The sequence below is a fragment of the Rhinolophus sinicus genome, chromosome 12 (genome assembly GCF_057876585.1).
Source record: "Rhinolophus sinicus isolate RSI-liver-muscle chromosome 12, RSI-T2T, whole genome shotgun sequence".
Classification (NCBI taxonomy): Eukaryota; Metazoa; Chordata; class Mammalia; order Chiroptera; family Rhinolophidae; genus Rhinolophus; species Rhinolophus sinicus.
The window spans coordinates 36,523,757-36,627,668 of NC_142512.1; the positions used below are offsets into that span (position 1 = coordinate 36,523,757).

A 103,912-nucleotide genomic window follows, 5' to 3' on the forward strand; every position below is an offset into this window, starting at 1 on the left:
CATGCTCCCATGCCTCAAGCCTCCCAATTCCCTTCCAGAGGAAACCACTCTTACTAGTTTCTTAAATAGCCTTCCAGAAATCAAATGCTCTCTTTTAGGAATTTTTTGAAAAGCAATGTTTGTCAAGACGTGGTCTATAGGCCACCTACGTCAGAATCACTCCCCAGGTCACAAACATCAAAGCCAGAGAACACTGCTTTGAAGAATTTGACAGCTACCATCCTGCGGTTGGAAAGATATTTCCAAATATCTATTTCTAGGTGAGGAGACTGAGTCCAGAACTGGTCAAATAACGCCAGGTCTAGAACCAGAGCTTCCAACACTTTCAGCTACAGCAATGTTTTGCAGACTGTGTGTGTCTGTGTGTGTGTGTATGTGTGTGTGTCCTTCGAAGCAAATCCTTTTTCAAACTGAAATCATACCTGGAAACACACATGTGAAATGAAAGCAGAGCTCCTCCTCCTGTTGAAGTCAGGGTGGGGTAGAGGGAACTCACTGAGCCTCCCCTGCCTTATGTCAGCCCCTGTGGCACCTCCTTGGAACCCTGGCGTTGAAAGACTACAATCTCATCTTTGGTGACATCCTAGAGGTAACAGGAATTTCATATTGAAATGGTCAAATCCAAGGTGGGCGAAGGAACCTGAAGTTCCAGCTCAATTCTCTAGATATGAGTGAGGCCTGGGTCCCCCAGGACTGGTAAACCCCAGTCCTCCTCGCATTCCTCAGGCCCACGGAGGGCTATGGTATGAAGAAGACTGTGTGGAGCCCACGTGTCCCCAGGAAGACAGGTGGCCTCCTTTGAGCATCCACATCCTGACCAGTTCAAGAGTATTTATGGAGACCTCCCATAGGCCCAACACAATAAACCCCAAGCGGTTTAAAACTAGTCCTGCCCTCCCATGGCTCTCATTATAGCTGGAGAGAGAAGATATAAAAAGAAGTGATAACAACATTAGGCAGGTATGTGCGGGGTGAGGGGTAAAGGCAGGTGGGCAGGCAGGTAAGTCGTCTCTGGATACGGGGAGCAGGAGAAGGCCTGGGATGGAAAGGCAGGGGAAGGCTGGAGCGGAAAGGAACTGCAGGAGACACTGACTTCTAGGGGAGGCTTGGCCACTGTCCCTTGAGATGTGGTTAGACATGTGGTCAGACTGCAAGAAGCAGCAAATCGGGATCTGAACCCTTATCCCCAGCTTAATTAAACTCACTCGCTTGAGGGACTTGAGTTAGAGTTTGGGAAGATCTTCGCAGCAAAAACTTTCATCCTTCAAAGCTGCTTCTCCAAATAACTCTCCAGTGGCCCCCTGGCTCCCTCCACTCCATCCACACGCTGGCCTCTTGCTGCTTGCTCTCTCTGCCTGAAGGCTGTCCCCCAGATAGCTGCCCAGCTGGATCCCTCACGGTGCCCACACCTTCTCCGTGAGGCTTTCTCCAACTGCCCTTGATTACGGATCACCTCTGCCCCCACTCTCAATACCCTCCCTGCTTTATGTTCTCTGTCGCATAGATCACTGTCTGGCATTCTGTGTATATACTTGGTTACCGCTCCCATTAGAGGTGAGCTCCATGAGGTCAAAAATCGTCTGTGCCCCTGGTACCTAGAATAGCACCAGACACATAGTAGGTACACACTAACCATTCATTGAATGAATGAGTGCATGAGTGACTCCGTGTTAATGAGCCTCCATAGAATCCTCCCTAGGATAGAGAGGGGTGCTCACACCGGCCAGGAGCTTGGATTTCGTAGGCAACGGTAGGAGCCAGTAGTACGTCCTGGCGCAAGTGCACTGTGCGCGCTGCAAGCAGAACTAACCCCGCGATTATACATCTCACCGGGAGGTACAGGTGCGGAGGTGAACCGGCACCTGCTCACAGTGAATAACCAGGATCCTAGGGGGAGAGGGGAAGACCCGGCCTTGGAAAGGGACCATAGGGCTTGGGAGGAGCAAGTGGAAGGTGTGGTTCCCTGCTCCCCGCATGGTGCTTGGTCACTGACAGACATGAGCTGGGGAACAAGAGAGAGTGAAGGCAGCCATGCATGATGGGAGTGTCAGTTAGGCTGCCAGGCATGCGGTCTCCTCCTTCCCCGGGACTCAGTGCCCTCAACCTGCCCTTGGCACCCCAGATGAATCAGCAAGTTCCAGCCTCTGGGGTTCATTGCAGCACTCGCCTGGGGCAGACTGGAGGATCTTGCACAACATGAAGTCACATACCTGGGAGGGCACGAAGCTCAGTAAGCCAGCAGTAGTCTGGGACAAGGGTCATCCAGAGCCAAGCCTGGCTCTCTGTATGGAGAGCCCCAGTCCAGGAAACAGCTGGTGCTGGGAACTTGGGGCTGGGGGGTCCCCAGCCTCAGCTGAAAATCGGCACCTCAGAACAAGCAATTGAAGAAATACAGTTTCAAGGCAGCAAATCCTCATAGAAAATGAATGCAGGTGTGCCTTGCTTTAAACGGCCACTTAGGAGAAAACTGAATATCTACCAAGGCCAGACAAAGGGGTCATTCACAGCTTAAAGAAGACTGCTCCTTGGGGACGCTGTGCATTTGTGAGCTCCCCCAGTCAACTGGAAATCATTGCCTTTATAAATATTCAGCTTCAACATAATAATCATTTGAAATGTGACACTTTCTGATACATAATCTGCCTTCAAAGATACGAATACTTTCACGCATATATATGTATATTCTCATCAGTTTCTCAGACGACCCTAGGAGGTATCTATAATGCTCCCCATTGTGTAGATGAGAAAACAGAGGCCTGGAGTGGGTAAGTCACACAGTTCAGCCAGGTCTTCAGACTTGATCTTCCCAGCACATGATGCTGTCCTGTGTGATTCCAACAACAGCTCTCAGAGGCTCACATAGAGCAAGAGACTATGATCTGTGAGGTAGATGAGAAAACTGAAGACCCAGCGAGTTGAAGGCTCCACAAGTGTTCCCTGACTTGGAGGCCAGGCTTGAGTCAGACAAACCTAGACTCTCATCCTAGGTTTACTGCTCACTAGCTCTACTTGGCACGTACTTGACCTCTATGGGCCTCGGTTTCCTCATCTATAAAATGGGGATAATACCAACTACGTCAGGCAGAGCTGTGAGGGTGAACTGAAGTGATGTATGTTACTGCTTAGAGACGTGCCTGACACATAGCTGCTATTATTATGCTTCTCAGTCTTATTATCTTCACAGTATCTCACAATCCTTACATGAAAAATCCACAGGGACATGTGACAGAGGGTCTCCTTTAGGGACAGGCGAGATGTCACCTCCTCTCAGCCTTTTCCTCCCCTCATCACCCTCACCCCTTTCAGAAGATCACAACAGGCTAGTTCTCTCCCAACCCCCAGGAGACTCCCTGCTACTGCCTGACCCCACCTCACAGCTGCCCAGCTGCTTTGGCCAATGATGAATGGCATCCCCCATGCCCCACTGGCATGTGGTCACCCAGTCTCTGCCTGCGGCAGGGCCTGGAGCCCTGACGTGTTTGGCAGGCTGCCAGTGCTTCCTTGGTAGGATGCCCCGCCACTCCCTCTGGCCCCTCTATTCTGGGAGCTGTAATTTAGACAGCCTTCCCCGCCCCAATTGCTATCTGTGGCACCAGTCACCGTTCCTGAGGGCCCTGCCCACCCCCTACTACACTGCCTTTTCATAAACAGCTCCCAGTCTGCCCTGTTATCTTGGGCGCCGTGGCTCTGGGGAGGAGGACCTGCCACCCTGGAGATACAAATGACCCCTCAATCCTGGGGGAAGCTGGCCTGATGTGGGCAGAGGTGGGATGGAACCCTCACCCACGAGAACCCAATATAGCAGCCCTCAGAAGCTGACCTTGAAGTCTGCTGGGGCGGGTTATGAAAAAGAGGAGAGCCTGTCATTATCCCCCCAACACCCTGGGGACTGGGTCAGCCTGGGTCGTAGTTTCTCCAAAGGCCCTTGCCTCAGCTAGGCATGCATAGCCATTGGGCCACGAAAAGGGGTGTGGTCAGTCAGTAACAGCAACAAAAGTGATGTTTCTAAAATGCAAATGTGATTGTGTCAATCCCTTGCTCCAAACCTTCAGTTGGTGCCCCATGGCCCTTAGGGATAATGCTCCTAAGACCCGCTTCTTCTGCCCTTTCTACCACTGCTCTCACCTCAGGACCTTTGCACAAGTTTTCCCTGTGCCTGGACAAAGTTTTCCTCTTCATCTAACTCCTATTCATCCTGCAGGTCTTGGCTTAGAAGTCACTGCTCATGGAATCTTCCCCTGCCATCACCACACACACACACACTCATCCTGGTCCTCCCCTTTGACTGGGATGGGTGTCCCTCCCATGTTTACCAGAAGCTCCAGGCTCTTGTCCATGCACCTGTCTGTCTCCCTAGCTGACTATAAACACTCCCAGGGCAGGAACTCTGTCTGCTCATGTCGTTTCTCCAGCACCTAGCTCAGTCCTGGCATACAGCAGGTGCTCAAGGAAAATTTGTTGAAAGAATGTATGAATGAATAAATGAATGACTCCTCTGCCCCTTCAGGATGAGTGGGTCTTTTGGGTGGGTATTTGCTAGTTTGTGCCCTTCATTTTCCCACAAAGCCTCAGCTTCAGTCCCTGTGTCCTCTAAATATAACTTCAGGCTTGCTGCACTGTCTGCTCATCCTGATCTGGAAAATATGGTTGCTATGGCCATGGGCCTGCAGTGGGGAGCCCCAAAGAGCTCTCAGGATGCAGTGTAGAGCAACGGTCCTTGGTTTGAGAGAGGGGAGGAGGGCAGAGAAAGAGGGAGTCCTCAGGCTATGGGGTCACTTACAAGCAACAAGTCTGTTACTGGAGACAAGGCTGGTGTGCATCCCCAATGGGCAGTCAGGTCAGGTTCTTATTTTGGCACTTTTTGCCGTGATATAGATACACTGTGTATTTTGCTTGTTCAAAAGCGGAAACTACAAAGAATAACCTACAACTCTAGCAACAAGCCTCAGTTAGATTATTCTACCTGTTATCCCTATAAATTATTGGAGGACTTCTGAAATGTGAGTCTTTCTGCATCCAAATTGCATTTTTTTAATCGTTTCCCTCATCTTGCACTTTCACTTGAATTTTTCCCAGATCACCTGGAGGCTGGGAAAATATGGTCACTGAAGAGATGTACCTGGGCTTCTGCACAATGCCACCTTCACACAGACACCCCTGATACAGTGCGGCAGGGGACTACACGAAGGTGTGGACACCAGGTATGGACATTGAGGTGTCCATCTTGGAGGCTGGCTACCACAATCCCCAACATGTATCTGGCACACAAAAGATGCTCAAGAAACAGCTGTTGAATGAAAGAAGGAATGATTTCAACAGAACGCCTAGTGCGGGCTTCAGTTCTCATGGGGAACTATTATAATCGCCCTGACCACCGCACCAGCCCAGAAGGACCTTAGACACATTCAGCTTTCCCCAACGCCACAACCTGTCCCCAAGAGGTCCTCTTATAATTCATTCAGCAACACCTCTTCCCAGCTGTATAAGCTTTGGAAAGTTCCCAAACTCGCAGGCTTGTTGTAGGGATTAAAGGAATGAAGGTGTAAGCATCACTCACGGGGTCTGACTCACACAAGCCCTCCGTCCTGGGCGGTACTGTTTATTATTAATACTGGAGGGGAAAACCAAGTATCTTCCTGGAGTCAGGAGCAGTTTTAGAGGTAGGATGTTGGTGTGAATGGGTGTATGTGTGTGTTTCTATATGTTTGATCTTCTGAGAGCAGTGGCTGAGGAGCTGTCCAAGGTGGGCAGTGCCTTGGTTGGGTCATGTGGTCCAGACACCAGGTTTATCACTTGGGCCAGAAATGGTCACGTGCTGGGGCCTTAGTCACCCAAACAGGCAGGAAAGACTGATGAGCTCCTGGGCTGCTGTCAAGTGACACTAAGTAGTATGTGTTACAGCAATGCTTCTAAAACTTTTTGCTGGAAGGGGAAGAGAAGGCAACCCATGTCACAGAAACTTTTGGAAGTTTACATGAAAAGCACACATTTGTACATAAACAAAAAAGTATGCATAATAAGCTCTGGACATTCACGATGCACCATGCTTCAAAATGCTAGCACTGGACTGTGGCCTCCTTGAAGGCAACGACTAGAGCTTGTGTCTCCTGAACAAATGCATGAATGCATGTAGGAATGAATGAATGAAAAAAGAAGAAACAAATCAAATAACTGGCAAAAAGGCCAGAATCTTGGAATCTTTGCTGGTTAGCTGCATATCTTCTCCCCTTGAGTAACTGCCTCCAGAAAACTGACTGGCTTCAAAAACCTGCATTCCAGTTTTGCCTTAGCCACCTTACTAACTATATGACCTTGGACTTGTCACCTAACCTCGCTCAGCCTCATTTGTCTCGTCAGGAAAATAATGTGAATTACAGAGTGTTTCGTAAGCTACAAAGCCTACTAAAAGCATGAGGGACTCTTATTTTGGTTGTACTCTTATTCTGGTGGGAACATCTGGATTTAGGCAAAAGGAATGGAATGTTCCTATCAACCTGCCCTCAAGTCCCTCCACCTTCCATCAGCACAGACCTGCCTTGGGGATGGGAAGATTCCTGGGTGGGGCAGTTTGCTGGAAGAAAGGAAAAATCAGGCGGAGCTACCAGGGCTGTCGTTAGCATATCAACAGTCAGTTGGCCAAGCTAAGAACTGAGGCTGGGTACCGCTGGCTCTGGTCTCATTCCAGGCATAAGACCACACCCTACCCAAATAGACTAGACTGAGAATTCTGCCATCACTTGGGTAACAAATATTTATTGGGCAGCTACTCTAGGTTAAGTCCTGTTCTAGGTGCTGAGGATACCATGGGAGCAAACCCACCATGGTCCCCATCCTCTTGGAGCTGACAATCTGATGGAGGCAGATGGTAGTCCATCAGCCAGAAGCACAGGGTGCTGTGCAGATCTGTTATGGGAGGTTGTGATGGGGGGATGGGAGGGCAGGAAAGTGTCATTTTAGAAGTGACATATGAGTTGAGCCTGGAACTCCATGAGAGGCAATGGGTGGGGTGGAAGTACTCTGGGCAGAGCGTGTCACAATGTCTGACACACACAGCAAGTGCAAAGGGCCTGTGGTAGCACAGATGAAAATCTGAAAGAAGGCTGGTGTGGGTAGAGTACACGGTGAGGAGCAGAGGGATTTTATCAGGGAAGTCAGGCAGGCAGAGACTAAATCACCTTGTTCTCTTTCATGTGGTATTTGCAAAGACAAAGGGACTAGAGTGGCAGATTTCAAGTCGCTGAATAGTGTTACACGGGAGGGTGCCTCATGAGGAACAGAGTGAAGAAATAAAATGAAGTCACTGGACTCAAGCTGCTAAATTACCAAAATCAAGTAGATTGAGGCATGAGGAAACGATTCTTGTTTTAACCAGAAACTTAAATTTATCAACCTTCCAGTCCTATGTAAGTGCCTGGATTTACATCACATCTCCAGATAGCCCTACCCTCCTGAAGAACTAAGGAAAAAGGTTCAGGTATCCAGACTACCTGACATTCATTATCCAGACCACCAATCATCTAAAGGCTTACCATCTCAGACCAATCTAGAAGCTAAGAATGCAGAACTGATTCTTCTCAACAATGTGTTTTTTACTGTGAGAACTCAGCTTTTCTTCCTTCTTCGGAACAAAGCCTCCAGACTCTTTCTGAGTTCTTTTCACACTCAGAAGCCAAATGAGAGAAAATACCCCAGCAAGTGGGATTTGAGTCAGAGAGAAAGGACTTCCTGGCCCAGAGAGGACTCTGGGAGCTTGCTTTCTCTACTTCACCTGTTGTGTCTGCCAGGTAGCAGAAAGGGGGTTTGTTTATTTGCTCATTCACTTCTCTGTCCCATTCCCTCGGCCATATTACTCCCCACCCCTACTGCTTATTGAGGGAGGACAGTGGACAGCTCTATTTAAAAAACAAAATTCTGCCAAGTAAATTTGAAGATCTAATTGGCTTTATTAAGCAATTCATGAATCAGGCAGCTTCCCACCTAGCAACTAGAAGGGCATGGAAAGTTTATAGGAAGAAGGGTGGGGCAAGGGAGCTATTGACAAAAGAAAAGGATTATTTTTGGGCTGGGACATCTTTTTTGTGGGGAAGAGAAAGGAAAGTGCTTTTATCACACAGATCACCTCTTCTTTCTATGCAGGATGGAGAAGGCCCATGTGACAGATTATCTTCCTGATGCTTGACCAGAAAATTCTAGACTGATTAAGATTACATTTCTGGGGAAGGTTGAAACTGCAATTAGATCAGGTATGAGGCCATTTTGGGCTGTGGATTTTCTCTCTAACAGCTCTGTCAGAGTAAGTCTGTTGTATGGAAAAGGGCTGGAAGTGAGGAAGGCAGGGAGGGAAAGACGCAGATAAGGGTGAGGAGAAGGTTGTCCAGGGTTGTCTTTAGGCTGCACAGAGGAGGTGGCGAGGAGAGGGGAGGGGACAGCCAGCACAGCCAAGAATAGGAGTTGAGATGGGACATGAAGGGGACTGGTCAGGATGGGACATCTCCAGGTGACTAGGAGCCTCCCCTTTATGCTGGAGGGACCGCAAGTGCCAGCTGCCTTAGCTGCTGAAGGATGAGACAGAGTTGCCCACTGTTCCTGTCTAACCCTCTTTTGGGAAGGCCTGCTTGATTGTCTGGTCCCCTCTCCAGACTATAAGCTCCTTGAGGGCAGGGTCTGTGTCTTGTTCAATATCATATCCCTTAGTACCTGATGCAGATAATACTTGTTCAATGAATGAAAGCACAAACAAATGAATATTGATTTGGAGAGCAGGAGACTGTCCACAGCTACTGATGGGATCCAGCTCTGAAGATATGAGCCTTGATCTACATTCTTGTCAGATTCTTCCAAGGACCAGGGTGGGGGTAGGGCAGCATTCTGATCCATAGAAGGATATCTCAAAACTCAGAAAATTTATGGCAGGCCATGTGATGTTCTGGTTAAAAATGTAGCTCTGCAGCTTCCTAGCTCTGTAACCTTGGATGAATCACATTACCACTCTGTGCCTCACTTTTCTCATCTGTAAAATGGGAGAACTAATCGATGATAGGGTTGAGGTAAGAATGAAGAGAACTGAGCCTTTTAGAACACTACTTGGCACATACTCCATCAGTGCTAGCGATTGTTGTCTAGGCAGGCGATGAGAGACCCGGAAAGGGATTTGTTCAGCCTCAGTCCCAACCCCCAGCACAATACCTTAGACCTGGAGCGCTCTACAGATCTTGCCTGAACGGGGACACTCCCAATGGCCTCTTCCACTAAGTCTGCCCACGTCAGCCGCCAGATCACCCAAGGTACTTTGCCTTCTGCACACAGAGAAGTACAGACCTCAACATCTGGGCTGACCGCCACTTGCTACACAGCCTCCTTGGGCAAGGTGCTTTCCTAATGTCCCCAAGCTTCTGCTTTCTCATTTGTAACAATGGGAATGCTGAAACCCTTCTGTTAGTGTTGTGGGGATTATATGCCTGGCACCCAGTTGGTCCTTCCTCAGGTGTGGAACTTGGCCAGACCTGCCCCTTCCTCTCACCCTGTTCCTCCCCCCACCAAGCCAATTGGAAAGCAGGGAGCCAAGTTCCTGGATTCCTGACCTTCCTGCCTCTAACACTCAAACCTTGGGCAAGAGTCACATCGTCTGTGAAGACCAGCTGGAGAGCTCCATCCCTGGCTGCCTGAGTCAGGGTTCACCAGGGACTCTTGTCCCTGTCACCTCAGATGACTCCAGTCCTGAATGACAGTCCTGAGTTCTAAGGTCAACCCCACAGGAGGAGAGGAAGTTCTGCAGCCTGAGCGCTGGGCAGAGGCCTCAACCTGCTGGGGTCTGCGGTGGGAGTGGGAGGTGGGATTCCCATTTCATTTTTGTCCCTATCTTTAGGCGCATGACTGATCATTCAACTTGCTTACCTACTTTCACAATAAAAGGGGAAAGTTTAAAAAGATAAGATTGTGTACTGAAATTTTTAGTATATGGAGAACTAGGAGTGTCTACATTTCTTTCACAAAGGCACTTTGCTGGAAGGCAAAGTTGGGCAGTAAGAATTCACTAGATTGCTATAGGCAGCCACACAAAGTCATCTGCCCACCCCTTCCCCAGTCCCATCAGGAACTTGGAAACAAGGTTGAAAAGGGATGCTAATTGCATCAAAGAGTCAGGATTTGACTAGTGCCTCCTGGGGGCAAGTGACCCTGGGTAAGTCATTTGATCTCTGAATCTCAATTTCCTTGTTGTAAAATGGGGATAATTCTGGAGTGACTCATTAATGTGAAGATTAATGAGGGAACACAAATGGAACAGAGCAGGGGACTTGTTTCATTCAACAGCAAACATCTAAGGACTACTGTGTGCCAGAGTCTATATGCTAGGAACTAGGGGAACATTAATATATAAGACAAACATGGTCTCTACTGTCTTGTTGCTTGCAGGAGAGTAGAGGTGGCAGGCACTGAGTGAGAGAGATGGTGTGGGATAGATAACAGTTAATGCAACCAGGTTGGAAACCCAGGTCTACCGTTCAATTTTCTGTGCCTTGATTCCCCAATAGTAAAATGAGCCATGCACCCAGGTCATAGTGTAGTGAGGATTACATGAATTGACAAATGGGAAAATACTTACAGTACCTACTACGTGCTCCGGCAGCACACATGTGACCAGTGTAATAAATGGAGCTGTGGGACGTGCAACAGGGCAAGAGATAATGTCAAGGCTGAGCTGGCCCAGCAAATGGAACAGGTGTGTTCCTGAGGAGGGAGGTTCCAAGGAAAAAGCAAGGTGTGCTGGAGAGCTGGAAGGGTGAGGCGTGAAGGTAGGGGTGAGATGAAGTGGAACAGCAAGCCAGTTTCAGGAGTTGGGGCACTAGCAGTTACTGTCAAGGGTTTTAAGGATCAGGTTGGCAGTTCTAAAGCATTCATCACAGCACACATGTCCTGTTCATTAATGTACCCCCAGCCCCTGGCACCGAGATTAGGGTAATTCCTTGCTGACCCTCCCTCCCTCTCTGGATTCCAACCCCAGGACTTTCAGATCACTCAGAGCCTTTACATTTGCTGGCTGTCTTCAAGGAGTGGAGCAGGAGAGACTTAGGGAGGACTGCAGTTAGACCCAGGCCTGGGGACACCTATATTCTCCCCACCCACACAGCCTCCTTGCGAGTTCACGAGTCAGGTGTGCCTGGGCTTGAACTCCCACAAGTAATTTCTCCTGAGTGTTGTGAACATTCAACCATGAATGCAGCAACCGAGTCCACGGCCCTGTTCGTAGTATGTTCTCAGTAAATACAAGTTTCACCTCTTTCCTCGCTAAACAGAACTTTCTCTCCTCCTCACCATCAGACGGTGAGCGCAGAAACGGGGGGGGGGGGGGGGGAAGTGCGGCTGGGAACAGACTCTTAGGAAGCAGAGGAGAAAGGGGCTCTTTTATTTACAACACCACTCGCAAAGGGGCAAACTGTCCAGTCCCTAATTCAAGTGTTTACAGGGTGGGAGAGCGCGAGAGTCTTTCCTGGCAATCCCGGGTAAACTGTAACGGGGAAAGGGTCCCAAAGGCCGGGACTGGGTGCTGTGACTCCGCCTGCAGGGCAAAGAGCACCTAACTATGCACACGTGGGAAGGGAACAGAGGAACTGCTTTTCCTGGGTTGGGTCAACCCGTGCCTACCACTGGGGCTTAGAGGCGAAGAACCACCAAATGAAAGATGAAGGTGGGGGTGCATTTCTGCCCATGTCAGGGATTAGAGCCCTGCGTGCGGCGGTTGAGAGTCCATAGCCCTAGCACTCCTGGGTGTGCGGGCGGGGACTTACCAAAAGGCCTGCAGCCGCTCTAATAAGGGTGCCCGCAATCTACGCTCCTCCGAAGGGGCTCCACTCCCTCTCCACCCTCCTGCCCTTTCCAGCGGCGCCCAGTCCCACCTTTGTAGTTGCTCCGGGAGCCTTCGGGGCAGCCGGGAGGCGTGACCCGCTGGAAACCCGCCCCTTTGATGTGCGCCGGCGTCGCTGTGATTGGACAGTCATTTGTGACGTGTGGGGACTGCGGTGGGCCCGGGTGCTGCGGCAGCCGCAGCGCCAGCCGCGGCTCCGGGCTCCAGCTCCCGGGCATTTAAAGGGGACGCGGCGGCGGGCCGGGGGGGATGGAGGGCAGGTGGAGGGGACGGCCCAGCCGCACATCATCCACGGCCCCTCGGGACCGGAGGGACTCGTGAGCCGGAGCCCAGAAATCCGGGGGTGGATAAGACACCGCGTCCCCTCCGATACCCGTAAGCACCCTGACTCCATCTGAGCCCAAATACCTCAACCAGACCCTCTCCCCACTCTTTACACTCCAAACTCAGCCGGGACAGACCTCTGCCGCTGCCGCTCCCCACGTGAGTCCTGGGATTCCCTAGGTAGGGGAGGGCTGGGGTCCCAGTGTAGAGTGGGGGCTGTGTGGAGTTTGAGGGCGCTCCTATACGCGTCAGTGGGGGAGTCCCTGGAGGGGAGGAATGAGTCCCCCTTCTTTCTCCTGCCCCAGGAACGTGCTGCCGGGTATCCCTCTGTCCCCGACTCGGGAAAATCGAAAGAGTCGGTGCCCCTTTCTCCCCGCCACCCACTAGTCCCCTAGTCTCCCCGAGCTGCGCACCCCCCCGCCCTGCATTGAAGCGAAGAATCGCCAGCTGGGGGTGTGCCAGAGTGCCTGTCTTCCAGCCACCTCTAAAAATATCTCTCCCCCCATTCCACCAGCAGCTGCCACCTCCCTGCCCAGTGAGGATCCCCTCCCAGCAGGGCAAGCCCAGAGGTGACTCCAGGTGCCAGCTTCCTCATTGGCACCAGGGCTCCAGGTCATCACCTCCAGCTAGTCAGGACAGGAAGCTCACAGCCCAACGGGGTCTCCAGGGCAGTAAGGGAAGCTTTGGCTGCAATTTTCCCAAGAGCCACCAGAGCCTCCTGAGTTCTAATCCTGATTCTGATACTGTGTGGCCCAGGATGTTAGCTTGACCTCTCTGGGCCCCTTTCACCTATTTGCTGCTGGCGGTGGTGAGCGAAGAAGAGAACATGGTGAAGTTGGAGTGCTGTCTGGGGAAGGAAAAGAATTCCAACTTAGTGGCTGAATCTGGTTTCTAACGATTGATACAAGGAGATTTGGTCTTGTGACTGTGGTATCTCTGGGGTCCTTGCCCCCCCCCCATCCCCATCCTGCACACTTCCTGTGGGAAACTGTCCCAAACAGGAGCCTGTGGGCTCCATCCATCCATTAAGAGGGGAACTTCAATCTTAGGGCTCTGCCAAAGAGGGGCCTGTTTTCTTCCCCCATCCCCAGGGGACCCTCCCACCCATTCCCACAGATGTCATCTAAGAGCATTCGTATAAAAAGTAGGGGCAAGCTGGGAGGAATCTGGTGACCTGGTGTGGAATCAGGAAGCAGGCACCACTTTTAGATGGGACTAATTATGGGCCCCCTGCCACCCCGAAGAAACCCTTCTTTCCTCTCTCTGCTATAGCCTGTGGAAGAAGCTCAGAGATCCTGTCCCCCTTTTCTTTGAGGGACTCCTTTTGGTGACCACAAAATGATTTGATCACTCAGGACAAAGCTGCTAGAGGTGAGTAACTTCTTTGAACATCACGGGAGCCACATTCCAATGGGGCCCGGAGTCCCTCTGACAACTGTGGGACTGTGGGTAGGGGTGGGGTGTCACAGTACGATCTTCTCAGTTTCCAGGGGAAGAAACCCAGGATGCCTGGCTTTCTGCTCTGGGGACTAAAAGAAACAAGAGCAACTTACCAAACAATAAACGTTTAACCAATATCCCTAAATACTTTTATTAGTATATGAAAAAAAATAACGATGTCTTTTGCTATGAGAAATGAGAAGTTTTGAGGATGATTAAAAGTTGGGAGAATATTCCACCAAAGTAGAAAAAGAAACAAGGGCAAAGTAAGGAGACCCTTTTCTATGGAATGAAAGTAGGGCTCTGGATGGCTGCTAGAGACCCTCTGTATCTTTGTATCTAAACCCTTGCTTCTCCATGTGACTGGCGTGTCTGTTCCTGTTTGCTTTTACAACCGGAGTGGAATCCCCTGACCTTTCTCTGGCTCCGTATGTTATCAGCTAGGATTCTGAAAGTCTGGAATTCCCTCCAGATAAGGCCTGGGGACAGCCCTCCAACCCAAAACCTGCCATTCCCTTGTTCCTGTGCCTCCCTCCTCTTCTCTCCCATCATCATGATCTTGTGTCTCCTCTGCAAAAGAACTGAGACCCACATCTCATCCCAACTGAAAGGGTTTAATGTATGTGTGGTCAGGGAGTGGGGAGGAATGGGGCACCTCAAAATGGAGGGTGATAGATCCCCTCCCTCTGACCCGTGCCCTGCTCCTGGGATGTCCCAGTCTCTGTCTTGGGGGCAATAGCTTTTCCCTGCTGTCCTGGGATGGTCTGGGGAGAGTGTCACCTTGACAAAGTCAGAAGGGTTTCCAGTGTCATCCATTGTCACCGCCAGAGGGCAGCAGCCAGCCAGATCTTTGCTCCTTTCCCTGTCTTGTCTCCTGGCTCTCAATGTCTTTCCAGATCTGTCCCAGCTGCCTCTGGCCTCTTACTCAACCCCAGGGTGGAGGGGGTGTGTGTGTGTAAAGGGGGGCACTGGGAGTTGTAGGTGGTGTCCTTTGTAGCTGTGTTGGTGAAGGCCCCACAAAGCCAAAACCTGTCCCCAAAGCCATGTAGCAAAGTCCAGCCTGCAGAAATTTCAATCTGACTCTCCAGTCTGACTACAGGGTCCCTGAAGGCACCAGAGAAGCCAGTCCCAAATCTCCTATGGTTCCCAGGGGTCTGGGTCCCCCAGCTGTGGTACAATGAGCCTGTTTATCTGCCCCTTCCCTTGTGAAGAAAGGGCAGGCAAAGCTGTGGCCAGGTGTTCAGGAGCCAAGCTCTGCTCCATGGAAACAGCATGGCCACAGGCAAGTTATTCAACCTCTCCAAGTCCTTCTCATCTGCCGAATTCAGGGCACTGTGATGAGCAGTGAGAGAATATGAGTGAAGGTGATTTGTAAACTGTGATGTACTGTACACGAGAAAGGGGCAGTGATCATACTAGAAAAGAGCACTGGTCCGAGACTCAGATCTGGTTTTGAGATCGGTCTCTGCAAGTCAGCTAACCTCTCTGAGTCTCCAGTAATATCTGTAACCTCTCCAGCATCTTAGTGGATTGCTAAGAGTATGCCTAGCAAGGGCTTTGTGATCTGTAAGTGTTCTGCTTATCTGAGGGGTTGTTTTTATTGAGCCCCTGGGAGTGGTTCCTGGGGCTCAGCAGAGGGGATAGGCCAGGTGGCATTAGTGGTGGAAGCAAAGCTAGCTTACTAGGCACCCTCAAATGGAACTTGTGTGGTTGTCAGGAGCTCTGGACGACGGCTAGAGGCCAACGGAGTCCCTACAGGTGGTGCTCAGGGTGATGTACCAACAATGAGCGGGTGTTTTCCAGTTGCTGGCCTCCGATGCCTGTCTAGGGTAAGTAAGTCCCTCCAGGGGTCTCTTAGGATGAGGTCTCAGCCCCCATGTTCCCATCATGGGGTGGGAGGAACACTATCCAGCCTCTTTCAGGCTTGCTCTCACTTCTACTGGGCCTCCATTAACCCCAAAAAGCTTCCATCCCAGTTGAAGGGTCCTGATGCTTTTACACCCTTAACTCCAGGGACTCTGGGCCACTGAGGAGTGCCAGATGGATGTTACTGAGACCAGTGGATGGATGACTCTAGGATGAGGTCAAAGGAACACTTCTTTTAGGGAGGCAGATAGCCAGGTTCAAATCCCAGCTCTGAAATTAGGAGCCTGGACTTCTGTTTCACAAGGTGTGCCAGGCTGTAAATATCACAGGAATATTAAAGAGGGAGTGAGGAAGACAACAGAAGGAGGAATAGCTCCGTCTGGACTCACGGGTGGGAGGTTGGGAGGGAGAAAGGCAGTGTGGTGGATATTCTGAAGCTCTGCATGACCTGCTCACTCTGACTCTCTGGCCCATACAGCTGTTGGCATATAGAGGTGGTATAGAGGCTGCCGAGGGCTTCTGCTGTCTCCATTTGCTTGCGTTTCTTTGTGCCCTCACACTCGCCCTGTTGTCTCCATCCTCTCCCATGTTCCCGTCAACATGACTCTGGCCCAAGGTCTCCACTTTCTGGAACTTCCCACCCCCATTGTCTTCCTGTCCAGTCTGTCTCCATGCTACCCCAGCATGACCTCCTCCTAGCCCCCTCCTTCCCTACCACTGCCTCCTACTACCCCCACTATCTGCTCCCTCCTCCTCTGCCTTTTCAGCCACCGCTGCTCTCTTTCCTCTCCCTTACCTGTTTCCCAGGTATGTCGTGGCCTGGCACGGGAGGCTCCTACCTCCCCAAGCCCCACTGCTTCTCCTGCTGCCCGCTTGCTTCGGACTCTGGCAGGAACCCCATCCACTGACAAGGCCCTCCAGGGGAATTGGCAAGTGACTAGTGATAAGCTGTCAACACAGGGCCCTAAAACTCCCCCAAAGAGCTGAGTCCCATCCCTGGACCCCTGCCCAGAGCCATCTGGCTGGAAGCAGCTCCCAGAGAGCCTTCCCGGGTCTTGTGCAGTCAATCTACCTATCTGGTTATTCCGAGAACTAAAATCCAGTTCTCCAGCCAGTGCAGAGGCCCAGGCACCTATTCTCCAGACCTGAGGCTGGGCGCTCCTTGTCCACATAATTTGGATGGTGTTCACAAGTTTTTCCTGGAGCCTGGCTCCTTATTGTGCACCACAGTCCATAGCCATCAGCCTACTGCCCAGAAGGGGACTGTGGAGGCTGCTCCTGTTGGGTGAATGGGTGGTTTCAAGCCTGACTGTTTGTTAGGGAAGAAGGGACTGGAGCGTCCCCTCTGCCCTCCCTTTATCCACACCAACAACTGGGGTCACAGCACTTCTCTAGAAGGCTTAGTTCAGAAACCTCTCCCAAAGGGTCACCCCTTGGAAGCTGCTCTTCCTCTCTTTTAAGCTGACTTGTTAAGGCCCAGTGGCCCTGATGAGAGTAGCAGAAACAGGTGCCAAAGAAGCCCTTCTGGGTCCAGAAGGAGAATGATCCTCTGAGGATAAACCCCAGTGCAGTTAACAGAGGTGCCAAGGGGGTGGGCAGGGAGCTGGGGGGGGGGGCGGCGGCGTTGGATACTCCCCCAGCTTAACCAGCCTTGGGTCCTCCTCAGGTCTTGGATATGCCAGCGCCTCTGGCCATGGCCCGCTAACCAGCCTCTCCCGGGCCGGCACCCGCCCTGCCCGCTCTCGCTTGCTCCCTCCTCCTCCTCCTGCTCCTCTCCCCTCTGCTCCCAGGACGGCGGGATGGCTGCGCAGGGCGCGCCACGCTTCCTCCTGACCTTCGACTTTGACGAAACTATCGTGGATGAAAACAGCGACGACTCTATTGTGCGCGCTGCGCCCGGCCAGAGGCTGCCAGAGAGCCTGCGCGCCACCTACCGCGAGGGCTTCTACAATGAATACATGCAGCGCGTCTTCAAGTACCTGGGTGAGCAGGGAGTGCGGCCTCGGGACCTGCGCGCAATCTACGAGGCCATCCCCCTGTCCCCGGGCATGGGCGACCTGCTGCAGTTTGTGGCCAAGCAAGGTGCCTGCTTCGAGGTGATTCTCATCTCGGATGCCAACACGTTCGGCGTGGAGAGTGCGCTGCGTGCCGCGGGCCACCTCGGCCTGTTCCGTCGCATCCTCAGCAACCCGTCCGGGCCCGATGCGCGGGGCTTGCTGGCGCTGCGACCCTTCCACACGCACAGCTGCGCGCGCTGCCCCGCCAACATGTGTAAGCACAAGGTGCTCAGCGACTACCTGCGCGAACGGGCCCACGACGGCGTGCACTTCGAGCGCCTGTTCTACGTGGGCGACGGCGCTAACGACTTCTGCCCCATGGGGCTGCTGGCCGGCGGCGACGTGGCCTTCCCGCGCCGCGGCTACCCCATGCACCGCCTCATTCAGGAGGCGCAGAAGGCCGAGCCCAGCTCCTTCCGCGCCAGCGTGGTGCCCTGGGAGACCGCCACCGACGTGCGCCTCCATCTGCAGCAGGTGCTGAAGACTTGTTGAGACGGCAGCCTGCAGGGGGCGCCCGGGCGGAGGTGGGGGCGAGGAAGCGGGGAGATCGGGAAAGACAACCTAGTTTTATAACTCCCTTTCCCCTTTCGCTTTGGTATGTCTCTCCAGGAATTTCTAGAATTCCAGGCTCGTCCATTTGGGGGCTGGGGAGGGAGTTCAGACCTGTCCCTAGCTATGCAGTTAACCCAGCTCCGCTGCCTCTCCCAGATCCAGGGCAAACAGTTAAATTCTGGAGTCTGGCCCAACCTGGGTGGTGTATATACCTGGGAAGGCAGCAGCGTTTCCAAACACTTCGTCTTTCGAATTGGGAGGAGGGGGTTCCCTGGCAAGGCAGAGAAGGAACATCTCCCAGGGCTTTAACTGCTGCCTCAAGCTGCAGTTACCTCCCCTCCCCCAGTCTTGGGTCATGGAGATCCAGGTCCTAAAATCCTCCCGACAGCCCTGGACTCCCCGCGGGGAGAGACAGCGCTCTCCCGCCTGCCCCAGGCCTAGATCTTGCTTTACCAACCAGGACTCCAAACTACATCCCTTCTTGCCTCCCTTCCACCACCCACGCACCAGCATGCCCAAAGGTGAAAAAGCCAGATGAGAAGTCGCCTCCTGCTGGTGGAACGAGATAGCACACTGTTCACCTCAGGTACAGCCAGCCAGGGACCTCGCAGCGTGCAACGGTGTCTCCTCGCACCCCAGCCTCGTCTATGCAGCAAGAGACCAGGGACTTAACCAAAGTAACCCCCGCTGGCTGGGCCCTCTGCGCCCCCCTCCCTTTTCCCGAATGGACCAGAAAGCCATGATGTTTTAAATCAGAGCCAGCGAAACCCAAACCCCTCCTCACTCTCTGGTGTTGTAGAACTATAAAGCAGGTGAAGAGGTGACTGAGATCTATGGCGCCGCAATCTGAGGGATGAAGATGATGTTATCTCTGCTCTCAGAGAGCCCCACTTAAGTGAGGGAGTTGGTCCCCACGACTGGCGGAATGCCCAGCTTGAGGAACCAAGACTGAACACAACACAGGAGACAACAGGCAAAGGAACATGGTGCAGTCAATGGTTGCAGAGGGCATCTGGTCTAGTATAGAGGGCACGTAATGGGGACCAATGAGATGGGAGAGATGCTGCTGCTAGGGGTGGGGGCAGGGGCTCAATAATTAGCAGGAGCCTTAGAACTGAAATGCCTTTTAGTCCATCTTCTCTCTGCCCAACCCCTAGCCCTGCAGGGCAATCATCAGGAGGTCATCAGGATTTCATTCAGAGTTGGCACTTGCAGCTGGAGACCCCACCCATCCTCTGTGGACAAATCACCAAACTCCTTGACTTCCAGTTCTTTCCTGTCTGCCACAGACCTCTGGTCACCTCTCCCCAGGAACTCCTTCCCATCACAGTGGGGAGAAGGTGCAGACAGCTCACAGCCCAAGAGGTGGGCAGTCCTAGTCCAGCCTTGACCTTGGAGCTGGCTTTGGCCTGGGACTTAAGGCTCACTCAGGGCAAAGCCTGGGTCAGCAGCCCAGAGGCCCCAAGGCTGTCAGCAGCTGGGTTCCACATAGTTCCTTGGGAAGAATCCAGTCCCCTCTGAGCTGACGCCCTCACACCAGCCATTGGAGTAGCGGCGGGTGATGCAGATAATGGTGCCCTCAGAGGACAGCTTGTTGTCCTTCTGGCGGGTGTATGGGTACAGTGTCACCACTGCAGAGCAGGAGGAGAGGGTGCTGTGAGATGTGCCTCCTGCCCCACCATGGAGATGCAGGGGCCCACATGCAAGCATCTAGGGGAGAAGGCTGCAGGGGGTGCCTTCTCCCAAGCCCTGGAGACTCCTCCTTAGTTAATAACAATACCAGGCCAGCTGCTGTCTTCCCAACTTGGTTCTGGAGGACTCCTGGGTGAACATTGCTCAGTTCATCAGAATATGGGTGGGGGGTCGGAGGGGGAGAAGGAGGCAATAAGACCATAATTCGTCTGGGGTTGAAGAGTTGGGGGGATCCTGGTGGTGGAATCTGGTACCCTTCAGTCCTAGGAATCAGGTACCTTTTGCCAAGTATGAAGCAGGGACCCCGCTAGGCTCTTCTGGCCCAAAGCCTGGAGGAGGTGGAGGCGGCAGTTCCAATTCATCTACATCCAGGGGTGGAGGAGGGGGCAGGTCCAAGGGCTGGAGCAGTTCTGGGTCTGGGAGGGAAGGCAGAGAGAGTGTAAGTGTGGCACAGGAAACCCCCTCCATTCCCTCCAGGAAACTTTGAGTAGGGCACAGGATCCACCCATCTTATATAATCTTCCTCCATACCTACTCCATGGTCCTCCCACAATGCCTTTAGCATATAGTAGGTGCTCAGGAAATACTGAACCTTTGGACAGTATTGAGTAGAGTAGGGTAGTCAGGCCCTACCACTTAGCTGGATGACTGTTGGGCAAGTCACTTAATTAAACCTCTCAGCCTCAGCTTCCTTTGTTAAATGGGAGTGTGAAGATCCTCTTAGGATTGTTAAAGTGAGAAAATGGATGATGAGAAGCTTCGAATCCAGGGCCTGGTTATAAAGCAGGCGCTAAGTTATGTTCACTTCCTCCGCCTTCTCTCTCCCCTTACCCCTACCTTGCCAAAATGTTCACTGAGGTGGGCCCAGTTAGATCCAAGAGGGGTGAGGAGGAGCTGAGAGACTGACCCCACAGATGTTCTAGAAGGAGAGGGCAGAGCTCCTTACCTAGAGGAGGCAGGGACAGCTCCTCCATCGGAGGGGGCAGCAGGCAGCTATCCAAGGCTGGTGGAGGAGGTGGGGTCATGGTGCTGGAGAGAGGTGGGGGCGCTGCCTGCCCCTTGGTCACGGAGACCCCACCAACACCTTCAACGCTGCTGAAGATCAGAGAAATTGTGGCTCAGCTAGGTTGGGGGACACCGTCCCCAACTCAGGATCCCCAACTGGCCCCGCCCCTGTGATCCTGAGTCCTCTCAACCCCTGTAGTCACTGTGATAACTGGCTGGAGGCCCCTCTCAATGCCCCCTGCCACGGCCACCCCTAACTTGGATTTGTGGGGCTCACCTGGCCGAGGCCAGGGAAGAGGCAGATGAGGCGGCGGAGAGTTTGCCGTCGGGCACCACCGGGAGCTGCACTGGCTCGGGGATCCGGGGAGGTCTCCTGGGGATGGGGTGAGGGGAGGGGTGTCATCGTGAGGGGAGGAAGGCTTCCGGTGACAAGCAGGAGTCAGGTGTGGGGAGGTGGGGGCAGCTGGCTGAGGAGGAAGTTTGGCACCCAGAGTGGAGGCGAGGGTGGGGGAGTAGAGTTTCAGGTTCCAGTGGGGTTGGTTTGGGTCGAGGCGAGGCCTCACCCCAGGGTGGCGGAGGCGGGTGCCGTAGGCGCCTTGATGCTCTTTCGAGACAGGGTCCCAGTCCGCGACAGCTGCGTGCTCAGATCCTGCAGGGAAGCAGGGTGGTGGGGCTCACATCGATGGGGGATGGGGGCAGTAGCCCCTCTCATCCCAGACAGAAAATGGGGGAGGGGCGGACGAGAACTGGGAGAGAAAACACGGGCACAGCAAGTTGTTACTTCCACTTCCCAGCCCCCTCGCCCACCCCTCCCCCTCTTGCTCCTCTCGGCCTGGGTGCCATGTCTGCCACAGGCCCCACGGAAACCTCAGAGCACAGACAGCCTGAAGGCCACTTCCTCTGCATGGCCTCACCGGCTAAGTGGGCCCATCTTCCCACCCCTCCCTCAAAGCATCTGGGCGCCCAGAGTGGAGGTTCCTCTGAGGATGGGTAGGGAAAGAAAGGACAGAACCATCACACTTAGACATGTCCCACCTGTCATTTTGGCAGGCCTGTGGAACTGGCTTTGGGACGTTCAGAGCAGAGAGGAGCAGTAATTTAGAGGAGAGTGTACAAATGACAAGGTGGAAATCCACATGCAAGGGAGCCCCTCTGTGACTGATAGGGTTCCCCCAAGAATGGGTACACAGGGAATGATGGCCTCTGCTCTCCTTCATTAGGGACAAAACAAAGGGACTGGAGCTAAAGCCTAAAGAATTTAAGTCGGACAATAAGAACTTACTGGTGGTGAGTGAGGCCTGCTGACTGAAGGGGAGAGTGCAGATTCCCCTTTTGGGGGGGAGAAGGTATAGTAAGGATACCAAGAGGTCATTTAGACACAGAGGAGCTTTAATCTAACCAGGAATGTTGGAATGTGGGGACAGGAATTGATAAAATGGGATAGGGGTATGTGTCCTCCCACCTCACAGAAGGAGATGAGCTAAGAAGAAAATACCAGGGTCATGTTCCCCTGGAGTGGCTATATCCCCGCCCCTTCTCACCCAACAGCAGCTCTGAGGTGACTTCTCAGTGTGGTGACCTCAAACCTCCAGACAGAGGAAGTTGCTGTTCTCATGTGGCTAGGGAACAATTCTCATGCACACCCTGACAACCTCCCTTCCCCCTCTTCCCCTTCACACATACACCGAGCACCCACTGCGCAAATGTCACTCTCAGCAGATCATCTGAATATAGGGTAAAGGCCAGTTCTGGAGGGAGGGGTCATGAAAGATTTTTAAGGAAGAAGGCTCCTCCCGTAAGGAAGACTTGGGGAATTAGGGGGGCCACTTAGGGTGATGGCTTTAGGGATTGAGGAAAGAAAAGGGCTGCGGGTTGAGGCAAGAACATGGATGTGGAAGAGAACTGGGGGCCTGGAGAGAAGGGAGCCGTGAGGCTAAAGAGGCGGGGGTTTTGAAGAAAGAGGAGGATCCCTTCTCTCTACCTTGATCCCATGGCCAATGTCATCCAGGCACCCAAAGTTGAGGGGTTTTCTGTAGTAGGGCGTGAGGGGAGGTAGGCTCTCAGGAGCGATGACTTTCTGGCTGGGGAGCAGCCGCTGGACCGTGGCTAAGGTGCCAATCTCCCTTCGGGCCACCTTCTCCATATGCATGTTCACCATCTGCGTGACAGGGTTTTAAAGCGACAGTGGGGCAGCCTCTGTACTGCGCCCTTCCCCTTCAGGGAGGAAGAGGACAGAGACTTTGGAGTGGAGGTAGGGATGTTGGGAGGCAGTGAGATCCAGACAAAGAGTGAGTTTTGTCCCCAAAGCCACACAGCATTTGAGGAGAGAGATGCCAGGGGAGGATGGAGCCACGTTGGAGCAACTTCCTGGTAGAAGAGAACGAGGGTTATTATTAGCCGAACAGGAACCAGAGGAAAAGAGAAAACACAGCATCCCTGATGGTGCCAGAAAGAGACTGGAGCCCTGGCAGGCTTGGGAGCAGAGGGGGATAACGTGGAGGTGGCTGAGAATAACGGCAGGACCAGCTCTCCCTTTCGGGGGATAAACAAGTAAATTAACTTCCTTTGGGGATGTTCTCTGGAGGAACCTACAGTACTGAGAGGGTGGGAACTCCAGTGTGCTGGGGTGACAGGAAAAGACACACCCCACACTGAACATGGTAGACATGCACAGGGCAGGCTGATGTGTAACTGCATCTGTGCGTATGGTGAATGGGGCAATTAATTTCTCAGCCAAGGATCCAGGAAGGAAGGAGGCGGGTGTGTATAACAGATGGGCGGGGGACACTGTGTGGTGGTGGCAGTACTTCCAGGGCTGAAGATGATATTGCCAAGCAAGCACTCTGGGTCTAGGAAATTTATTCAGTCACTGCCTGTGTTTAGATGGAAAAAGGGTCCACTTGCCTCTTTCCTGGACTGTGCAGCTACCATGATTGGTAGAGCCTGCTTTTGACCCAGCAGGGTAGAATTCAGAGAAAGCAAGCTCTGCCTTCAGGACCTTCCTAGTCTGATGGGACAGCAAGGCCCAGCACTAAGGCACAGGCACAGAGATAAGGAGACTCCACAAGCTTGGGAAGTGTCAGTCTCCTGTGGTGGAGTGGGCATTAGGACCTGAAGGAAGGCATGAAAGAAGTTTTGCTGGAGAGAATGCCCAAGTGGAGCTGAAGAGTTGGGGACGGATGCAAGACTTCCCACACCCCTTACCTGGCCCAGCGTGCTCACATGGGCTTCCACCTGCCGCAGAGAGGCTGCCTGCAGGTCCAACATGCGCAGAGTGTGCCCAGCCAGGTTGCCGACCTGGTAGGCTACGCTGGCCAGGGCCTGGGTGGTAAAGGACATGGTCTCCTCCAGCGCCTTCCGTTTGTCTGTAGCCTGAAATACACACAGTCCTGGTCAGAGGCCAGTACCTCCCACTGAGCCTTGGCTGGGTAGGTGGGATGGGAGAGAGTATAGGGGCGGTGGGGGCTGAATTGGGAGAAAGCAGCGACCCTATGTTTGAAGTGGTTTCCGTATGAATGATGTTACAGTAAGAGAGACTCAGAGAACACCAGGAAAGCAAATCTGCAGCCCGAAGAAATGAGTACAAGGGGAGGGAGAGATACCCCTGCTCAAAAAGTCAAGCTTAGGATTGACCCTACCACCCTCTTGAGGACCTCTTGGGGCATAAAGGATGAATAGTAAGGAGAGAGGAAGGCAATACTGGCTGGCGAGGTCTCAAATTTAAAACCAACCAACCAATGTCAGGCCCCCTCTCCAGACCTTCTAAACCAGCATCCCCTGGGAATGAGGCTGATGAGCCTATGCCTTTAAAAGCTCCCTACGTAACTCTTGTGCTCTTTGTTTAGCTCCAGTCTGCAGGTGGGTGTTTGGGAGCCAATGATCCGGTCCATTTTATAGATAAGGAAATTGAGGCCCAGAGGAGAGTGACCTCATTTATTCATTCCCCCCAGTAGCTTTCCAGTACATGGGGAATAAAATCCAAACTTCTAACCTATATAGCCTATATAAGCCTATATAAGACCCCGCAAGGCTGGATCCTGCTTTTCTCTTCACCCGCATCCTCTACCACTCCCCCTGTCTCTTACTTCCCTCCAACCACATTGGCCATTGGATTTCTGTTCCTGATCAAGCTAAGATCGTTTCTACCTCAGGGCATTTGCACTTGCTGTACTTCTTTCTAGAATCCTTCTTAAGTCTCAGCTCCTCAGAGACACCTTCCCTCACCACCCTACAATTTACCCCAGCCCACTTCTGTATTGACTCTCTAATACATTTACCCTATTGTCTTTTCTTCAAAGCTCTTAGCACTATCAGCAATTATTTATTTACTTTATTATCTACACACACACACACACATACACACACACATTAAAATGTAAGCACAGTGAGGGCAGGGAGCCTGTGTGTTATATTCTGGATCCCATCACACAGTGCCCCCCACACACAGATGATAATAAATATGCATTTGTAAGTTAATTAATGGATTGGATGCAAACCCAAATACTTGCTAGGCATCTTCCCATTGCATGCCAGATACTGTGCCAGGGGCTGGGCAGTGTCACACTGCCAGTCAGTGGTGGAGGGGTGGGCAGGGAGTGGCTGAAGGCAGAAGAAGTTTTTTTCAGTCCCAGATCAGACCATGTGAGCTGGGACAAAACTTCTCTGGTCATTTGGTTCCTCAGGCAGCTTCCTCATCTCTGGTGGGGTCATGAAATTGCTGCGCTCTAACCTGTACCTTTCTCTAGGCGGGTAAGGGGTAATACCAGGGCAACCCTGCAGGAAGGCCAGTGGACTGACAGCAAGGTGGCACCATGGGGTCTCCTTGCTAACAGCACTCAAGGCCAGTCCGTGGAGAAGAGACGTGGAACCTATCAGAGCAGGGTACCCAGAGAAACCTGGGTGCCTCCAAAGTAGCCCGAGCCAGGCTAGAGCCAAAGGGCGACCCAGAATCTTCTGAGCTGACCCTCCTGTGTTACTCCTCCCTTCCTTTCTATTCCACCAGCAGTTAAGAGGTGCTCATTTGCATGCAATTTATATTTCATCGCATATGTAACCAAGTGCCTTAAAAAGGTAAACCATCAACCCAGGATGTTAAAACCAGAAAGGATAGCAGGGCTTGTTCTAGTTCAAGACCTTCCTTTGGTGGGTGAGGAAATGAAGGCTCTGATGGAGCATTTGATCTCCACCCATATTTCTTAGCTCAACTCTCCTATACTGTTCCCACCTGGACTGGCATGTGGAATTCATCACTGGATTTTCCTATCAGCCCAAATAGGAAAAATGTCTGCTTGGGCCCAGCTCTGGGCGGCAAGATCCGTTTTGGTTTTGGACCAAAGTTAAGTCTGGAGATCAAAGGTTTGGGATCCATCTTCATGGCTGACTGCTTATTTATCATGCAAATTACTCTGTTTGTAAACTCAATGGACCCTGACCAAGAACTCTGCCGTTGACCCTAGCCTGCCCTCTACCATTGCCCAAGGGTTTCCTGACACCTGGTTGGGGTGGAGGAAAGGGGTGGGGGAAATATGGAGAGCCTGGGAACCAGGCCCTGTTAAAGAGCAGTTCTGAGAAGTCGTCTAAACCCTTCCTAGGGATTTGCTCCCCAAAGACCCTCAGAGAGGCCAGGAAAGGTCACTGGTTGTGTGGTCTAGTAGTGTTCTGCATGAAGGAAGCAGGAGTCCAGGGATTCTGACCTGGGTCAGAGCTTCTTATGCCCTGGGTGTTTTGCAAGGGCTACTTCACCTCCCTAGAATTGACTTTTGTTATCTATACGTATCTCTCATTCTTCTGATGAATGGTGATCATCATACTAAGAATAATAATGGTGACAGCTATCATTTGTCCTTGTCTTCTTAAGGGGCAGACACTGGGCTAACTGCTTCAATAGTTATCACACTTAACCCATGTGAGCCCTGTGAAGGAAGGTATAAGAATAGAGGGGAAACTTGCCACAGGTCCTGTAGTTGGTAGATGACAAAGTTGGAAATTGGATTCAGGTCTTTGTGCCCTCAAATCCTGTGTGCACACTGTGTGCAAATGAGAACCCACCCGGAAGTGCTTTGGACATGCAGAGGTTATTGAAGGATTGGGAAGGAGCACTTCCATTCTCGTGGACAAGAATGGCTGCCAGTGCTCTGAGAATGGAGCTGACGTATAAGCCCTGTTCCATCTCATCTACAAGTTGGTCATTCAATATCTACACAGACAGAAATTGTACCCTGGGTAGCATTTTCAACTAGAGGTTTGGTGGGTGTAGTCCGGAATCAAAATTACGGGTGCAAATCCAGGTTCTGCCACTAGCTTGGAGACCTGGGAAAGGGAGTTAACCTTTCTTAACCTCAGCCTCCAGGTTGTGAAATGGGATTGGTTCTCTTATCACAGGACAGGGGTGAGGATGAAAGGAGGCCCCTGCCCCAAGGAAGGGTGCAGAGCTTTTGAACTGTTGTTATCATTGATGCTCTTTAATCTGCCATTTTCCCATAAGCACTTGCTCCTTTTATTTATTTATTTTTCAACACTCCTACTGCTCTAGGAGGTCCCTGGTGCCTCTCCCCACAGTTTGGTTAGAATACTTAGAAAAGTAAAGTTTTGCCCAAGGGATAACAAGGTTATCCTGTAGCTCTTACGGGAGCAGAGGAAACTGAGGACGCGTCATACAGCATGTCAGGGAGGCAGGAAGGTGGAGAGGAGAGAGATCGGTTTCAGAAGTCAGAAGGCCTGGGCTGATGCCTGACTCTGCTATTGCCAAGCTGTGTGACCTTGGGCAAGTCACCTCACCTCCCGGTGCTGGTATGTCCTCATCAATAAAATAGGAATAATAACATTTGTCTCACAACGTGCTCATGAGGATTAATGAACTAACAGAGGTGCTCAGTTGGTATTACGTTTTTCTCGTCCCTCTTTCCTTGATTCAAGAATCCATCCACATGCTGAGTCCTGGGACAACCACACAAATTAGAAAACTGTTCTAAAATGCCAATATCCCGGTCTTTCATTGGTAGCCTGCTTCCAGCAGTCAGGTTCTCCATCCCCCCCACCCCCTCTCTTTAACCCAGACTAGTCTGCTGTCTCTCCACTCTCCCTCTCTTTCTCTACAAGTTCACTACAATGTTTGGGAAGTTCTGAAGTCTTACCTAGAGCCAGCCTGAAAATGAAATGATGGCACCACCATCTGTGTGAGGACGAGGCTTTGGGCCTGAGGATTTGCATGAGAGGCTGGGAAGGAAGGAGATGAACCTAGGGTGAGGCCTGATAACGGGATGGAATAGCACTGCCTGCCCAAACATCTCTGAGGCTTTGGGGCAGAGTACGGGGCACAGTGGGGGCGTGGGTAGCAAGAGGTCTCCGGGGACTGGGTTGAAGCTGAGTCCTGGAGGGGGAGGATTTCTCCGCCAAAGCCCAGGACAAGCACCTGTCAGAATGGCTCCCACAGCCTCACCCTGGAGATGGGCTCTGGGCCCCTGGAGGGGCTGGGGTGACGGGGCCTGTACAGGCTCTGCCTACCTGCACGTAGTTGTCCTCGCAGTAATCGGCCACTCGCAACAGGGCGCTGTGGTTGCCCCGCAGAGCCTCCCGGCCCGTGGGGATCTCAAACTCCTGCAGCTGCTGCAGCTCCTCCATCGCCCCCAGCCTCTGACAGGCTCCCCAGGGAGCTGCTGGTTTTGTGCCTCACTCTGCCCTTGATTGGTTGCTCTGCCTTCCCTCCCTCTTGCTGCTTTTGGTTTCCTCTTCGTGAGAGACCCAAACCTGCTTGCAAAGGGCAGTCGTGCTCATTCCGGGACAAGAGGAAGTTAGTCCCTGCTGCCTAGGCCTGTGCCTCTCTGCCCCTGCCCAAAGGAAGGGGGAAGCCAGGTGCCCCTTTGGGGGCCCAGCCCCCCAATCTCTCCCAACAGAGGAAGCCAAGGTCTGGGCAGTTGTGATCGCTCCCTGGGCCTGGAGAGGAAATGTTTGGCAGGGGGGTGGGGTGGGAGACCAGGAGGAAGGGGGCTGGCCTGCTGGGGCGGGGGGTGGGGGGGTGGAGGTGGATTTTCCACTCATGGAAAAGGAGGAAAGGGCAGAGGGTGGGGGCTTCCTTGGGAAGCCCAGGGATGAGTCACCAAGGGACAGGAGAGTGGAGGGTGGAAAGGATATGGAGACCAGTCAGGCTTGGGGCTGTGGAGTAAGGGAGTAGCCACAATGGAAAACAGACAATGCCGCAGCAAGAAGAACCCGGATACCAGGAAGAGGCAGCCAGAGGGCCCCTGAGAAGTGTTATCAAGCCTCGGAAGGGTTCCGTGTGGAGAAGATCTGGTGTGCAAGCTCTGTGCCCGATGGAGGCAGGACAAGGTGGAATGGACCGAGTGTGTTGTGAGAGACTCAGACTAGACAACAGGAAGGACTTGGCTTTGAGAAGCAGCAGGTTCAGTTTCCGGATGAGCTGGTCAGGTTTAGGAAGCAGCGGTGTATGATCGAGCCCTGAGCTGGCCTTAGGAGGTAGGTGCTCTATTTCCTGCATTAACAGGGGAGCTGGACTAGATGACCTCCAGGGTCTTGTCCTGATCTCAAATTCTTAGAGCTCGCAGCTGTGAGTGGGACTCAGATCCCGAGCACGGGAAGTTAGGGTGGACGCTGGGCCCTCCCACTGCTGTCTGTCATCACAGAGGCAGGAGAAAAAGAGGATCACTCAGTGACCATATCGGTCCCTTAACACCTGCTCCTTGAGAGGGTCCCCTTGTCATTGGACAGGCATCCGCTTGCGCAGGAGCTCAGTGTCTGTCATCGTGGGTGGTCCTGGGAGGACACCAAGAGAAAGATCAGGATATAGGCCCTGTGCTGGGGACTGCAGAGGGAGACCCACGTACTGGAGCCAGAGGGAGGCGTAGAGGCAAAGAAGCACGGACACAGGCGTTAGAGGTGGCCATGGCCCCAAGTGCTAAATAGCACAGCAGCCTATGTGAGTACATTTTTATTGGATGAGTGAGTGAAGAGTGAGCTGGGAAAACCTTGTAAGGTGAAATTGTGGGGCTCCAATGGGGGGCTCAAAGGCTTATTGGTGAGGGAAGTTAGGAGATGGTCTAGGAGTTGCCTCGTTGGGAAGAACAGCCTCAGCGCCCCCTCAGAGGTAAGGGAGGGAAGGGCATGGGACAGAAGGCAGGGGGAGGAGAGCGTGTAGGGCTAGAGGGGTGTGAGAAGTAGGGAAATAGGCTCTAAGCCAGAAGGATCACTAAAGGAGTGGGGCTGATGCAGGGGCAGGGGGTCTGCTCTGGTGGCAGTGAGGGCTTGGAGGCTCAGGCCGAAGGATGGGCTCAGAACCATGAGCCTATGATCCACTTAGGCGTCAGAGATTAGGGCTTCCAGACCATCTGCTTTATCCAAAGACTTTCAGCTGATGAGGAGCTGGGATACTCAAACATCATCTTGTCTGAGTCGGGGACTTGAAGTGCATGCTTTTTTCTTGGCAGGTGAGAGGGGCTGAGGTGGTACTGAGCTGGATATAGTCTTAGAATTATGGAGGTTAGGTATCAGACAGGACTTCCTGATAACCGTGTAGTGATGGATGGATGATGATGGTGGTGTTAGGTGTTCACTGTGTGCCAGGCAGTGTATTAAAATATTTTACTCATATAAGCATTAGTTTTCAGTACTCACAATAAATGCATAATGTAGGTACTATTATTATAATGCCCATTTTGCCAATGGGGAAACTAAGACTCCAGGAGGTTGAGTGACTTGCCTAAAGCCACACAGCTTGGAAACAGAAGAGCCGGGATCAGAGCTAGAGTCTGGCAGGCTCCAGAGCTCTTTTCTTAACCATTAGGGGACACTCTCCCTTGACAGGACCGGGGATTTTCTGAAAACTTCTGTGTTGTATGTGGAACAATAACTTTGCTTCCCAAATCTTCCCCACTGAAAGAAACTCCTTTTGTCTCCCTTCTCCATGCTCTGATTCCTGTTTCCTCCACAGACAGGTTCTTATCCGAGGGCAGAGTTGGTGCCACCCGCATCAGACTGGAAGTGTCCTCTCTTCCTGAGCTTAGACTCATGACAGAGGAGGGATGGGGAGCAGCGGGGAACAGATGATGAGCAATGAGGGACAAGGCAGAGAAGAGGGTAGATGTTGAGGTGTGGAGAGTGCAGAGGAGGGAGCTGGGGAGTCCAGGAGATCTGCAATTCCGGCTGCGGAATCCTTTCCAGGACCAGGTCTCTCCAGGGCAGGATGGCCCAGGAGCTCAGCGAGAAGGAGCTATTGAGGATGGAGGTGGAACAGCTGAAGAAGGAAGTGAGGAACCCAAGAGCCCCGGTGAGTCTCCTCTTCCCTTTCTCATCCCTTCCTGTTCCTCATGGAGCCGGACAGGAAAAACAATGGGGTGGGGGACCACTTCAGGGCACTAGAAGGAGCAGGAGGTACCTCTGGGATGGGGTAGGATGTGGAAGGAGGCTGGGGTTTGACCCCACAGAGGTGCACAGGAGACAACCTTTGCACCTGGCAAGTTCAGCGTGTCCAGCCCTGTCTCGGCCTGGGCCTGGCCCAGTGTCCCTCGCAGGTAAGAATCAGACTTTGGGTTCTGGGCAAGGAACTCACACCCCTCTCACACCTGCCTGTCCCTTTCGTCATTCTCCTCTCTGGCCGCCGCCTCCACCCTGTGCAGAAGCCTGTTTTCTTGGGACTGACCAAGTCATGGCTCCTAAACAACAAACAAGGGCTGGAACCAGACTTTATTTTTCACAGATTTCTAAGACGGGAAAAGAAATCAAGAATTATGTGGAGGCCCAAGCAGGAAACGACCCTCTTCTCAAAGGCATCCCTGAGGACAAGAATCCCTTCAAGGAGAAAGGCGCTTGTATGATAAGCTGATGGCAACGGAGCCCGTCACCCTGAATGTCTGTCCCTCCTTAGCCCCACTCCTCACCCAGAACCAAGTGTCCTAGGTCTCCCAGGGAACCAGTAAATTTCCATCTTCTCTTAAGTCACAAAATGAGTAGGTAAAGGTATCTGGCTGCATGCACTGTGAATTCATTCCCCAACCCCACTTTCAACTCTTTTCTCTCCACTGTCTCCTCCACCTGCTGGGTCCCTGTTGACCCCGCTTGGAAACACTTGGATCTTTCCTAGCTTAGCAGTTGGCCCCGTGCGTGGTGGATTCTGAAGAGCCTGCAATACCCTGAGATCCCAGAGGGCAGACCTTAGGAGACATTTGTGCCTCCTTAGAACCCCTCCTTCCCCCCCACACTCTGTTCCTAGGAACAAGCATTTCCATCAGAGTAGTTTGGGTCGAGGGCCAGAGCTGGAAGGCCCTTTTTCGCCCATCTCATGTCTGATCTTATGGTCCTCTTCCTACTCATTTAGATCACCCCAGATGGCCCGATGACAAAAAGAGTTTGTAAAGCCATGATTTCATGATTTATTTAATATGATTGTGGGTCTATTGTGTGCTGCATACTAGGGACAGAAGAGGTAGCAAGACTAATGTGGCTCCTATTTTCATGGAGTTTAGCAGAGAAGACATGGAACAGAGTTTACAGTTAAATCAGTAAGTTTACTATGGGGAAAGGAAAGTCAAGGGCAGTGTAGGCGCACATAGCAGGCACGTAGACATTTCAGGGCAATGAACAAGGTCACTGTGAACTGCCGCAGGCCAGTGGGGGCAAAGGCAGAACAGGTAGTGATAAAACATGAGGCTGGAGAGGGAGAGGGGGTTAAGTGATAAAGGACCTTGTTGAAGCTCAGGAAATAACTTTCTTGTTCACCCTCAGGGCAATACAAAGCCTAGAAAGATATTTAAGTAAGTAGCTGAGGGACAGACTTTGATTAGCAGGAGGGAGTCTTGATCCGCCTAAGATCTGGGGGTGCAATGAAGGAGAGACTGATTCCTGGGTCTTGTTAGCAGGACAGTTACTGTCTAAAGGAGCTACAGACAGACACTCATGATACAATGCCTTCAGTGCACCGTCAGAGGTCTGCACGGGGTATGTTGGGAATCCCCATAGGAGGGTTACCTCATCCGGCTGAATGGGTGTGTGTTGCATCCTGGGACAGCTGACAGGACAGGCCTCTAGAAGGAGGTGATATTCTGAGCTGAGTCCTAAAGGGTTAAGTTGTAAATGGGTGGGTAAATAGATGGCAAATCTGGTTAAAGGCACAGTATAAAACAGAAACACAGATATGAGAAAGGAAAAAAAGGAACCAGGATTTGATTGCAAACACCAATCAGACTGGAGTTGTTGGCATGTCAGGAGATATAAGCCTAGATCCTTAGGATTCACTGCTTAGAGAGGTGGGGTTCAAGGTGATCAGAGGGGTCTTGTTTGCTGTACTAAACAACCCTACATGTTGGGAGTGATTCGGTCCTGTTTGCATTTAGAAGGAAATTGACTTTTGATAAGATTGAAAGGGGAAAGTGGAGGCAGAGAAACAATTAAGGAAATGATTATTAAATCGGGAGAGATGAATTAAGACAGTGGCCATAAGTTTGGAGCAGGAGATGGGGGTGAAGAGTTCTTTGAGAAATGAAGTTTTAGATCTTGACCTCTCATGGAATGATGGGTGAGGGAAAGGACGTTGTCAAGGATGAAGTCCGAGTTTCTGGCTTGGGGATGACTAGCTAGGTTTGAAAGCAAGTATTTGAAAACAAAGCTAACATAGTGATAATATAGAGCTGCAAACTCACTCAGCCTCCCCTCAACAGAGGATCACAGCCCAAGGGCATGTCCTGCTCCTGCTGGTGAAGTCACAGGCCACTCCCTGGTCAGAGTCCAGGATCTCCCGAGGAGTGTCCACTCCTTTCCCAGTTCCATCCGGACCCCACTTCACCATTCTGCAACTTACAGTAAATTCAGCCACTCTCAATATCCTGCACTGAAGAGAAGGAACGGGGGAATGAGAAAACAGTGAAATACAATAATTCTTATTTTTTCAAATGGGGGAAGGGGAAATACTCCACATGGTTCCAGCAGTAAGAAAAGAAAAACAGACAGGGGCTACGGTCACAGAGCTATGGGCCATGTGGCTACGGCTTCCTGCTTCCACCGCCAACCCTTGTTCTTCTACCTTCAGGCAGAATCTTACTGATTGGAGTGTTTGCTCCAGGGGAGTGAATCTAACCTTTATTCCCAAGGAGTTTGAACCTTTGGCCGGGCTCTGAGTAGGGCAGCAGTTTCTTATGCTCACCTTTACTCAGGGCATGGCACCCCAGCTGTTCTCCTGGCTCCTCCCTTACCCTCCCTGGCCACCCCAAGGTGTGATAACAATCCTAGGACCTCTGAGCCTCAAGGCCAGTCATGAGCCCAACACTCTGACCCCCTTTTCTGTCTGTCTTCCTAGTGCCAGAAGGAGCCTCAAATGGCTGAGGGCAGTCTCACCTTCCACCTCAAAGGCATCACTGTTTTGTGCCCCGGTGTCAGCATTCCTTGCATGCTCAAACCTTTACATTAGCAAGTTGAGAGGATGAGAAATACTGTTCTTTGGGGGTGGCTGGTTAGCTCAGTTGGTTAGAGTGTGGTGCTGATAACACCAAGGTTGCCAGTTCGATCCCCAGCATGGGCCACTGTAAGCTGTGCCCTCCTTAAAAAAAGAAAAAAGAAAAAAATATCATTCTGAAAGTGGTCATTGTAGATGTAATCTAAGCCATCCATCCCCACCTCTATCCCATCCTTGAGTTTTTTTAGCCCTGAAAGAAAAGCACTGTATGTTGTTACTGGTTCGGTTCAGAACACATCCAGCAGACTTCTGACAGCACCTCATCTTTGCAAAGTGGTGTCTCCTAGCGTCTCCAAACTTCTTTACCAGGCCAGTCCATCACTCAGTAAAGTTATCAGCTTCCAGATGATGGACACATGGTGAGATCAGCAAATCCTGTCAACATTAGCCCCTTGCCTTAACTTCTTTTTTCAAATTCAGTGGTTTCATTTTGAAATAATGTTAGATGTACAGATGTGCAAAGATAGCACACAATTCCCAGGTGCCTTTCACCCATTAGCTTCTCCTAATGTTAACACCTTACATAACCATGATACTTTTATTAAAACTAAGAAATTAACATTGGTGCAATACTATTAGCTAAGCTCCAGATTTTATTTGGATTTCCCCAGCTTTTGCACCAGTGTCATTTTTCTGTTCCTGGATCCACATTACACGTAGCATCTTACTTATTTTTGCTGGGAAGAGTTTCTGGGTTGGAGATAGTCATGGTCTAGGATACCGTGGCCATCTAGAAGACAGTCCATAAGTCCACAGATGGCAGGGACATGACCGGCAAGGAACATAAAGCCAATTCCTAAATAAGTGCCTATTCCAGTGACAAGTCTCTGTCCCCTGCACTGACCTGCCTCCAGAGAACTGTCTGGTTGCCTTGATGTCTGGTGTTATATGAGGGTTGTCACCATTGCTGGCTCATTGGTGGAGTTACACTGGCCTTAATGAAGGGACGCCCATGCTGTTCCACTCATGCGTAAGCTCTATTCCTGTCTCTCTGGATGCTTTGTTTCATGAGCCCTAGTCAGCCCAGTGGGATTATAAAGAGCCTCTTTTACAGGGGGGCTTCTGGTAAACCTGTTGGTAACATGTGAATATTTTCAGTTTCTGAGCTCACCCTAAGGGAACCAGCCACATAGCTCTTCCAGATATCCTTGTCTTCAGTCCTTCAACTTTGCTCTGAAACCTGATTGTCTGAGTTTTAATTGTTTCCCAGGAATCAGAGAGAAAGAAAAGCCTTCCCCTGAGGACTTTCAGTGCCCTTTCAGAAGGGCAGTTCCCAGAGAAAGGGGGGTCACGAGGATCCAGGTCCTCAGATGTGATTAGGAACTGAATCGGGAAAGTGGAGTAAAAGGAGAGAAGAGATGGTGAACTGGAGAGATGATGAAAAAGTAAAAATTTCAGAGTTTAGAGATTGGATGTTGGAGGATGGCCAGGAAACTTCAAGGATGACTTTAACTTTCTTTCTGGGATTACTGAGTAAATGCTGGTGTCACCAGCGGAGAAGCCCTCCCTTCCAGGTCATTTCCCCAGGCTTCCCCTCCTTCCCCTTGTGTCCTGTTGAGAATTGCTGAGAGATGGCCACGGATACTAGAAAAGCAGGTGACACTGCTCAAGATGGCTGCCTGGATCAAACCCAGAAGAGGCTAAAAATAGAACTTGGAGAACATCAGCAACTTAGACTGCGGTGGAGGAAAACGGCCATGAAAAGGGTCAAGAAGGGAAGGACAGAGATATGAGGACACCAAGCAGAGACTGGACAATTGAAATTCTGATGACTCTGAGCAGTAAAATGATGCCAAGCCAGGAAAAGGGAGGAAGAGATGGGGAATGCTCTTACATGCCTGATTTTCTGGTCAACCAACATCACGTTGAATAATTCTCAGTGTTCAAATTCTATATCCCCTTCCCTCCACACTCCATATTCTCTGAAGACTCCTGGGATGGGATTCCCAGTCCTTAGAAGGAGGGGAGGGGAAGAGGGGAACAGCTGACTGGTTAATTCAGGGCTCAGCTCCGAAACTGGCCAAAACTCAGAAATCCTTCCTAGTGGCTCAGACAGCCCAGTCCCGCCCACCCCTAGTGCCCTTTGTATAATATTTCAGCCCTACAGCCTGGAGGGATAGGATCTTGTGTGCTAAGGCATCTTGGTGCCTTAGGCAGAGGTTGATTACCCAACCATGATGTTAGGGCCCCTAGGAAAGTTAGAGCCTGCTGACTAATTCCCTACCCGAGTTCGAGGCCTGGGGACAAGACCAACTTCATGGGTATGTTCCACCTGTGCTGTCACATAGGGCCTCCTGCTTAGAAGGTCTCTGTGCCTGGTTTAACATTCTACTGTCACCATCTTGAACTTCTTAATGATTTTTGAACAGGGACCACACATTTCTATTTTACACTGGGCCCCGCCTATTCTGTATTTAGTCCTGTGTAGGGGAGATAGAGGTTTGGGCCTGGTGGAGGAGTGAGAGGCTTATCCAGGAGCAGGGTTTAGGGTAAAGTTCAAAATAGCACCAAAACCATCCTACTCCCTGCCCTCCTCTACCATTTCTAAGGGTTAGAAGCTGGGGTAGTGGAGGAGACTCTGTGGTCCCTTGTCCCCTCTGATTTTCCTATTCTCTACCAGACCACAGAAATGGGTGAAGTGGGTGACTCATCCATCACCTATAGCCTCAGAGCTGAGGAAACAGAAAACAAGGAAGCCAGAAGAAAGAGAGAAACAAAGAAGCACAGTGGACTTGCCTCTCCCTGCCCACTCCCCCCATCCCATCTAACCAGATATGAATTCCTACATGTTCTATCTTCTACATCTCTCACACATTCATCTGTTTATCCTTTTGTTCCCTTAGTGAAAGACTTGTGGCCTCTCTCACCCCATGATTCAACAACCTCATAAGGAACAACCCTCCCACGTGGCCCCTTTCTAGCCCACACTCCACTTGTCTGCTAGTATGGCTCCCTTGCTTAAACCCTTCTTGACTCTCCAACCTTTGTAAGACCAAGTCAAGACTTCTGGGGTTAGCACCAACACCCTTCCCACATCCATGGGGCCCTACTTACCCTCTGGGGCCTCAGCTTGCCCCACTGCTCACCTCACTTGCCTCCAGGACTCCAGTTGAAACACCTTATCATGCTGCCCCCTTCTTTCTCTAGCTAATTCATATAAAGTCACAACTAGGTTTAAACATCACTTCTAGTAAGCTTTCTCTGACTCTCTCCTCTGGGACTAAAGGACTAGGTCATTCAAAATTAGGTGGTTCCGAATTCAAGAGGTGTTAAAGAAACAGTTTCTCCCTCCCTTTCTCCCCCTAGTTTCTTCCCTACAGAAACCATTGTCATCGTTTCTCATGTAACCTTTCTGAGATGTTTTATGCATATACAAGCCAATACATATAAACTTCCTCCCCCTTTTTACTCAAATGGTAGTACTCAACAGGCCGTTCTGAGCTGGATTTCTTTTTTTTTAACCTTCCTAGTTGGATTTCACTTAACTTTGTGTCCACATATGCTCCTGAGTTTAGTGCTTGTCATTTCACACTCTACTTTAGTCTTTGATTTATAGTCAAGAGTTCAAGCTCCTTGAAGGCAGGGGTCAAGTCTTTGATTTTTGTATTTCTAGCATCTAGAACATAGTAGGTGCTCAACAAATGGGTGTTAAATGACTCTGTGTTCTATCATTTATAGGCTTTCTATGTGCCAGACATTGTGATAAGTGTTGTATATACATTATGTCACATAGAAATGAATAAACAAAGAAGATAATGAATGGCCAACCCTGGGAATCTAGCATAAGGGAGAGGCCTGGCTACACACAGAACCGGCTTTCCTGGTTGTCCTGACGCTCTGCCCTCTGCTGGTGACTCCGGTCAGGTACAACATACTACAGGCGCCACCTTCCGGAAAAATGCTGTCTTTGGGGCCTCACTGGAAGGATCTCCTCAGACCTTTGGAGAGGAGGAAAGTTTTTCCCCTGAGCAACTGCGGTGGAAAGAGAAGAAAATGTGGAGGTGGTTTCAGAGAAGCTGAGCTAGGAGGGGAAACACGGGGCGGGGGGGGGGGGGGGGGCATGGTGGTGAGCTCGTTTTACTAACTACTGTGACTTAAGAACCATTAGTGAGTTATGAAATCAATTTAGTAGATTGTGACCAACTTTTAAAAAATAAAAAACAATAAAAAACAAAATATCAGAGTGTTCTTCCACATGTAGTAAAGGTGAATATTGTGTCTTTTGTTTCCATTTTGCGTTTGTGTGTACTGGTTTGTGATGTAAAACAGATATCTTACTGAGACTCTTGGTAGAAATGAACAAAAACAAATGGTGAAAGCCACTGGAGAAATGATGAGAAAGGTCTTAGTGAGTAAAGTCCTGCGTGGGTACAACGAGTCACAGCAGAATCAAACTTCAGAGCAGAAGGCAAAGCCACTTTTGTGGAGCCCAACCTCCATCTCAGTACAGAAATCTTCCTACACCCCCCAGGTGGTGAAGACCTTGGAGCACCCCCAGATGACTTCCAGACATCAGAAACTCAGGATTTCTCAAGCCTGTTCTGTTAATGGACAGCTCAAATTGTTAGAAAGTTCTTCCTATTTGCCTCTCTAACTTCCATCCATAGAACTCTCTTTCTCTGCCTCTGTTGCAACCCTCTAAGTTTGTTTTTTTCCCCATGTAAGCATGTGTTCTTTTCTCAAGAATCTGAGTTTCCTTCGTCTTTCTTCACCATTCTGGTTGTCTTTCTAGCAGTTACCATTATCAAGCCTATCGTGGATCAGACGCAGAGTAAATGAATAGCCTATCATTTATAGGCTTTACTATTTTACTAATTCTTTCAACATTGCTGTGCAAAAGGCACCATTGTTGCCTTTTGCAGATAAGGCTCAGAATATTTATTTTTAAATTTTCCCAGCTTTATTGAGATATAATTGACTTATAACATTGTATAAATTAAGGTGTACAACATATGATTTGATCTACATATATATTGCAAAATGATTACCACCAATAAGTTTAGTTAATACATCCATCACCTCACATTGTTACAATTTCATAACATTTAAATTGCTTACCCAAATGCACCCAGCCAGTTAGTGGCAGGATGAAATTTATCAACGCCTTTGTGTGATACCTGGAACTGACCCTGACCCTCCAAATGCCAATTAACTTGCTCAGAGTAAAGGATCTTTACCCTGAGTCCCTCTCTGTGGACAATTTTTTGATTTCCTCATCTGTGACCAGGGAAGAAACATGTCTCTAGATAAGTACTTTTTGACTTTTTAAATTGAACAATATAATACAAATTCAGAATAGTGCACATACATATTACGTCCTCTCTCTCCCCCAAAGATAAAGGGATCCTTACCTACATGTGAATTATTTCCTTGTTTTGCTTAATAGTTTTACCATCTAAATTTGCAGCTCTAAAAAATAGTTAAGTTTGCCTGTTTAGAAATTCTATATAAATCATATTATTTATTCTTTTGTGTCTGCCTTCTTTTGCTCAATACTATTGTTTTTAAGATTCATCCATTTTGTTGCCTGTGCTTATTTATTTGTTGCTGTATAGTATTCCACTGTATGGCCTTACTGCAAAGTATTTATCCATTCTACTGTGATGGGGGGCATTTGAGTTCCTTCCAATTTTTGGCTATTACGTCGCCAAATACACTCTTATATATGTCCCTAAGTGCACAAATGCCCACATTTCTGTGGGTATATGTACAAAAGTCAAATTGCTAGATCATAGGGTATGAATATCTTCAACCTTAGTAGTTAATGTCAGCCTGTTTTCCACCAATTTACACTCCCATGAGCGTTCACATTATTCCACAGTCATGATAACATTCAGCATTGTCATTCTGATAAGTGTGCAGTGGTATCTCATTGAGCTTTTAATTTGCATTTTCCTGATGACTAAGGGCGCTTTGCATCTTTTCATATGTATATCAGTTATTTTTTGTGAAGTGCCATTTCAAGCAGCCAGAAGGTCCATTATGTGACATGCCATTTCAAGTCTTTTGCTAATAATCAAGTCATTAGGTTATTTGTCTTTTTTCTTATTGAATTTTAGGAGTTCTTTGTATAATCTAGATACAAGTTCTTTGTGAGTTATGCATTCAAAATACCTTTTCCTATTCTGTGCCTTACCTTTTCACTTTCTTATTGCAGTCTTTGATAAGAAGAACATAGAATATTATATTACTATGGTGACATATATCAAGCTTTTAGAACCTTTTGTGTCTTGTTTAAGAAGGCTCCCTGCCCTGAGGTCGTGAAAATATTCTCCCATGTTGTCTTCCAAAAGCTTTATTGCTTTTCCTTTCACATTGTTTATAGTTTACATGGAATTTATTGCTGTGTTTAGTGTAGGTTGGGAGGAATATGATTTCATATTTTTCCATATGGACACCCATTGTCCCAGAATAATTTATTGAAAAGTATGTCCTTTTCTACAGTGCCTTTGTCATAAATCACTTGCCAAAGTGCACTTGGGGCTGTATCTGGGCTCTTTATTCTGTTCCATTGATATGTTTGTCCTTGCACCAGTATCACACTATCTCAATTCCTATAGTTTAGAGTTGATAATAAGCTCTAATATCTGGTATAGTAAGTCCTCCCACCTCTCATGCATCGCTACTTTTGAGGCTGGGATTGCTCATACACACAAATCCTCTCAAACCTATTAAGAGTGTGTGTGGTAGGGTGGGGTGAGGGGTGCTCAAGGGAGAGATGCAGGGAGCAGTGCCAGGATCCTCTGTTTCCATGGGATCCTCCCAAGGGGTGGGAACATATACTCACAGTGCCAATCACCCTGTAGGGAGATAACAAATGCGTCACCGGGCTCCCTGATCACTTATCCCAGAGGGACAGACAGCTCTCAAAACCCAGATACCAATCGAAAGAAGGCAACACTCCTGCACGTCTCTTCCCAGCTATCCCAGAGGTAGCCCTTTCCCGCAAATCACGTGCGCCTGGTCAGCACCCAAAACACAGACCAGGACAGGTTTGCCAACAGAGACATTCGCTCAACCCTGTTGGTGAACCCCATTGAGATCCTCGTCCTCCACTCGGGAGAAACACAATATGGATATGATGAGCAAACAGCCAGCAGAGATGCCCTGACCAACAGAGACAAGCTGATGAACGGATAGCTTGAGTAAGGATTTTTTTCTGATTGAAAGACTGTCATGCAGGGTCTCAGCTCCCGCTCCCTGCATAAGAACACAGAATACGGTGAGGCCAAAAAGGAACACCAAAGGCCATGGATAGGGGGTTCATACCACTATATTCTCGCTGGAGGCTGGGTTGGAGACACAGGAAGCAGGAGCCACACCATCCGCAATCCGCCTGCGGCTTCCTTGCCAACCAACCCACCAACCCGCCTAGCCACGGCAGTTACATCAGTGGCTAATGGTTAACTGGTTACAGCTGATGGCCATCTGATCACAGCTGATGACCATCTACTACCCGAGACAGCACCTTTCCACGTGAGGCCGAGAGCCTGGAAACTGCTCTCTGGGACTCTGTCCCGACAAAGACACAGACAACCTCACTGCCTACCGCCTGAACACCAGACAACCAAGACAGACACACTTTAGCATCTGACTGACTCACAGCCGGGCTGACTCCCAAACCACATCCTCCTCCCCAGCCTGTCTGTCACTCCTTTCCCAGCCCCTTGGCTCACAGAGCAGAAATGTATCGCATTAGCCAATAGGAACGAGGATTTCCGGCAGGTTTCGGGGGCTGGATCTCCTAGACCCGAAGACTGCCATCGTTGCCTGCTCGAAGCAATATCCTGGAAATCTTTCGGGTTCCTCTGGTTGTCCCCTCCAGGGTGGTAAAGTCACATTCAGTCTCCCACTGACACATTGACTTTTCTGCCCTGTCTCTCACGCATGCGCGCTGCGACCCTCTGGCAGGCCCTGAAATGAAAGTATCTTGAGAGATGGGGAAGGACCCTAAACGGCTGTCCCTCAGGTCACAAGGGAAACGGCACAGTCCGAGGTGGCCGCTACCGCCAGCAGTCCCCAAAACAGGAATTGTAGAACCAAAAAAGTCTACAGAGGTCCCACCGAGATTTGAACTCGGATCGCTGGATTCAAAGTCCAGAGTGCTAACCATTACACCATGGGACCTGCTGGCTTCTCTAGGCGGCCGGGAGCCTCCTCAAGCCACACGACAGGCGCGCCGAACTCTTTGGAGAGCGGTGGCAAATGCCGAGTTAGTCTGGCTTGGGCCCAAGGGTCTGAGCCCCAGGCCGCACCAGCTGGTGAAAGCGGAGCAGCAAGGGCTTCCGCGTCCTGAATGTTACTACCGTAGTCCAAGGGTGTCATATCTTGGCCGCCGCTCTCTCTGCTGTCCTCCAGGGGTCCTGGCCCTTACCCCGGGAAACCGGGAGGACGGCAAACTGGCGGGGGAGATTTCAGGGGCGCGCAACCTGTGATGTTGAGCCGGACTGGGGGCCGAGAGGGTCAGTCCGGTTCCCAACACGGAAGCAGGAAGCTCGGCGCCCGCCTCGTGGGTTTCGTATTTGTTTATTTATTTACATACGGCGAACTCTAGAAGGGAGGTTTTGGCCAACCCGGGAGGGAAGCGGACTGGCACGTGAGAGGCCATCAGTTCAAGGCCCGATTGTTCCAGGTGCTGACTGTGGCTAGGAAGTACAGCCTGATTCCTCATGTGGCTACAGCCAAAGGAGTTCTGCACAAGTTTCACTTCCAGTTCCATGTTTTTCTTTAAAAGCTACTTGGTAGCTGGTTGCTTTTAACATGTTGGTTGCAATCAGATCAGTGAGAGTCCCTTTTGGACTTTCATGCGTTTTAGTAAGAGTGTAAATGGATATTTCTCCAGGTAAATCTGGCGGCAGATAAAATTTTATATGCCATTTGGCTCAGCAATTTCACTTTTGGAACTTCGTCCTAAGAGACTACTAGAACAAGTGCCAAATGTCCAGGATATTCTCAGCTGTGTTGTTTATAATAGTAAGAATAGAAAATATAGGTCCACCGGTGAAAATTGATTAAATAAATATTGACAATATCTATACAATAAATACTTAGGGGATAAGTTACTGTATTAAATGTGAAAAGAGATACAGGCCTAAACAAAACAAAACAAAAACAAAAATCTGCTTACTAATTAGTATGTATAATAAAGTCCCACTTATATACAAACAGAAAAGTTGTATACTTATGTAATAAACATTTGCCATTTATTTGCCCTGTGTCATCTGACTGACTCCCTTTCTTGAGGGATCCAACATTGTGTGGGTCTGGGTGACAGTAGGGCTGTCCCCAAGATAGACATACTCTTCAGGCTTCTGGCAGACAGACTGAAAGTATGTGTCCTTAGCTTGGCCAGTTGGATTTAGAATCCAGAAGCAGGTACGTTTTAGAATTTATTCTTCTGCTTGTGGTGGCTGTGATACCCAGGGTCACAGGAACAGTGATGGCAGCCATACCATGTCCACTGGCAGCAGAAGTGGAGTCCTAACCAGACTGTTCAGGATCCTGACCTTGGCTGGGTTTCTGGTCGCCTATTTCCCCTTTATTCATGCCCATTTTTCTGTAATTGGCTTTCCCTCTGATTCTATGAGCTATCTGACATTCTTCCAATAAGTCCATTTCCTGCTTAAGGTACTCAGAGTCTGTTTCTGTTTCATACAGTCAAGAACCTCCTTAGCCTAAATCCAAAAAGCTCTGTTGATGACAGTTATCTCTGGGGAGTAAATTTATGAGTAAAATTTTCTGTATTGCTTGAAAAACCTGTATATTGTCAGAAGAAACATTAACGATTTTCCATTTTGAGGACCGAACCAAACTCCCCTTGAGCTCCTATGGTGAAATAAGGGTAAGCCTCCATTAAGGCTGGAGTGACTTAATATCAACTAACTTTAGCATCTCTGGACCTCAGCTTTCTGTCTATTTCCTTCTTACAAGGGCTCTGTGAGAGTGTATTGAAATTAAAATTTCAAAAGCTACTGTAGAATTCTTAAAGGGTGATGATTATGTCCTTTGGAAGAGTACTGGAGATAGTTCTTCTGTCCTTTATGAGGGTAAAGGAGTAACTTCCTCTTTCTGCCACTCTCTACACTCCCATTCCGTAGATTTTCTTTTGCAGTTCCCACCACCTTCTTTCTCAGCTTGAGAAAAATCCTACCAGCCCAAATGAGGCCCTCACTGAAACCCCTCTACTCATGGGTTACTCAAGTGGCATAAAAGGATTATCTATCTCCCCTACAGCTTTTGTCATTACTTGCTGGAATTATAGGTGATTGTGTTCTGGGCGCAGTCTCTCCCATCCTTCCTCCCTCCCCTCCTTGACTGGGCTGTGAATTCCGTTAGGAGTAGGGCCCAAGACTTCCTGAATTGTGAATGTGGCTAGTACCTTACCAGACACATTCATTGAGCCCAGGTGAACTTAGGAGGAAGAAAGAACTTTCTAGTTTTGTGTTCAGAGACCCTTTAACATCACATTTATTATTATTTTTTTATAACAGAGAAAAGGGAGGTAATACACATAATCTCCCTGCCCCAGCATAACTAGTTTCTTTTAACATGAAGCCACGGTGCATGCCATCCCAAAGATGACATCCCATGACATTTTTGAGAATAGACTATAAACCTCCACAAGGTGGCCCCTGAAGTGTGGGGGAGTCCAGGGCTCTGCCTGAGGTGGGGTTAGCCTGAGGTGGAGTTAGCCTGAGGTCTGAACTGCAGCAGAGTGACCCCGGAAAGTACAATGATGCCAGGGGTTAAGAAAAGAGGGCTAAAGTGCAGGATAAGGGACTTTAAGAAAGTAACTATCAAGGTTACGTCAATTGGTTTTCTTTATTCATGCTGAGGCCCCTCAAAATGATCTAGGATAGAATCTGCCTTGCTCTGCGTCCTCACCACCCAGGCAGGTAATATCTGCCACAAATCCTCGCCTTAGTCTTGGGAGCTCCAGCAATGCCAGGCAAGTTGTCAGCACCTACTGGTGCAGGGAGACAAGTGATGCCCTGAGTCTCCCAGCTTGTCCCACCCAGCCCTTAAGCCCAGCCCCCTACTCTGGACCTGGCATTCCCCAGGCTCTGATGGGAAAGTCTGGCCACTTACTTATTTTGAACAAAGCAGCATCCACATTTTAATTTTTTCTTGAATGTTTTCACTTTCTCTTTTTAAAATAATTATTTCATTTTTTCAGATTATAAACATAAAACACCTATGATGGAAAAATGTACAAAATGCGGTAAAGTAGAAAGAAGATTTTAAAATAACCACAATCCCAACAAGCACTTTTAACATTTGATGTGTTTCATTTCTCTTTTTAAAATGCATTTTTACACAGTCAGTCTCACTGTATATATAATTTTATGTTTTGCTTTTGCTCCTAACATAATAACAACACGTTACTTAAAAATCTTCTTGCTTTTCTTTCCTTAAAAATATTTAAGTGGGTAAACATGAGCATAATACAAAATTCAAAAGGTATAAAAGGAAACACATTGATAAATACAACTTCCTGACTATAATTTTCTTTTCTTAGAGGCAATTTCTGATACGCTCCTTCTAGGGGTATTTTATTCTTATATAAATATGCATGTATATGCATACTCCTTTTCTTTAAAAAAATCAAAACACTCTTATATACCTTGTTTTATTTACTTAGCACCATACCTTGAGGATTGTTCCATAACAGTACATGTAAAATATATCTCATTCTTTTAAAATGGTATTTTATTTTATCGGGGAAGGGGGTTATCACTTTGTGAGGGGTATAAATGATAAATGTCTAACTATTACAGTGTTTTGTACACATGAAACTCATAACAAAAAATTTTTAATAAATAATAAAAATTTAAAAATAAAATGATATTTTATTGAGATATTTACATAAAGTAAAACGCAAAAATCTGAACTGAAATCACAATTTTACAAATGTATACACCAGTGTGATCATCACCTACATCAAGATATCAAGCATTTTCATCACCACAGAAGTTCCCTGGTGCCCTTTTTCAGTCATTACTTACCCTGCTCCCCTGAAATCACTACTCTGGTTTCTATCACCAAAAAATGTTTTGCCTATATTTGCATATATATATATATATATATATATATATATATATATATATATACACACACACACACACACACACACACATACTGGGAGTGCCAAAAAAATGTGTACAAGTGGACACTTTGGTAACGTTGCTCAAGCAGTAGTTCGCCGTAATCAGAAGTGTCTGGACACTGATGGTAACCACTTTGAGCATCTCTTGTAATTGCAGAAGTCAAACGTGACTTGTGTTCATCTTTTGTTATCAGTATATATTGAGTATTACAATTTTAATACAGTTTTCCTTTCTTAAAATGTGTATATATCTTTTTGGCACTATATATATATATATTTATATATACACACTTATATATTATATAATATATATTTACACTTTATATAGGAAGTTGGACAATTAAGTTTGTGGACTTGTTGCAACAATGTTGCTAAACTTTCTTGATATCAGAGAATTATTGGACAAACAGTTAACCAAGCTTACTATTTGGAAGTGCTGAAAAGGCTGCGTGAAAAAGTTAGACGACCTGAACTTTTCACCAATAATTCATGGCTCTTGCATCACGACAATGCACCAGCTCACACGGCACTGTCTGTGAGGGAGTTTTTAGCCAGTAAACTAATAAGTGTATTGGAACACCCTCCCTACTCACCTGATCTGGTCCCCTTTCTTTCTTTACTCGAAGATAAAGGAAATATTGAAAGGAAGACATTTTGATGACATTCAGAGCATCAAGGGTAATATGACAACAGCTCTGATGGCCATTCCACAAAAGTGTTCCAAAATTGCTTCAAAGGGTGGACTAGGCACTGGCGTCAGTGCGTAACTTCCCAAAGGGAGTACTTGGAAGGTGACTGTAGTGATATTCAGCAATGAGGTACGTAGCACTTTTTCTAGGATGAGTGCGTGGATTTAATTGCCCAACTTTGTATGTAAACGTTATGTTTAGCAAAAGAAGCCAGATAAATGATACCGTTTGTATAACATAATATTTTCGAAATTCATCCAGGTCACTTTATATAACAATAGCATGATTTTTATTGCTGAGTAGTATTCCATTGTATGAATATACCACAATTTCTTGGTTCATTCTCCAGTTGATGGACATTTTGGTTGTTTTCACTTTGGGGCTAATATAAAGCTATTATGACCGTTCTTGTGAGTTTCAGTTGCTTCCCATACTTAATAGGTTGTATTGTTAATCTTTTAAATTTAGCCATTCCAGTGGGTGTATAAAGATCTCTCCTCGTGGTTTTAATTTGCAGTTCCCTGATGGTTAATGAAGTTGAACATCTTTTTTTTTTTTTTAAACACGCTCACTAGCCATTTGGATGTCTTCTTTTCTAAGTTTTTCTTCAAGTATTTTGCCCACTTAAAAAAAATTGTCTTAATTTTATTAATTTATAGGAATTCTTGTTCTATTCGAGATGTGAATCATTTGCCAAATATTTGTATTACAGATATTTTCTTCCAGTCTGTGGCTTATCTTTTCACTTTCTTAATAGTGTCTTTTAATTAGCAGAAGGTTTTAATTTTGATCAAGTCAAATGTATTCATCTCTTTTTCTGTTGTAATACCTTCTGCGTCCTTGCATGCAGAGAGCTGGGGTCTTTCTCCAAGAGCATGGCATGTGTGGTTAAACAGATTATTCAGTTACATAATGAAAAATTTGATAATCTGCTGGTAAAATTTAAAGTGGAATGAGGATGTCGATTTTATAGGTGACTTGTTTGAAGCTGGAGCAGGAAGGCTGAAGGGTATAAGGCGATTGGAGCATCCAAGCAAAGGATTAAGAAAAAGCTATATACAGATATGAATCCTGTGACAGTCATTAGATGTAGGGCTGTGCAGAAGAGACGGAGGAGAGAGCAGTGACCTCCTGGGAAGCTGGTGATCCTGAAACTGTTGCTGGTGTCTGCAGTACAGACTATGTGCCTCTCAAGACTGTAGAATCTCAAGAATGGGAAATGGCAGGAACAAGGAGGGTGTTGGCGCGTTAGTGACTTCAGTATGTGGTCTTCAGTATGGTCCTATAAGAGAGACAAGTTTGGGGCTGAGCCTCCCTGTTTTAAAGCATGTGTAATATGGTTTTGCTAGGAGTGGCTTGTAATCCAAGTTTCCTGGAAGTCCTATACTTTGAAGCCTTGCAGGGCTGGAAAAGTTGAATTCTCTACCCCAAGAGAAATGACCAGCAGAAACAGGAGACTTAGCCAGGGACCAGTTTGAGCAAAAAGACCAGCCCACTATGGCATTGCAAAGCTTTAAGCATTTTCTGCCCACAATGAGGAAAAACCTGGGGGCAAAGAACAGATTATAGATGGTCTCTCTGTACCTTAGATGACTATTTTGAATAACCTCAAGACAGAGCCTATTTAACTGTGTGCCAGAGGACAGGCAAGGTGTAGAGGCCTGTGGTTACCGAATGGATTTCCCAGTCTCCAAGACTATGTCTAGACAAGATGTCTGGAATTGACTGGAAGTGACAGAAACCCCATACGTTTTTTAAATCTCAATTGGTAATTCCGTTTCTTTAAAAATCTGTTTGATAATTGCTAGTGAGTTTTAACTCCTGTGGCCATCCCAGGCTTGTGAATGTTACTGATCTCAAGGGGTTCACCACTTGGGGAGTTCTATTCAAGAACTAGATGTGGGGCCGGCCCGGTGGCTCAGGTGGTTAGAGTTCCATGCTCCTAACTCCGAAGGCTGCGGTTCAATTCCCACATGGGCCAGTGGGCTCTCAACCACAAGGTTGCCAGTTTAACTCCTCTAGTCCCTCAAGGGATGGTGGGCTGCGCCCCCTGTAACTAGAAACGGCAACTGGACCTGGAGCTGAGCTGCGCCCTCCACAACTAAGACTGAAAGGACAACAACTTGACTTGGAAAAAAGGCCTGGAAGTACACACTGTTCCCCAATAAAGTCCTGTTCCCCTTCCCCAATAAAATCTTAAAAAAAAAAAAACTAGATGTCTTTGTCATTAGGTAGTTTTATTTACTTGCAGCAACTAAAAGAGATGGGAGATTCACATCCAAAACACTGTCTCCCAGAAGGTAGGTTTAGCCATTGCTTATACACTATTTCTTTAATTAATTACATGTTGGTTTCATCTTTGCAATTGGCTAGACTTATTTGGTTGGGTTAGGGTCAAGCTCATCTGGTTACAGCTACATCTACAAAATACTGTGCTACATTTTAACATGTAGCAAGAATTGCATTTAGTAAGAACTGCCCAGACCTTGAGACCTTTCTAACATTATTGAACACAAAATGCATGTGCTATTGCATGAGGTGATTGTGGCTATTAGTTGAAACTGGAAAAGCTTTTGCAATAGAATCTTTATGACAACAATGGAATGAGGTATGTGTGTTCGATTCCTGTTTGGGAGAATAAAAAATGATTGCCAGTCTATATACACATCTGAGAAATACTGAATTAAAGTTAAATCAATTTCTTTACAACAGGACTTCTCAGAGCCTTTACTATGCTAATGCGAATTGCAATTTTCCAAGAGGGAAATACAGCATGCAGCGTTTTTCAAAATTATTTGACCACCGAAATAGTTTTCATTAAGTTTTATTAATATCTCACAGACACATCTTCAGAGATCCTAGGAAAGAGTGGAAACCATAAAGGCAGGGCTAGATCCATTATTGTAGAACCTTCTGACTCCTAAGATAACAAAGAGCCTTCCTCAACAACATGTGATGGCTCCATTCTGTAGATGACATAGGTCTTGAGTGGTCAGCAACTGGTCTCAAGTCCCTGGTATTCAGTGGCTTGTCACTGCACTTACACTGTTTGTCATGGCACTTTAGCACGGGGTCCAAGTTCAATCTATGGCATTCTGGAATGTGTCTTTGTGGTAGTGAGTCTGATGCCAGGACAACAGTTGTTCTGGTAGACAGTGGACTACCCAGTGCTCTCCTCCCTCCCTCTGACTGCCTGAATCCCACCCACCTTCTGGGCTCCAGCTGAGCTCACTCCACAGAGCCTTCCTCAGCTGCCTGGGCTGTGGTGACTTCTCCCTCCTCTGAGCCTCTGATCCTGGCTGCCCAATGATGCTACTGGACTGAAATGAACCAGGCTGCAACCTCCTCAAGGCAAGGACCCTGGGTTATTCACATTATCTGAGTCACGAGGTAAGACAAAATAAAAATTTGTCGATGAAGTGATGCTAGAGATAAGGCTTCTGATTGTGATAAATTGCCACCAATTAACCCTCAAGGACCCAGCAAGCCACCATTGTTTTGATCGAGGATACCAACCCATCATATACTCTTTCGTGTGAGATCTGAGGAAATGATAGGGGATACAGTATGTGCAAATGCTTCATAAATGGTAAGGAATTATACCAATAATGATTGTTATTAATATGTCTCCACTGCCCTGATTGGTGATTGGTCCATTTCTAATGACCCTGAGCCTTCAATTAGTCTTTCCAGTAACTGAGCCTGACCCATATGCCCCACCCCCTAGCTGGTTTATTGTAATGTTCATCTTTTCAGGAGTCCATTTTTTGGTAGTCTGACCACCTGTCCCACTGTTTCAGATACCCACAATCAGTCGGCCTAGCATGTTTCTGATGCCCAGTCACCTTTATGTGGAGCATTGGAGATGGTTCTTGAAATAGTGGAGAGCCAGCTTGAACTGGACCTGGGCATTGGTGTTGGTCCGGTATTTTCTGTAGGTCTTCTCCAAAGTGGCCAGCTCTGAGTCCGTCACTGGAGATTGGGGCTGGTGACCTATAATCACATCTGAGCATGACCCCACGAGCAGGCTCCCAAGCCCATCAATAAAGAACTCTGTCAAGAGAGGAAGAGCACAAGAAGGAAATGTGAGTTTCAGGCTGAGACCCAGGGCCATATTCCAGGTCTGAGAGGAGAGCTGGGTGAGGAGACAACGTTTATACCCCTGGGGAAGGTCAGTCCCATGCAAAGCCACCTGCCCATGCTGGTGAGTTGGAAGGAAATAAATAAGCTCATTTTTCAGACAAAGATATGGGTAGAGAGGCAGAAAGACACAAGTTAGCTTTGGACAGAACTATGGTCTCCAGGACGGAAGGAATAAGAGGGAAAAGAGAGAGGGCAGTTGACCAGTTGCAGTTAAATAGAAAAAGATTTCTGGAAAACAAGAATAGGAAGCAGGGTGGGAAAAGATGGAGAGGACAGAGCTGTGGGGAAAGGAAGGGGAAGGTTGTCTCAGGAATAGCCTGTGGGAGACAAGAAGTCAAAGAGAGGGTAAAGAGGGAGTTCAGAGAGACCATGAGCTCTCTAATTGGGGGTGAAAGGGGAAGGAAACCCATTGTTGCTGGACTAGCCACCATGATCAGTGGAGCATAGCCCTTGAAAGAACAAACTTCTGAGGTCACTTCATAGCCTCTTCACCTGAATGAGCCACTCGTTGCAGGCGGGGGTCAAAGCCAACCCTTTGAAGTCGTTCTGTGTGGGCCAGGAAGAAGTTGACAACGCCACTGGTCACCACGCAGTTGGGGAAGCCATCCAAAGGCCGGAAAGACCCTGACCTCCGGTGAAGACAGTCCCCATTCTCACTTTGCTCCAGAAACAGCTTAAACTGGAACACGTTTCCAAGCACACTGCCGCCCACCTAGCCCATGGGCAGAGAAATCCATGTTAGAGAATACAGACACAATAGCCATGTTGCCATGCCAGGAAGCCTCACTGGACTGAATCTTGGTTACAACAAGAATCACACCTTTTCTATATCTACCCTTGATACTGTCCCTCAGTTACTCTCTTTTTGGTGTTGCAGCCACAGCCTTCAGCACATACTGCTGACTCCTTAGATCTTTCATTCCTGTTTACCCCAGAAAATCTTTTTGATGGGAACAGAAAGCATTGACATCAAATCCAAAGGGCAGAGAACTTCTCTGCTCTGCTTACCCTACAGCAAAGCAAGCTCACTGTTTTCAGAAGAAGCTAACTTACTCCCTCCCATTAGGAGCAATTTGGATGCAGGCAAGAGGCAGCCTGAGTACGCAGTGGTATGTGCTTGGAGTCTCCACTAATGGGGTTCTTGTAGCTTCTTGCAGTTAGTCTCAAGCTGCCTCCCTCCCATTCTCTGCTCCAGGCTCACCTCTCTGAGCAGCCATCCATGCACTCATGGGAGACATGTGCATTTATCGTATGTCTGAGCCCAAGCCAAACAGCACAATCGACTACATCTATTCCTGAGCCATCATAATCATCAGGGTGGCACAGCGAAGTCTGCTAATCGTCCCCCATCACCTATTCTTTCCTTCTTTCATTTAGTAAATGAACCCTCTGAGTTTTAAGTAAACTAAATTAAGATACAGCCCACTATCCAACTAAAGATGGAATTCCCCCACTTCCCTTGCAAGGTCTGACCACGTGGCTAAGTTGTGCCTGATTTAAGATGGATGTCTGCAACTTCTAGATCACATTCTTAAAGGAAAACCATTTGTCCTCCACTTTCTCGCTCCCTCTTTCTTCTGGCCATGCAGCCAAGGACCACGTGGATGGAGGAGCGACAAGTGAAGGAAGCTAGTCCAGGATGAACTTGGAAGCAGAGTCAAGTGCCAGCTTGGATTTTGACATGAGCAGGAACTACACCTCCTGTCTCATTTATGCGATTGTGACTTGGTCTTTAGAGAGTAGCCAAGGGAACTCTTAGTCAATCTGTTTTGGGGACTGTCCACCTGAAGTAAGAGTTAACTGTGGTCACAATGCCACTTACTTTCTGGTCCTTTTTCTTGCTTTTTTGAAAACAGCTTTATATCTATATATCTTTGCTGTATTAAAATTGTATACATTTAAGGTATATGGCTTGATGTTTTGATATATGTATACATTATGAAAAGATTACCACAATCAAGCTAATTAACATATCTGTCACCTCTACATAATTACTATTGTGTGTGTGTTGAGAGGATTTAAGGTGTATCCTCTTCCCAAATTTCAATACAAGTAGTATTGTTAATTATCATCACCTTTTTCTTGTCTTTTCTATATGTGGATTGACTTTTGGTGTTTTTATTACTTTCTTTTTTTCAAATGTCATTAGGGATATGTGTGCTTTTAAAGCTTTGTACCATTTTCATTTTTTCAAGTGGTGTGTGACAGAACCAGAACACTGCTCTTTTTCATCTCACATTATTCCAGGAAGAAAGTTAGAAGTGATGCATTAACACACCATTTTGAAGATGAAACAATGGTGAATTGGGGCAGGGGTATAACTTACTCAAAGGAAAATAAATATGGAGGCAGAAACAGAACTTGTCCATCTCCTGACTCCTGGTGTGATGGTCTCAGCCTCAGAGCTTTGCTGGCTGTTCACTTTCTACATCAGGTCCCTCTCCCTCACCTTCCTTCCCTCTCCTCTTCTCTTTCTTATTTTCTTCCCTCACATACAAGTATGTTCCTGTCTTCTCTTCTCTTCCCTTTCCCTCTCTCAGCTGTCTCCACAGATTGCAACCAGGGTAAAACTGGCAACTCTCCCTTACCACATCCAGTTCAGTTTTCTCCAGAACATCCACCAGCATCTCAATCTTGGTATTCTTGTTGAAGAGAAAGTCATCGTCCACCCAGAGAACATATTTGGTGGTGACCTGAGATATGGCCAAGTTCCTACCAGCAAACCAACCCTGTAGGTGGAATGAGATTAGATCTGTGGTTGCCTGATCTGACTACATGTTAGAATTATCACCTGGGGAGCTTTCTCAATTCCCAATAGTCAGGCTGCTCTGTCTCAACCCCAGACAGTGGTTGAGAACCACTGGGTTAAAGGGAGTCCATGTCTCAGAAACAATGAAAGAAGGACAGTGACTTTCTGGACCAAAGACTGAAAGACTAGAAAGACTTCCTTGGCCCTGTGGCCAATATAGATGGATTGAAGTCTTTTTTCACCTGATAGTCTCTGTGACTCTCCTTCCATTTCCTCTTATGTTGCCTGGAAGATGTTGGAGGGTGGGAGACATTCTGGTATGTATAATATCCATTTCCTTCTGTGTACCCTTGAAGGAAGGTGTGTGGGGGAGAGAGAGACAGCGAGAGAGCTAGGGATCTTAGGGATGAGAAGTTTCTCTGCTGTTGGATCTAAATGTCAGGAATTCTTGGGATGTCAAATCACTTAGAAGGAACTCAATCAACATCAAGTGTGAGAAAGGCAGATCAACCATCCCATGAACATAGAAAAGCGAGAGATCTGATTTCTCTGTGAATTTGGAGTCAATGAGGAACCTCAGAGGAGAGTCCCACCCCTTCCTACTCCAGGACCCTGCTTCCTTGGGAAGGCCACTGAAACACCTCATCCAGGGTAGAACCTGACTCTGGGCCCTCTTTTCCCAGGATCCAAGTGTCTCCCCATCTGGGAGAGCCATACCTTCCCAAAGGGCATGATGTAGTACTCCACGTGGCTGTCATTAATTTTCAAGGGCTCCTTGCTGTCATCAGCCACAATCACGGTCAGGTCTGGGTAATACTCACGAACACTCCTGAGCATGGTTATGAGCTTGTGGGGACGGAGGAATGTTTTGGTAGCAATGGTGACCAGGTCTCTGAGCTTCCTCTCTGGGCAAGAAAGGGCGGGTGTCAGAGTTCTGTGTTTCAAGAAGCTTCACTGTCTTAACTTGCATTGTTCTAGTGGTTTCTTTATGCCACAACTTCTCTGTTTGTGGGCCTCATGCCTCAGTAGGTGCTTAATAAGGGTTTGTTCATTGGATTAGAAAATAAATATATTTAAAACATAACCAATGTAACCAATTGGTTGAAATTTGATCTATCTTCTATTCTAGAGGTCTTTTCCTGGTTCTGTTGGCTCCACTATGCCATTTCCTACTTTCAGTTTGAATACTTTATTGTATACTTGCCTGTCAGCACTTCGCTTGCATCCTGCTTCCATTTAATACTAGGAATGGAGATGCACAGAGCTTTGCCCATCAGTATGGAAGGTCACAGGGACCAAAGAGAGGAGAGAAGATCTAAAGGACTTGAGACCTGCCCCTACCATCAGCTGAAACGCTTAGAGAGAAACCTACTTGGACTTTATGCTCAGGAAGACACGAGTGGAAACAGGTCTACTTGGAGATTGGAAGGTCGGGACTAGATTGTTCAAGACCCCAGTATAAGAGGGCGGACTAGGAATCTGGGGATACTGGGAATAGAAGCAACTGTAAAGCTGTGAGATAGGAAGGAGTCTAGAGAGAAAGATAGAGACAGAGAGAAACAAAACAAACAAGCAAGCAAAACTCTCCTACTTAAGAGTCGCTCACCAAAATTCCAAAAACTCAAAGGAAATTAGTATGAAGAACAACAGCCACCACATCTACCATGTGCAGATGAACCCACTCCAGAGAGACTAAAAATAACAGAGACATCTGAAAATTATTTAAAATGTGAATGTTTAAAATCTTTAAAGCAATAAATAATAGAATCACATATATTAAAAAAGAAAACATGAAACAAAAACAGGTATAAATGAAATGAGAATATTTAAATATGAAAAACACTTAAAATTATTGAAGATCAATATTAAGAACCTAAATGGAGACATGACTTGAAATGTATTAAAATGTTATAAAAAGCATAAGAAAAGGCTATGAACAACTCAATGACAAAAAAATGGCGATTTTACCTCAAATGGATACTTCTATAGAAACATTTTGAAATGGATTTAATGTACATATAGATTAATAACCGTTAAATACATAGAATTATGTTTTAAAATTTCCTGATATTTTAAATATCACCTGATAAAATTCAATACTCATTCATAATAAAACTTCTTAGTGGGCTGCCCGGTGGCTCAGGCAGTTAGAGCTCCATGCTCCTAACTCCGAAGGCTGCTGGTTCGATTCCCACATGGGCCAGGGGCTCTCAACCACAAGGTTGCCGGTTGGATTCCCACAAGGGATGGTGGGCTGCGCCCCCTGCAACTAGCAACCGGCAACTGGAGCTGAGCTGCGCCCTCCACAACTAAGACTGAAAGGACAACAACTTGACTTGGAAAAAAGGCCTGGAAGTACACACTGTTCCCCAATAAAGTCCTGTTCCCCTTCCCCAATAAAATCTTCAAAAAAAAAAAAAAATGGATCAAAGACTTAAGCATAAGACCTGACACAATAAACTGCATAGAAGAAAACATAGGTACTAAACTTATGGACCTTGGGTTCAAAGAGCATTTTATGAATTTGACTCCAAAATCAAGGGAAGTAAAAGCTAAAATAAACAAATGGGACTATATGAAACTTAAAAGCTTCTGCACAGCAAAAGAAACCATCAACAAAATAAAGAGGCAACCAACTGAATGGGAGAAGATTTTTGCAAACAGTGCCTCCGATAAGGGGCTAATATCCAAAATATACAAGGAACTCATGCAACTCAACAACAACAAAAAAACAACCCAATTGAAAAATGGGCAGACGACCTGAAGAGACATTTCTCCAAAGAGGACATACAAATGGCAAATAGACATATGAAAAAATGCTCAACATCACTAATCATCAGAAAAATGCAAATAAAAACCACAATGAGATATCACCTCACCCCAGTCAGAATGGCTATCATCAACAAGACAAATAGTAACAAGTGTTGGAGAGGCTGTGGAGAAAAAGGAACCCTCATACACTGTTGGTGGGAATGCAGACTTGTTATGGAAGGCAGTGTGGAGGTTCCTCAAAAAATTACGAATAGACTTACCTATGACCCAGCAATCCCTCTCCTGGGTATCTACCCAAAAAATCTGAAAACATTTATACATAAAGATACGTGAGCTCCAATGTTCATTGCAGCTTTGTTTACGGTGGCCAAGACATGGAAACAACCAAAATGTCCTTCGATAGATGAATGGATAAAGAAGTTGTGGTATATATACACAATGGAATACTATTCGGTGGTAAGAAAAGATGATATAGGAACATTTGTGACAACATGGATGGATCTTGAGAGTATAATGCTAAGCGACATAAATCAGACAGAAAAAGCAGAGAACCATATGATTTCACTGATATGTGGTATATAAACCAAAAACAACAAAAGAACAAGACAAACAAATGAGAAACAAAAACTCATAGACACAGACAATAGTTTAGTGGTTACCAGAGGGTAAGAGGGGACGGGGGTGGGAGATGAGGGTAAAGGGGATCAAATATATGGTGATGGAAGGAGAACTGACTCTGGGTGGTGAATACACAATGCGATTTATAGATGATGTAATACAGAATTGTACACCTGAAATCTATGTAATTTTACTAACAATTGTCACCCCAATAAATTTAAATAAAAAAATAAATAAATAACTTCTAGCTGGATCAAATATCTAAATGTGGAAGCAAACATATGCAACTTTGGAAAAAGATACAGGACAGTATCTTTATGGCTTCAGTGTAGGGAAGAAATTCTTGAACAAGGCAAAAAAAGCAAAAGCTAGAAAGAAAACAACCAATCAATTTTAGTCTACTAAAGGATAAAACTTTCACATAACAAAAGACCCAAGAAATAAAATCAAAAGACAAGGCATAGACAAACAAAAGGTCAAAATCTAGAACGTCATATTGTACAATGTGGTAAATTTTATGAAAAGTTCAAAAATGCACAAAACCACACTGTATGCTCTGTGTGTGTCTGGAGGAATAGAAATCTACATATTAGATGTAGAAAAGCAGGGAAAAGAAAGATACACAAGATCATGGTTGCTGGAGGAAGGGAAGGGAATAGATTGTGGAGATTTCCATTGTGTCTATAAACACTTTATCTTTAAAAAATAAATCTGAAGCACCCTCCAAAAGAGATTTTTTGTGAATTTTCTTGTGTTTATTTATTTTATTTTTGAGATAGTTATATTAAATATTTTAAATCATTGTCCATGATATTTAATGCTATTTAAAATAATTTAATTTATATTTTGAATAGAATTATTTGGATAGAATAGATTATATTTTGACTATGTAGGTAATATACTTTTAAAAATGCCAAGTGGTTCAAAATTCTAAATATATAGAAAATAATACCATGAAAATAAATACTTTTTCCATCCCTGTCCCCCAACTATTTGGCTTCCTCCCAGGAAACAACCAATATTACCGATTTCTTGTTTAGTTCTCCATAATTAAGCAATTATGTACATACATGTTTTTGCCCTCTAATTCTTTTACATAAATAGTAGCTTACTCTTCACTCTCATCTGTACCTTGCTCTATCTTGGAGAGCATTTTGTATCAGAATTCTAAAACAGCCCTAACCCTCCTGCTTCCCCTCCTCTCTCCTTCTGAATGTCACTACATGACATTTCATTATTGGATGGACCACAGTTGAGTTACCCAGCGCACCCCACTTTTAAGGTTTTTGGCATTGCAAACAATGCTGCAATAAATAATCTCAAACAAATATTATTTCACACCAGTGTAAGTATCTGTAGGATAATTTCTAGAAATGGAATTGCTGGTCCACATTTAAAATGTTACTAGATTGGCAATTGCCCCCAGAAATGTGCCAATTTACATTCCCACCAGCATCTTATAAGAATGGCTGCTTCTGCGCTCTTTGTCCAACACTTGTTGATACGAATGCATCAACTTTTCTTAGTGTAAATATATTTTAATAGTTAAAATATGTTTTAATAGCTAAAAGTAGTGTTGAATTTAATTTTTTGTGACTTGTGTATTTTCCACTGGCTTATTAGGTGTTCCTTACTTATGAGCTGCGCTTAATTATTGCTCTAAATTAGACCTTGGACTTTAATGTGCATTGAAGATATTTTTTCCCAACTTGTTCTTTGACATCTAACTTTGCTTATGGTGGGTATTTGCCATAAAAAAACATTTAAATTTTTTATGTATTTTATGTTTTTAGCCTTTTCTTTATGGCTTTTGGGTTTTGGGTTACATTTAGAAGAGCCTTATATTCTCAGGTTATTTTTAAATTCCATTTTTTCCTAGTACTTAAAAAAATTAGGTATTTTGGTCTATTTGGAATTTATCTTGGCATGAGCTATGAGAGATAGTCAACTTTTTTTCTTTTAAAGTGGGCAACTGTGTGTTTCTCCAGCGCCCATCAGCTCCAAGACACTGTCCTTCAATCTAGTTGTGGAGGGCGCAGCTCACTGGTCCCTGTGGGAATCGAACCGGCAACCCTGTTGTTCAGAGCTCACGCTCTAACCAAGTGAGCCATCCAGAGGTATTCAACTTTTTGTCTTCTGCATAGCTACACTTATCCCACATGATGTCTTAAATAATCTGTCTTTTCCCCCTTTACTTTGAAAAGTTACCTTTATTATACGGCAAAATTCCAATGTGTCTATTTGGATTTCCGATGTTATCGCATTGATATATCTGTTCATGTTCCACTATCACTCAGTTCTTATTACTATTACTTATTAAAATATTATAGTTCATTCGGTTTTTTTCAATATAAGCACAACCATACAGTAAGACAAATATGATTAAGCAATATTATGGCACTTTATTCTAGAATTGTTTTCCTCCAAACAAAGCTTGTTGTCAGGGCTATTATTTTGATCAAGTGTCCTCCTCCATCTCAGAGGGGATCTGAATGTCACCAATAGCTCTACAGGATCCCACCATGCAGCCCCAGGGACAAGAGCCTTACCTGGTCCAGGGTCATATAACCTGGGCATGACGGGATAGCTGATGGTCACTGGAAATTTGGCCACTGAGGACTTGGACTCCAGACTCACTGGAGGGAGAAATATGGTCAGGGTGGGCAGCATGTGTCTGAGACCCTCTCCACACTGCCCCAGAGAAACCCACATGATGGTGGAGTGAAGGTTTGATAGAGAAGGTCACAGTTGGGATTGAGGACCCCAGAGAGTCGATGGCATTCTGGCTCCGGATTTGCTGTGTGTCCCTGGGGCAACCTGTTGAATGCCTCCTAAACGCACATTGCTTTCCTGTGAGAATCTGTGGGGTGGAGTGTGTGTGGAAGCAGAGGGTCTGGATGAAGTTTGACTTTGCCATTTATTATGTGAAATGCCGTGGGCAAATCACCTAATCTCCTTCTCCTGCTACAATACCAGGACTGTAATACCTGCCTTATTTTCCCTCACAGGGACATTTTGTGAAAGAAAACGTTTGAAAACCTGAAGGTGGAAATAACTCGCTCGTTAGTTTATGATCGTGGGTAATCTGTCCCATGTTTCATTTCTTTGTGTTGGTGTCCTGGGAATGCATTCTGTGTAGCTCATCAAAAGAGAAAGGCGTGACTTTAATTCATCCAGAAAAAAATTGAGGCCCTGGGGGTAGTAGGAAGTGTTCTCCTGGAAATTTCCAGGATGGGGTTCAGAGGTTACTTGGGAAGGGGAAGAAAAAGCCACTGTCCTTGGAACTGGGTGTTCCCCACATCCCTGTTTCCTGTTAGTGCCCAGGACAATAAACGGATGTGTAGACTGGCCCTTCGTCTAGCAGAGCTGAAGTCTTCAGCTTTGAGAGCTGCAGAGAATAGGGAACAGAATTGGATGGTTGCCAGGTGCGCAGCATGAATGGTCTGTCCTCACAGAGAGAAGAGCAGGCATGTCGTTTGTCCTTTCTAGTGGGTCAATGGCAATGTGGGTATAGCATTGGGTACAGTAATTTGGAAGTTAGGTGTTTAGGGTTAGGAACAGGAATAAGGGAAGAATCTTAAATGTAGGCAGACTTCCTGGAGAAGGAAGACTTTGAGAGGGCCCAGTGGTGTTTTCTGGCTCCCTAAGCATTTTGCCATCAAAGGACAAGAACTCACCCATATCCACCCTGTGGTGCTGGTACACTGTGCTGGTGTAGGTCACGTGTTGGAGAATGAAATTCAAAAGCTTCTGGTCACTGGTTGAAATGGTCAGCTGTTTCTGGCCTCTGCCCTGCACCACACTGTCAGGGCTGTCAACAAGGGTGTTCAGTGTTCCCAGAGAAGCTGTCAGTGTGACCTAGAGTGAGTGAAGTAGAAAGATGCTAAATGCAAGGAAAGGCACGTACCCAGCATGGCCAGCAGGGGGTAGAACACACTAGGGTGAGAGGAGAAGCATCCTGGGCGCCCGTGAAAGCGAGCATCCAGCTCGGCAAGGTGTCACTGCTCTAGCCACCGCAGAGGAGAATCAAGCCCTGGGGCCTATGCTTTCAAGGACCATTTGTTTTCTTAGCTTCTTATCTCTTGGCTTGCTGGATACCATTCTTCTTATTCCCACTGACTACTCCTTCCGCCTTCTGAGTGCCAACTCCTCCTCCTCCTCTACCCAACCTCCAAGTGGAGTTTTTTAGGGCATGGTTCTGCACCTTTTGCTAAAAGATTTTCCAAATGTCTGTCCGTAGCTCATCTCTTTCTGAGATCCAGGTGCTTAGGTGGTTCCCCTGCTAGGAAGTTTCGCAAACAACTCAAACTGATATCTTTAAAACTGAACTATTGATTTTTCTCTAGAAACCTGTTTTCCACCATCTCCCTGGTTCTCCCTGCCCTGTGAATAGCACTTTCATCCACTCAACTGCTCAAGTCGGCAAACGGAAGTCATCGCTGTTCTGCTCTTTTTCTCATCCCTCCGGACAATCTATTAGTGAGTCCTGTCAGTTCTACCTTCAAAATGCAGCTGAAATTGGTCCACCTCTCTATTCCCTAAGCTACTAAGCTACTCCCTAAGCTAGTCTCTTCTCCGGCCTTCTCGTCTTCTGCAACAGCCGATTAGTCATCTTTAGGAAAAGTAGACTGGATTATGTCACTCCTGCTGAAAACACTTTAGTCAGTCAATGGATATTTTCTGAGATCCAAATTACAGGCACTGGGGAAAGAGTTGTGAATAAGACAGACTCCCTGCATTCAAGAAGCTTATAGTCTACTAGGGTAGAGAGACAATAAGCATATAATGACACACATAAGGTAATTCAGGCACAGATAAGTGCTATGAAAAAGATAACGAACTGAGAAAGTGACAGAGGCAGGTGGTGGGGTACTTAGCTGGGGTGTGGACAGAGAAGGCTTCTGGGGAATAGAGTAACTTAGCAGGTTTTCTCACTCATCACCCATTCTAACCTCTGTTTAGCATACAGAAGTGAAAAAACAAAAACTACATTTCCCAAACTCCTTTTCAGTTAGGGTTCAATTAGGGTTATATCCCACCGGTCAGATATACTTGCAGAAGACCTTGATTTGGAGCTATGTTAAGTGTGCAAAGCAGGGCAGGGCACAGAAAGTCCATCTTGGTGGCACTAACCCTGCCAGAGGCAACACAACACAGGAGCCACGGCTGTGGCAGCAGCTTCCTCTTGCAGCAGAAGCGGCATCATCCATGGTGGCCCAGTGCTTTGGTGTAGTCTTGGAAGTCCTCCCTGGAACTCCAGCCACACCCATGGCTGGAAAAATTGTGCCTTCTCTAGGCACCCTTCCCTTCACCCCACCTCAGACCCATATCTAATATTTAATCTGGATGGGAGATCTGTCATAATCTGAAACAAGCCACCCCTGGAGGAAGGGTGCACGGACAGTGAGTCAAGGACAGGATGCCAAGAGCACAAAGAGGCTGGAAAAGGGACTCTTACCTCATAGGTGGGGGCGTTGGGTCCATCAAATTGGAGACCTGGAAGACACAGGAAAAGACAAAAAACATCATCTGAGAGGATGTCAAGTGTTGTCTGAGACTTGTCGCTTTCCTGGCTGCCTCCATATCCCTCCAGACAGAGGCCATTCAAGTGTCACCTCCTACCCAGGGTGTTTGCTGACACACTCCCCTCTCCCCAAGTTTCTGTTAGATGCTTTCCACAGTCCTACTCAAACTCCAGAGGTTCTAAAACCTCTGATGCCCACCCTCAGCTTTGGATGGGTGCTGTAAATCAATCCAGTCCCTTCCAGGTATCTCTGTTACTGAAAGGAAGGAAGCAATGGGTAAATAATGAACCATCCTTATATGAGGCCCCTAGAGTAGTCAAATTCATCAGAACAGAAAGTAGAATGGTGTTACCAGGGTCTGGGCAGAAGGGGGAGTTGATATTACATGGGTACAGAGTTCCAGCTGGGAAGATGAAAAAGTTCTAGAGATGGGTGGTGGTGATGGTTGCAGAACAATGTGAATGTACGCAATGTTAACAGAACTGTACACTCAAAATGGTTAGAATAGTAAATTTTGTATGCTTTCCCACAATAAAAAACAAAGTGTTGTATCACTTTTTAAATGACTATTCAAAAACACCAGCAATTAACCCCAAATGTATCACTTTAGAATCCATCTCTGTTCTTATAACATGACTAATTTAAGTTCTAACTCAAACATATCCTCCCTATGTGGCTATAGATACCTTACTAAACTCATCTGTGAAATTGGCAAAATAACATTGAACTCACAGGGCTGTGAGGCTGAACTAGAGGAGTGTGTAAAAATCCCTCATGGAAAGGAATTTTAATCGATATAAATATTCCACCCCCTGGATGTGCGCTCATGCCTAGCCTGCTCCCATGATGCTAGAGGACACCAAGAAGCCAATTATGTCTTAAGATGCCTTGAGGCATACAGATTTCTATCTTCTGCATTATGTCAGAGCCTCAGGGAGGTCACAGCTGCTAAGGGCAATCTCCAACGGTGGAAACAGTGACAGTAACATTACATGCAATCATGTCAAGCTTCTTTTTTGTGCTGGGTACACAGCAGGTACTCAATGAATGATTGTTCCCTTCCATTCTCCCTTTGTGCTTAAGAAGGACTAGGAAAGTTGCCCAGGTCCCCTCAGGATGGAGGTGTACCTACCTGGGATGGGAACTGTGTGCAGGGGCATCACCTCCACCCCATGGACAGGATACCCAAAGGGCAGGTTGGGAGGAGCCAGCAGGGGTGGGGGGCGGGGCAGCCCTTCTCTGCAAAGAAACGGAATTGTTAGCAGCTGCCCTGACACCCATCCCTGGTTAGTTCTTAAAGTGGTTCCTGTGCCCAGAGCCTTGTGTTGCCAATGGGGAGAAATGGAAAGTAGGTTGTCCTCATCTCCCTTCCATTCTCTTTACCTTCACTTATTTCCAGCCTCTAATTCCACAAAGGAATGAGGCAGTTGACTACAAAACACATACAAAATAAAAACCACGACCTGCAGAAAAGACAAAACAAAATAATCAGACCACATGGGCCAACTGAGCTACAGTAGCTGCACACCAAAGTTACATGTGAAATTCCTGGCAGCCAGGGTATAAAATGATTGACAATCAGTACTCTGGTCTTATTATCAAAATAACAAAGCAGACTAACTCCTGAAGAGAATTTGAAGTTTTCCTGGTACTGAACTGAAAAATAAAATATATCACAAGAAACTTGATGTGTGAATGGTTATTGTCTCAATCCTTTTAGAGCAAACACAGTGATTTTCAGGTGGTTTTGTTGTTGTTGTAGCAGCCTTCGGTCAAGGGCAAGTGCATCATACAATCAAGTAAGACGGGTTCTTTGAGGAACTAAGATAATATGGTTGAAATGTAGCCTTTAGGATTCCAATTTAACCAAGGATATCCCTTGGATTACCTGGAAGAGAGGTTAAACTACTGCCGTGAATATTTACGGGAATACAAAAAAGACAAAATTTTAAAGCAAAAAAGGACATATATAGGCAATTAACAGAAGAGGAACTACAAATAGTTAATAAATATATTAACACACTTAGCTTCAATATTAATCATGGAAATGCAATTTTAAAAAAGAAATACCTTTAAAGTTTTAAATTTTGATGATAGCAAGTATTGAGTAGGTGGGGGGGGGGTATGTAAGGCACTATGCTTACTCACTCTTCACGAAACTTTGAATTAATATAGGTCCTGTTGAGGGTAATTTAGTAGTATTTATTTAAAGTAGAAATAAGGGGCCGGCCCGGTGGCTCAGGTGGTTAGAGCTCTGTGCTCCTAACTTCGAAGGCTGCCGGTTCGATTCCCACATGGGCCAGTGGGCTCTCAACCACAAGGTTGTGGTTGCCAGTTCAATTCCTCAAGTCCTGCAAGGGATGGTGCAGTTGCCAGTTCAATTGCCCTGCAACTAGTAACTAGCAACTAGCAACAGCAACCGGACCTGGAGCTGAGCTGCGCCCTCCACAACTAAGATTGAAAGGACAACAACTTGACTTGGGAAAAAAAAAAAAGTAGAAATAAGTATATCTTATGATCGAGCAGTTTAGATGCTAGGTAATGGGAGAAATACTTGCCTGTGTAAACAATAAGACATGTATAAGGGGGTTCATTTCAGCATTGTTTGAAATGAACATCCCTATACAAATCTTAATGAAATAAGGAAATAATTTAAATATGATATAATATGATTATTATAAATTATATAAATGCAAGAATAAAAGTTTTTAATCTGACATCTTTCAACAAGGAAATGGCGTAATAAAACTCAAGTTCATAGCCATATAGCAATCAAAAGGAGTGAACTAGATATATTGATAGCTTTTTAAAAAGATCATTGAATGAAAAAAGCAAATTTCAGGGTGATTTTTTTTCTTATGGTACCAGTTATATATGTATATGTTTATATGGATATATATACACGTAAATATGTGTGTGACTATGTGTGTTCATCTGTGTGTGTAACAGTATAAGAAATAGTGTGGAATAATATATACCAAAATCATTATGGCAGATTCCTCAGCTGGGTTGGCAAAGGGGACTATCATATAAGGGAGGAAAGAGAATACGGGTGAGGGGGCTGGTTCAAGAGAACTTTTGTTCTTTTATGGGGGACTGTGGTGAACTCCTGCTTGATATGCAAATCAGAATTCAAGGTCACCTTCTTTCATCACCCCGTGAAATTTTATGCCATCAGGTAGCGTTTTAATTTATGTCTCCACATAGCACTTATAACCATCTAATATTAAGGCGATCTATGTATTTCTTAATGTATTATGTATTGCCTATGAAGAACAATAAGAATGATGACATTAATAATAAACCACAACAATAATAGTAGGTAATGATTTTGCAATGCTATATATGGATTTGGTGAGGTCCTGCCATTCTTCCCACAAATTCCCTTTTGATATAAGCCAGCCAGAATCCATTTCTGCTCTTTTCAACCAACAATCCTGGTCAATACACCCTGAGTGTTTAACTCTGAAACTTGCACATAGCAGGGGGATAATATGTTCTCAATTATAAATGCATAAGATAGTGCAACTCGGTGAGACTACAAAGTCACCTGCTATGATGGCCTGGGTGCGTGGAGGCTGTGCCACCAACATTACACTGACATTTCAAACTGTCTTCATTCCTTTGTTCCTTTTTCATTATAAAATGGTTTATACATGCGAAGTTTTCTAAATCTTCATTGAAAGGCTATTTCCTCAGGTTTCTTCCCTTGGTTTAGTTCTAATAGTTCCTCCCAGGGACCCAGCAAGAAGGGAGCTCTTCCTTCTCTCTTCAAATCCATGCCCTCAGGACACAGTAGAAAGAGCTTTTGCTCTTCCCCAGGACACAAGAACATTCACAGGCTACATTACCTCCTCTGAAAGTGTTCAAATTCAGCTTGTCTCCTCACTTTCACTGCAGGGAGGTCTCTCTGGTCATAGGCATCCTGAAAGTTGTAGCCCTGGTTTTTGATTTCACATTTGCACTGATTTTTCGGGAACAGCCTAAAACAAGCAAGAGGACTGTGGACATTACTGGGTGGGTGGGCTGGTGACTGAGAGGGAAGCTGAGGCCTAATCCAGTGTGTCATTCTGAGAATCGCCTTTCCCATCCCCACTGTCGTAGTCGGCCTGAGACCCTGGAATCCCAGCAGTGGCTCCTGACAGAGACGCAAGGAGGGGAGGAAAGGGGGATGGGAAGAAGGTCCCCCTCTCATGAATTATCCCCTGCACCAAACTTCTTGAAACTTGAGAGTTATGGGAATGCCAGTGGCATCTCAGCCCCACTAGAAGAGAAGGCCGGAAGAACAAAAAGGGCAGCATCTTTCATGTAGTTTTGGTTAAACGGGCCCTCCAAAGTTTTAAGGGACTTAGTTGGGTGTTGCAGAGAACAGATAATATGCCCTGGAAACCAAGTCATTTCCTAGTCCCATCATTTGAAATCATTTTAGCAACAGCACAGGTTCAAGAAGGTAGGGAACCATCTGTAAAATGGGCTAATAGGGCACAGTAAACCACCGGAGGAGCAAGGGAGCTGTCAGGCCAAGGTGGAAGAGCGAGAACACGTGATATCTCACCAGATCCCATCGTAGGTAAAGAGGTTCCTGAGGCGTTCTTCAGATAGAAGCTTTGGCATCTGGACAGCCTGAGCAGGGCGAGGGAGCTCTGGTTTGAGACTCGACTCTTCATGAAGATACACACTTTTCAATGTAAATAATACCATGCCAAGTCCTAAGATTAAGATGGACATCTTGATGAGCCATGGAAATCTAGAGCTATTGGGGCACAAAAAAACAAATTCCATTAAAATATTTTTTCTTGATTACATATTGTGTCATATATATGGGAACATAACTTGAGGAAAAAATGTACGTTAAACCTGTATCTTCTACTATTTACCAGAATTGATTTCTGAATAGAAAAAAAATCAAGTTCCAACATAGGGACTCAGAAAAATCACAAATAAAAGAATGGGCAAAATATTCCAAGGGGGGGAAAGAGTAAAGTTTGTAATATTAATGTCAACATGGTTGAAGTCAAGGCCAAAAAAGTATTAAAAATGACAAAAAGGATCACTCATAATGATCAAATGCAATGATCCGGACCAGCCCGGTGGCTCAGGTGGTTGGAGCACCACTCTCCTAATGCTGAGGCCGCCAGTTCGATTTCCACATTGGCCAGTGAGCTGCACCCTCTACAGTTAAGATTGTGAACAACAGCTCTCCCTGGAGCTGGGCTGCCTGTGACCTGCCATGAGTGGCAGGTGGCCAGCGTGAGAGGCCGGCAGCTGGAGAGAGCTGCTGTGAGCTGCTGTGAGCTGGTGACTGACCCCCTCAGCCGGGAGCAGCGCAAGGCTCATAATACCAGCGTGGGCCAGGGAGCTGTGCCCTACACAACTAGACTGAGAAACAACGGCTTGAACCGGAGTGGGGCGGGGGGAGGCGGAAGAAGGAAAAAAGATCTCTCTGTGATTACTAGGGTTCAAGTTAATATTAAATTTAGTGAGTCACAAGTATAAGCTCTATATTCAATGAACAGATTTATTATTAGTGGTGGCAGAAATGATTGTTTCCACTGCCTCACTCCCCTGTAATAGTTATACATCACACTCTTGCCATGGCCCCAGGATGGGCCATGGCCTACAACCCTAGGCTCAGCCATAACATTTGCATTAGCCAAAGAGATGTTAGCAGAGGTTGAAATGTTTGTGTGGATCAGCTTTTTCTCCTGAGTTCCAGTGATCTGCCATCAGAAGAACATGCCCCAGGTAGCTGTTGCCCTTTCAGCCTTGGCTCTAGAAGAAAACCCAGGAAGCAGATCAAAACCAAACCCATGGCCTGGAGCCAAGCCCAGGTGACCAGCAGCCTAGAATAGAGTCACCCAGCTGAGGCCAGCCTAGATCTTCTGAACCCCATAGTTGATCTTTGGACTCAAGAATTTGAGAATAAATGTTTCTTACAAGCATTGTTGGAGTGCTTTGTTATACAGTACGATTGTGGCAAAAGTCAACTGAGACATATTTCTATCGATAACAAAACCAGTACATTTTGATCCTAAATGCCAAGGGAAATGTTGATTAATATGCAAACTACCTTGAACAATCAATCATATGCATCAGTCAATGTCAACTTCACAGGTGAAATCCTATGGTTTACTCAAAAGGGTTTGACTGAAAGGAGTTCAAATAAGGAACTATTTACAGGGATGTGCGTAGGGCTAAGGAATCAACACGGGATGGTGAAGCCCTCAGCAGCTGTTACCACCTTTAGGCTGAGGGGCAAGGGGTGGGAACAGGAAGATCTGAATGCAGCAAAAGCTGTGACCTTGGGTAGAGGAACCACAGCCACTGCCAAGCCACAGGAAGGAGATGGAGGAATAAATGCTTTGATCTCTTTCTTCCTCCATTCTCTAATCTTTTGCTAGTTCCTCCCATTGACTAAACCCAACTGGAAGCAGGAAGACCAGGGAGCACAAGTCATACAGACTATATAGACATCTTCCGGGAGCACAGGATGAGGCAGAGAAGGGTGGAGGACAGATAGGTCTGGAGAAACAGAGAATAACCAGCACAACAGTCTCATTCACAACTGGACCAGTCAGCATACAATAATAGCTATAAGAAACAATCCTCAAATCTTAGTGGCTTAACCCAGTAAAAGTTTATTTCTTATTCATGTAAAGACCATTATGGATGTTCTTGGTTGGGTGATTGGTGACTCTCCTTCAAAGGGTGATTCAGGGACTCAGGCTCTTTCCATCTTGTAAAGCCTTCACCCTCAACATGTGACCTCTAAGGTCACCACTGAATAGAAAGAAGCTTGTGGGAGTGCAAGGCTCTTAATACCAGCACGGGCCAGGGAGCTCTGTCCTATACAACTAGACTGAGAAACAACGGCTTGAACTGGAGTAGGGCGGGGAGGTGGAAGAAGGGGGAAAAAAATGCAATGATCCACAAAACAGATGAACTTTACCCACTAAATAACAGCATTAAAATACACAAAGCAATGATATCTAAGCATGATATCAAAGAAGGATATCAAAGCAGGATATCAAAGGAGAAAGGATTCAAAGTACAAGGATAGTCATAGATTCTAAAGTCTCACATCTAATCTAATGTCTCCGCCCTTAGCAAATCAAGTCTCAAAAATCTATAAAACAGTAGAGCAACTAAATGACAGAATTCATATTCTGTGAAAGGGTTCTTAGAATATTTACGAAAATTGGCCACATATTTGGACACCAAGAAAACTGTAATAAAGTAGAAATAATTCAGATTACATATTCTGACAGCACAATCAGTAACCTACGTACTAACAAACTCTCACAACAACGTGGACAGTTTTAAAAAGCTTTCCAAAGCAACTCTTGAATCGAGGACAACAGCACAATAAGACTATAAAGATAATAAAGACACTACTCACAAAAACTATGGAACAAGCTAAAACTGTAATGAGGAAAATTTGAAGCTTTAAATACACATTTCTAATCACAAGACAAAAAAAAAACTTAGGTAATCAAGTAAGATGTTTGAAAAAGGACAACAAAATGAATCTCAGAAAAGCAGAAACAAGAACTTAATTACAATGCAAGTAGAAGTGGTGAATTAGAAAAAACCTAAAATGGAATAATTACTAAATCTGAGCACTAACTGAGCAAACAACTTTGGGATAGCTACCTACTTTATAACCTCCCTTCTCCAAGACTTTTTTTCCTGACCCACAGAGGTGACATCTACAAGCCTAGTTTGTATTACATGGCAGTCTCCTGGCCATGGTTGATTAGACCAAGGATGAACACCTTGTCTGAACTGGGCCAATCAACCAGAATTTTTTTTCCCAGGAATGGGGAACCAGAGAGATTGATTAGTTTATTCTGGTCCCCTGAACTGAGAAGAAAGGGGAGAAGGGGAGAAGAGAGCTAATAGGGTCATAAAACAAATGTCAAAAATTTCAAAGAATTTAAATAATATAGAGTATATTTATTTTCTGGCCCCCATGCAATTAAGCTGGCAGTGAACAACAAAGATATAACTAGGAAATCTCTGTTTTTGGAAATTCAGAGATACACTTCTAAATAACTATGGACCAAAGAATAAATCACAATGGAAATTAGACAATAGTTTGACCTAAGTGATAATGAAAATACCACATATCAAAACCTCCGGGGGGCAGCATAATGGCTCAGTTGGTTAGAGTGCGAGCTCTCAACAACAAGGTTGCTGGTTCAATTCCCACATGGGATGGTGGGCTGCATCCCGTGCAACTAAGACTGAAAACGGTGACTGGACTTGGAGCTGAGCTGCGCCCTCCACAACTAGATTGAAGGACAATGACTTGGAGCTGATGGGCCCTGGAGAAACACATTGTTCCCCAATATTCCCCAGTAAAAAAGCAAAAACAACAACAACAACAACAACAACAACAACAAAAACCTCTGGGAAGCAGCTAAAAAGCAATATTTAGAAACATATACTATTGTACAACTTCAATAAATCCCCAACTACCCTGTTTTGTCAACCATTACTTAGAAACACATTGAGTCTTTACAAAACCACCATTTTAGCACCACGTTCTGCCTCCCTCAGCTTCTTTATGCAAGTCCAACTTCACAGATACACCCACCTTCCTCAGCCCTTGTGGATCAGGACTGCCCACAGGTTAAAATGAATGGCAGGAAGAGGCCGTTCCTGTGGGTAACAACCCACAGTGTAGAACCATACTGAGCTCATGATGGTGTCGTGGAGGCCCCTCTGGGCTGAGAGGGTGGGCTCTGTGGTATAGGGGTACCTTACCAGTTGAAGTGTGATAGCACTATCTCCAGTCTTGGCTTTGGTGTAAAAGTATACATTAAGTATATATCGTAATGGATCATTTCATCATTTTTTAAGGAAAATGTTTCAGAGACAGTATTATAAAGGATTGGCTAGACTGAGTGGCTTTAACCAGAGTGTGCACATAGTAGATGGAATTCTGTAACATAATTAACTTTAGCAGTGGTCACACACAAATGAGTACTACGGGCTCTTTACAGTTTGTATATGGAAAGATATGGGGCATAGCCTGCTTTTTTAGAATATTCACCCACATAGGATATTTATACAATATATGTACATACACATATAATCATATATTACAGATATGTATAAATCTTGCAAAATTCCAATTTAATTTAGTAGAAATGTACTGTCTCACTATGTGCCAGACAATTTTCTAGAATACAAAGATAGAACAGGAATAGATCCTGCCTTCAAGGAGTTCAGTGTGGTTAAATGACAATATGCTCTTACTCCCTCACTCCTTCTTGGCAAGGGTAGGTATAGCTTCCAAGGGTAGGTATAGCTTCCAAGACCCAAGAGGGTTTAGATCATTCATTCATTGCTTCCAAAGTAGTCATTTGGCTTGAGTTGGGTGGTATGTTACAGTTTGGCTTTTCCTATTTTTCTTTTCCAATAAGTTTTCAGCTAAAAAATATCCAAACCTTGCAATTAATTAAAATTATTAAGCTATTGCTTAAGGTTTCTTCTACTTTGACATGTAACATGGAAAATTTTTGATCATGTGAAGTGAAAACAGCTTTGTGCTGAATGTGTAAACTAGACTCAACGCAGCTTGGTTCCACTTATCAAATATCACAGACAGTTTAAAAAGGGAGGGGTGGAGAGGAGAAGGAACAATATGCAGGAGAAACAGGGTAACATGTCAATAAGCTGATGACACTTCTCATGTCTTAGAGACAATTTCTGAAGGTAGAACATGAGCTGATGGAAACATTTAATAGAAGATTATATCTCTAATCTCTTTCTTCATATAATGAACTTTCATTCACTCAACAGACAATGAGTACTGACTATGCCAGGACTTTTGTAGGAAGCGAAGAAATAGAAATAAACCAACCATAGTCCCTTTCTTCAAAAAATATATAATTTAACAGGGGGAACTAATCGTGTAAACAACTATGTACTAGATGAGAGAGAGAGAGAGAGAGAGAGAGAGAGAGAGAGAGAAATACTTTCTAAAATTGAAAAATGTCCGTATACAAAGGTAATCCTGATAACTGGTCAGAACTTTACATCTCTGTATGATGGACACTAGGATATTTTTAAAACTCTTGCTCACAGCATTTCATTTAGATTGTAAAGTTTAACTACATGCCTCATATAAAAGAACAATGGAATCCAGTGAGGTACTCAGCCTGTCATACTGTGTCACAACCAGAGGTAAAAGTGCAACCATTTGTTTATTGCATCATTACTGTAACATTGAAAACAACCAGAAAACAACCTAAATGCCTACTAATAGGAGACTTGTTAAAAGAATTACCACATATCCTAACAATAAAATACTAGTAATCCGGTCAACAGAATGAAGTAGTTGTAATGTACCCAAGTGGCACTACAACTATGATTCATTTTTTTAAGTGAAAAGTATATTGGGTTTTAAAAAAATGTTATTCTGAAATATTTATGGACTCATGAAAAGTTGTAAAATAGTTCAGTAAGTACAGTAAATCCCATGTACCCTTCATCCAGCAATCCTCAATAGGACATTAAAGAAAAATAAAGTAGATTGCAAAATGGTATATATGGTAGGATCCTACTTGTGTAAAAATAAAAGTAAATATATCAGATTGTTACCACTGGATATTTCTGGGGAATGAGAAGAAGAAGAAGGAGAAGAAGAAGAAGAAAGAGAGAGAGAGAGAGAGAGAGAGAGAGAGAGAGAGAGAGAGAGAGAGAGAAATTCATGGCTTTGAATACTTATAATAGAAAAGAAGAAAATTTGAGAGTTAGGAAACCAAACATCTATTGCAGAAATTAGAAAAAGGTTGGCAAATTAGGCTCAAATGAAGTAGACAGAAGGAAATAACAAATATGAGAGCAGAAATTAATGAGATAAGAAATATACACTAAAAAGGATCATCAAAACCAAAAGCCAATTTATTTAAAAACAATTAATAACATTAACAAATTCATTGAAGGGGTCAAGAAAAAACAAAAGTAGGCACAGATCACCAATGTCAGAAATATTGGGGGCATCACTTGAACCTTACAGCCATTAAAGAAGTTATAGGAGAATATGAATGAACAATTTTGTGCCAATAAACTTGAAAAATGTAAAGGAAATAGGCAAGTTCTTAGAGAAGAATACATCTTACAAACACTGACACAAGCAAAAGTAGAAAATTCTGAATAATCCTATAATGTCAATTTTTCATTTTTATTTCATTTCCTATTCTTCCAAAGGATAGGAAAAGAAGAAACACTCCACAACTTACTTGGTGAAACAGCAAGGTTTCAACCTGATAAGGATATGATAATAAAAAATTTAAAAAATCACAGCCAATCTCACTCATAATACAGAGGGTACCAAAAACATGTATATGCATTTTAAGAAAGGAAAAAACCATATTAATTGTAATATTCAATATACACCAATAACAAAAGATGAATACAAGTCACGTTTGACTTCTGCATTTACAAGAGGTGCTCAAAGTGGTTACCATCAGCGCCCAGACACTTCTGATTACAGCGAACTACTGCTTGAGCACAGGTAACATCTCTTAAAATGTGCATACATTTTTTTGGCACCCCGGTATTAGCTGCAGAAGTTCTGTGGTAGCCAGCCTTCAGGGTAGTCCACGTGGTCACACCTCTATGTAGCCCTTTATCACACTGGCCTGTGCGAGCAACAGCAGAAAAGTGAAAGAAGCCCTTTCCCACATTGATCTGGCAGACCAATATGCAAACAGCATAGATCATTATCATTTCTGAAATGAGATAATAAAAGACACTGTGGCTTTTGTCTTGGTGACACAGTCTCTCAGATAATTAGCTCTGGTGAAGCCAGCTGCCATGTTGTCAGTTGCCCGGAGAGCCATGAGGAGAAGAACTAAAGCCCCAGTCAATAGGCACGTGAGTAAACTGGGCAGGGGGTTCCTCAGTCCTAGTCAAGCCTTCAGCTCATTATAGCTATTTTTCATTAAAATACATTATGTTAATATCTGGTAGGTTTATGATTATTATTTTTAATGACGTAATAAATATTTTTAGATTTTCTCAGCTTTAATCTCCAACATGGTAATAGGAATAGATACAACCCACACAAACAAAAGTTCTTTGCGGTCCTCTCTCATTTCTAAGACTGTAAACTGTCCTGAGACCAAAGACTGAGAACTGCTGGTCTACGTACTAAGTAATTGCTGTGGTTACTGTAGAGGAGGGGGGACGTTACAAATGATCAGCTGATTATGTCGAATATGCCAGGGTCGCCACTTCTTCAGGAGGTCCTGACAGCGGTATTTCCAGCACCTAGTACGATGTCTAGCACATAGTAGGGTTACAAAATATTCATTGAATAAAATATTATGAATAAAGTGTCCCATATAATCAAAACACATTGGCTTTAGAATCAAATAGAGCTGAATTTCAATTTGCTCCTTCCATCGTCTTCCTCCGGGAACTTACTTCCTCCATTTTCACAACTGTAGAGTGGGCATAATAAGAGTACGTTCTTCAAAAGGTGCTGCTGTGAGCACTAATGGGACAATCTAGAGCGGGATCTATACATTACAAATAAGCGCTCCACAGTGTATGAAAGGAATTTACCAAATGCCATTTACTAAGCTTACTGCACGGCACATAAGATCGTTTCCTGGCTGTAGTGTGTGTTGGGACATATCCTCTGTACAGCCTGTGCTTCATTTTAACGCTTATAAAATATTATCTCACGAACATGTTTTTGCACTTTTGCGAGATAACTTCCTTGTCAGTGTTAAATGATGGCTCTAGTTTTGAAAAATGCAAAGAAAAGAAACCTTGGGGGATAAAAATGCACAAATGGTATTTCTGATCTTTCTTCATTGTTTATACAAACATTAAAGTAAAACTCCAAGTCTCCTTTTTTCCCGTTAGTTATTATGCTACCCTATCTTAGAGGGACAGAAGCAGAAGTACCCTTTTCAAAATCAGACATTTTTTTTTTTTTTTTTTTAGTAAAAGAAAACTTAAAAGGCAAAGAAAAGTTTAAAAGAGAAAGTTTCTTCCGAGGGAGGCACTTCAATTCCCTCAAGGTCACACCAGCCAGCAACCTGAAGATCACAGAGCTACAAAGTCAGCAAACATCTATTAAAACCCAGATCTTTTGTGCATGATTCTAGTTGCTCAATTGTGCAGGAAAAGTCCAGTTTGCCCAGGATTTGCTGGCTTTAAATTCACTGGCACCTGTTTGGAGAGGTGCCAGGACTCCTTAGTTACACAAAAAGGAATGTGAGGTGGTGGAAACGTTGGGGAAAGAGACCGCTGGAAAGAAAGCCTTAGCCAGGGATACGCGATGGGTGCGAGGGCTGCCTCCTTCCCCTGGCTCAGCCACAGCCTCCGTACAACGTGTGCTTCGTTTCAATGTTCAGAAAACATCATCGCATTAACACGTTTTTACATTTTCGCGAGATGATTTCCTCGTCGGTGCTAAATGATGGTTCTAGTTTTGAGAAATGCAAAGAAAAGAAACTTTGGGGGATAATGTATTTCTGACCCTTCTTAGTAGTTTATAAACATTAGGCAGACCTGCAAATCTCCTTTCCCCCGTTAGTTACTTTGCTACTCCGCAGAGGTTCTTTTATGCCGGGACCACAGAACAGACGCTCACTCCCTCTTCAGGATGTGCTTGGGGACCTGGAAATCGACTCCCCCAAGTCCCTGATTGTGCGGGTGTTTTCTGAAGCTGCGGAAGGGATGCAGCCTCAGCTCCCCCGCCATCCAGAGCCCTGCCCGGAGGACGCACGTCCCCGAGGCGCCGGGTCCCGGGCGCGGAAAGAGGCCGGTGACCTGGGTTAGAGTCTCCGGGTTCCAAGCTGCGAGACCCGAACCCAGTGCTCCGAAAGCCTCTTCCCACCTTCGCGGTCACGAGACGCAACCACCACGTCGAATTTTCCAACTGGAAAATCAGTGTTCCCTGTGGGCGCAGCCACAGCATCCGCATGTGCTGCCACCACCTACGTGGGGAACAGGTTGGATTCAATTTAGAGACCAACCGCCGCCTCCCTGGGCCCTGGCGTTGGGGGGGCACGCCCCCTCCCTCCCACCCCCACCCCCGCACCTGGCTGCTCTCCGACGGTGGGTCAGGTTGGCCAAATTTGACCTCCCACTTTTCTCAGCGACGGCGACACTCACCCGCACGAAACCATCCTGAATCCTGCCGCCTCAGGCGGACGGAGATGGTCAAACCGAGTTGGGCAGCCACCCCGCCCTGGCACCAACCCTGACAAATCTTCTGGGAGCAGGACAAGTGGAGGAGGACGCGAGAGCTTGGGTCGGTCCCCGAGTCTCACGTCACCACCAACCCCCGCCCACCTGCTGGATTTTTCGGTGCGCCCAGCGGCGCAGTCCGTCCAAGCACCTATATTGTCGCTTGGGAACGACCCAACCTCTCGGCGAATAGACCAGCAATTGGCCCCGGCCCTGGAGCGCTGGGGGACTTGTCAGTAATGACCACAGCCCCTGCTTATGGTACTAAGTACCGGCTGGGCGCTAAACGCTTTACTTACGTTGTGCCATTTATTCGTCACAACAGCCCTAAGAGGTGAGTCCCGCTATTAGCCCTACTTTTAGGACAGGGAAACAGGCTAAAAAGTGCAGAAGCTGGGATTCCAATCGCGTGGGAATGACTCAGAAGCCTTCGGAGAGTACAGCATTTTCTGCCCCTCGGACGAGGAACCCTCAAGCCGGCCAGTCTGGACCGCGTCAATAGTCCGAGTTGATAGAAGGGGTCTCACCGTGGATTCACCGGTTTACCCAAACCTCCGAATGGTCAGGGGAGAGGCTGGCCAGGAGCACGGCCGGGAGCCCCTTGTTGGACCAGGAGCGCGAGGTGACACCCGCGGCTGTCACCTCGCGCTTCCCTTCTCCCTCCAGGGTAATTCTCCCTGGGCTGCCTGCTGGAGCCCGTTTTCGCACTGTGCTTTAAAAGCGGTGCCCGGCCCCGGCGGCCTGGTGGCTCAGACGGTTGGAGCTCCACGCTCCTAACTGCGAAGGCTGCAGGTTCCATTCCCACATGGGTCACTGGGCTCCCAACATCAAGGTTGCTGGTTCGACTCCCGCAAGGGATGGTGGGCTGCGCCCCCTGCAACTAACAACGGGCAACTGAACCTGGAGCTGAACTGCGCCCTCCACAACTAAGACTGAAAGGACAACAACTTGACTTGGAAAAAAGGCCTGGAAGTACACACTATTCCCCAATAAAGTCCTGTTCCCCTTCCCCAATAAAATCTAAAAAAAAAAAAAAAAAAAAAGCCGTGCTCACCTGCCCAAGGGCTGCAGTCCGGTTCTCGCACTGCTCTGGAAACCTCCCGGCCTCTATCTGGGGCCTCTTCTCCTTTCCCTCAGCTGGGAATCAGACTTCTCTCTCCACCTTCAAGATCAACAAAATCCTTGCACCCACCTCTAGTCCCCCTATTACCAGGAACCCTCCCTTTCTTGCAAGGCTAAGCTTTGCCAACCAGCCTCACTGCTTCGCTGGCCCCTCACACTTGGTTAGAGAAGTCCAGCCTTTGCCCCGCCTCCGCCCTCCGCTTCACCCCATACGCCACCCGAATTGCTCTGGCAAAAGACGCTGGGAGCAAAGCTGGAGTGGGTTGAATCCTCTAACAGACCTGCGCGGCCACTTAATGCCTTTGTGCCTGGAAGAGTCTAGTGAATTTCTAATGAAAGTAGCATTTGTAGGACCCTTTTTCATAAGCCAGGTGAGGTCCTGGGAGATTTCCCGTGGCTCATCTCAGGTGTGTATTGTATTTTACTATGACCTAGCCTAAGTCACAAACATAACGTTTTCTTAAAGTAGGCAAAACAATGGCATGCAAAATGACCAGTGTTTCTATGTGTATACAGTATGTCCCTAATTATACTCTACTGTGTCCCAAAAAGGATTTAAGACAGAGATGCGTAAAATACAGGTCGTGTAAATAGAAGAGAAAAATGAATCAAATCAAATAAGCCTGGAAAGAGAGTAGAAAGAAATGCCAGAGTGATCTACAACTTTGGGGCAGGTGAGTCCCAGCCTCTGTGCAGCCAGTAGAAAAGAGACATCCTGCTGGAGGGGAGCACTGAAGTAGCAGTTGCAGATAACTTTTTTCTAGAAACAGCTCTAAGAGGGATGTTACGCTTTCCTGGACAACACCAACCAGCAAAGCATTGTACTTACCATGTCCGTGTAAAAAGACCTCATTCTTACAAAGGATTTTCACATAGATTATCCTCCTTAATTCAACCTTCCTGATAACACTGTGAGCTGCTTCACAAATGTGAAGACCCAGTTTACAAGAGATTACATGACTTGTTCAAACTTTTGTGGCCAGCAGCAGAGCTAGTACTTGCACCAAGGAGTTGTATCCTTATGGCCAGTCAATGCTGGCTCCACTGTACCCCTCAAACTCACCAGCTCTATCAAAATGGGAAAACTCCTTGTGACTTTCAAGTGGGGATGGCGTTAATTCAACCATAACTTCTGCCTCACAGAAATGGTGTGACCTGTGATTTCAGTTCCAGGGTGAATTCTCTGTGACTGTGAGTGTCTCTGCCTGCTCTGAGAGTGATTGGCAGGAAGGGGATGTTAGTTAAGTGAGGATGTGCTTGCTTTTTTTCAGCTCGATCAGCCAGGAGCTCGAACACCAGGTCCCCATAGCAAAGCCATGCTGTAGTCCTTGGGTGTCAAGACCCAGAGCCAAGCAGGCTGTTGTTGGTTGCTGCCATGAGAGATAGAGAAGAAATGGCCCCTTAAGACTTCCTGGAGCCCTGAGAGTGGCCAGGCCTAGGCACATCACACTCCAGGTGCCGTGGCGTCAGCCCAAGGGTAGCCTCTCCCAATGGGTGACCTCAAGCTTTTTCACTGTGGCTGGTTACTATTTTACCACCATGACAAGACCTCTACTTCTCCCTGGCTGCAGACCCATTTCTGGCTATTTTGACAAATCGGCCAGTTCTTACATAATTTGAACCTCTTCTGTGCTTGGTCATTCCAGCCAGTCCCACCTGGCACTGGTGTCACTGAGCCAAAGGCCAAGCTCTTTGACAATCGGCTCTTGTCTACTTGTCCCTTATGGGAGAAGCTTCGAATGGCCCACAGGGAATTCAACTGCATATCCGGGTCTAATTAAAACAGTGCTCTCAGCCAACAGGAGGGGCACTCGGGGAAGAAAGAAGTCAAATGATTTCTGACACCCTACCAACGTGTTAGTACCTGATAGCCACTTCTGAGCTCCAAAGGAACGAGGTCATGTCCTATTCATTTTTCGGCTCCCAGGCCTTTACACATGACTGCTCAGATGAGGCACTAATCATTGACTCACTTGGTGAATGATTGCCTTGGGTGGTGAGATTAATTTCTTAACCCACATCTTCACTAGCCCCACCTCCTCCCCTAATCCAGTCCTTGCTGATGCTCAATGAATGTATGTTGAAAAAAAAGAAGATGGAGGGGTCAACAGTTCAGAGGACTGAAGTAGGGACAAAACACCCTGGTGTTGGTTTGCAAACTGGCCCTGTACATGGAAAGCAAGGAAAGTCCAAAGAAAGAGGCAGCCCACTCCAGATTAGTAGGTGGCAGGTTTAATAAACAAGGGAACTTACATGGAAGGCTCGTCTTGGGTGGCTGCAAGATGAGTGGATCTTCATATTCACCCACAAGAATCTTTTTTTTTTTTAATTTTATTTTATTAAATTTATTGGGGTGACAATTGTTAGTAAAATTACATAGATTTCAGGTGTACAATTCTGTAGTACATCATCTATAAATCCCATTGTGTGTTCATCACCCAGAGTCAGTTCTCCTTCCATCATACCAGAATCTTAGTTTGTATAGAGGCCGTAACTGCAGTTAGTCACCTATACTGTCCAGATGGTCTCACAACACCTTACTCTGCTAGGGCTGCATCCTTGGAATAGCTCCCACTGTGGGAATAGTGGGGTGGAAGGTACATTCCAAGGACAGGGCAGGGGGTGAGGAGCCTGGGCCCAGCTTGAGGGTCGACCAGCGGTCAAGTCCTCTTGATTACCTCTTCCAATACTTGGCTTGCCATAAAGTCAAGGAAAAGGGAAGTGGTGTCATTTGCTTGAGATAAGAATTAAGCTATGGATATGTTGGGATAGGCTGTCAAAGGGAATGGCCCTAAGCAGATTGTTTTAGGATCTCAGTGTGCTGTGAAGGTTGGTCAAGCTCTCACATGCTATTGCCGGCTTCCCCTCCCCGACGTTTCCACACCCTCATTCTTCTTTTGTTGGGCTTTTACCTCCAACCTCTGGTTAAATGTCACTTCCTCAAAGAGGCTTTTTTTAAGAGCAGATCAGGTTTCTCTTTTGGTGTTCCACTACTTCTGGTTTTGTAATTGTATATTAAAGTGTGTGTGTGTGTGTGTGTGTGTGTTTGCTGCCTGTTTCCCATGTTTCCTGAAAAGTAGTTCTACTTCTGTTTTGCTCTCCATTGTATCCCTAGCACAGGGGCTGGCTCACAGTTGATATTTAAAAACTATCGGGGGGCTGGTAGATGAGGGCAAAGGGGATCAAATATATGGTGATGGAAGGAGAATTGACTCTGGGTGGTGAACACACAATGGAATTTATAGATGATGTAATACAGAATTGTGCACCCGAAATCTATGTAACTTTATTAACATTTGTCACCCCAATAAACTTTAAAGAATAAATAAATAAAAACTATCTGCTAGAGAAAGGAATGAATGAATTTTATTATACTATTTGATGCTCAGAACCATCTTGAGCCTTCAGTGTTGCATTTGTCTCATTTTCACATGAGGAGAGTGAAACTCAGAGACCTGTGAGAGGACATAGAGAGGTTGGAGCCAGGTCTGCTGGGTGTAATGCCCTATACTTTCCTTACCAGGCAGTACAGTGTGCTGCCTGGGTGTAGGGAGAGTCCAGGTTAGTACCGTGTCTCCCCGAAAATGAGACCTAGCCAGACCATCAGCTCTAACACGTCTTTTGGAGCAAAAATTAATATGACCTGGTATTGTATTATATTATATATTATATTATACCCAGTCTTATATTAAAATAAGACTGGGGGGGGTCTTACATTAATTTTTGCTCCACAAGACGCGTTAGAGCTGATGGTCCGGTTAGGTCTTATTTTCGGGGAAACATGGTAGTACGGGAGATGCTAAAGAGACAGAAAGAAAGTCAGGAACGACTGAAACAGGACCGGGTTGGCACCCCCATTGTAGAGGTCTCTCCACGTCCCTGGCCTCACCTTTCCTTGACCTACCTATAGTTTAACAATAGATCATCCCCCTGTTACTTGAGCTCCAAATGTCCCCTGTCGCACTGAGTTCCCTGTTTCAGAAAATTACCCTGAAACTTATGATTAATACCCTTAGGCTTATTGATCACAATCTCATGGTCCACCAAGCTAATCCCGTCATCGCTCCTGGGTTGCTGACTCCCCCATAGAATCACGTGGCTGCAGGGAAGTCTCCATGCAGACCCCTGGAGCTGTCACATCACATAGCCTCTGGAGGACCGCCCAGATTTTCCCTTAAAAACCCCAAGCTGGTCTAAAAATGTTAAGGCAGTTTTTGGAGATGTTAACCCGCTGCCTTCTCAGCTCACCGGTGCTCTGATAATAAACGCTTATTCTCTGACCCAACTCCTGTGTCAGTCTATTGGCCGAGCGGCGCAGGCAGCAAGAGCCCCGGACTTGGTCAGCCTCCGTTTCAGTATGTCGTTGATGTGGACCAAGGCAAAAGGAGTACTGACTTCAGAGGCTACAGATTTCTTCTCAGTTGTCTTCTGAATTGTCTGAATGCCTTCAACAGGCAATAGAGTATACTGGTTAAAAGGCGAACTCCAACAGAAGTGGCACAGGAAAGCAATCATTGTTGGGATGGGAGGAGAGTTAGGCAAGACTTCAAAGAGAAGGTGACATGTGACAGATGAGTCGGAGTTGGCCTTAGGCTCAAGAAAGGGAAAGGCCCCCTCGGGAAGCTAGCAGTCCTGCAAAGGTGACCCAGACCGTTGGGAGCTCTGGTAGTGACTGGACATGGCCAGAATATGCCACTCAAGGAAAGGCATGAGGAGGGGCTGGAGAGAGAAGCAGAGACCAAGTTCAGAAGGGATCAGGATTTTATCTAGAGGCAATGAGGAAGCATTAAAAGTTGGTTTATAAAGTGGATCTGTGTTGCTCACTAGTCCAGCCAATTCCCTCAAAAAGTATACATTTCCCTACAGAAACTGAGAGAGCTTCTGGCAAGCATGAAGCACCACAGACATGGCTCATGGCACTTAGCTGAGGACTTCTTCCCTTGTCAGTTCCCTTGGAGGAATTTCCATCGGAGGAAAGCTGCCAGTTCTCCCCGTCACTGGGGAAGCACTTGGTGGATTTTTAGTCGACCTTGGCCAGATAATGAATGTATGAGGGGTATGTAAACAGACTGGAGATTTGAGTAGGACTTTCAACATGCCATGAAACAGAAATTATCATGAGTGCTAAGGGGGGGGGGGAAGCCCTCTTGCTTGTTCATTATGGTTTTCTAGGGACCTATCCATCACTAGAGAGGCCTCTAAAGAAATGTCTGCTTTCCTTAAACATCTAGAAACTGAAGATAACGTTAAGGTACTGGTCCTGTGTAACCTGCCCTAGAGCTAAAAGTTGACGTGAGCTAGTTATTTTCTTTTTATTTTCCCAGCTTAATTAAATTCCATTCTTTTTCCTATTGAAATCCAGCATGAGATGTCTGCCAGCTGCCAAATCCTTCCTCCTCCTCACTTTTTCCTGTAGTTCGTTTTGTGTGTTTTTTAACAGCTGCTGTTAGTGCAGCACCTCTAGCGTCGTGTCTAATACAGCCTAATAAAGCCCATCTCTGCCCTCTATGTGGGTTTAACAACAAAGGCTGGCATGCCATGGTCAGTTTTCTCAACGTGGCCCACAATGCCATTTTATAGGCCAGCCTATACCAAGACCAACCCCAAGGAGTATAGCATCACCATCCTTAGCCAGCCCCTGAACCTGACTGAGGAGAAGATCTCAGCGATTACAATGTAAGCTGTGGCCATGTCCCCCAGTCTCACAGCTTGCTTTCTTTCTTTCTTTTTTTTTTTGTATTTAAGATATACTTTTTTTTTTTTTTTTTTTTTTTTTTTTTTTTTTAAAGATTTTATTGGGGGAAGGGGAACAGGACTTTATTGGGGAACAATGGTCAAATTGTTGTCCTTTCAGTCTTAGTTGTGGGGGGTTCTGTTCAGCTTCAAGTTGTTGTTCTTTCAGTCTTAGTTGTGGAGGGCGCAGCTCAGCTCCAGGTCCAGTTGCCGTTGCTAGTTGCAGGGGGCGCAGCCCACCATCCCTTGCGGGAGTCGAACCGGCAACCTTGTGGTTGAGAGGACAGGCTCCAACCAACTGAGCCATCCGGGAGCTCAGCGGCAGCTCAGCTCAAGGTGCCGTGTTCAATTTTAGTTGCAGGGGGCGCTGCCCACCATCCCTTGCGGGACTCGAGGAATTGAACTGGCAACCTTGTGGTTGAGAGCCCGCGCTCCAACCAACAACTGAGCCATCCGGGAGGCAGCTCAGCTCAAGGTGCCGTGTTCAATCTTAGTTGCAGGGGGCAGAGCCCACCATCCCTTGCGGGACTGGAGGAATTGAACTGGCAACCTTGTGGTTGAGAGCCCACTGGCCCATGTGGGAATCGAACCGGCAGCCTTCGGAGTTAGGAGCACGGAGCTCTAACCGCCTGAGCCACCGGGCCGGCCCTATACTTTTTTTTTTTAATTAAAGTTTATTGGAGTGACAATTGTTAGTAAAGTCACAGCTTTCTTGTTACCTTCTCTTCCCTTTGGATACCCTGAGAGGATTTTCACTAATGTGAGCTGCTGGGCTGGATGGCAAGGTCGTTTAATCAGGCAAATGTGAACATAAGCTTTTCAATGCTTTGTATACCAAACTGCTTGGCCATTCTTCCTCCTCATACTTATCAGGGAAGTAAACGTATATTTGGTTCTATTCCCTTTTGGCTCTTGATAAGTTGTTTGCGGAGCTTACGCAAATATGCTCCTTTCCAGGATGCAAAATGACTGCTGAGAACCGGGAAAGTTCAGTAGATCTTTCATCTCCCCAGCAGTCATTTCCCTCAGACATTCAGGCTTTGGAGATGTTCACAGATCCTTGCCTTCCTCAAGTTTAGGTTCTTACCTCATGGCGTCAGGCAGTAAAAACATCATTCTTGTGAAATCTGTAGTATGTTTGTAGTATATTTGGTGGCAATGTCTTTATCAGTGCAAATTTCTGGTAGTAGTAGGTTCTCATTTTCCTATCCCTGTATATTCTGAGTGCCCTCACACTGGGCCCTGAACTTGCCAAGTGTCATTGGCTAAAAGTTGGGCCCTGGTTCCTTGGGGCCTTCTTCTGGACACCCTCCAGGACCCTCAACTAAAGAAGAATAATCTGTCCTGTGTTCAGGCTCACTCAGCCGAACTTTCTGTACCTCCTGCCAAGTCTTTTGAATATGAAATAGGAGTCTTTTGTGATTAGAAAATAGTATCTGTTCATTAAATAAAGTTTAGTGAATAAGGGGGGGAAAAGGTGAATTCCAGAGCCTGGCTCTGCTCCTGCCCCCACCTGCTGTGTTGACCATGGACAAGTTATTTAACATCTCTGCGTCTCAGTATCCTCAGTTGTAAAAATATAGATGATAATAGCACCTACCGGTGAGGTTGTTTTAAGAATTGAGTTAATACATGTAAAGTGCACACAAGTGCTTCAAACACTAAGTATTACTAGGAAGTAATACTTACATAGTATTAGCAATTATTATTTGAAGGGCAGCTTTTGTCATTGAAAAATCTCTTTGTGATGACTAGGGTTCAAGTTAATATTAAATTTAGTGAGTCACAAGTGTAAGCTCTACATTCAGTGAACAGACTTATTATTTGTGGTGGAAGAAATGATTGTTTCCACTGCCTCACTCCCCTGTAATAGTTATACATCACACTCTTGCCATGGCCCCAGGATGGGCCATGGCCTACAACCCTAGGCTCAGCCATAACATTTGCATTAACCAAAGAGATGTTAGCAGAGGTTGAAATGTTTGTGTGGATCAGCTTTTTCTCCTGAGTTCCAGTGATCTGCCATTAGAAGAACATGCCCCAGGTAGCTGTTGCCCCTTCAGCCTTGGCTCCAGAAGAAAACCCAGGAAGCAGATCAAAACCAAACCCATGTCCTGGAGCCAAGCCCAGGTGACCAGCAGCCTAGAACAGTCACCCAGATGAGGCCAGCCTAGATCTTCTGAACCCCATAGTTGATCTTTGGACTCAAGAATTTGAGAATAAATGTTTCTTACAAGCATTGTTGGAGTGCTTTGTTATACAGTACGATTGTGGCAAAAGTCAACTGAGACCTATTTCTATCGATAACAAAACCAGTACATTTTGATCCTAAATGCCAAGGGAAATGTTGATTAATATGTAAACTACCTTGAACAATCATATGCATCAGTCAATGTCAACTTCACAGGTGAATCATGTGGTTTACTCAAAAGGGTTTGACTGAAAGGAGTTCAAATAAGGAACTATTTACAGGGATGTGCGTAGGGCTAAGGAATCTACATGGGATGGTAAAGCCCTCAGCAGCTGTTACCACCTTTAGGCTGAGGGGGAAGGGGTGTCCTTGAGAAGGTCATTTCATCTTCTGGGTCTCGATTTCTACTCTCTCCTCTTGCCCCATTCTTTCCCTATCATATGCAGGACTTAAAGTCTCTACTTCTCCCACCAACAACCAGAATTAGGGTAAAGATAGAGAAGTGTAGCTAATGAACTAGATGACAGAAACAAGGCAAAGGAAATTTGTCTCTATCTAGTAATGACTCAGCTTATTCTGATGAAATTGGCAGAGATAAATGCCCAGAGGGGTGCTCAGATCCAAAACACTGATGCCTCATTACAGGAAAAGGGACTCAGAATACCTGCACCCACTGTGGAAAAGATGGGGGAGTAGGTGTCATTTCTAAGTTCATTATGAATCACAAGTGGGATCTATTTGAGTCCCTCCTACTACCTATAGAACAGGTCCCTCGCTTGTTCCCTGGGTCCTTCTCTTTCCCCTTCTCAGAGCCTTGTCCTGTAAATCTTCTATTTCCTATATCTCCAACTTCCTTTCTACTGGACCATTACAGGCAATATTTGAACATGTCCACACTTCTCTCATTAAAAAAGAAAAATCTTCCCCAGTTGTTTCTTCAGCTATTACATATTCTCTTTCCTCCCTGCACAGCCAGATTTCTCTGAAGAGTTGTATATACTCATTGTCACGATTCTCCCACCTGTCACACACTCCTCAATCTCATTAAGCATTTCACTCCAGTGTCACAGAAATTCCTTTTGCTAAAGTTACCAATGACCTTCATGTTGCTAAGTCTAATGTATGCTTTTCAGTCTTCACCTTTCTCAACCTCTCAGCAGTGTCTTCACAATCCTAAATACGGAGAGTTGGGTTATATATATACTTCCTCATGACCAACTGTTGATGAACATACCACATATAGTAGGTTGCGCTTTTGTTCCCAATTTTTCACCCTTCCTTGTATCCATGCCCTTGGGGATGTGGCTTTGTAGTTCTTCCCATAGAGGTGGAATATAATTCCCCACTCCACTGGGATGGGATTGGCTGTGTGACTTGCTTTGGTCAGTGGGGTAGGGGAAGAAGTAACAGTGTGTCAGAATGAGTTCAAGACTTCAGAGGCATTGCATGTTTCTAGTCACTTTGCTGTATTGCTGCCATTGCCATGGTGGAGGGGTGGAAAGAAATGCCCTGCTTCCAGAAGAGTGACAAATACATGCGCAGAGCTGCTCCGCCAACCCGCTGACCTGTTAGCATGAGTGTGATAACTAATGCTTACTGTTCTATACCACTGAATTTGGGGCTGTTTGTTACGCAGCACTGAAAGAGTAATATAAGCCTGATACACCATGCCTTCCCCACAAAACAGTCACAGGCCTCAAAATTAGTCTATAAATCAAAGCTGTTCATTAATGGCTGACTTAAGACTCTTCTTCCAGTTCTCCTCTTCCTATATCTTAGCAAGTAGAAAAAGAATGGAAGGTTCTGGGAAGAAGACATGTCAGCTCTTGGAATTTTGTGAGTATTCCTCATTTTCACACCAGAATTCGGGATCTGGGATCTGTGTGTTTGGACCTCACGGGAGATGTATTCAAATATTATCACAGCTTTTTGGTCCAGGAAGTACCAGCTGGAACTTAAAATAATTGTTTTTGTTTCACTTTTCTACCAATGGGTATCCATTTTTTTTCTTGGTTGGTATTTGTTGTATTTTTGTGTGGTTTTTTTTCCCCCCTTCTTCTGCCTTCCCCCTTTCCCACTCCAGTTCAAGCCATTGTTTCTCAGTCTAGTTGTGTAGGACACAGCTCCCTGGGCCCTGCTGGTATTATGAGACTTGCGCTCCCCCGGGGCTGAGGCAGTCGGTCGCCGGTCGTCAGTCGGCCGCTCACGATGGCTGCTGGCCACTCATGCTGGCTACTGGCCACTGGCAGCACACGGTAGCCCGCGGCACCACACAGCAGCCTGTGGCAGCACACACCAACCTCTTGCTGCACACAGCAGCCCAGCTCCAGGGAGAGCTGTGTTGTTCACAATCTTGGCTGTAGAGGGCGCAGCTCACTGGCCCATGTGGGAATCAAACTGGTTATCTCAGTTAGGAGCACAGTGCTCTAACCACCTGAGCCACCGGGGCAACGCTTGGTTGGTATTTATGATAATACATTCCCACTGGTTGGTATTTATAACCAGAAATAACAGTTTCCTACACTTCTAAAAACGATGACATGCTCATTATTAAATGCTCATTATTAAACCCCTTCCAACAATTTCTATTGTTTTCTAAGTTATGTGCCTCCCTGGCACTGGCCCCAGAGTTCCATAAACACCAGTCGCTTTGGCCATCTTTCAGAGCTAAGTCATCTATAAAAATTTTATTTCGAAATTATTCCACCTTTGTAATGCCAAGCTAGTGTGGTTTCTTAGTGAAATTCCTCTAATCTGTAGCCTATACATGAAAAAGTGTGAAAGAGAATTGAGTTGGCTCATAAATAAGTACCCTTTATATATATGGACTTGAATTGTCTGGCTTTATATATAAATGGTACTGCCATGGCTGGAGAGGAGATTAAATACCACAGTGGGCTATCATCCCTGTGTCAGAGAACACAGGTGCTCACCAATATCAGTGTTTTCTTCTTCCTGACACACAGCTCAATAACATTCCCCAGCCTTCATTGTAGCAAGAAGCCACACAAATGTTATGATGGGGTGATCCACTGTAGTATTCATAATATAGTGCTTCAACCAGCACCTGCAGCTCCCTCACCAATCTCGAGGTCTGTGTTGTGGGACCACATGGTCTTTATGCCATCACCACGCCCATGAACTTCAGGCCCATTGCCTGGATTTGGAAAACCTATTAAATACCCACCCATTCATAAATCGTCAGCTTTCTATATACCACTGACTCCAGATTCTACTCATGTCCCCGGACAAGTTAAGAAAAATCTCTTGGTTCCTCAGAGCTGGGACTCTCTTAAGTGGTTCTGTTCTGCCCTGTGGCACAGGCTCAGACAGAAAGCAAGGGCCGAGACAGGTTAGGTTTACTTTTGTATCACCTGGACCTGACCTCTTTCTAGAGCAAATACAGGGAACATGGTACTAGGTCAACCAGTCACAATTCCCACCAAAGCTGCATAGGAGGCTTTTGTGCTTGGAACAAAAGCCTCCATTCATCCCAGAGCACCCCTACTGGCTCCCAACTTCTCTAGAGCTTCTGTGCCATGGAACAAAATGACCTCCCACTCCAAAGGACACCTAATGGCATTATCTGCCTGTAACCTAACTCCTCTGGGAATGCCACTCAGTTGTAGTGCTCCTGTAGTTAATTCATAGGCTCAATGGTGACCCAGGTAGCCAGGTGATGGGTGTGTAGTGCTTGTTTGCAGTTCATTGTAAGTACTTTACAAAGGTACTTTATTTAACCAGGTGGCACTGCGTAAGCTTCAGAGTACCTGATACCAGAGTTTAGCTGGGTACCTGGTGACAGCATGGTGAGACCCTAAGCCAAACAAAGCAGGAAGACCAAACAAAAGTGGTGAGCTGGTGTGGACCTCTGCATTGTTCTCCAATTGCAGCATAGGAAAAGTTCTGGGAGCTTTTGACCTTTATCTGTGACAGATTAGCAAACCAGGGCTCAGCTGTCCCATTATTCGGGGTTATGTATATCTGATTCTAGCTTATACATACATCCTCAGGACCCTAAACGTTTTCTGGCATTCAGGCACTTACAAGAAAGCTGCTGGAGCCTCAACCAAGCTGTTCACAAACCAGGCAGCGGGAAGAAGGTATACTAAGTATCTGTGAAGAATTACGATCTTCTGCAAGAAACAGATACTCTCAAAATTGTGCCTTGAACAAATCAGAAGTTCTATTCAGCTTGTATAACAAGAAATCTAGAGGAAGATAACCTGGAGTTGGATGGCGGCTTTTTAACACCAAGGACGCAGGTTCCTCCACCTCTCCACTTTACTATTCCTAGGGTAAGGATCCATCCTCATGCCTACATGACGCCTGCTAAGGTTGGAGCGACCAACTCCACTTTCCTGGGAGACAGGGGAGGAAGGACCACGTACAAAGAGCTGAGATTGCCAGTGGAGTCAGCATCTCCTTAATAAACCAGTGACTTCCACTGACATCTCATTGGCCAGAATTGTGTCACGTGACCATCCCTAGCTTTAAGAAAGGCTGGGAAATGTGAGGGGTTTTTTGCTGTTTTTTTGTTTGCTTTTTTTGGTTTTTTAGCTGATTGACACTCTGAATAAAATTGAGATTCTGCCATGAAAAAAGAAAGAGAGAATGGATATAGGGAGGCACCCCACAGTCCCTGTCAAGACGAGAAAAGACTGCCACTTGGTCTTGGGAACACATATGATACCTAAGAGGAGGAGCTGGTATTAATTCCCCTAATGGGAGGTGTCTACTTTTAGCCCAAGGCAGGGCTTGAATTTGAGCCCTTTTTTGAGCCTCACCCTTTTTCTGTAAAGCCAACTATGTGAACTTCCTTAATTAATAGCTATCACAGACTGAGTTTGCACTCTTATCTGCAGAAACTCCCAGTGGACAAACTAATGTAAAAACGGATTCAGAACAGGCGGATCTTGTATGACTCCAAAAGAGGCAACTATAAAAAGGCACCATAATAGGACATATTCATAATCCAGGGTAATACTGAGGTTCCCACAGGACGAAACACCTCAGAGAGATTGTTCCAAAGATAAACTCATAAATAAAAATTATAAAGTATATAAGGAAACCCAACACATGAGAAATAGTTAACAAATGCAAGAAACTGTGAACTAGAAATAATAAGACAATTTGAAATAGACTTTAAAATGAGTGTGCGTTTGCATTTTTCAAAGAGAATAAAGAAGACATTGAATCCTTAAAACAAAGTCTGAACATTATGGAAAAAGAACAATAGATAGATTTGAAAAAGACTCAAATAGGAGGTCTACCAAAAAAAAAAAAAAAAAGAAAGAAAGAAAGAAAATCATTACAATGAAAACCAGTAGACAGATAAAAACAATTTGGACCTAGCTGAAAAGAGATTCCCTGAATTAGAAGATACTCGTAGATCTGAAGAAATCCAAAATGCTGCTGAGAGAGTTAAAGAACTTGAAAAATAGGTTAAGAGATATGAAGGTTAAGTGAGAAGGTCCAAAAGACATCTAATGAGAATTCTACCAGAAAAGAATAACAAAAATGGTCACAATATTCAAATAGTTAATGGCTAACTCTGAAATGTGAAAAGCACACAACAGTTCTGAGCAAGATAAATAAAAATAAATTAACATACTGTGGTGAAGATCAAGGATTAAAATGGAAGACTTAAAACTATCAGGGGGCCGGCCCGGCCCGGTGGCTCAGGCGGTTAGAGCTCCATGCTCCTAACTCCGAAGGCTGCTGGTTTGATTCCCACATGGGCCAGTGGGCTCTCAACCACAAGGTTGCCAGTTCAACTCCTTGAGTCCCGCAAGGGATGGTGGGCTCTGCCCCCTGCAACTAAGATTGAACACGGCACCTTGAGCTGAGCTGCCACTGAGCTCCCAGATGGCCAGTTGGTTGGAGCGCATCCTCTCAACCACTAGGTTGCCGGTTCAAATCCCTCGAGGGATGGTGGGCTGCGCCCCCTGCAACTAACAACGGGCAACTGGACCTGAAGCTGAGCTGTGCCCTCCACAACTAAGACTGAAAGGACAACAACTTGACTTGGAGAAAAGTCCTGGAAGTACACACTGTTCCCCAATAAAATCTTGTTCCCCTTCCCCAATTAAAAAAAAAAAAAACTTTATAAAAAAGAAAACTATCAGGAAAAAAGAGACAAGTATTAATAGATTTCTAACAAGGAAATGATATTCAGATTGGCTGCACCCTATTTATTAGTAACAAACTCAGAAATGGTCAAGGATTTAGAGGTTACCTCGTAGGGACCAAAGACAAAGACCAGCCAAATCCTTTATTACACAACACTTGCATATCCAATTGTCTACTTGACCCAGGGAATCGTCTACTTGACACTTGGGTGTCTAACAGCCATCTCAAGCTTAACATGTCAAAAACAAAACTCCTGCATTGTCCCCAACCCTGATCATCGCCCAGTCTTCCTGAATTCAGTAAATAGCATTATCTTTTCCAACAAGTTTCTGAAGCCAAAAATCTGGGGCTCACCCTTGAAGCCTTTCTTTCCCCGCTCCCTCTTATCCAATCTATCAGCAAGTCCCCTTCACACTGCAGATCTGTTCACTTCTTTTCACTGCCACGGCTACTACCCTTGCCCAAATTACCATCATTTATTTGCTTTCTTAATTACAAATTTTCTTAATTGGTCTCTGCCTCTGCACTTTACTGTAACAGCCATTCTTTCATCACATGGTGAATCAGATGATGACACTTCCTTACTTAAAAACCATCCAGTATCTCCCCACTGACTTGGAGTAGAATGAAGACTTCTTACCATGGCCTACGTGATCTGGGCTCTGGCTACTGCTCGGACATCATCTTCTATTTTCCCACATCCTTCACTCTGCTCCACAGGCCATATCTAATTTTCTCAAACACATTGAGCTCCTTCCCTTATGCAGCCTTTATATACCAGTTCTTCCCCTGTCTGGAATATTCTTCCAGGTCACATGACTGTCCCTTTCTTGTCACTCAAGCCTCAATTTAATGTTACCTTCCAGAAAGTAGGGGTAGTTTTCCAGACTCATGTATTCCCCTAGTCACTATTTTTCAAACAGCACCTATCACTAGCTAATATTTACTGTTTGTTAATTACCTTCTTGGTTTATTGCTTCCTCACATCCTGCTCCACATAAAATGTAAGCATCATGAGAGTGGAGATTGCATTCATTTTTTTCAATGCTATGTTCCCAGTACCAATACAAGGCCTGGAACATAGTAGGTGTTCAATAAATAAATGAAATTAGATGAACTATTTCACTCGGCTTTAAGGCTGAGTCTCTCATGAGACCTTTTGATCATTTGGCCTGCATTCCCAGGCCTTTTTGTTCTGGAACAGTATGGTTGCGTATGCTAGCTCAGGCTGCCATAACAAAATACCATAGACTACTAGGTGACTTAAACAAAAGAAAGTTATGTTGTCACAGTTCTGGAGGCTGGAAGTCTGAGCTCAGAATGCCAGCATGGCCAGGTTCTGGTGAGAGCTCTCTTTCTGGCTTGCAGGCAGCCATCTTCTTGCTGTGTGCTCACAAATTGGAGCGAGCACAGGCATCTCTTATAAGAGCACTAATCCCACGATGAGGGCCCCACTCTCAGTGCCTCATCTAAACTTAATTACCTCCCAAAGGCTCCATTTCCAAATACTATCACACTGGGGATTAGGGCTTCAATCTATGAATTTGGAGGGGACACAATTCAGTCATAGCATTGCAGTTTTCTACCATCATGTTTTTCTGCAAGACCTAGATATCTTACATATTTATATCTCAATAAAATGGTTACCAATAAAACAAAAAGAAGCAATGATGGCACTTTCCTTTCACAGCAATATATGAAGTAATGCTGCGTCCTATAATTGATGTCACCTTAGCATTGATTAAATATGGTAATTTGTTTTCTTAATTATCAAAGAAGTCCTGGGACTTAAATATTCATATCACTATCTTGTAGATGAGTAAACAGCCCTTTTCCTGGTTTTGAGGTTAGGTCTGTATGGCTCCCATACTCTACCTGGGGAGAGTTTGAGTGATTGCAAACCCAGGGTTAGTGCAGGGCAGGAAGGAGGCTGTGGTCTGACGGAGCCAAGGTCAAGGCTGAGTCTATGGGGAAAGTAAAGGTGATTTTGACCCCAGGAGTCCAGGTGGAGAAGAATTAGGCAGGTGCTGATTTCTTCTAGACTGGACAAGAACTTAGTTGATAGCTGTGAGACTTGGGGGGGGAAATGGGGCTGGGGTCAGAGTATAATTCCCCTAAGCTCAGCAGTTTCCTCAGGAACCTGCCTGGAACTAACTCCTCTACTGAGTGAACAGATGGGATCCTCTGCCCACCTCCCAGTTTCAGGGAGGGGTAATCACAAGGCTTCTGCCCTGGGGGCAACACCAGCTCCAACTCACCTTGGGAACGGTTCACTCTTGTCAGAAAGAACACTGTAGCCAGAAAGCTTCTTTCCTTCTCCTGATGCAGGGGTTCTCCCCTTAGCCATGGCTGGTTCTGTCCCAGGGAGAAGCCTGCAGATGCTCTCACAGGCTAGCAGTGCACAGCAGACAACTATTTGGACAATTTCTGGATCCTTTTTTTAAGTGATGGATTGAGGCTGGGTTAGAATTTTAGCTTCAGATCACCAGTCACACAAGCCATCTGGCAAGGAGGAGAGAAGAGAAAGCAGATGAGTTAGGTGTTTGCATCTGAATGTATGGCTTCACCCCCAGATGATGTCCAGAAAACAAGCACCTTCTGAACAAGGCCCTTATTCCTGGAAAATGACAATAATACCGTGTTTCCCTGAAAATAAGACCTAACTGGACAATCAGCTCTAAAGCGTCTTTTGGAGCAAAAATTAATATGACCCGGTATTATACTATATTACTCGGTATTATATTTTATTACCCACTATTATATTCTATTGCATTATATCATATCATATCATATCAAATTATATTATATAAAACCTGGTCGTATAGTAAAATAAGTCCGGGTCTTATATGAATTTTTTTCTCCAAAAGATGCATTAGAGCTGATTGTCCGGCTAGGTCTTATTTTCGGGGAAACATGGTATGTAAACCTATCCTGAGTCTCCTCTTTTTCCTGCCTTCTCTAGATTAGGTTCCCAGCCTTGACCAATTTTCTTGTCTGTCTTATTCCCCCACCCCCAACTCTTCCAAAATGTGTTGTATCACCTTGTTTTTCCTTCCTGACTCTCAGTTTTGCCCTCAATAACATGGATAGATTTACCTCCACTCTGAAAATCATCACTGCTGGGAACGTTGCCACATCCTCATTCTTCCCAGCCTCCCACAGAAGCACCTACACCTGCCCTGCTGAACTGTCAGGGCTCTGCCATGGGCTTCCTTATCCTGCATTCTGCTTCCTTCTGCGTGGGGCAGAGATGGGGCTCTCTCTACGTGGGTCAGGAAAGGACAGACGCAGAGTTCAGCTAACCGGAGTAAATATCACAGCATCTGGAATCACATACCTGCATGGGTCAGGCTACCAGATGGAAAGGTGGGAGACACAATCTGCCTACTAGGGGCCTTCCCTCTCCTTGCCAAGAGAGCAGTGACTCAGGCCTGGGACAGGCTCACTGAAGACCAGAAGGCGACTTCTCTGCAACTCCATCACGTTGCAATAGAACAAGACCTACTTGGTGGGATTAAAAACAATAAGGAGGCCCACCCAGCCCCACAAATCTCATCCCACAGTGCTGCATCACTCGGCTTTGTCACATTGCCTGACTTAGCCTCATGAGCTAACCCAAGGGCTAAGATTCTCTCTCCCCATCCAGCAAGGTTCTTCCCTTTTCCACAGCCACGTGATTATATGGCCAATCCCTGCAGAGGTAGTTTCTCCAGTCTTCCCCGTGTCTTGCCCACACCACACCCCAGTCTCATTCCTCAGTGGCTCAGCTCTTATTTACCTTGTACCATCCTAGTGCTATCTCCCACCCCCTGCATGAGCTATACCAGGACCACCTCAAGAGTTGTCACCTTGTATGTTTGATCAGTATCATCAATGTCCACAATTGCCCAAATATAGCAAGCGTAGCCAGGCGCAGGGGGTGTACACAAAGCACCAGGTGAAAGTTGCCAACCACCCTCCCCAGATCTTCGTCACTTGCAAATTCCAGTAGCCCAGTCTCCCAGGATTAGATGTGGGAGGAGGAAAGTTGGAGTGAGAAGGGTTATGTGGTTTGGGTCTCTTACACCCCTCCTCCCCAACCTCGAAATTAAGCAATTTATTTAAGTGGGAGGTGCCTTCTAGGGAATTGGCACATTCAGAGACCAAACTACCTACCTTAAGTGTGTTCTGCTAGAAGCTGAACTTCAGTTGCCCAGTTAGTAATCTTTTCCAGTTTTTTCCTTTTTTAAAAGTCCATACCATGTGTCAATGACACATGCTGCCTGGGAGGAATATGGGGCACGAAAGGTCCAGCCAATGTCCCAAGTGCTGCAAAGACAATGGCATCGTCTGATTGGATGTGTTCAGGGAATTAAAAAACGTGACAGTCCGTTGAACAGTACGGCACTCATCTCCTCTGCAGACGGGGATGGTAGTGACACTCTGAAAAGACACCCACGGGCCCCCAAAGGTATCCACATTCTAATCCCTCGAACCTGTGAGTATATGATTCCCCTGGCAAGGGGAATTAGAGTTGTAAATAGAATTAAGTTTGCTAATCAGCTGACTTTGAGATGAGGAGATTATCCTGGATTAACAAGATAGCATCACAAGAGTCCTTACAAGTGAAAGGGGGGGGGGCAGGTGAGTCAGTGTCAGAGCGATGCATGCGAGAAACACTGTATCAGCCACTGCTGGCTTTGAAAACGGAAGGGAGCCAGGAGTTAGGGAATGTGAGCAGCCTCTAGAAACTGGAAAAGGCAAGACTAAGGGTTCTCCCTTAGACCCTATGGAAAGAAATGCAGTCCTACCCTATCTTGACTTTAGCCCAGTGAGACCCATTTTGGGTTTCTGAACTACAGAATTACAAGATAGTAAATTTATGTTGATTTAAGCCTCAAAGTTTGTGGCAATTTGCTACAGCAGCAATAGGAAATGAACACTGTATGTACTGAAGCCAGGGCCCAGCCGTACCCCCAAGAGGAGTGTAGACGCCTGTACAATGTACAGTCTACTTGCCAGGACTATACACTCTGAAGTTCCCTTTTCTATTCACGCATGTGGCTGGCAATCCAGGTGCATTTTCCGGATTTCCTTGGACTCATGTGCTGGAATCACGAGGCCTTGTTTCAGGGCCCAGTCCTGAATTGTACATGGACGACCATACCCTGTGTGATAGTATATTCAGGGAGCTGTGGTCTTCACCCAGGAAGCACAGATCTGACTGGCTGGTCAATTTCATTGATGCTCATCTTTGAAGGGTCCTTTTCCATAGGCATCTACATGGGTCCTTAACAGGAGGGGTTGTGTCTTGTACAATCTGCTGCCATGTTTGTCCCTGTAGAGCCTGGGACTTGAAGATCCAGTTGACCCCAACCAAGGACTAGACCACACTGCCATGAGCTGGTGAATAGGTCACAGGGTACATTTTGGGGAGTGTTTTCAGGACAAGCCACACAGCCTGCAATTCTGCCCATTGAACAGAATTCTGTTGTCCAAGCACACTTTGAAACCATTTGCTAGGATAGTCAGAACAAAATACAATAGACTGAGGGCTTAAGCAACAGAAATGTATTTTCTCACATTTCTGGAGGCTGGAAGTCCAAGATCAAAGCCTCAGAGGTCTGGTTTCTTCTGAGGCCTCCCTCCTTGGCTTTCATATGGCTGCCTTCTCGCTGTGTCCTCACATGGCTTTTCCTCTGTTATGCATCCCTGATACCTCCCTGTGTATCCAAATTTTCTCTTCTTATAAGGACACCAGTCAGATTGGATTAGGACCCACTCTAAAAGCCTCATTTTAACTTCATCACCTCTTTAAAGTCCCTGTCTCCAAATACAGTCACATTCTGAGGTAGTGGGAGTGAGAGCCTCAACATATGAATTGTCAGAGGACACATTTCAGCCCATAACGGTTCCCAAGAACTTTGCAGTGTGGCTGGTCCCTGATTCATGGTGGAGTTAATCTTCCAGCCCTGTCTGCTCAGAGATTGAACCATCTTATCATAAGGCCATCAGTACGCTGCCCTTAGCCTTTCCAATAAGAAAGTCTCCATGTAATGGTACCAGGACTTTGCTGGTGAGATTTCAGCCTTTTCTAGGTCTTGGCCTATCCACTGGGGACAAATTGTGGGAGAGGTTAGGTCACCTTGCTGCAGCATGATGAAAACATTTTAATCTCAGCTGCGTGAAGGCAGATCGACCTGATCCTCTGGATGCAGTGGGACACTGAAGCTGACATTCACCATCTTCCCTGCCGTGTTCGAGGCTCCTTCAGTCTGCACACTGGATTGTTATGTTGTGCCTGGAATGGTAGGTGCAGGGCGAACTACGCAGCATTGAGCTTGCGGGAGTCCATGGTGAGATGCCAGGTACCAGTGGCTTTTTCGTTGGCTACACAGGACTCTTATCAGGTGCTATCATCTCTTAAGCCTCCATTAGCTTCTTGGCAAGCACGGTGACCTCCCGTCCTCTCTCCCACCTCCTGGCCTCCTGTATTGGTTCACAGCAGTAAGAAGGCTAGCTAGGCAGGGGAAGCCTGTTGGGCTCCTGATGATGGCCTTGTCTCTTGACCACATTCTAACTGTGGCATTTCCCCAATGGGAAAACCCCTTACAGTTCAAAGCAGTCTAACAATTTGTGTGTGTATGCGCTCAAAGGGCCCACTTACAGCGTGGCAGAAGTCCATTGTCCAGTCTCAGACTTACTATTTCCAAATCCAGCTGCAATAATTTTCCAACCTTGCCTGTGGGTGCTTCCTGGCACCACAGTGACTCAGTGTCCAAAAGGTTTGGCACCCTTGGTTGCCATCAAGTGCCCGGCATACCTTGACCCAGTACATATGGCCTCCAGCCCTCCTTAGGGAAGAAGGGACCTTGGCGGCTGCCCTAGTCCTGTTTGATGTCTGAGTAGACAGGTGGTGCGAAGGCACTGGACCAACACCGTCTGAACAGCACCAACCTCAGCAGGGTCTCTAAGCCCTCTTGGTCTTCCTGTTTGTCCAAAATAAATGCCAAAGCGCCAGGCATCTTCAGCTGCTATAGCCCAATTCTTCGATTTTGTGACGTTCTCATGGCCTGATAGTGAGAATTCCCTCATAGGCAAACCATCAATGTCCTCTTTGGGGACTCCTTGGCATAAATACCATATTCGCACTGTCCTACAGCCTGGCCCTTCAGTTTCTTTTTCTCCTCTTTAACCTGAAGCACGTTTACCTTGACCTATGTTCAGGCTTCTGTCCTGAAGAGCTGGTTGCCCATTAGCTGAATAGTTTTCTGGATTGAATTGTCTTCGACAATTAATGCCAACTGAACAAACTGATCAATATGACCCTGAGTATCTCATCAGCTGGGCACTCACATTTTCCATTATAAATCCAGGCTGAGGTTATAGTGACCCAAAGGGAAATTATAGCTTCCCCCTACTGTCACCTACGGGTGGCTTATGAGACAACAAAAACTCCTCTAGGGTAGGCATTACCTAGGGTAGGTAGGTAAAGACTGCAACCAGTCCTGAGCAGTATTTACATGTTCTTCCTCCACGCTCATGTCACCAGCAAGGTGCATGTGACCAGCTGGCTTTGAGCACAGGGTCAGTCATTAGGCAACCAAGTGTTTGTCACTCTTTTATCCAGCACAACTGGTATGGTTTCCATAACTGCAGCCAAGGAGCCAACCCCCTCGTCTCACTGGGTGCTATAGACTTGTGTCCCTCCAAAATTCATATTGAAACCTAATCCCCAATGTGATGGTAGTTAGAAATGGGGCCTTTGGGAGGTGAAGCCACGATGGCAGAGCCCTCATCAATGATACTAGTGCCCTTATAAAAGCAACCCTGAGACTGCCCTCATCTCTTCTGCCATGTGGACACGGCTGAAAGACAGCCTCCATCTATGAGCCAGGAAGGAAGTCCTCACCAGACACAAAATCTGTGGGCAACTTGATCCCGGACTTCCCAGCCTCCACAACTGTGAGAAAAGGTTTCCATGGTTTATAAGATTTATAAGCCACACAATGTATGTGTCACGCAGGGTGTCATGCAGGATATCTGGTCCTGCTCCCCACAAAAGAACACAGCATATGGTGAAGCCAAAAAGGAGCCATAGGTAGGGGAGTCATACCACTATATTCTTGCTGGCGGCTGGGTTGGAGACACAGGAAGTAGGAGCCACACTATCCACAAACTGCTGTCCGCTTCTCTGCCAACCAACCAACCCCACTTGCTAACTGCAATCCGCCGTGCTAACTGCAACCCACTCTTGCTAGCTCAGCCACCATCTTCTTGCTAGCCCCTTTTCTGCTAGCGTAGCCATGGCAGTTATATTAGTGGCCAATGGCTCACTGGTTACAGTTGAGGGCCAACTAGCCACAGCTAATGGCCATCCAATCACAGTTGACGGCCATTTACCACCCGAGTGAGCACCTTTCCATGTGAGGGCGAGACCTGGAAAGTGCACTCCTGGCTCTGTCCCCACAGTATCGTATCCCATTATAGCAGCCTAAGCTTTTGCTGCTTTTGCCCAAAACCACCTTTAATGTTTCTCTTTCCCACTCACTGTAAAAGATGACCATAGTATATCTGCCCGCCTCACTGCCCTTGACCACCAGGGAGTATTTTATCTCTGGTCACCCTCACGGGTCAGAGGGAAGCAGTTTTGCTTCCCCAGGGCTGCAAAAGGGTGAACAAGCATGTTATGTTTCACCTTTATGAAGTCCTCTCCTCTTTGTATCTAACTCTAACCACCAATCCAAACCAATAAGGGGTGTGGGGCAACAGTCAAGTACCACTTGTCCCCTTTGTCACCAAATGCTTCAGCAACCAGGGTCGCTACCATCCGAGCATCCTGACCCATAGCTGGTTAGTCAACCTGCAGGGTCTCACCTGTCTTTTTTCAAAAGGCATTGTGATCAACCTCCACTAAAAATATCAGGGGCAGATGGCCCAAAGTCCCACGTAGTATGGCCTCTGTAGTGGGTTGGTATCCCCCCAAAAGATATGCCCACCCCAGACCTTAAGAATGTCACCTTAATTGAAATAAGGGTCTTTGCAAATGTATCTAAGGATCTCAAGATGAGATCATCCTGAATGAAGGTGGGATCTAAATCCCATGACTGTCTTTATAAGAGACAGGAAAACAGAGAAAAAGCCACTGAGAAGATGGCCATGGATTGCCTCAAACTCCAGAAGCTAAGAGAGAGGAATGGAGGTCCCTAAGGGCCTCCAAGAGGAACTGACCTGCTGACACCTTGATTTCAGACTTCTGGCCTCCAGAACTATTGTTTTAAGCCACCAGCTTTGGGGTAATTTGTTACAGCAGCCCTAGGAAATTATTTTACATCAAGACGAATAGGCCAACTCTGCCAAGAGTTACAAGTTTTGAATGAGAAATATAGAATTTACTTTGTGTAAAAAAAAAAAAGGCAGTTTTTCCTCAACTGTCTGAGAAATCCATTGTTTCAAGGCACTTTCCTTGGCAAGCAGGCCCCTAGTCTTGTTGAGGCTTCGGGTTGTGGTCGCCCCATGCTGGCAGGCAGCCAAGGCCACTAAGAATGAGACCTTTAAGTTGCGGAACAAGACATCATTATAGAGTGAAAATTTTGGACACCAGAGGAATTCTCTAACACTTCACGCACATTAACAATTCAAACATGTGACACATTTCCAAACCAATTATACCTTTTACAACAGTTCATACAATGAACAGCTGGACCCTTCATTTGCAAAGTTATAATACTTTATCTTTTTTTTTCCTCTCTTCACTGCAAGTTTCTTGACCAAACTCTATTAGGGGCTTTTTTTACAAAAACACAGACCACGGACTTCTAACACAGGCCCTGCAGGAGTTATGTGGTAGCTGCAGCTGAGGGAGCAATTTGCACCAGCAAGCTCAGCTTTGCACTTACTTTTGCTTTTAAATGGCCCTTAACTCAGCTTCAAACTCATTTAACACCTGAAGGCATCAATCCTATCTCCAATCACTTGACCTCCAAATGTTTGCCAACAGGTGGCATTAGATATCAGATCCCAGGAAATCCTATCCCTTAACCTGACCCCATCCACAGACAATGGATAGGACGCCTCTCCTCTCACCCACCCTTAGGTGAGATTTGCGCTACCAGATTCTGGAGCATTCATGTTATGCCCTAACCTGGCCCACGTGGCCTCCAATAGTCTTTAAGGGGCACTGTAACTTTATGGGCCCCACCTTGGGCACCAAATTTGTCAAGCTCATGCACACATGACAAAGGAAGGCCAAAGCCAAGGTTTGACTGATTTGACCAGTACTAGATACAAAGAACCACTTTTAGACTTAGCTTATTAGGTTGGTGCAAAAGTAATTGCGGCTTAAAAGGTTAAAAATAATTGCAAAAACTGCAATTACTTTTGCCCCAACTTAATAGTAAAAAGGATGTGTTCTAGTAAACCTACAGCTGAAATGAGTTTCCATCTTGTCTCACATGTTCCAATGAATGTTGGTTAGCTGTACTATCAAAGGGACAAGTTCTAGAATCAAAAGTCTGTGACTTTAGTAACATAACCTCTTCAGTTTCTTCATCTATAAATTGGGAGTCATATTCATTTTACAATTGTTGTTGAGGGTTAAGTAATTCATCATGTAAGGCTTTTGATGCCTAATAGGTGTGCAAGAAGCACAATATTTATCTCGATAAATTCTGACCATTCCTTTAAAAAGTATCCACAGGGTTTCGTCCCCATGTTAAAGCCACTGTATTATTTCCAAAACAAGGCAGGGAACAAATTAACATTCATCTCCTATGCCAAGCTTCACCAGGTCTTGAAAATCATGTCCCGACTTTTATCCGATTGTTTGGTGAGGCATATTTAACCACACTAAATATAGCCTAATGACCTTCACCCATCCAGATTCTCTTTTCAATTTTTTTCAAACAAGACTGAGTTAAGTAGGGGAAAAAACAAAAGGATGCAGAGAACGAGGGTGGGAAGGAGGAAAGGCAAGACAGAGCTCAGAGAAACAATACTTAGTCAATAGTCCCCGCTGTCGCTTGTGGAAGCAGATTTCACTGTTCTGCTCAGTACCCATGGCAGCCATAAAACCTAAGATGGAGGGAGATGAATAGTGTTTCTCTTACACCAGACTTCAGAAGGCCGTAACCGGTGTTTGGCACATCTATTCACTCCGTAGATAACCTGGAACATTCCTTTAAGCATGGCATTGGCCAGTCCCATCCAGTCAAGACAGATGACACAGCTGAAAGGGCTGGACCAAGAATCAGGAAAGCCAGAGATCTAGTCAAGATGGCAGAGGAAAAAAAAGTACACACCCACATACACACTGGGGGGGCCAAAAAAAATGTGTACAAGTGGACACTTTGGTCAACGTTGCTCAAGCAGTAGTTCTCGGTTATCAGAAATGTCTGGATGCTGATGGTAACCACTGAGCACCTCGTGTAATAACAGAAGCGTGACTTGTCTTCATCTTTTGTAATCAGTACATATTATTTCAATTTTAATAGTTTTCTCGTCATGCAGTATGTCATGTTTGAACCCTGCTCGCTGCGCCATGTGTCATGCAGGGTCTCTAGTCCTGCTCCACGCACAACGCAGGATATGGCTAGGCCAAAAAGGAACACCCACGGAGCCATAGATGGGGGAGTCATACCACTATAGTCTCGCTGGTGGCTGGGTTGGAGACACAGGAA

General features: G+C 46.2%; 4 protein-coding genes, 1 long non-coding RNA gene and 1 other non-coding gene across 20 annotated transcripts; 2 read left to right on the top strand and 4 right to left on the bottom strand.

Annotated features, from left to right (window-relative positions):
* Positions 1 to 12,005: 12,005 nt before the first annotated feature.
* Positions 12,006 to 18,926, top strand: PHOSPHO1 (phosphoethanolamine/phosphocholine phosphatase 1). Of its 6 annotated transcripts, none has more exons than XR_016022896.1 (4): positions 12,006 to 12,346; positions 13,460 to 13,558; positions 15,345 to 15,456; positions 16,301 to 17,076. XR_016022896.1 is itself a non-coding variant. In XM_019740608.3 (4 exons), the coding sequence occupies exons 3-4, from the start codon at positions 15,412 to 15,414 to the stop codon at positions 18,040 to 18,042; spliced, it is 804 nt and encodes a 267-aa protein (XP_019596167.1). In that variant the 5' UTR covers positions 12,013 to 12,346; positions 13,460 to 13,558; positions 15,345 to 15,411; the 3' UTR covers positions 18,043 to 18,926. The 6 variants fall into 6 exon arrangements, 5 of the variants coding, with proteins under 5 accessions (XP_019596167.1, XP_019596168.1, XP_074176753.1 ...); XM_019740608.3 differs by lacking the exon at positions 16,301 to 17,076 and adding an exon at positions 17,284 to 18,926 and having other exon boundaries at positions 12,013 to 12,346; XM_019740609.3 differs by lacking the exon at positions 16,301 to 17,076 and adding an exon at positions 17,284 to 18,926 and having other exon boundaries at positions 12,016 to 12,238.
* A 150-nt stretch (positions 18,927 to 19,076) lies between these two features.
* On the bottom strand, positions 19,077 to 28,440 carry ABI3 (ABI family member 3). 3 transcript variants are annotated; one of them, XM_074320649.2, is made up of 8 exons: positions 28,303 to 28,440; positions 27,933 to 28,014; positions 24,004 to 24,171; positions 22,781 to 22,957; positions 21,363 to 21,448; positions 21,077 to 21,172; positions 20,741 to 20,889; positions 19,892 to 20,210 (listed from the first exon to the last, which is right to left on the bottom strand). In XM_074320649.2, exons 3-8 carry the CDS (start codon positions 24,136 to 24,138, stop codon positions 20,065 to 20,067), a joined length of 789 nt encoding a protein of 262 aa, XP_074176750.2. In that variant the 5' UTR covers positions 24,139 to 24,171; positions 27,933 to 28,014; positions 28,303 to 28,440; the 3' UTR covers positions 19,892 to 20,064. The 3 variants fall into 3 exon arrangements, with proteins under 3 accessions (XP_074176749.2, XP_074176748.2, XP_074176750.2); XM_074320648.2 differs by lacking the exon at positions 27,933 to 28,014 and having other exon boundaries at positions 19,077 to 20,210; positions 20,741 to 20,886; positions 28,303 to 28,434; XM_074320647.2 differs by lacking the exon at positions 27,933 to 28,014 and having other exon boundaries at positions 19,077 to 20,210; positions 28,303 to 28,434.
* A 123-nt stretch (positions 28,441 to 28,563) lies between these two features.
* On the top strand, positions 28,564 to 32,168 carry GNGT2 (G protein subunit gamma transducin 2). 4 transcript variants are annotated; one of them, XM_019740615.3, is made up of 4 exons: positions 28,840 to 29,271; positions 30,113 to 30,239; positions 30,973 to 31,078; positions 31,508 to 32,168. In XM_019740615.3, exons 3-4 carry the CDS (start codon positions 30,995 to 30,997, stop codon positions 31,631 to 31,633), a joined length of 210 nt encoding a protein of 69 aa, XP_019596174.2. In that variant the 5' UTR covers positions 28,840 to 29,271; positions 30,113 to 30,239; positions 30,973 to 30,994; the 3' UTR covers positions 31,634 to 32,168. The 4 variants fall into 4 exon arrangements, with proteins under 4 accessions (XP_019596176.2, XP_019596174.2, XP_019596173.2 ...); XM_019740617.3 differs by lacking the exons at positions 28,840 to 29,271; positions 30,113 to 30,239 and adding an exon at positions 28,564 to 28,702; XM_019740614.3 differs by lacking the exon at positions 30,113 to 30,239 and having other exon boundaries at positions 28,842 to 29,271.
* An 8,570-nt stretch (positions 32,169 to 40,738) lies between these two features.
* Positions 40,739 to 42,768, bottom strand: LOC141568992 (uncharacterized). The gene is made up of 2 exons (XR_016022897.1): positions 42,562 to 42,768; positions 40,739 to 42,169 (listed from the first exon to the last, which is right to left on the bottom strand). It is a non-coding gene; the product is annotated as an uncharacterized LOC141568992 (long non-coding RNA).
* TRNAQ-UUG (transfer RNA glutamine (anticodon UUG)) lies at positions 42,311 to 42,382 on the bottom strand. Its single transcript has one exon. It is a non-coding gene; the product is annotated as a tRNA-Gln (tRNA).
* Positions 42,769 to 48,197: 5,429 nt separating the features above from the next.
* B4GALNT2 (beta-1,4-N-acetyl-galactosaminyltransferase 2 (SID blood group)) lies at positions 48,198 to 78,355 on the bottom strand. 5 transcript variants are annotated; one of them, XM_019740560.3, is made up of 12 exons: positions 77,003 to 77,160; positions 67,413 to 67,610; positions 66,709 to 66,840; positions 63,990 to 64,096; positions 62,791 to 62,828; positions 61,010 to 61,190; positions 59,882 to 59,968; positions 54,660 to 54,847; positions 53,782 to 53,922; positions 51,686 to 51,905; positions 50,896 to 51,103; positions 48,198 to 48,332 (listed from the first exon to the last, which is right to left on the bottom strand). In XM_019740560.3, the coding sequence occupies exons 1-11, from the start codon at positions 77,014 to 77,016 to the stop codon at positions 50,898 to 50,900; spliced, it is 1,512 nt and encodes a 503-aa protein (XP_019596119.2). In that variant the 5' UTR covers positions 77,017 to 77,160; the 3' UTR covers positions 48,198 to 48,332; positions 50,896 to 50,897. The 5 variants fall into 5 exon arrangements, with proteins under 5 accessions (XP_019596119.2, XP_019596120.2, XP_019596118.2 ...); XM_019740561.3 differs by lacking the exons at positions 48,198 to 48,332; positions 77,003 to 77,160 and adding an exon at positions 78,132 to 78,355 and having other exon boundaries at positions 49,859 to 51,103; XM_019740559.3 differs by lacking the exon at positions 48,198 to 48,332 and having other exon boundaries at positions 49,859 to 51,103; positions 77,003 to 77,199.
* Positions 78,356 to 103,912: the final 25,557 nt, after the last annotated feature.

What these genes read in the sequence shown, in the direction of transcription:
- PHOSPHO1 (XM_019740608.3), top strand. Translation starts at nt 15,412, where the DNA reads ATGAGCGGGTGTTTTCCAGTTGCTGGCCTCCGATGCCTGTCTAGG. An exon ending in GCCTCCGATGCCTGTCTAGG is followed by an intron (nt 15,457 to 17,283) that starts GTAAGTAAGTCC and finishes CTCTGCTCCCAG; the next exon opens with GACGGCGGGATGGCTGCGCA.
- ABI3 (XM_074320647.2), bottom strand. Translation starts at nt 28,419, where the DNA reads ATGGAGGAGCTGCAGCAGCTGCAGGAGTTTGAGATCCCCACGGGCCGG. An exon ending in TCTTCCCTGGCCTCGGCCAG is followed by an intron (nt 20,890 to 21,076) that starts GTGAGCCCCACA and finishes TCTGATCTTCAG; the next exon opens with CAGCGTTGAAGGTGTTGGTG. An exon ending in GCTGTCCCTGCCTCCTCTAG is followed by an intron (nt 20,211 to 20,740) that starts GTAAGGAGCTCT and finishes CTTCCCTCCCAG; the next exon opens with ACCCAGAACTGCTCCAGCCC.
- GNGT2 (XM_019740611.3), top strand. An exon ending in TGAGGAACCCAAGAGCCCCG is followed by an intron (nt 31,079 to 31,507) that starts GTGAGTCTCCTC and finishes TATTTTTCACAG; the next exon opens with ATTTCTAAGACGGGAAAAGA.
- B4GALNT2 (XM_019740560.3), bottom strand. An exon ending in TTTACCTACGATGGGATCTG is followed by an intron (nt 66,841 to 67,412) that starts GTGAGATATCAC and finishes TGCTTGTTTTAG; the next exon opens with GCTGTTCCCGAAAAATCAGT. An exon ending in GTTATATGACCCTGGACCAG is followed by an intron (nt 54,848 to 59,881) that starts GTAAGGCTCTTG and finishes TTTCTTGCCCAG; the next exon opens with AGAGGAAGCTCAGAGACCTG.